We start from the raw sequence: 110,494 nt of genomic DNA, 5'->3' as shown, positions 1-110,494 counted from the left end.
CCAAATTACTGCAATGCATTTATTAAAGACAATCGTAAATTTATAGAAGTCAATGAGGAAGACTCATTGTGCCAATCCTCAGTCCTTGTTGATTGATTTGCACCACCTCCAGTGCCTCTGGAGCGGACGACCTTGGCCGGCAGGCAGCTGAGACGGGGTTGGGTGCTCACCAACACAACCAGGAAGCTGATGTGCAAACTGGAGGAGCAGCACCTCGTGCTCTGCTTGAGTAGCTTGCAACCCAGCGCTATGAACATTGAATTCTGCAATTTCAGGAAACTAACCTACTAACAACCCCCCATTCCCTGTGCCCCAACTGGATTTGCACCCATTTCTCCCCTTCCCCCTCATTCCATTCACAATTCACACTTTTGTAAGTCATAGGAGCAGAATTAGGCCATTTGGCACATCGAGTCTTGTGTCATTGGCTGATCTATCTTTCCCTCTCAACCCATTTCTCCTGCCTTCTCCCCGTAACCTCTTCCATCCATATCTCATACTTCATGTGTCTCACTGTAGAACAATAAAACACTTGCCCCTCATATCGCCTTTAAAGTTTACCCCTCTTACCTTAAAGCTGTCCCCTTAAGTCTTTGATATTTCTATCCTGAGAGAAAAAGGTTGTGATCCTCTATCGTATCCATGCCATTCATAATTTTATATACTTCAATCAGGTTTCCCCTGAATCTCCCACTCTCAAGAGAAAACAATCCAAGTTTGTCCGACCTCGCATTGTAACTAATGCCCTCCAATCCTGTTAATTTGGGAGATGGTGTGTTCATGCCTCATACACTGGGCTTGTGTGCAGCTCGGTGCATCTGCACTCTGAGCATTACAGGCCAGGATCTCCAATGGTGAGTGGGAGACTGTTCTTTCCCCTGTCCTCAAGGTTTTGAAACGTTTGAATATGTTCCTCTGTCCATCACTTACGCAGGTGATCGCTTATCGTGACAGGGCTCAGAAGAGCATCTGCTTTGAGTGGCACTCATCAGGTATGCAAATGACATGGGCATCCCAATGGAGCAAAAGTATTCACAAGTTCTTTTTGAACAGTGCCTGAACAAGCAAATATATGGTAACCACCATTGTCATCTTACTTGCCAGTTTAATTACTGATGTGACTAGTTTGCAAGTCAATTTAGGATTAGGACCCATGCAAGTTTTAATGCTTAGAAAACCAGTTTCAGAATACAAGTATGTTTTGAATAACCACATAGCTGTTATCAAAGACAGATAAGGAGAAAAACTTGGCTGCTGTATTCTTTGCATTACAACTTAAACCACTGTTTGTCGTGTTTGTACTGCCCATTTAGATAGACAACAACAACGGTCTGATCATAAAAGCGAAGGCAAAGTTAAAAGCTCAACCATAATAAATAAGGAAGTCAGAAATACTCAACTATGTAAATTAATTCATTTGACTTTATTCTGAATATTAAATATCCATAGTGCATTTAAATTACAAACAATTTATTGAATTACACTATGCATGGAAATCAAAGTAAAAATATTACATATCAAAATGTACATATTTCATGAACAGTGACCTGATTTTCTTCTTTATTAACTGTGATATGTAATCAGTAATTTCATATATCTTTTTTATTAAATTACAAAAGAAAACCTTGTGCCTATGACTTTGTTACATCATCTCCCATTTACAGACAAAATTAAACATTTATATACATCCAGTACCATCAAACATTAAGTTACACTTCAACTGTGCAAGATAAAGCAATGCATTGCACAAAATGATCTGATATTTCCATCAACAATTTAGTTCTATTCAAAATAAAGTAGAACAGGCTACAGGGAACAAAAATATTATACACAACTTTAGGTTTCAGGAGGGATTACAGGTGGGGAGGAGGAAGTCTTCAATATTTACAAGTCATCTTCAAGAATGAACCCTAAGAAAAAATATTTTGCAAGGAACATGCAGTTTTTGATCATTGAGGCACATTCCAATGGTTTACATTTACAGGACTGGCCAAACCGTTTCATCGATTGAAAAGTCTAGATATGTGCAGTGCTATGGCAACACCTGCACACCAAGGCTGATTATTTGCACTTTGCTTTATAATATGATAGCGATTATACAGGCTATGTTCAGCATTGAACTCTGAAAACATTCGGTGCGGCTGGAGTTAGGAACGAAGTATACAATTATAAACAAAATCGCCCAACAGCTGTACTGTTCTGGACAAGCCTGACAAGGTAACAGGGACATGGATGCAACGCTAAATTTCACGGTGTGCTGGGTGGGATATAGAGACTGCGGATGGAGGGGAAAGCTGCTCACGCACATCCACCTGCCGGAGTTTGGCCGACCGGTTTGCTCGGTATCGCCTTTGAGCAGAGAAGGCGACATTCAAAGTGTTGCACCGTTCTTTCTTGAAAATTGCGTTTTGCCATTTCCATAAACATCTGCCAAGTAATCGGCCAACAGGCCAATTGACTAGCACTGGGAAAATACGGCAACCAAGAGGGAAAATTAGGTGTAGGAAGGAACTGCAGATGCTGGTTTTCACCAAAGATAGACACAAAAAGCTGGAGTAACTCAACTCAGAACTGCTGAGTTACTTCAGCTTTGTGTGTCTAAGAGAGAACATGTTTGCATTAGAATACAGAATGAAGAGCATAATCCACCTTAACGCCATCTTCCAACAGCAACAGGAAACATGAAACTCCCCCGCCCCATGCCAGTTATTTGAATATAATTAGATTTTGCATTGCTTATTCAAGACATTGTCACCTTTCCATACACTTTTTCAACCCTTGACTGTACAGCCTGGCTTTGCAAATAAAAATAATAATCGCAAAATATATTTTGTGCACTTCTCTGAAGGAACACACGTTTTTGTATTTGCCGGTTGATAACAAGTTTGCAACAGCTTTGAGCTGATATTATTAATGGCAGCTCACAACTACCAACAACCATCAAAGGAATTGTGTGCAAGGTTAAAATATTGCACAGCTAGCAATACCAGCAAAGACAGCAAGTTCTTGGTTAGAATTTGGCTCGTAACCTCAAGTGTAGGAGTATTCCTTCATAACAGAGGAGGTACAAGTAGTGTAATGGGAGTTGGTGAGAGGCAGCTCCCACTCAGTATTCATACAATGCTTTCTACCATTTCTGATTGATTTGTTAGGACACACCTGCAGTCCCAATACAAAGTGTTTGAGCTTATCCAATCAGTCATTCAACAAACCACTGGCATTTTAACAAGATCACCACAAGGCTAGATCCTGTTCTGGATCCACATGCAAATACAGAATCAACAGACGGTATTTTGTTCATCTGCGATCTTTTAAAGATATCAAGCACAACGTTCGAGTAATCTTTCATAGATTGCAAATGTTATTTCCTTGAATTAATGCATGAGAACGGGATGATTTGCAGCAGGGAAGTATATTTTGGACAGATAACTGCTGTTCTATTATGACAGGTGGTTTGTGCATTATGGAGGCACTAATTTATTCCAGTTACAATTAGTACCTAACCTAACTACTAGGGGAATTTTTAACCTGGTGCAAATTTTCAGATGGAGGAGCAATCCAAATAAGTGCAAAGGGGCTGGTGGCATCACTAGTCAGGGGAGCAGTGAATGTATTCCCCTGGATGAAGCATTACCACAGCAACTGTGTCAGCCCGCTGCTCTAGGGCAATGCTCCTTTGCCCAGTTTTCAAAGTATATTTTAAAGGTTCATTTAGCCATGAATAAAACATTCCATAAGTAAAACGTAATGTTTCCCAAACCAGTTACTGTTTATGTACTTTAAAACACTGAACTAAACAGCCGAGGACTCATTTCTGATATTATCCTACACAATAATTTGTCACTACAAGCAGCCTTGGACCTAGACTATCTATCAAGGGCTCACAATTGCTACAGAGTAACTCCCAGCGCAACATGGGCACCGAGTTACAAGATCAGCTGTGACGGATCCGACCACAAAGTTCCAGCAGATCTTGCCAGCCCCCGGGTATTGATGAGCACATCTCCACATTTAGTAATAAAAACAAGCAGCTGAAGAAAAACTGGAATGAAACATGCTTTATAACTTAAGATCTCAATATATCTGAATGGTAGCTGGGATTCATTCCTTTGAATGGTCACCCAACACTACACTTGGGAAGTCAAATCTTTTCCTCCGTTCTGCAATGTTTGCCCCTAGAAGGTCACTGTTCGAAACAATAAACTGCATGCTGGATTGGTGAGACATTCCTGATTCTGCACAACAACCTTAAGTCACTTGACACTTATACATCACTGTTCAGACTCAATAGCTTTCAATTTTTGAACTCCAACATCAAAAAGTTAGTGTGCTGTGGATACGTCCTGGAGTCAGACCAGTACCTTCTGCTGAGAGCCACAGGCAAGTCGAGAAGTGACCACTTCAGGACTCTGGGCAACAACGTGGGTCCAAGTAATCATTTGTTTTATAATGTGCCTGAAAACACAACTCACACTGGCCTCACCATTTTAAAACAAGCGTGTGGAATATATGTCCCACAATAGTCAGTGAAGTTATATCCTTTGAACTTTTACATTTTTGTTTTAATTTTTTTAAAGGATTTACAAAACAATTGGTAAATACCTGTCACAGGTGTGGGGTACAAGTACTGTTGAAAGTATGAATAGTTCAGTTGCAACACTGGCTTTATCCAGTGGTTGGCAGGCTAGTTTAAACACTTTGCAAACTATTATTGCTGTACATATACCCTGTGGCCTCTTAAAGAGAGGCTGTTCGGAACACAATTGAATTATTAAAACAATGTTTGGTCATCGCATTTATATTCCTACTGGAAACCAAGACTGCCATATTGAATAGGAAATTTGCCTTTGTGGTGACATGCAGCTCAACTACAAAACCGGAGGAGGATAAAATCATCAGATGCATTTTATAGAATGCACATTCGGAAATTTCAAACCTCATTGCACCTTGGATGTATAGCATGAAATCGATCATCCCTTTCTCTGGAACAAAAAGCAAGCGTTTACTGGTTGAATACCAACACTTTATACAGAAAGCTGCAGGTACAACCTCTTTTCCATTCTTCATTACAGTACTTTTAACAGGGACAAAAAAAATTAGGTGGACAGTTAATAATCCTATGTCTGCCAAAGTGAAGCCATCCATGAAGTTACAAGGAATTCAACAGGGAATTTCCAACAGTTGTATCCGTGGCCTGTTCAAGGTCTTAACACAGACTTCCGCTGATCTGACACTCAACACTGTCCAACCAGAACAAACTTTTAATACAACATGGATAAAAATACAAACATTTCATCCCTTTTTGTGCACGGACTCATTTCAATTTTGTGGAAAATGTTTGGTTAATTTATCTATCTTACTGTAAATCTGAACTGGCTTGTCCTGTCAGACGGTCAGATAAAGTGGAGGAAAAAAATCAAAGCACCTTCCTTCGCAGTTGTCATTCAGTCCTTTTCGCCATCTTCGCTGCTTCCTAGAAACAAAGAGCAAGAAAACAACAATTAAAATTACAACAGCACAAAGCTTCACTGATAGGCAAGTGGGCATTAATTATTATCACTACTTTGAAAGCTTGCTATCAAACATTGCATACAGTCTGCAAGCTTTGGGAAGATCAAGCAATTCTTTTCTTTCAAGCAGCTGCTGCCTCACAGCACCAGAGACCCGGATACAAATCTGACTTTGGATGCTGTCTGTGTGGAGTTTGCAAGTTCCCCCTGTGATCGGATGGGTTTCCTCCGGGTTCTCTGGTTGCCTTCCAACATCCCAAGGACGTGCGGGTTTGTAGGTTAATTGGCCCTCGTAAATTGTAAATTGGCCCTAGTGTGTAGGGAGTGGGTGAGAAAGTGTGATAACATAGTGTGAATAGGTGACCGATGGTCGATGTGGCCTCAGTGGGCCGAAGGGCCTGATTCCATGCTGTATCTCCAAAACTAAAACAAGTGACCCTCTTTCAATAGTACTTCATCGACATAAAGAGCTTTGTTGTATACCCCAATAATGTTATTCTTTTCCCTCGTGTTAATCACCATCCCAGGAGAATATATGTGCCTTTTAAACCATTACTTCATGGACTAAACCACTGCTTCAGATTATTTCATCTTCCCAATCGCTAATCTCCACATTTCTTGCATTACCGATCTAGATGTTCTAAATATGCCTCTCAGCAAAGTTTCCTGAGCTTTATGACTCGGCAGATTACATCAGGGAAGGGAAAACTGCGGTAAAGCACTTAAGTCCTTCAACATTGGTGAAAAACATGCATTGAAATGAGCAAAGATGTAAGGTAGCTAATGTAACATGGCATCAAGCTTGCTGTCTCCAAGGGAATTAATGAAAGTTGCAGTGTCGAGTCTTATAAAGTTTAGGGTTTCACACACCACCCCATCAGGTCTTAGCAGTCAGTGAAAAGATCAACACAAATCAGATTTACTGGCAAGTAAATGGGGAAAATAGTCCTAAATGTTGTAATAACTAAACTGTGCAAATTTAGTTTATTTATTATTGTCACGTATACTAACGTACACCTTTTTGTCGTCTGCTATCCACTCAAAAAACCTATACATGGCGTGCGCAGTGGCCAAGCCTTCGAGTGGCTGTCTTACAGCACCAGTGACCCAGGTTCGATCCTGACTACGGATGCTGTCTGTACGGCGTTGTACGTTCTCCCTGTGACCTGTGTGGGTTTTCTCTGGGTGCTCCGGTTTCCTCCCACACTCTAAAGACATACAGGTTTGTAGGTTAATTGGCTTCAGTAAATTGTAAATTGTCCCGAGTGTGTAGGATAGTGCTAGTGTGCGGGGATCGCTGGTTGGCACGGACTCGGTGGGCCTGTTTCCACACTGTATCTTTAAATTAAACTACAATCATGACGTCCACAGTCCACATGATAAAATGTATACCAATTACTGTAACAAAGTCCTATACCGTCCAAATTCTGAATAAACCTGGAATTGAGCGCAAGAAATATCCTCTAGTTTTGATGTTACTGGCAGAATTGGATGTTATGAAAATCCACAAAAGTTGACATATGCTCTCTCCTTTTTTTGTTGAAAAAATGTGTAAATAGCCCTAGTTTAGGTTGACAAGGAGATTCCGAGGTGGGTGTGTGGTGTTCTGCTCCTTGTGCACAGCTGCTACGCTCACACTCATGCATGTGTTCCGTTCGCAGTGGTTCCAATGTCACATTGTCTTGATAAGCAGAACTAGGTGTTAGCTGTACGGCTACAAATTTAGCCCTCTGAATGTCCTATGTACACACCTGTGTTCGCCTCAATAGAAAGTCACCTTTGTGAGAATCGCAAAGCACAGGAGGCCCTTCTTGTCTGTGAGACCTGCCCCAGCTCTTTTCAATATGCTGCTTCAAATGTTTAATCAATTGCATTGGGAACGTTATCACTAAATCTGCTGCCATTGCTCTTTCAATTAAAAGCTTACCGCAGAAAGAGTCGCCTTCCCCGATTATTTTTTTTGCCAGTTATCCTAAAGAAATGCCCCTTGCATACCGATCTGTGCTCACTGAAATCTTTTTCTCCTAATTAACAAGGATGATGGTTTACAAACAGAGAATTGGCCTCCACTGCCTTCTGAGGCAGAGAATTACACAGATTTACAACTCTGAGTGAAAAGGTTTTTCCTCATCTCCATTCTAAATGGCCTATCCCTTATTCTTAAACTTTGGCCCCTGGTTCTGGACTCCCCCAACATTAGGAACATGTTTCCTGCCTCTAGCATTTTCAATCCCTTAATAATCTTACATGTTTCAATAAGATCCCCTCTCATCCTTCTAAATTCCAGTGCATACAAGCCTAGTCGCTCCAGTCTTTCAATATATGACAGTCCCACCATTCCGGGAATTAACCTAGTGAACCTATGCTGCACTCCCTCAATAGCAAGAATGTCCTTCCTCAAATTTGGAGACCAAAACTGCACACAGTACTCCAGGTGCTGTCTCACTAGGCCCCTGTACAACTGCAGAAGGACCTCTTTGCTCCTATACTCAACTCCTCTTGTCATAAAGGCCAACATTCCATTAGCTTTCTTCACTGCCTGCTGTACCTGCATGTTAACGTTAAGTGACTGATGAACAAGGACACCCAGATCTCTTTGTACTTCCCCATTTCCTAACTTGACACCATTCAGATAATAATCTGCCTTCCTGATCTTACCACCAAAGTGGATAACCTCACATTTATCCACATTAAACTGCATCTCCCATGTATCTGCCCACTCGTTCCGAGTCAGCATGGATTTACGAAGGGGAAATCATGCTTGACAAATCTACTGGAATTTTTTGAGGATGTAACTAGGAAAATTGACAAGGGAGAGTCAGTGGATGTGGTGTACCTCGACTTTCAGAAAGCCTTCGACAAGGTCCCACATAGGAGATTAGTGGGCAAAATTAGGGCACATGGTATTGGGGGTAGGGTACTGACATGGATAGAAAATTGGTTAACAGACAGAAAGCAAAGAGTGGGGATAAATGGGTCCCTTTCGGAATGGCAGGCAGTGACCAGTGGGGTACCGCAAGGTTCGGTGCTGGGACCCCAGCTATTTACGATATACATTAATGACTTAGACGAAGGGATTAAAAGTACCATTAGCAAATTTGCAGATGATACTAAGTTGGGGGGTAGTGTGAATTGTGAGGAAGATGCAATAAGGCTGCAGGGTGACCTGGACAGGTTGTGTGAGTGGGCGGATACATGGCAGATGCAGTTTAATGTAGATAAGTGTGAGGTTATTCACTTTGGAAGTAAGAATAGAAAGGCAGATTATTATCTGAATGGTGTCAAGTTAGGAGGAGGGGGAGTTCAACGAGATCTGGGTGTCCTAGTGCATCAGTCAATGAAAGGAAGCATGCAGGTTCAGCAGGCAGTGAAGAAAGCCAATGGAATGTTGGCCTTCGTAACAAGAGGAGTTGAGTATAGGAGCAAAGAGGTCCTTCTACAGTTGTACCGGGCCCTGGTGAGACCGCACCTGGAGTACTGTGTGCAGTTTTGGTCTCCAAATTTGAGGAAGGATATTCTTGCTATGGAGGGCGTGCAGCGTAGGTTCACTAGATTAATTCCCGGAATGGCGGGACTGTCGTATGTTGAAAGGCTGGAGCGATTGGGCTTGTATACACTGGAATTTAGAAGGATGAGGGGGGATCTTATTGAAACATATAAGATAATTAGGGGATTGGACACATTAGAGGCAGATAACATGTTCCCAATGTTGGGGGAGTCCAGAACAAGGGGCCACAGTTTGAGAATAAGGGGTAGGCCATTTAGAACGGAGATGAGGAAGAACTTTTTCAGTCAGAGGGTGGTGAAGGTGTGGAATTCTCTGCCTCAGAAGGCAGTGGAGGCCAGTTCGTTGGATGCTTTCAAGAGAGAGCTGGATAGAGCTCTTAAGGATAGCGGAGTGAGGGGGTATGGGGAGAAGGCAGGAACGGGGTACTGATTGATAGTGATCAGCCATGATCGCATTGAATGGCGGTGCTGGCTCGAAGGGCTGAATGGCCTACTCCTGCACCTATTGTCTATTGTCTATTGTCTATTGTCACTCACACAACCTGTCCAAGTCACCCTACATCCTCATAGCATCCTCATAGCATCCTCCTCACAGCTCACACTGCCACCCAGATTTGTGTCATCTACAAATTTGCAAATGTTACTTTTAATCTCTTCATCTAGGTCCTTAATGTATATTGTAAATAGCTGTGGTCCCAACACTGAGTCTTGCAGTATCCCACTAGTCACTGCCTGCCATTCTGAAAGGGACCCGTTAATCCTTACTCTTTGTTTCCTGTCTGCCGACCAATTTTCTATCCATTTCAGTACCCTACCCCCAATACCATGTGCTCTAATTTTGCTCACTAATCTCCCATGTAGGACCTTATCAAAGACTTTCTGAAAGTCCAGGTACACTACATCCACTGGCTCTCCCTTGTCCATTTTCCTAGTTACATTCCAAAAGATTAGTTAAGCATGATTTCCCCTTCATAAATCCATGCTGACTTGGAATGATCCTGTTACTGCTATCCAAATGTTCCACACTTTCTTCTTTTATAATTGACTCCAGCATCTTCCCCGCCACTGATGTCAGGCTAACTGGTCTATAATTTCCTGTTTTCGCTCTCCCTCCTTTCTTAAAAAGTGGGATAACATTAGCTACCCTCCAATCCACAGGAACTGATCCTGAATCTATAGTACATTGGAAAATGATCACCAATGCGTCCACGATTTCTCGAGCCACTTCCATAAGTACCCTGGGATGCAGACCATTAGGCCCTGGGGATTTATCAGCCTTCAGTCCCATCAGTCTACCCAACACCATTTCCTGCCTAATGTGAATTTCCTTCAGTTCCTCCGTCACCCTCGGACCTCTGTCCACTAGTACATCTGGGAGATTGTTTGTGTCTTCCTTAGTGAAGACAGATCCAAAGTACCTGTTCAACTCGTCTGCCATTTCCTTGTTCCCCATAATAAATTCACTTGCTTCTGTCTTCAAGGGACCTTCAAGCACAGGAACAGACCCTTCGGTCCATGATCCCTGCGTCAACATGATCCCAGTTTATACTGCACCTGCCGGCTCATGGGTAACCACCTTACCCTGCCCACTCACATATCTGTCTAAATGCCTCTTAAACACTGCTTCCAATGAAAACAGTGCTTCCACCACTTCCCCTGGCAGTGCATTCCAAGCACCCACCACTCTGCAAAATAAAACTCGCCTTTTAAATCTCCTTTAAACTTTTCTCCTCTCACTTTAAAGCTTTGCCATCCATTATAGGACATTTCTGCCCTGGGAAAAATACTCTGACTCGCTATCCTATCTATGCCTCGCTTAATTTTAAATCAGATTTCCCTCAGCCGCAGATGCTCCTGAGAAAACAAGCCAACCTCTCCTAATGGGTGATACATTGTAGTCCAGGCAACATCCTGGTAACCTCTTCTGCACCCTCTTCAAAGGCTTTACAACCTTCCTGTAATGTGGTAATCAGAACAGCACATATGTGACTTAACCAAAGTTTCATACAGCTGAAATTGGGATGTCAACCGAAGGCAGGTATGCTGTACACCTTCTTTAAATCCACCCTATCTGGTGTAGCTGGTATATTAGTTTTGTTTTGAACATGCATATGGATATCCAGAGAATGGAAGGATATGGATTATGTGCAGGCAGCTAAGAGTGGGTGTTGACAGCGTTCGGTACAGACATTGCGGGCCGAAGGGCCTGTTCATCTGCTGCACTATTCTATGGGCAAGTGAGCAAATGAGTAGATGGGCCGGAGAAAGCTAAATACACAATGATAGCAATAGTGTTCAATTCAATATAACAACTCATTAAGTTCCACATGTAGCCAGAGCATTTAACCTGCACTTGTAGATGCACTGTCATTAAAATAACAACTATTACAATAAAAAGGCCATGAGAGTACATTTATCTCAAGTTCTGCACCTACTCCATTTCGGATTCTTACAAATTACTCAGAATCTTCCGGCTCTGAAGACCTAGAAACTTCAGAATGATGGATGCAAGATTTACTTAGTAAATGAACATCTTTCAATGGAAGACACAAGGTACTGCAGAAGCTAGTTTACAGAAAGGGGCACAAAGTGCTGGAGTAACTCAGCGGGTCAGGCAGGAGAACATGAATAGTTCATAAGTTCATGTTTATAAGTCAGAGGAGCAGAATTAGGCCATTCACCCATAAAGACTACTCCAGCATTCGATCATGGCTGATCTATCTTTCCCTCTCAACCCCACTCTCCTGCCTTCTCCCCATCATCCCTGACACCCTTAGTAATCAAGTATCTGTTTGGGGCCGGGACATCTTTTCAGGCTGAAGGGTCTCGACCCGAAATGTCACCTATCCATGTTCTCCGGAGATGTGGCCCCACCTGCTGAGATACTTTTGTGTATTAATGAGTATCTGCAGTTCTTTGTTTCTAAAGGTCCGCTAAACTAAATGCAAATTGAAGTATTTGTGTTCCCCTGAACTTGGTTATATAACAAATCTAACATTTTACCAAGAGCAGGTAGCATTCTTTGTTTCCCGTATCCTCCTTGGCATTGTTTTCTTTACATTGTTTTATATAATACAAGATAAATTAGAGCCATGACCATCTCATTGGTGATTAATGAGAGCCCAATGCAATGTATATGAAGCATATCCAGGGGAGCACCCCACTCAAAAGATTCAGATGACGATGAGAGGGAAGCTGCCCACCACTTTCCTTTATGTCAGTGAAGACAAGCACAGGTGCAATACCCAGGCACCTGCTAATTGAATGTCAATTTAACAACTTGACTCCAAATTCACAATGACGCATTAAGCTGAAGGCAGCTGTTACACTTAGTCTAGCAACAGATGTGCTTCCTGTGTGTCTCCTGATCCATAATAACTGTTTGCTGATGCCATTTAAACCTGACTCATTCACTTCATATGATACTTCTGGAAATATTTTTTTGGGGCAGAACTGCCTTGATTTAATACATTAGGCACGGGCTTTCACAATAAACAGGTCGGGTCACGTATCTATAAAAGACCACATAGAAAAAGAAACTTAAAGCGACTGTTAAATTGACAACACAATTTCACTTGTCAGATTTTAAAGGTGGTGAAGAATTAATAAGCTGTATATGAAAAACTGAATCGATGCAATTCAAACTTCTCCGTCGTTACAACACCATATTCTGCCTAGTTCGATTGTACACGTCCTACCTGGATAGCAAAACAACGTTTTCATTATATCTGGGTATAAAGGAAAGACAATAATAAACAAATACCACCTCTTGTCCCACCTCTTCCCCTCTCCTCATCGTACTGGCCACCGCCCCTCTACTCTGTCTAAATGAAGGGTCCCGACCCGAAACAATGCCTATCCATGTCCTCCAGAGATACTGCTGACCTGCTGAGTTACTCCGGCATTGTGTTTTCTCAAGATTCCAGCATTTGCAGTGACTCATTACTCCAATACTAAATGGGGTTAATTAGCAGGTAAATTTGCCTCTGGCCTGCATCATCTCGAATAAAGCTGCATCCTAACATTGTGAGGTGATTGTGATTAAAACAGGAGGCTTTTCTTTAACTACCATACCTCTCCCACCTTTCAAATACCCTATTTTGTTAGTGTTGGTGGCACAGTGGTGCATCAGTAAAGTTGCTGCCTTACAACGCCAGAGACCCAGGTTCAATCCTGATCACTGGTGCTGTCTGTAGGGAGTTTGTACGTTCTCCCTGTGACCGCACGGGTTTTCTCAGGGTGGTCCGGTTTCCTTCCACACTCCAAAGACGTACAGATTTGTAGGTTAATTGGGTTTGGTAAAGTTGTAAATTGTCGCGAGTGTGCTGGATAATGTTTGTGTACGGGATGATCACTGGTCGGGGTGGACTTGGTGGGCCAAAGAGCCTGTTCCTGCACTGTATCTCTAAAGTCTAGAGACCTGTGAAGTTGTTAGTGCCTAGCCCATCTGAATCTCAATGGTGCTTTTATAGTCACATGTGCGAAGTGCAACATAAATGAAATTATTTTCCAACAAACAGTCCAGTACCTCCCGCAGCCGACCTCAAGGGCATGTGTTAATAAAATTGGTGACCAGTCCACCTAAATGATGCGGACATTGATGGAAGCTAAGCTTCTTTCTGAAAACTAACAAGAGTTAATGAAAATAACTTCCGGATGAGGGTGGTGGGTGGTGTCAGTGTGTGAATAATATTTAAAAACACTAACTCCCAAAGGAAGTTAGTCAAAATTCCAATCTAGAGATATCTATATTTTACTATTCAGAGCTGGATAAGTTGTTCCCTGATCACATACACAATGCTTGCTCCAGAGTAACTATTTGGTGCCATTAAGATCCTTTCCCATCATGCCCAGATACATGACTTCAAGCCTTCTCCGAACCAATCATTTCCCCGAGGGCATAAAAGGGCAGGTAATACTTAATCTGGAAAGGGCAGTTTTAAGAACGCCATAACCTTTTCTTATTCACAGTTATGCTAACTGAAACAGAACCTTGTTTTCACCCAAATTTTGACTTCCAAAAAAAGTGGTCTAAATGAATAACAGTGAGGGCGACATACCTCCTTGTTCCATGTCGGAATCCGTAAGGTGAGTCAAAGAGAAGTTTGCAATGTTGGATGGAGAGATAGAAAACCTAGAATACGACGACGATGTATCTGTCCAATTTTGCTCCAAAGTCCGAGAGGACGGTGGAGGTGAAAAATATCTGGAAGCAGGGGAAGAAGACTGTTTTAGGGAGGCAAGTCGGTTTGCTGTTTGAGAGATAAATGAGGACTCTGAAGAGGATATGGAGAAATCATCATCCCATTCAAAACCACCACCTGAAAAAAGGAAAGCATTATGTTACTGTTATGTCACAACCAGGATATTTTCAAAAGTATGCCAGTACTTGTTATCAGTTGAAAAATACAATTATAGGAAACAATAAATAGGTATATTCTCTGCAAATGGAATTCTATGGGAGCAGGGAGATCAATGGATTATCACACTTTCCCTTAAACCTAATGATCTGAATTTCCTTTAATCTAAATGATCATATTGAAGTCTCCTCGGGACTCTGCTTTTCACATTAAGAAATCACTTGATGAGTTGTAAAGAACTTTCATCACCAAGTGTGAAAAGCATTATAAACATTAAAGTCTTTAAGTATCATTCGTAGATTGAAATACCAAAAAAAATTGTTTGAAGGGTCCCGACCCGAAACATTCCCCATCCAGTTTCTCCAGAGTTCTGTCTGACCCACTGAGTTACTCCAACATTATGTCTTTTTTTGCAGACCAGCTTCTGCAGTTCTTTGTATCGACTTTTTAAAAAACTTCCATTGGGCCCATTTCTCATCAACAAGACAAATCAATTGCAGAAAACTCAACGCATTTTGGCTGTAATGCTTAAAGCTGCCGTAGCCAATAACATTCAGAGGGATAATAAAATTAACAGAATCAAAATGAAAATTGATGGATTAATGCAAGAAATTGTGTAAGCACTAGTTTTTAGAAGTGGGGTACGTACTTTATAGGAAATTAATGTCTGAATGCAAGACAGTCCGTCAGTATTGTGCAGTAGAATAAAATGAGTTTATGTCCACTTGATTTCAAAAAGCGACAACAAAATGAGATTACTAATAATTGAAAAGATATGATCGGTGATAGCTGGGAAGGGTAGTTTATCAATAAAAGCCCAGTGAGGGAAAGGGAATGATTTTAGATAAGCAATTTTGAGATGGGAAGATCGTGACAGAGACCTATGTCTGGCAAGTGGGACCCAAAATGTTCTCTGTTCATTTCCCTCCACAGTTGCTGCCTGACCTGCTGAGTTGTTCCAACAGTTTCTTTTTTTGCTCAAGCATCATTTTGTTGACGTTGGTGATGACACACTTGGATTATTAGGTTTTGGTCACCTTGCTACTGGAAAGCAATGCCTCTGGAAAGCCACCAGCATTCATAAAGACCCCTCACACCCCTGCAACAGTCTGTTCAAACTTCTACCATCTGGCAGACGCTACAAGGCCTTCTACGCCCGCACCTCCAGACTCAGGAATAGCTTCATTCCCAGGGCCATAGCACTCTGAACCGGTCCTGCTGAGTCGGATGGTCACGTCGCACAGTGGCCCGGCACAGACCTATTTGCACTTTATTCTGTTTAAAACTGTTTCTAATTTTGTTTCTCTGAGTTGTCTAAATTTATGTTGATTAGCTAATTAATTTATTGCATCGTATGGAAGTCACATTCCCAATCTCATTGTACCTCTGTACAATGACAATAAAGATATATTGTATTGTATTGCATTGAAACATGCCATTCAGCTGGAAAGAGTGTAGAAAGGATTTCTGAGGATGTTGCCAGGACTCAAGGGAATGAGTTATAAGGAGAGGATGGGTAGGCTAGGACTTTATTAATTGGAGCCATTGGAGACCGACAGATGATCGTATAGAGATGTACACATTCATGTGGTGTGTATAGGTGGATAGAGTCTTTTTTCCAGGGTTGGGGAATCAATAACTGGAGGGCATAGTTTTAAGGTGAGAGAAAGGTTTAATAGTAACCTAGGAGTAACTTTCTCACACGGGTACATGGAATGAGCTGCCAGAAATAGTGTTTGAGGAAAGTACAAATAACAACATTTGAAAGACACTTGGACAAGTACATGGAAAGGAAAGGTTTATAAGGATATTGGTCAAATGCAGGCAAATAGGATTAGCTTAGATGGGCATCTTGGACGGCATGGAAAGGTTGGGCCGGAGGGCCTGTTTCCATGCTGTATGACTGAGGCTCCTCTGCAAATTGGCTGCCATTTTTACGAAAACAGTAGAAATTTATTTTCTAAAACAATATTTTAAAACAAAACTTTCACCTATATTGAAGACATATAAAATTGTTATGAAACTAAAATAATTCTCAAATTGTAGTTTTTACTGATTCAGGTTGCAAGATTGAACATACCAAAGTTTACCTTTTACGTGAAATAAACAATCAAATGGTTGATTGTGGATGAGTGAAATATGAATAAAACAACATTGATTTAGAAAGGTCCGCAGTGGTAACTTTATTATATGAGAGTAAAGACCAAGGTATGCAAATCTATCAGGCAAACCAGCCTGATCAGCAGGCACAGCGCTAGAGTTACTGCCTTACAGTGCCAGAGACCCAGGTTCTGCCTACGGCTGCTGTCTGCACGGAGTTTGATCGTTCTCCTTGTGACCACATAGGTTTTCTCCGGTTTTCTCCCACATTCCAAAGATGTACTGGTTTTGTAGGTTAGCTGACTTCAGTAAGGTGTAAAATTGTTCCTAGTGTGTAGGGTAGTGTTAGCATACGGGGTGATCACTGGTCAGCCCGGACTCGGTGGGACGAAGGACGTGTTTCTGCGCTTTATCTCCAAAGTCTAAAGATTGACTATCTATAGATAGAGTATCCTTGAATCTTGATAAAATGAGCTGTCCTATAAAGATTAAATGAGGCGATAAAGATTGCTATTGAGGCAGTGCAGCGTAGGTTCACGAGGTTAATCCCCGGATGGTGGGACTTTCATATGAGGAAAGATTGGAAAGACTGGGCTTGTATTCACTGAAATTTAGAAGGATGAGAGGGAATCTTATAGAAACGTATAAAATTATAAAAGGACTGGACAAGCTAGATGCAGGAAAAATGTTCCCAATATTAGGGGAGTCCAGAACCAGGAGCCACAGTCTAAGAATAAAGGGGAGGCCATTTAAAACTAAGATGAGAAAAAACAATTTCATCCAGTGTTGTGAATTTGTCGAATTCTCTACCACAAAAGGCAGTAGAGGCCAATTCACTGGATGAATTTTAAAAAGAGTTGGATAGAGCTCTAAGGGCTAGTGGAATCAAGGGATATAGGGAGAAGGCAGGCACGGGTTTCTGATTGTGGATGATCAGCCATGATCCCAATGAATGGCGATGCTGGCTCGAAGGGCCAAATGGCCTCCTCCTGCACCTATTTTCTATGTTTCTATGTAATAAACACAATCTATAAATTAACTAATTGCAATTCTCAGAAAATGCAACATCTGTGAAGATGAACTTTGTTTTTATTAAATGATTTAAGCAAAGCCAATGTTCTTGATCTGAGACAATCTTATTGTAACACAGTTGTGCAGGACCATTGCAGCTTATTGCTCATCTTTTGGCCCATCTAACTTTCCTGTAAAAGTTTACCTCGGTTCTAATTTTTTCTGAACTTTATTATAAATCTATGCCCAGTGATTATTTTAGCAAAAGGAAATAAACCCTTTTCCATCTCTCACTTAGACTTGTCCTAACTTCATTTCAGCGAATTGTGAGCTTTTAATGATGCCATGGAATGGAGCACCTACCTTCTTCATCAGTGGAACTCTCAGAGTTCGAGATCCTGTAATGGGGTCCAGTTAGTGTGACAGGGCTGCCACTGTCAGATACCAAACTGTTTTCTGCTGCTGAATGCTCTCCCAATTCTTTGGTAGGGGTCTCCTGAAAGCCGGGATAAACAATTGCAGTTATTGAAAGAACGGTAAAGTTTATAAGAATGGCAATAACCATCCTACTACTGTATTCAATGCCTTGACTTTGTCCTGGACCACCCATATTAAAGCAATGGCCAAGAAAGCACACCAACACCTCTACTTCCTTAGAAGGCTTAGGAAGTTCAGCATGTCCCCTACAACTCTCACTAACTTCTACAGATGCGCCGTAGAAAGCATTTTATCAGGATACATTACGGCATGGAATGGGAACAGCGTCATACAAGACCGCAAGAAATTGCAGAGAATTGTGGAAGCAGCCCGGACCATCACACAAACCAATCTCCCATCAGGCAAAAGGTACAGAAGTGTGAAAGTGCACACCTCCCTGTACACACATGACTGTGGGGCCAGGTTCAGCTCAAACTCCATCATCAAGTTTGCTGATGACACTGTGGTGGTGGGCCGGATCTCCAACAACGATGAGAAGGCCTACCGGGAGGAGGTGGCTGATCTGGCACTCTGGTGTCAGGACAATAGCCTCCTCTTGAATGTCACTAAAACAAAGGAGCTGATTGTGGACTTCAGAAGGGCTAAACATCCAAGGACGTACACGCCACTGGAGATAAATGGGTCTATTGTGGATAGGGTGAGCAGTTTCAAATACTTGGGAGTCCGCATCGCAGAGGATCTGACGTGGGCAACGCACATTGCCGCACTGGTGGGTAAGGCTAAGCAGCGCCTTTACCACCTTAGACAACTGAGGAAATTCAGAGTGTCTCAGAGGATCCTTCATTGCTTCTACTCTGGGGCTGTAGAGAGCATCCTGTCCGGCAACATTACAGTCTGGTTTGGGAACAGCTCTGCCCAGGACAGGATAGCCCTGCAGAGAGTAGTGCGTTCGGCAGAATGCACCATGGGAACTACACTCGTCCCCCTGCAGGACCTATACATCAGGAGGTGCAGATCCAGAGCAAGTAAGATCATGAGGGACCCCTGCCACCCCAGCAACGGACTGTTCCAGATGCTACGATCAGGCAAACGCCTCCGCTGTCACGCTGTGAAAACGGAGAGGATGAGACGGAGCTTCTTCCCACAGGCCATCAGGACTGTCAACTTTTATAACCCCAGAGTCTAAATTTTTGTCGACAATAATAGTAACTTATTAACTTTATTTATATGCTGTAACTGTAATTCTTTTTGTGCACAACCCGCAGGCATTGCCACTTTCATTTCACTGCACATCGTGTATGTGTATGTGACAAATAAATTTGACTTGACTTGAAGAAAAAAAAAAAAAAAAAAAAAACTTGACTTGAGGCACAGTTTCTTCCCAGCCGTTATCAGGCAACTGAACCATCCTACCAACAACGAGAGAGCAGTCCTGAGCTACTATCTACCCCATTAGAGACCCTCAGGCTATCTTTGATCAGAATTTACAGGACTTTATCTTGCACTAAACATTATTCACATTATTTCCTTTATCATGAATCTGCACACAGTGGATGGTTCGACTTTAATCAAGTATTGTCTTTCCACTGACCGGTTAGCGTGCAAAAGCTTTTCATTGTACCTCTGTACACTTGACATAAACTAAACTCAAATTGACCAGTGTGCCATGTCTTCTAATCACATTGTCTACCAGCATAGCCATCTCCAAGGATCAACAGACTTGACTTCTATAGTTCCACTGTTGCAGAGATTGTCAGTATGATCCTTGAAGATCTGAGACTATCATTCACAGTGTATGCCCTCTCCTCATTCCTTCTCCCCAAGTGCATCACTTCACATTTGCCTGGATTGAACTCCATCTGCCATTTTTCAGCCCGTTTCACCAATACATTGATATCACCCTGTAGCCCAAGGCTGCCTTCCACCACATCAACAACCCCACAAATCCTCGGGTCATCCATGAATGTACTGATCCTGCCTCCCATATCCACACCCGGCATTCATGAATATTACAAACTACAAGGGTTCCCGCACAGAACCCTTGTGGACACGACGGCCCAATTGTATAAACAACCCTCTACTATCAACCTTTGTCATCTTTTGCCAAACCACTTTTGCCAGTATTTGCCACCTTGCTCCGGATCCCATGGACCTTAACCTTTTGAATCAATCTCCCAAGTTGGACCTGATTAAAGGCTTTAATAAAGTTCAGATATATCACATCTACTGCCCTCCCTCATCAATACACGTTGTTACCTCTTCAAATAATTCAATTTGGTCAGAGAGGATCTGTCGGCCATGTTGGCTTTCTCTGACTTGTTCCTGCATTTCCAAGTGATCATTAATCCTTTCAGAATTTCTCCCAGTATCTTCCCGACCACTGATGTCTATAGTTCACGAATGCTTCACAGGGCTATGGTAATCAGGCTTTTCCCTGCTACCTTCCTTGCATATTTGCAGTCTTCCAGTCACCTGTTACCCAGTGAAGATTTTAAGATCTCAGCCAGAGCTCCAGCAATCTTTCTTGCTTCCCAAATCAGCCTAGGATAAATCATCCAGTCCTGAGGATTTATCTACCTTTAAACCTAAACCTGCCGAGGCACCGAGTACCTCTTTGTTCAGGAGGGCACTTGACTTTAAATTCTGCTGCCTCTGCCAGTTTTATGCCGGGAATGCTTAAGCCAATTAGTCACCTGGATCAAAATTTAAAGAAAATAAATCCTAAATCTAGAGTGCAAGAATAACTGCTCAATCACTTGCCTGCCACTGATTATTATTCACAAGGAAATTGTGAAGCAAGTTAATCATTCTGCAATAGCAATGGACAAGGAAGGATAGAACCAAACATTATCAAAAAGTGGTGCTGCCTTAAGACTGAAATAAAAATATCCTGGAAACACTCAGCCAGTCAGACAGCATCTCATGAAGAGTTAATCTATCTGGTCAAAGACCCTGCACAGAACTCTGTATAAAATCACGATGGGAATAGATATGGTGAATACACAGAGCATTTTACCCAGGGTAGGGGAAAATCAAGAACCAGAGGACATAGGTTTAAGGTGAGAGGAGAAAAATTTAATAGGAACCTGAGGGGTAATGTTTTTACTCAGGGGGCAGTGGATATATGGAACGAACTGCCAGAGGAGGTAGTTGAGGCAGGTATGAAAACACAAGACACTTGGACAGTTACATAGATAGGAAAGCTTTTGAGGGATATGGGCCAAACAGGGCCAATGGCCTTTGCTTGGATGGAGAATCTTGGTCAGCATGTTCGAGGTGGGCCGAATGGCCTGTTTCCGTGCAGTATGACTCTTATGACTATTAGCCTTAATAATGCTGCCTGACCTTTCTTCATCTGCCTTACGTTGGCTCTGATTTTTGTTCCACGGATGCTGCCTGGACTGTTGAATTTTTTTTCAGGCATTTTTTCTTTTTAATTAAGTTACTAATTGCTAATTAGTTTACTAATTGCTTACCTGATCAAACAAGAAGACTGTGACATCGTCGAAAAACGATACTGTCTTCTTCAATCGCTTCGTTCCCGGGTCTGTTTCCAGGGATTCAGAGGGCCTGCGGCTAAAGTCTTTCAACAAACTCTTCAGAGCTTTCCCGTCATCATTCTCAGTCACGACCACTGGCACTGGGTGCACTGCATCATCTTCACTCTCCGAACTGGGACTATTGAGAGAATAGCCTTTGTACTCGTCCTCTGAATCATCACTGTTTTCATCTTCTTCATCAGCCTCCATCCCATCTTGTTCTTCGGAGAGGTTAAAGAGTTCAGATGCATCTAATCTTCCAAGGTACCGGCCTTCAATGTCTGGCTCCTTCAATCTAACTCCTTCATTACCTCTTGACAACGGTTTCTTAATGTCCTTCTCAACAATTATTTCAAAGTCTTCCTTCATATCTTCAGAAAACTGATTGCTACTATCGGCAGTGCTGCACAAAATCTCCGATACTGATTCATCAATGTCAACTGCCCTCAACACATCCAAACTCTCAGATTGTGCATCCGTGTTTATCTTCATGAAGTTGCCTGGGCTTCCACTTTGAAAGTTATTTGGAAATTCACCTTGGCCTGAGCTGTACAATGGCGACAACTTACTCTTGTCGCCCGAGATTTCCCCTGATAAGATATTTGGTTGTGCGTCAAGGAAATCAGAAGTTGTCGTGACATTGTCACCGTGACGAATAACAATTTCAAAATCAACCCCGTTCTTAAGATCATTTTCTTCATTTGCACTCTGGGCAATATCGCAATCTGCTCTTTTCTCCGGTTCAGAATCATTATCCGAGAAATAAGCAGAGTCTCGGTGGGAATTTTGGTTTCCATTACTCAACATATTTGAGGCTTCCTTGGAAGCATCTACATCAACGATTTCTACATCTGGAAGAGTTTCCTCCTTGGAAATAATAATTAGTGGATTTGAAGGGAAAGTATTAGGTAACTCGTCACTGGAAGCATTTAGGTCAGTAGAGGTGGGAGGTGCATTTGCGCTGTACAACTGTGAAGACCATTCAGGCGACTCTATATTTTCAGTTTCATAACCACTGTCAGGCTGTTTCTGAGGTGGCTTTAACTTCTGAGAAACTGTGTTTTGCGTTTCTAAAGTCTCTATCACCCCATGCATCTCTAGCGAGTCCAATGAATCTGGTGTGCCTGTAGATTGTTCTGAACCGGGATGCAAGACCGATACATCTTCTTCTTCTTCTACAGGACTAACTTGACTTGATAAGTCCGAGCAAGGCACAGAGATCATTGATTTTGTATTTATAAAGCTATAGGAGAAGAGTTCACCCTCATCAGTCATCTCCAAAGAGTCTACTGAAGTGTCCCCAGAATGATTGGGGGCTAACAATTCAACACTTTTGGACCCACAAGGAGTTTCAGACAAGGGAACAGTGTCCCGTGTTTTAGAAATCTCTGAACAAATATATTTGTTTGAAGCCAATGATTCAACAGTTTCAGAATCGCTTGAGGTTTCAGAAGGGGAAGTGGTTGCTAATGTTTTTAAGGTGAGCTCGGACAAGGGTCCAGCTAATATACTGGTGTCCTGCACACAGTGGCGCAAGACATCTCTATCTGTGTTGACTGCGTTGTGCGTTGGGGCTATAGATTCAACATCTGAAGCTTCAATTTGCTTTGCCAATTCTGTTACTCTGACTTCAGTTGCATTTCCTTCCACTGTTTCACTTTCAGCGAGGTGGTGCATTTTGGCATTATTGCACATGCTCGCAGCGGCACTTTCACTGCACTGAACAGTCCCTTGGCAGCGTGCATGAGGCAAAGTGGAAGCGCATTTGAAAATGCATCCTTCAGTAGTGTCACATCCTAACCCTGAGCTATCATACATTAAAACACCTTCATCTAACTCCTGTTTAACTTGCCGTTCTTCACAAGTGACTTTATCATCATCCAAAAAAATGCACGGCGCCCATTTGCTGTCTGCTGGAATCTGATCTGATCCACTCTGTGGATACACTTGGTCAGTAAGATTGCAGGCAATTCCATGCAGTTGAGCACTGGTTAATTGCTTACTCTGATCAGTTAACCCTGGGTCTTTTCTACTGTTAGCACTGATGGGTGAAGTAATGCAAGCAACGTTCACATCCAATAAAGCAAAATTATTCAGTGAACCTCCTTCATCATTTCCTGCATCATTGCCAGCATCACCTTTGGGTGAAGAGTCCTGTAAAAGTTTATTTTCTTTAAGAAAAAAGTTAGAAGGTAATTTCTCGGATTGGAACAATACCGAGCTGCCGTCATTATTGATGCTTTTGTTGTAAATTAAGTCTGTTTTTTCGTCCAAAATGGGGCTGAAAACGTTCAAATCAAGCGGCAGAGATTGATGGATTAGCGACTCCATGGGAGTTTCTTTGTTTAAAATTAGACCAGATGCATTTATCCTTTTAGTGTCATTACGCTCAGGCAGATCTAGCATGATGATTTCATCAGTGTTCAAAATTCCTTTGTTAAAAGGGATTTCCTCCAGCTTGTGATCATAAAAGATATCATGGTGGCGAGGGCTTTCAGCGTAACTAGAAGTGCAGGAACTAAACAATGCCTCGCTTACTTCGGGCTTGTGCAAGTCTTGATTGGAGTGTGGGAAGAAATCAACATCTGTACTCAAATCATCTCCAGAGTCTCCGAGAATAACAAAGGACTGGGAATCCTTGTTCTGGAAAGCTCCCTCGTTGGGAGAGCTTGAATTTTCATCAACACCCAAGTTAGTTTCACCTTGTTCCTCCAACTGTATATAGTACTCATTTCCAATAGAAGGATAATGGGTATCGAATACAGGCACAATCCCTGATATAAGTGGGCTTCCACTATCTTCTTTTCCAGCAAGTTTATCATCTGAATGTGTGTGGACGACCGGGAAACCACTTTTCTCGAAAGCGACTGTGGGGTAGAAAATGCTCTGATAGTTGACCTTTGCTCCATCGTTTCCCTGAACATGTTCTTCAAAATGGTCAAGTTTAGCAGTCTCCCAGACATACTCAAAATTTAGTCCTTTACTAGTTTCGGTAACGGTGAGGATATCGTCCATTTCCTGGTTCAATCGCTCAGCAACAAAATGCTCCAGGATTGGAAACGATGAGTTATTTGCCGTAGCTTGCCTATTGCTATTGCTGGACTTTAGTGCGTTCCATCTTATTTCAAAGTCATCTTCACATTCCTTCTGGCTCTGCATGCGGAGGTAAGTTAACAGTCTGTGAATCTCCTCCGCTGTTGGCCTCTTCTCTGGGGCTAGCCAACAAAACTGCAGAACTTCATACCTGCAAGATAGAGTTTCATTATTGGAGTAGTGAACATTCACACTGCATAGACACAAAGTGCTGGAGCAACTCAGCGGGACAGGCAGCATCTCTGGAGAGAAGGAATGGGTGACGTTTCGGATCGAGACCCTTCTTCAGATTCCATTCACACGGCATAACCTGCCTTAAAGCTTTAGTTAGGAAATCTACCACTTTTTAATGCCATCTGGCACTCTGGCTGATGTTTTTGTTTTACCCTCATCTTCAACAAAATGCTCTGCTGCAGAAAAGCAATAGAAACACTCCAGTTTATATTTATTGTATTTGCCTCATTCATCTTGTTTGTGAAGGTGCCTCACCCATCATGCCACCATTTCTAAACATAGACTGAGATGGGAATAAAATACGACATAGGAGCAGAGGTAGGCCATTCGGCCCATTGAGTCTGCTCCGCCATTCAATCATGGCTGATCTATTTTTTCTGCTCAAACCCATTCTCCTGCCTTCACCCCATAACTTTTGATGCCCTTACTAATTAAGAAGTTATAATCTCTGCTTTAAAAATACCCAATGACTTGGCCTCCACAGCCGTCTGTGGCAATTAATTCCACAGATCCACCACCTGCTGGCTAAAGAAATTCCTCATCATTTCCATTCTAAATTGAAAAGGAGGGAGAAAAAAAAAAGCACGAAGGCCAGGTTCAAATCTAATATCTACCTTCACCTAATCTAATACACACTCTGGAGAAAGAAGTCTGGTTACCTTTTATCCTCTGCACTTGGCTAGTGAAGATGAATATAGTCACCTTACTATCAGCATAGCTGTAAATTGTCTAATTATCTTGCCAGCTTGTGACAGAGACTCAGTAAAAGGTTTAGAAGAGAAACACTAGACTGACATAGGCTGAGGGACCCAAAACTTTTTATATGAGACAAAATGTTCAGAGCTTGCGGTTTTTTTAATAATCAAAGGATTAGATTTTCGCCTGCAAGTAGGCTACTTGAGTTACGCGGGTTAAGGTGTACCTGAGGATCTTTGAGATAACTTTCTTGAGCTTAGAATTAAATTAGATGTTAAGAGCTAATTTTACCAATAAGGCTTTGATTGACAGAACTGACTGTGGACATGGACTACACAAAGCATTGAATCTGGTTGCAAATATTCAAAACGGCACAGGGCAAATTCATGTGATTAATATCACTATGAATAGGAAGTAGAAAAATGATGGTGGAAAACAGGAATGAGCAATGAAGCACATTTTTTGTCATTGACGATTTCTTTGGAAACAAGAGATGAATTCCCTTCTCCTTTTATGCCTCTGAAGAGATAGCATGGGAAGGTGGAGGAGGATCATTGAACGCCTGGCACACATTACAGCAGCACGCAACAGCCTTGATGAACTGGCTAACCTTTATCTGACATCCATTCCCACAGAACAATACAGCACAGGTTTACCACGGTTTGCCCATGTGGCTCTTTGCCCGAGCTGTCCAACTAGTCCCAGATCCCCATTTTCTACCTGTACACCTGCAATCTAAAGCCTGTAAGGAATCTAAGGCAATGGAATCAATGAGGTGTCATAAAGGGCACTTTTCCTCTCCTCATACCCATTGATCAATCAAATACCACTGATCTCCCTTAAAGGGACATTAAGGAAAAGCATGGTGAAACAAGGAACTACAGGTGCTGATTTACAAAAAAACGAGGTTCCTCAGCATCTCTGGAGGACATAGGTGATATTTCAGTTCGGGACCCTTCTTCAGACTGATCAATCTGGTCTTTTTTAGTAAGGGCATTAAAGTTAAATGACTCCTTTTAGCCTCAGTCAGAGGTTTGTCCAGTTTAGGGATATTCTTGTACAGCCACATTTCAATCTGTATAGGACAGATTTCTAACTACCAGATTATATATTGTAGACAAAAGGAACTGCAGATGCTGGTTTACAAAATATATACTTTCATGCTTATCTTTGTGGGGCTGTTTTTAAACACAGACACTTTTCCCCCAATTATCTTACTGCAGACACAATAATGCAATTGTGCTTGCAATCTGATAATAATGACGCAGATTCATTCCAAAGAACAGATTTACTTAATATTTTTGACTCTGCAGGTTTATAAATAAACGGATGCAGACATTTTAATGTCAGATAAGCATATCATGCATCTTTGTTTCTTAGCAACAGTGCCTTGTCTACATAAGCCTTATGACTAACACAGGTACAACAGTGGGAATTACATTTCAAAATGTATAAAGCTATAAAACCAAGCAATTACCATCTGTCAGAGTGAGTCAACTCCAGCTGAGGTTTGGGGAGTTTAATTTGCTGTTCCTTTATAACAAAGATTAGCACCTCTTTGTCAGAAAGCTGCATGTAGGGCAGGCAGGCGTTCTCAAATAACTCCCATAATACAACACCCAGAGACCTGTTAAAAAAGATAAAGAAGGGATGATTGATCAAGAGTCAAAATTAACTTTTCTTCACCACTCAAAATATTCCTCAGCGTACAAATACATAATTATGTCTGCTGGATACAGGTATGCAACACTTCATGGAATAGGTATTGCAGGTATTATCATAACGTTTAAGAAGGGGAGGGGAGGGAGGGGGAGGAAAGGGAGGGGGAGGGAGGAGGGGAGGGCGGGGAAGGGGGAGGAGGGAGTGGGGGAGGAGGGAGTGGGGGAGGAGGGAGTGAGGGAGGAGAAGGTGCTGCACCAATGCAGGGGAAGCAACTCTAGGGGGGGAGGAGGGGGCGAGAGGGAGAGAGGGGGAGGAGAGGGTGAGGGGGGAGGAGGGAGAGGGGAGGAGGAGGCGGAGAGGGGGGGGAGGAGAGGGAGGGGGGGATGGAGGGAGGGAGTGGAGGAGGGAGGAGGGGGCAAGGGAGGGGGGGAAGAGGGGAGGGAGGGATGAGGGGAGTGGGGAGGGGGAGAGGGGAGGGGGGAGAAGAGGGTGCTGCACCAATGCAGGAGTGGTTTGGGCCCAACAAGTCGGTGTAGTAACCATATAAATGTGTTTCTTTCAGTTACTTATCCAGCTCCTTCTATATTATCTACCATCAATACCACCCCAGGCAATGGATTCTAAACCACTTGCTGCGCAAATTTTCCTCATTTCAATTCGTTCTTTTGCTCATCACCTTCATTTCTTGATCCACTCAGCCAATGGGAATTCTCCCTCATGGCTTTAAATACAGCTGACAGATTGCCTTGCAATCTCCTCTGTTCCAAGAACAATCCTAGCTTCCTCAGTTTAACAACATAACCAATGCGCCTCAGGCCATAATCATTTAGTACATCGCTTCTGTAACCTGTAGAGGTGCCCAATTTTGTCCATGTTTTATCATGCCTTCTAATAATTCTGGAACAACTTTCAGTTCATATTTCATGTTGCCCTTCAGAGGGCAAGGCGCTGGGTAATTAAATCAAGTGGAGACTAGCTAGACACAGGCATGTGGGTTTGTAGATTAATTGCCCCTAGTACATAGGGAGGAGATGCAAAAGTGGGATAATATAGAACTAGTGGGAACACATGATGATTGGTTGGCATGGACACGGTGGACTAAAGCGCCTGTTTCCACGCTGTATTGAACTGCATGAACTATGAATTGTCTTCATTTGCACTATGGACATCAGGCTAGCTTGTACTAGTATTGGGGTTATTAATTTATTGATTTTTTGTTTATTCTGTATTATCTATGTGTATTGTGTTTACAGACTTGTTGTGCTGCTGGAAGTAAGAATTTCATTGTTCTGTTAGTACTGTGGACCTATTCTCTCCCCCAGATTGTGCCATTCGCCTTCACATTGAGGGCAACTTACAGTGGCCAATTTACACTGGCTATTGGCCAACTCTTAAGGTAAGAGTATGTGGTTAGCACCACTGGGAATGCGATGTGAATGTGTGATTGGTTTTAGAGGTGGATAGCACTGGAGAAGATGCTTGGACGGCCAAGCTTTCAAGATCCTGTGATTTCCCCCAGAAGGTAGAAGAGAGAAAAGAGAATGGCCAGGATGGCAGGCATCCTAAATGACACATCCAGCTTTCCTGACGCAACGGATATGAAGATGGACTGGATGGAATGAAGTGACGAGCCTGTACAGACAGGGCTGTGTTCACCACTCTCCACAGGTTTAGGTCAAGGGAGGCTCAGTTACAAATAAAATTCGGAGTTACGAGAAGGATTGGGATCAGTGCTTGTATCTTGGGGTTCGAGGAGATTACAAAGAGATGGAGAGCCAAGTCTACGGAGCATTTTTTTAAATGAAGATGAAAATGGTAAAACAAAGTTATTGCTTAACCAGGAATCAGCAATGGTGAGCAAGCACAGGGGGTGATGGGTGAATGAGATTTGTAGTACACTCAGGCATCCACAGGTGATTTTAGATAACCTCCGCGGTCAAAATGAAGAGAGCTGGGCGGAAGGAAGCACGTGTACGAAATCACGAGAGGAATAGACTTTTCCCCAGAGTAGGGGAATGGAGAACCAGAGGACAGTGGCTTATGGTGAGGGGGGAAAGATTTAATAAGAACCAGAGGGTTTACCTTTTTTGAAAACAAAGTGTGGTGGGTGTACGGAACGAGCATATGGAATATGGAGTGCATGGAATGAGGCAGATACTATCGCAATGTTTAAGAAACATTTGGACAGGTACATGGATAGGATGGGTTTAGAGGGATATGGGCCAAATGCAGGTAGGTGGGACTAGTGTAGATGTTGGACAGTGTGGGCAAGTTGGGCTGAAGAGCCTGTTTTCCACACTATGGCTCTCTGACACTCATACTATGGATGCCACCTTATCTGCTGTGCATATATAGCAAGTTGTTAATATTTCATGTTTAAATTTCCTCAGATTCTTTACTTTTGTTTTTTTCTAAGACGGTTAAATGCTAGGACTATTAGAATGAGTGAAAATGCGATCTTTCAATGAGTGGGCGGCACAATCTATTTCTAGCTGGGTGGAAATCTTACGAGTCAAACATCGGGAAAATTGAAAGATTATTTCATAAGTAAAATGCATCATTGCAAGCTTACCAAATATTGCCCTGTTTTGTCTGTTCCGCGACGACTATGCTTCCATAAACATCACCCACGAGCTCAGGTGAGATCCACCGCAAAGGAATATATTGCCCATCATTGCTTACAATATAATCCTCCTAGTTTTAGGGAGTCAAAAAAACACTTCAGTTTAACAAACACTGATACTTGCAATTTTTGCAAAATAAGCACAAATTTAATGTGCATGACACTTACAGATGGAATTAGTGCAAAACTTCAAACATCACATCAGAAATATTTTTTTATTAATCCTCTTCCAATCTTCCAATATTTCAATTCCAATGAAATGCAAGCCTGCCTTTGCAGTTACTTAAGGTTATAAGGACCGTTTGCTCTATTTGTTCATTCTCCTGGAGAATGCTCATGAACCAGGTGGCATTTTCCTGGGTTCTTTTGCAGGGAAGCACACAAATAACCAGATTTATTAGAAATTAATATTACAACTTGTCATTTCCAGTTACCTTCCCATGGTCACATGACAACTTTCTTATAAAGCAGGCCGCATTCCATAAGAGTGGAATTTGGAAATAGTGAGGTAACAAATACTGGACATTGTAATGAAACTACAGATAAAACAACTACTTTCATTTCTGTCGTGCCTATCACAATCTCAGGATGTCCCCAAAGAACCTGCAGTAAAAAAACGAACATCACATTTCATGCTGTAAGTTGCCTTGTGTAAAAACTTGTGTAACAATGTTGAGAACCAGGACATTTTGTATACAGAAAAGAGGAACCATGGCACAAATCATCTGAATGATAATTTTCATACATTATTATGAATAGCAAACTGACCCCAAATATAGAAGCATACAGTAAGGCAGTTCTTTCTCTAAATAATACGTCATTGTGCACTATAGGAAAACTGAGGCTGTAGGTTCATAGAACCATCGTCATTATATTTTTTGTTTTCACCCACATCCTCTCAATATTATGGACAAAGCACACATAATCTAGAAGTGTAACTGAATGTTGTAATTCCCTTTGCACCAAAGAATGACAAATTGTAAAAAAATTAATATATTGCATCTTGATAGGTTTTTTAGTTTCGTTATGCCTAATGTTCCCATATTCCCAACCATCCCATTCTCACAATACATTGTTTGCTGATCACATTAAGATGCAGCCAAGAATAGGTACAAGTTATATCAAGTGATTAAAAGGTGAAGTCTGACACCCCAGAGATAAATTGTATTACAGTATTAAATTGAGTAACAGTAAGGGCCTTGAAACAGTTCAACGTTGAAAATAATTTTGGGATTTTTATGATACTAGGATAATAGGACTGAATATAATCATTTTTTACTGAATTTTTATTTAGAAATGCAGAATATAAAAAGCTTTATCATTTAGAGACACAGCATGAAACAAGCCCTTTGGCCCACTGAGTCCACGCTGACCACCGGTCACACTAGTTTTAGGTTATCCTACTTTCTCATACACTCCCTAAACATTAAGGGTGATGTTGGAGGCCAATTAACCTACAAACCTGCGCGTCTTTGGCAGGAAACTGGAACACTCGGAGGAAATATACGTAGTCACAGGGCGAACGTACAGACTCCACACAGGCAGCAACCGAGGACAGGATCGAACCTGCGTCTCTGGCGCTGTGAGGCAGCAGCTCCACCAGCTGCACCACTGTACCGCCCTTAGCAATGCTGTTGTCACTAAATTGCAATTTTCCCATGACAATCTCCAAAATACCTCAGCTAATAAGTCATCAGAATGTATTTAAGATGTACTTTAATTAACTGACTCAACATTTCTTGTGCTCTGGAGACACAAGAGACAGCTGAAGTTGGAATCATGATGGGAAAAAAACAAACTGCTGGAGGAACTCAGAGGGTCAGGCAGTTTCTGTGGAGGGAAATTAAATCTGAAGGGTCTCAATCCAAAACATCATCTATCCATTTCCCTCATAGGTGCTGACTGATCCAAAGAGTTCCACCAGCAGTTTGTTTTTACCTCTTTGTGCTCCAATCTTTACATACTTAGCCATGCACAATTGAGTTCTGTCACTCCCCATTAGTGATCTATACATAATGACTCATGCTTTAACAATGAAATAATTTTTTGCCTGAAACCACAGTATGTCTAACCATTACCAATAAACACACATTCAGTTGCGTACTTGTACGAGAACACAAACTCTAGAGGAGCAAACTGCTTACCCTGTACCGGCTGAATCCAATGCCATAATCGCCGATTTTTACTGTCAAATCTGTTGTGAGGAAACTGTTCCGTAGTGCTAAATCACTGGCGAAATGGAGATGGCATCAAAGCAGGAGCAAAGCACAAAGTGGATGAAGGGAATGGAAAAGAAAAATAACATCAGTACTCAAGCAAATTCGACTTGTCAGTGTAACAATGAAATCGAATTCAAAGGAAAAAGACATTTAGCTAGTTAAAAATATCAACATTTTTCATTCATTTTCTTTCTATTGTTCATAACACATCACAAAGCACCATCAGTCGGAAAAAGGGTCCCAACCCAAAATGTTGTCTGTCCATTCCCTCCACAGATGCTACCTAACCTGCTGAGTTCTTCCAGCACTTTGTTCTATTTCTTTGGCTCTTATAAGAAATATGCTCTGATTCACTGAGCCACCATGGCAAATATAAGTATCAGTTTTTAAAAACTATTGACATATATATAAGGTAGACTGAAGTACAGATCAGTTTACATTGCCCCCTTGTGGCAGAAACATGTGATTGATCATTCAGGAGAAATTCATTTGCACATGAATAGATGAATGCATTTTAAAATTACATGCACACTCCAACTGACTGGCAGGCATAATTCCATCAACCGGCTTAGAAGAGAGACAGGCTTTCCCGGTTCAACCCCAACAAGTTTTAAAGATCACATAAGGAGACTGTACAGTGATACAGATAGATAGTGAGGGTGGCAAATAGCACATAATGTGGGAAAGTGAATTAATGTTCATTTTGGTAGGAAAAGTGAAAAGACGTAGTATTTAAATGGTAAGAAATTGCAAAGCTCATGAGATACGGAGTGGTTTGGGCATCCTAATTAATACACAATTCGCAAAAGGATAGTATGCAGATACAACAGGTAATTAAGGAAACAACTGATTGTTTATTGCAAAAGGACTTTAATACTAAAGCAGGAATGTTAAACAGGGAACCATAGAGATCACATCTGGAGTAATATGTAGTTTAGTTTATTGTCACATGTACCGAGGTTCAATGAAAACCTTTTTTGTTACGTGATCTCATTATTTAAAAAAAGATGCAACTGCATTACAATCAGTTCAGAGCAGATCCATTAGATTACGCATGGCCATCTTATGCTTTGAAGGAAGGGGAATTTAGAATAGGCTTACATCCACTGGAAGTTGGAAGAGCGAGAGGACACAGGAATTAAACATAAGACCCTGAGATGGCTTGAGAGGACTGAGATGGAGAAACTAAAATGAGGAACCTTTGTGCAAAAACAACCATTTAACCTTTAAAACAGGAGGTGAAATTTCTCTCTCTCTCTCTCTCGTTGAGAGTTGTCAGTTTGGAACTCTTTCTCTCTCTCTCTCTCTCAAAGGGTTGCCGAAGCAGAGACCTTGAATATTTTAAAGGCAGAGGTAGATGGATTCTTAATAAGCAACGGTTATTGAAGTATTTGGGAGTTGGAGGCTATGATGTCTGTCATGATCTTTTTAGTCAAGTCAAGTCAAGTCAATTTTATTTGTATAGCACATTTAAAAACAACCTACGTTGACCAAAGTGCTGTACATCTGATTAGGTACTAAGGAAAAAATGAAACATACAGTAGCACGCAAACATAACAGCACATACAAAACAGTTCACAGCGCCTCCTCAATGAGCCTCAAACACTAGGGAGTAGAAATAGGTTTTGAGCCTGGACTTAAAGGAGTCGATGGAGGGGCAGTTCTGATGGGGAGAGGGATGCTGTTCCACAGTCTAGGAGCTGCAACCGCAAAAGCGCGGTCACCCCTGAGCTTAAGCCTAGACCGCGGGATAGTGAGTAGCCCCAAGTCGGCCGACCTGAGGGACCTGGAGTTAGAGAGGTGGGTTAGAAGATTTTTGATGTGGGGGGGGGAAATGTCCATTTAGGGCTTTATATGTGAATAGGAGGAGCTTGAAGTTGATTCTGTACCGTACAGGGAGCCAGTGGAGAGAGGCCAGAATCGGCGTGATGTGGTCCCTTTTACGGGTACCCGTCAGGAGTCTCGCTGCGGCGTTTTGGACCAGTTGCAGGCGGGACAGGGAAGATTGGCTGATCCCAGTGTATAGGGAGTTGCAGTAGTCTAGGCGGGAGGAAATGAAAGCGTGAATGATTTTTTCAGTGTCGTCGAATTGGAGGAAAGGTTTGATTTTAGCTATGGTACGAAGTTGGAAGAAGCTGGCTTTTACCACAGCGTTGACTTGCTTGTCAAATTTTAATGCAGAGTCAAATATCACGCCGAGGTTTTTGACATGCGGTTTGACTAGGCAGGATAGGCTTCCAAGACTGCCTGTTATCGATTTGATGGAGTCGGGGGGGCCGAATAGGATGACCTCAGACTTGCTCTCGTTTAATTGGAGGAAGTTCTGTGCCATCCAACATTTTATGTCCTCAAGGCAGTGTAAGAGGCTGTTTAAATTTGACTGGTTGTTGGGTTTCAGGGGGAGGTAAAGCTGAGTGTCATCGGCATAGCAGTGGAAAGAAATGCCGTGCCTTTTAGATAAAGCTCAAGGGGGCAGGTGGACTACACTTGCTCATTTATATGTTTGCATAGCTAAATGGGACAGCTCACAGGCCCAGGCCGAATGGGTGAAAGGCTCACATCGAGGCAATGTTCTGTTGAATACTCCACCCCTCTCAAGAAACAATAAAAATAGGTGGACTGATTTCTTGCCTAATTGTTCGTTGTGTAAAAATGATCTTTGCCTATTCACTGTATGTCAAAGTGACATGCATGCAGAGGTATGCTGGCTTTCAGGTAAATGTCATTTAAATATAATCTTTTCTCCCCAGTCTCCCATCTTTGCAATGCAATAAAACAGATTGAACATTCTAATGAGAATTTAGCCACAATTTGTTGTTGTGTGCAATTTTAATCCTCCGAGCCCCGTTATGTTTTAAGATCAAAAGAAATAGGAGCAGAATAAGGCAATTCGGCCCATCGAGTCTGCTCCATCATGGCTGATCTATTTTTCCCTCTCAATCCCATTCTCCTGCCTTCTCCCCATAACTTTTCACAACCGTACTAATCAAAAACCAATCAACCTCCGCTTTAAAATAACCCTACGACTTGGCCTCCACAGCCATCTGTGGCAATGAATTCCTCAGGTTCACCACCCTCTGGCTAATGAAATTCCTCCTCTAATACATAAAAGGTTAACAAAGGTTAAACAAATGCTACCAATTCTTACTTTGCCCAATTCCAACTGCCTGATGTTTAGGTCTATTATTTTTACACATCAGCCAGCATAAATTGATCAAATTGCACGGCTGGATTCTTTCCAGCCATCAAGAGTACCTGATCACATTTGGCACGTCATAAGGTACCATCCCTGCTTTTTAAGGTTCAGAAATTTGGTAAAGTTTAGGTATATTAACCGATCGTGACTTATTGCTCCCTCACCATTATCCACATCCATCATCTTCAAAGCCTCTCAAGGATTAGCAGTACAGAACTAATTTGTATCTAACTGACTGAGAAATATTGTGTTGTTTCCGTGTATATCCATTAGGAATGCAATTCAAGCTCAATTTATTTGACTCAATTTATTTAAGCTCAACTAACATGACAGGCAGTAAAGCCAAGATCAATCCCAGCGGTGCAGCTGAGAACTAGTTGACTACAGATAAAAGGGAAGAGAGTTCAACTTACATTAATCTTCACACACTGTAACTGTTTGCTCGACAGGTTGACACTTAGATCTAAATACAGCTTTTAAACGCACAAATATTGTGCAAACAAATGTCGATTGTGCATATCCGTAGCCTTCTTAAGCTGAATGTATTATATCAAATTACTTCCACCTAGAATTGTATTACTTAGCAATTTACACACAAATTAAAACTGGCCTTTAAATCTTAAATTAGAGATGAAACAGCCTAACCACGTGTGGATAGATTAATAAATAGGAATTATTCTTTTCAAGAGGAATTAAAAAAATTAAATATCAGACTCAGGAACATCTTCTTCCTCTCTGTTATCAGGCTTCTGAAAGGTCCTTCCATAAACTAGGGTGCTGTTCGATTCACCTCTACCTGATTGTGGATATTGAACTTTCTGTTTGGATAGCATACAAAACAAAGCTTTTCACTATACCTCGGTACACATAACAATTATAAACCCAAATCTAATCGAAGGTCAATGAGCGAGTGTAGGAGTGGGTAGAAGGGAACCTTGCAGAAAGTCACCAATCCACACAATTTCAACAGCATCTACTCAGTGCACAGGGAAGCTGCTGCTTTTAATTCACCACCAGCAACAAAATCACTGATGCTGGAGCTTTTCCACACACTCAGACAGCAGCAGGATATTGTTACCAGAAGTGAACATTCACTGAGGCGTTCCAGTAATGTCCAACATCCAGGAGCACCAGTGACTTTCCACTGCGGGTCGCAGGAGCAGATGGCTAAGCAATCAAAACGGTTCGAGTGGTGGACATGGTGTGAGTGGGAAGGGAGGGGATGTCATTGGCTGTCCATTCAGTGGGAAGGGCATTGAAACATTACAGCATGACACAATGCAACTGGGCATACACGCATAGTTGAGCTGTTTATAGAATCAAAAATCCTAAATCATCTATTTGATGGTTGGTGCAAGTGTTATTTTTCCCCATGTAAACTTACTTGCTGAAATGGATCATTCACCAAAGGCAAAGCCACAAAGTCTTTAAGATCCCTTAAAGACTATTTATCAATTGCCTTTAAAAATGTTTAACTAATTTTGCAAAAAATACTTGCAACTGGCTGAAGAAAGCCAAAACACAGCCATCGCTGGTGGCACAGCAGATAGGGTTGCCTACCGGCGCCAGAGAACCAGGTTTGATCCTGACCTCGGCTACTGTCTGTATGGAGTTTGAATGTTCTCCCTGTTGGTTTCCTCCCACATCCCAAAGACGTGCATGTTTGTAGGTTAAATGGCCTCTGCAAATTGCCCCTGATGTATAGGGAGTGGATGCGAATGTGAGATAACATAGAACGAGTGTGAAAGGGTGATCGATAGTCGGCGTGGATTTGGTGGGCCAAAGGACTCGTTTCCATGCTGTATCTCTAAACTAAACTAAACACAGACTGTACAAATACATGAAACAGGATTAGCTGGTAGCAGTTCTGTTTGGCTTTGAGTGATCAATGCAAATCTTAGAACTTTTCTTTGGGACACTAATAAATCAAGTGTAAACTGACCCGTTGCATCAAACTGTGTGCTCATCAAATTTTGGCAGTAGAAGCAAGAGAGGCAGAACATTTCTCGGACTTCAGTAATTTAATAGGCTGTGTCTTATTCCAATCATATTGAATACACGAGGTTAGCTGAAGAGCAGATATTTTAGGTCCAGGTTGTAGTCTTGGCAGAGGAGGATTTACTGACATTTTCTTTTTAAAAGGCTGGTCCATACTTTTAGCCCTTGTTTAGCACCAACGACAGTGCAATGCCGGGGGCAACATAAGAATTAGTGTAAAGTAGGATATTTAAATATCACTGTTCAAGACATACACTTCGATAGTGCACTGTTTAATTGACCAAATAGCTTTACATGAAAGAAACAGGATCCCAAATTAGAAAATAGTTTTAAAGTACTCAAGAGCTCTTATTTCCCACATCGAGCTGCAGAAAATGCAGTGCAACTGTTTGACTGATTGATTGTATGGAGTTTGAACATTCTCCCTATGGCGTGTTGGTATCCTCCCACATCCCAAAGACGTGCAGGGTTTGTAGGTTAATTGGCCTCTGTCAATTGCACCTAGTGTGTAGGGAGTGGATGCAAAAATGGGATAACGTAGAATGAATGTGAAGGGGTGATAGATGGTCGGCATGGTTTTGGTGCAGCATGGTAACAGGTCCTTCAGCCTGCTGAGTCCATGACGATCATCAACCACCATTCGCACTAGTTGTAATCCCACTTTGAGGCCGTTTTGACTGCACACATGCACAGCAACACAGTTTCAAACAAACCATTTCCATTGAAATTACAGAAATGTATGGCATGCCATTTGGCCCACCATGTCTTTACCAGCCCCAAAGAGCTCTTTGTTCTATTTTCACACAGATTGTCTTCCAAAATAAAAATAATTTGGAAACACGTAATGGAGGTTTACATATATTTAAAAAAGTGTACCTGTGCACAAAACCGTGCTTGTGCAGGTGAGCAAGTCCAGCTGCGATCTCACAGGCCATCCTTTGCAGCTGCAGTATTTCTGAACCAAGTGGACTTTGCTCATGCTGTTGACTGTGCAAGTAGCCCTTTATGTCACCCTGTAAATGCAAAGAGGAAAGTTTATTGTAAGTACAGCTGGTCCTGCCTATTGTTAAGAAAATTCTTTGCAGTGCATTTTGACTGTAGGTTAAAATCCAAGGGACAAGCAGCACATCATTTATTTTCTGAAATTATCCTGCAAATTTATCTTCTCAAGTGCATTTTGCATTGGAGAAGAGTGATATTATGTTAGGCAACCCAAAAAAAGATAAAGGGAAAAATATCTTGCTCGAATGCAAGTATGGAAAGGCCTCCATCGGGGAAAGGAACAATTTGTTCCGTTTTTCTCAGTTTAAACTGAGTTAAACAAAATTACCAACTCCCCATTCCATAAATGCTGAATCATGTTTCAGTTAACTTCAGAAAAAAAGCATGGGAAGAAAAACACAGCTCATTTAAGTCTTGCAGCCAGTTAACACTTCCATTGTCTGTTTCTTTTAGATTGGTTTTCCAGATGACACTACAAGTCTACAGTTTTAATTAAACATATACTTCCACCTACACCCATCTATTTTTTTTCTTCTTTGCCTCCACTCAACTCTACCTTGCCACTTGGTCACAATTAAAGTATACTATTTTATTACGCACTCATTTTCAGGATCTGTGTGTTAACTTATTGTCCTTTCTAACAGTTCTGCAGAAGGTGGGGTCAACTCATCAACTACTGCAATCCATCTGGTAATAATACGCCCAGTGTTGTTGGGCAGGATGCTCCAGGATTTAGATCCAGCAAAAGTAAACCACTGATAGTCAATTGCCTAGTTAGGATGCGTATAACTTGGAAAGGAACCTGCAAGTACCTCCTCCCCTTGTTCGGCTTGATTGTAGAGATCACAGATTTAGTCATGGCCAGTAACGGCAGTGTACTTATCATATAGTATGGACCAACCTCAACAAAAAACATTGGAGATCACAGTCATTGGTCATAAGGCATGCACCACAATGGAAAAGTGGATCTAAAGGTTAATGACCTATTTCCAAAGAAAGCAACAGAATGATGTGTCAATGAGCAGCAGCATTACATAACATACCTCAAGCTACATTTGTGTTAGATTTGTGATGCCTTATTTCTCATTTCTAAACTGAAGCCTGGCTCCATGTAGCCAACAAAATGTAGCCAGATTCAAAATCTATCATCCCGGTCAAAATGCAAATTCAGGAGTTTTTCTTTGACACAATGATCCTAACAGCATCTGAAGCCTCCCAAGTGGATCTCTGGAGAAAGGGAATAGGTGTTGTTTCAGGTCCCTTCTTCAGACTGAATGTAGTGGTAGGAAATGGGGGTGGGGGAGGGGGGGTAAATGGAGGCAAGAAAAGGCCAGAACAAATCAGGGCCCGCAAGGGTGGAGCCCACAATGGCCCATTGTTGGCTTCCCCAGCCGGTGTGATAACAAAAGAGATACAAGGACGCAAACAGTGGAATTGGCAGGATGATTAGGCTGGGGGAGTGAGGGCGAGATGGGAGGGGAGGAAAGGAAATGCAGGAGTTAATTGAAATTAGAGAAATCAATGTTCATACCACTGGGTTGTATGCTTCCCAAGAGAAATATGAGCATGGTCCCTGCCTCCCTACAATACTCCACATAAGCTGATGTTAACCATTCTATGTGGTGTTGAATTCAATGAGCTGGATAATTTCTTCCTCTGTCCCTTTGAACAAACCAATACAACACAATCCTATTTAATCTCAAACGGTTTCACTCAAAATCAGCAGATTACATTTGAGCCCAGTTATTTCTTTGTGTCTCTTGTTCTGCTTTGCTCATGGTGAGTTTTTTTAAAACTTAGTTGCAATGCTTGGAATTTGGGGCAGCACAGTGGTGGAGTTGCTGTCTTACAGCGCCAGAGACCTGGGTTTGATCCTGACTAAGGGTTCTGTCTTGCGGAGTTTGTGCGTTGTCCCTGTGACCTGCGTGTTTTTTTTCGGGGTTCTTCGGTTTTCTCAAGCATCATCCCAAAAACGTGCAGGTTGGATTTCTCCGGGTGCTCCGGTTTCCTCCCACATCCCAAAGACGTACAGGTTTGTAGGTGTATGAAAGAGCTGCATATGCTGGTTTAAACCAAAGACAGATACAAAATGCTGGAGTAACTCAGCAGGATAGGCAGCATCTTTGACACAAAATGCTGGAGTAACTTAGCGGCAGCATCTATGACACAAAATGATGCTGCCTGTCCCACTGAGTTACTCCAGCATTTTGTGTCTATCTCAGGTTTGTAGGTGAATTGACTTGTATAAATTGTCCTGTGTAGAATGGAACAAGTGTGAATAAGTGATCGCTGGTCGGCGCTGACTCGGTGGGCCAAAGGCCCTGTTTCCACGCTCTATCTCTAAACTAAACCGAACTAAAGTTCAATCAAATAGTCAATCTGCTGGAAATTTTGGTTACATTGTGAAGTGTTCCTTGCTAGACAGAATATACTGGACTTTTTCTTGCAGTAAACGTTGCACCTTATATCATATATCTGTTCACCGCGGATGGCACGATCATAATCATGCAAGCCCTTTCCACTGACTGGGTAGCACGTAACAAAAGCTTTTCACTGTACCTCAGTAGACGCGACAATAAATTAACCGAAACAACAAAAAATAACAACTGATCAAATGCCTTGATGATAAACAATCAAAATTAACGTTAAAACTGAAAAAATAAAACAGGATTAAGTAAGGGGTCAAAATTGTTTGATCCCCAACTTGATGAATAGGAATGCCTCATGCCATGAAAATTGAAGTTATATATTTATCTTTAACTAAATGCTATAAATTATAAAATGCTGCAACCAAAAATTATCCAGTTTTGGATAATACAGCAGCATTAGTATTTTAATGTGCGAGACTTTCATTAAAAATCAACTCCATCATTGTGCTTTGCCCAGAGTGGATCAGAATGATGACTGTTTCAAATCTGTAATATGTGCTGGATTAGTGTGCAAAGGCTTTAAAGACTTAAATGCTGGAATTAAATTGAAATGGTTTGTATTATGATTATATAAAAAGAGAAAGGAAGGCAGACAAAAAGAACTGGATGCTAATTGGTTTAATACCCATGACCACGGACGGATAACTGATGAGATAAAAGTAATGCCCTGGGTTGATGAAGAATATAATATTTTGATCAACAAGATGTGACCAATATGGTGCTGCTGAAGAAAGGAGGACAATAGAAGCAGTGCAGCTTCCGCCAAAAATAGCGCACTGTCATACACATTTTCACACCAACAGTCACAATGTAGTGTTTTTTATCCATGCCAAGACATGGACCCAGAAAGGAACAAGAGAGGACAGAACAGTTGAAAACAGAGTGGCACAGAGCTGCTGCCTCACCGCGCCAGAGACCCGGGGTCGATCCTAACCTTGAGTGTTGCCTGTGTGGAGATTACACGTTCTCCCTGCGACCCCGTAGGTTTCCTTCCCAATCCCAAAGAAATGTGATTAATTGGCCTTTGTAAATTGTCTCTTGTGTAAAGGGAGTGGATGAGAAAGTGGGATAACATAGAACCAAAGCGCACAGGTGATCGATGGTTGGCATGAACTCAGTGGGCTGAAGGGCCTCTTTCTATGCTGTATCTCTAAACTGAAGAGGCTGTGGTGCAATAGCAAGAAAATCATTCATTGTATTAGAATCCAGCATTCCCCATACAGGTTTATGTAAACCAGAGATCGATTCCAGTGCATGAGACATTCCCAGTCACTGATTCAGACTAGAATCGTGTGCACTCTTGGCTTATTTGCTAGCTTTAGTTAAATCTGCTTATTGTAAAGGTGTTTAATCACAGATCATTTTAAATATTAGAGACTTAGAAACCACCCAGATTTTGCTTCCACCCACATTATTTTTGATTAATGCATCTTGGGTGAGAGGAACACTTTGCGACTGGTCTTCCCCACCGATATAGATGCTCAGAAATATATGAACGCGGAAATAAAAAAAGACGAACATAACTTCACATAAGGTATTAAAGACTTGCAACTGATATTACAAAAACCTATGATCGAAATTCAGCCTGAGGTGTGAGCAAGTGTCATACAAAACCGACGAAAGAGCAGAGTGTCTGTAAAATACGTGGTACAACATTCCTAATGATCATTAGCTGATATGTAATACCCTCGCTGAAGTAGTAATCAAATTGCTTGCCATGATAGGTCAGCATTAGATGAGGGACGGCAGATGTAAATAGAAATCACAAAGCACAGGATTTTTTTTGAAAGATCAGTGGTTCAGTACACAAAATACCAAAATGATAGTACAAGTGCAATTGAACATGCACTTAATTTTACAGTATGATGTGCTGATATGAGAATAATTACTAATGAGGCATGAGACGTCAACACATTACTACAAATTGTACAATCAATAATGTATTTTTGATCTTTCCAAAGTTAAGTGGGTGCAGAAACCATCTGTGTCCGAAGAAACTGCAGATGCTGGAGTAACGCAGCGGGTCAGGCAGCATTTCTGGAGGAAAGGAAAAGGTGACATTTCGGGTCGGAATCCTTCTTCAGACCCAAAACGTGAACTATTCCTTTTTTCCAGAGATGCTGTCTGATGCGCTGAGTTACTCCAGCATTTTATGCATATTCCATCTGCTGCTAAAAACAGTTATTTTTGCCAAGGATGTGCAGCTGACCCTGACAGCGGTCTTTGTTCCACACTCTGATTAGTTATCATGTTATCAAAAGATATCTGGATCTAGCAATAAATATGGTAGCACTTACCCCAAATTCTTTGTTTAATTACAAGCCCAGGTTAATGTGATCATAAAATATTTAAGGAGATCAGTATATTTTTTCATTAAAAAAATGTTTTAAAATTATTTTAGATCAGTGAAAGTTTTAATTAATGGCAGATTTAAAGGACTTAATAATAAAAGCGACTTATCCTTGCCTGGTACATTGGAGTGATGGAGGAAACCGGAGCACCCGGAGAAAATCCACGCAGTCACAGGGAGAATGTACAAACTCCGTACAGACAGCACCCTTGGTCATGATTGAACCTGGATCTCTGGCGCTGCACGGCAGCAATTCTACTGCCGTCCAATGCACAGATTTCAATTCATGAATCACATAGTGCTTTTCTGCAGTCTGAACACATGGTTGATAGATTCATGGTTGATAGATTTCAGAAGCACAGCCCAAAAGTAGAAGCCACTTACAATGCGGCAATGTTATCTTCCTGAAGTGAAGTTACACTTGCATTTTACAAAAAGCATGATTTGAAGAGGAACATTAACACACTAGAAACTGGAACTGCAATGTTGCAGACAGATGGCTTAAAATAGATAATAGTACATAACTGAAAGTAGCAAAAATGAGGAAAAACATTATTGAATTTTTCAACATTTCCACGATATTACCATCAATATTTCAAACATCGATGGAAGCTGGAATGTTGTTATTTCTGCATCAACACAATTTTACGAGAATTAGGGAAGGAAGTGGATGGTGGAGAAACAGTAGGAAAAGTAATATAATAAAACAATGCAAATTACCACTGGTTCATCATCGTGAATAATTCAAAGAAATGTGAACAAACATTGTACAATCATTCTTCTGCAGTATTGTTCTGATGCTGGGATGTTGAATTTCCAAGAACTGTGACCATTGTGAAGCACAGGAACCATTTCAATCGTACTTCAATTTTACCAGGGTTTCTAGATTCTTAAACGCTGCCTTGAAGTCGAGGTAAATCACTCTTAGCTCAGCTCCATAATTCAGCCTTGGTGTGCATTTAATGAGGTCTGAAGCTACATGTCCCTGCCCTATACCAAACTAGCCAGCAGCAACCAGGTTATCAGCAAGCAAAGACACTCAGAGATTTGTGAATCTGTGGAATTCTCTGCCACAGAAGTCAGTGGAGGCCAATTCACAGGATGTTTTCAAGAGAGTTAGATTTAGCTCTTCAGGCTAAAGGAAACAAGGGATATGGGGAAAAAGCAGGAATGGGGTACTGATTTTAGGTGATCAGCCATGATCATATTGAATGGGGGTGCTGGCTTGAAGGGCCGAATGGCCTACTCCTGCACCTATTTTTCTATGCTTCTACTATAAAGCATTCAACCAGAATAGTTTATATCGATGACAACTGACTGTATAGTCCATGGTTCATAAAACAAATCTAGAAAAGCTTTCTTTATTTGCTTTCTATGAAAATAGTTGTGGCCAGACGCAGCACCATTGTCTTAAGTTTCTTTTCTTAAGCATAAATAGAGGCATAAAAGCTCAACACTATATTTCACTCACGACATAAAAAATCTGAAATCAAATGAGCTAATCTGGTGGCCTACTAAGGAATGCACAACTGTGGATGACAAATCGGGACAACGTTAACCTGATAACCGCAAGGGAAATTCCAACATGGGGAGAGGAAGGAATTGTTCAATGCAATGCATTCTTCATCCAACCTTGCTTATTTATTTCGTGAGCCAAGAAATATCACCACTTTAGCATTGAATTCTGAGGTGAAAATGAAAACCAGAGCTGCTAGACAATTCTAAAATCTAGTTCCATTCCAGTGAATGTGATGTCCACAGTTCACACCCTTCAAACCAATCTCGTATAATGACTACGTTCATAGCAGAAGAATTAGATTGGAATTGCAGTCAATACTGTGCGTACAAATTGGCTGCAATTAAATTTACAGGCAGCAAGATCTGACAAACAATCAAGAGACATGGGAAGGGATATCGTGTTTTGATGATGTTGTCTGAGGAATAAATATCGGTGAGGGTTGCAAGGGAAATCTTTATTGTCATTAAGTATAAGAAAATAACTGCAGATGCTGGTACAAATCAAAGGTATTTATTCACAAAATGCTGGAGTAACTCAGCAAGTCAGGCAGCACATCGGGAGAGAAGGAGTGGGTGACGTTTCGGGTCGAGACCCTTCTTCAGACTGACAAATCTTTATTGTCATTAAGGTACATAGGATTTTTAGCTTTCATCTGGGTAGGCAATTGGGGCTCACTTTAATACCCAAAAAATAAATAGCTGCTCTAACAATGTAAATGCTGGTTCTGCCACATTGTGTAACTTGTACATTTAAAGAAAAACAAACTCAGTGAAACAGCCTTTTAAAAAATGTGTGTGACATCTGTCCCAATTATTCATAATCAGAGAGCCTTTAATCAATTTTAAGACTTGTTAAAATTGAATGAAGAGAATGTTTTGAAAGCACATAATCGACTGGTACTCTATATGTGTAGGAAGAAACTGCAATTTTAACCCGATTCCCAGGATGGAAAAAATCAAATTTTCTAGTGAAATGTATTGAAACAGATCCTAAATATATTAAATGCACACAAAGAATCTTGGATGCAAGGGTGCTGATAGCATGTCCTGTTTTGCTTGTATTAGAGACGTTTATTGAAAACTGGGGAAGTCTGAAGAAGTTCTTCTTAGTCTGAAGGGTCTCAACCCTAAACCCTATTCCTTTTCTCCAGTGGTAACACTCTATAGTTTGCTCTAGATGGCAGCCTTCAGCTGTTTGTTTTTCCACTAAAATAAGAGAAGCTGTCACTCAGTAAGACAGCAACTGGTGTACTGCAGTGCACAACCAAATAGGAAGGCTTACACGGTTGAACAAAATGCACTGAGTCAGGAGGTTCCTTATACAGAAGTGCTCGTTTACAGCTCAGAATCAATTGCTTAACCATCTCCATGCCAAAAATACCACAAACTCTGCAGCGAACCACACTATTTCTCAATACATTTCTTGTCTTTCTCTTCAAAGCAGAATTTAGGTTTTTAATTTCTGATCTTTATTAAACATTGCCACATTTCACTTGCTTGCTTCAGAAAAGTTATTGCTCTTGCCATCTCAAAACTAGACACTGCCAAAAATAAAACATCAGCTATAAATCTTGTCAACACTGCCAGGCACTTATTTCATTTTTGATTATGCAACAAAAAGCAATTTAGCATCAGTGGAGTGAGCATGTGTGAGGCACCTCGCTCCCTTAAATTATGCTGAAGTATATATTTCTGTGTCACTTTAAATTATTGTAATGCTTCATACCTTCATAACATGAATATAAAATCATACATCATGGGTGTGCCATCTGTTTGATGAAGCAATTAAATTAGTACTTCTTCAAAATTACATGTACATACTCAAATTCTTGTGGAAAATTACTACTTAATCTGCATCTGCCATCCTTTTAGACGGCTGCATTAAATATTTGAATTCCTTTTGTAGACTAAATTTATGCTAACAGGATATTGGCCAGGTTTGGTTTATTAAATTCCAGTTTTCCAGGCTTAGCTGAATCCCACCTAAAACAAAACTATAAAAAGACAAAGTGCTGGAGTAACTCAGGAAGCATCTCTGGAGAACATGGATAGGTGATGTTTTGGGTAGGACCCATCTTCCTAGTGCAGATCAAGATGAGTGAGACCCGCAGCTGCGAGAGACAGAGCAAGGGCCTGCTTGTGTCAGTACATGGCGTCACCTATTCCTTTTCTCTAGAGATGCTGCCTGACCCAGTGATTTGCTCCAGCACTTTGTATCTATCTTCGGTATAAACCAATATCTGCAGTTCTGATGAGGGTCTCGACCCAGAAACGTCACCCTTTCCTTCTCTCCAGAGATGCTGCCTGTCCTGCTGAGTTACTCCAGCTTTTTGTGTCTCTTCGGTTTAAACCAGCATCTGCTGTTCCTTCCTACACACTAATTAATATAGTTTTGTTTTAGAAACAAGGAACGGCAGGTGCTAGTTTACAAAAAAAGGCACAGATTGCTGGAGTAAATCACCGGGTCAGGCAGCATCTCTAGAGAAAAGGAATAGGTGACATTTTCGGTCGGAACCCCTTTTCAGACTAAAGGATTCAGAATAAAGGGAACGTACTCTCATTTCTTACTTTTTGGTAGTCTGTAATTTATTAATTGGTTCTAATCTTAACCACCAGGTGGAACAACACTTTAACGAAAGGCAAATCAGTTTCATTTTAGGTTGAATTACAGTAAACTGCGATACGATAAAACTTTATTCAACCCCGGAGGGAAATTAGTCTGCCAACAGTCACAACACACAAGGTACACGAAAACTTGAAATTAAAACTAAATTAAAAGTGAGAAAAAAAGAAAAAGACAAGCGACTGTTGGCTGGCTGCCGTGTGCACAGCTCCTTAACCGGAACCAATGAACAAACAAACAAACACAGGCTTATCCCCTGGGCAGAGGATTCTAGAGCTAGTGCCATCCCCTCCCCCACACCGGGTCCCCTTTTGTTCTCCCATTTACAACTACATTTACCTTCTGAAAATTTCTAACCATTCTACAGAATTAGTATAGTGTATAGAATTATACAGCCTGAAGAAAGATCCCAACTCAAAACATCACATGCCCATTTCTTCCAAGATCCTGCCTGACCGGCTGAGTTCCTCTAGCACTTTGCATTCTGCCACAGAATTTGAAAGATATGGCAAACATAATGGAAGATTAGGTGGTAAAGCAATACATTAAGGACACCATAAAACACATTTAGAGCTACACATCCTTGTTCAGTAGACTTCAGGGTCAAGAATGACTTACTCCCACTGCAGTTTAGAAAAGTGGAAGACGTCAGTACATGAAGTCTTACATGAAGGTGAACTGCCAAATTAGGCTTAGGGTCTAGATAGTTGAGATGTAGTGAATGATGCTTAATGGGGTCTATCAGAATACACAGAATAGATACATTCTGACATGAGAAAAATTCAATGGCAAGGACTCACCACAAGTTAAAAGATGGTAAGAAAGATAAAGGAGACTATTGACCATAGATGAGTAGCAGATCAGAACAATGGACAGAATATAAGAGCAGCAAAGAATGACAAAGGATTACTATAAAACTCTGATAATCCAGCACCATCAGACCTTTGGTTGTCCCAGACTTGCATATTTCCCAGACTAATGGATGTTACTCCTATTACTATACTTCAAAACACTTTTATTTTACTTTTTTAACATTACACTGTAGTTTAAAACATTTTATGTCTGAAGGTTCCCACCCCAAAACATCATCAATGCAACTCCTCTGGAGATGTTGCAACCTGCTGATTTACTCCAGCGCTTTGGGATATTCCACTTTTGCAAGATTATGCAGTGGTTATTAGTACCTCAGATGATGGCGATTAAGTAGCTAAACTACAACATTTGCAAAAAAGAGTGTGAAAGAGACCTATTGCCATTTGTTTAGTCTGATTCATTCTAGCATTTAAGACAATAGATCACTGGACTATCTGGAGCAAAGGGAAAAGAATCCCAGACATCCGAGTTTGCTTGCCATCTCAGGTTCCTTTAAGAAGTCAAACTGACAGGGTACGGACGTCAAGATTCTGGGAAATACCAGGGCTTGTCTGGTTCATCATCAACTTAACCTTCATGCCTGGCACCAACCTGGTGTATTAAATCCATACAAGCCCCAAATGATTCCACTTGTAAGTTCCTTCAAACCTTTGTTTCACCCAAAAAGAATCATCAGTGCCTGTTCATTGCTGAGCAAAGAAATTCATTAACAAGCAGCAACATAGCATTCAACTGCTGAATGCAAAATGCGCATTTTCCAGTCCTTATAGTTGGCTGCTTTATACTTGCAACTTGAATAATTTTGAACACAAGAATTAAACATTTCAATCATCTTTGTAATGAAGGTTACTGACCAAATCTCCATCTGGTTCGATAGTAATATGGCTTGAAAAATATCACTACATTTTTGTGAAGAGAGAGAAGTGAAATGAAAGATGATGGTACTAAAGATACTTTTGAGCAGTACATTATGACAGGTATTATTTGACAGCCTCAAGTGTTTGATTTCAACTGGTCTACGTTACCTATCACAACCACCTGCTCGAGAAGTTAAAAAAAACAATTAACTGTCAATTTCCATTTTTACCTTCCCTTGATTTTTCAGTTCATTAATGCTTCAAAATACTAACGGTAAACTACATCTTGATTTTATCTTTTTATTTCTAAAGACATGAAACTGGGCAGTTTTCAATGCAAGATACACAGATTCCAAGTCTTTTACATCCAAAACACATATTTTTATTCCCCAGTTTTCAATGAACATCTCGAATACAAGCAAAATAGGCCATGCTGTCAGCACCCTTGCACGACATTGCACTAATCCAATGCTGATCCAATGCCAATTTCAGTCCCTAACGCAATACTAATTATTATTTTAAGTTTAGTTTAGAGATACATGGAAAGAGGCTCTTCGGCCCACCGAGGTTGACTAGGTTAATTCCCGGAATGGCTGGACTGTCATATGTTGAAAGACTGGAGCGACTAGGCTTGTATACACTGGATAGAAGGATGAGTGAGGATCTTATCGAAACGTATAAGATTATTAAGGGGTTGGACACGTTAGAGGCAGGAAACATGTTCCCAATGTTGGGGGAGTCCAGAACAAGGGGCCACAGTTTAAGAATAAGGGGTGGGCCATTTAGAACGGAGATGAGGAAAAACTTTTTCAGTCAGAGAGTTGTGAATCTGTGGAATTCTCTGTCTCAGAAGGCAGTGGAGGCTAATTCTCTGAATGCATTCAAGAGAGAGATAGATAGAGCTCTTAAGGATAGCGGAGTCAGTGGGTATGGGGAGAAGGCAGGGACAGGGTACTGATTGAGAATGATAAGCCATGATCACTTCGAATGGCGGTGCTGGCTCGAAGGGCCGAATGGCCTACTCCTGCACCTATTGTCTATTGAGTTCACGCTGACCATCGATCACCCATTCACACTAGTTCTATGTTATCCCATTTTCTCATCCACTCTCTCCACACTAGGGGCAATTTATAGAGGGCCAATTAACCTACATACCCATACATCTTTGGGACGTGAGAGCACCCGGAGGAAATCACAGGGAGAACATGCAAACTCCACACAGACAGCACCCGAGGTAAGGATCGAACCCGGGTCTCTGGTGCTGTGAGCAGCTCCTCCACCAGCTGCCCCACTGTAATGCCCACATGACCAACTAGCACAGAGCACGCAGAGCCTTAGGTATCACAAAATGTTGGAGTAACTCAGGAAAGAAGGAATGGGTGACGTTTTGGGTCGAGACCCTTCTTCAGACTTAGCCTTAGGTTAATTAGGTATATTATCATGTGCACCAAGGTACAGTGAAAAGCTTTTGTTTGCACGCTTTTCAATCAAATCAGATTATATGATACACAAGTACAATTGAGCAAAACACAAGTACAAAAGGCAAAGCAAAGAGACAAATACCGAGTGCAGAATATAGTATCTCAGCGTTGTGGAGTAATCGTTCCAGTGAGCCTTCACATATCTTAGTAACTTATTCGCTCACATGCCCATTAACTTTCCCCGAATTCCCTTGCTTCTCCCTGAAGCAAGGAACAAATTACAGTAGGCAATTAACCTACTAGTGCATCATTGGGATGCGAGGGGAAACTGGAACATCCGGGAGTAAGCCACCAAGTCACAGAGAAAACTTGCAAGCTCCACACAGCCAGCACTCAAGGTCAGGATCAAACCCGAGATGCTAGAAGTGTAGGCAGCAGCACTACCAAAAAGACAATTTTCCTATCTCCAGGGTAATGTTAGAATAACTTCAATGAAAGAAAAATGTTGATAAGAATTTTTTACCATCAAGCCAACAATAAAGATTTCTGCAGAGGTAAAAAAAAAAAAAGCTATGATGTTCAATTAAAGTAAAAGCATTCAGTAATTTCCATCAGGGAACTGGAAGATAAAGCTCATGTATGTCAGGCAACTGACTGCAAATGGAAAATACAGAAGCTAATCAAAATGCATTTGAAATTTGGCTTTAGAAATAACAAATAAAATGAATCACTATGAATCACACTCACACCCACAATGTACTTCTCATCATTCAGAGTCTGAAATCATTTTATGTTATAAATTATACCAATTTATTGACAAAAACTTTTAAAATAGTGGTGCGTGTATGCTTATAAATTCATATTAACATCAGAAGTACATTCTGAAACTACTCAAATCATTCCCCGTGGGTTGTGATCTCTTCTAATCCTTTAATGGAATAATAATTTTCCAGCATGTTCTGCTCAAAATTTCCAAATGGCAAGCATGAAATACACTAATTAAAAGCAATTAAATATACTTGATTCAAATATTCATAGTTTGATAGTTTTAAATATTTACTAAATCCAAGTTAATGGGGGAAAAAAACATAAAAAAGAAAATCCTCTACAGGGAAGAAAAACACCAATAATGCTAATTAATTATCTTTGTTTCATTCAGGAAATTTGCTTAAAGCATTTCTTCCCGATGGGAATATTTACAGTCTTAGTTCAAAAAGCAACTGGTTTAGATGTAAAATCTTAGACATCCTTATGAAGACTTTAGCAGCCACCCCTCTGTCCAACTGCCTTAATAACAGATTAAATCAATGTGTGGGAGTGGAAAGGATGCAGGTGCAGCCCTAAAATACATGCGATGGGATCAAAATCGCGTACTGCCTGTTCTGATTAGTATTATCCTACTTGCTGCACCATAGTCTATTTCTACTATAGTAACTGAAAAGTGACGTTTCACTGGCTTATGAAGGACAAAGAATAGATACCTTGTTGTCGTTAATAGCATTAATACTACTAATTCATTACTTACCAGCTGACAAAACTCAAATGCCAGCAGGTAAGGGACAGCTTCCATGCATTGTCCCAAGCAGTAGAGCACATTTGGATGTTGCAAAACTCTGAAATTACAAATAAAGACAAAACTATGAAGCAAAAGAATTTCAAGCACAACAATTCTTGCACTTTACGAACGATAAGAAATGTTGACTAGTTACTCAATAAAATTATTTCAGCATTTCATCTGATACATTTACTAATACATGTACACAACTGGAGTATCACAAGAGATTGTGCCTACTCTAAGTTCCATGTAAATACAGGTATGCAGAAATCTCCAAATACAAATGCAATACATGGGCAGGTTAATCATTTTCAATGTCATTTGAGGACATAAATTTTAACCATAAGTCATTCAGTTAAATAGAGAATAACACAAGAAAAATGGTGGCACAGCCATTAGAACCATAGACATGGGTTCAATCCTGACATCAGGTGACGTCTACGTTGAATTTACATGTTCTCCCAAACACTGTGTGATAGATTAATTGGGTGCTGTAAATTGACCCTAATGCGCAAGTGAAAGGTGCAATCTGGGAGGAGCTGGTGAAGATGCGAGGAGAAATTAATGAACGTAGTACTAGTGCAAATGGGTGTTTGGCTGATTCTGCTTCTTGTATCCTTGGACATCTGCTTAGTCAGTGCAACTTTCTAGATATCTCTAATTGAAAAGCCTTGATTTAAAAAAGGGAGAGAGAGAAGAGAAGAGAAGAGAAGAGAAAGGGAGGGGGAGAGAGAGGGGGAGGGGGAGAGAGAGGGGGAGGGGGGGGGAAGAGAGAGAGAGAGAGAGAGAGAGAGAGAGAGAGAGAGAGAGAGAGAGAGAGAGAGAGAGAGAGAGAGAGAGAGAGAGAGAGAGAGAGAGAGAGAGAGAGAGAGAGAGAGAGAGAGAGAGAGAGAGAGAGAGAGAGAGAGAGAGAGAGAGAGAGAGAGAGAGAGAGAGAGAGAGAGAGAGAGAGAGAGAGAGAGAGAGAGAGAGAGAGAGAGAGAGAGAGAGAGAGAGAGAGAGAGAGCATGTGACTTATGCATAAATCAGATTCTAAACAAAAGACTGCCGAACGCTTTTAACACAATTTATTGATGACAATTAAGTGACGATTTAATTTATATACCAATCATTGAAGAGCAAAGGGCTTAATTCCAATTTCCACTTGCGAAAGGCTAATGAGAGCTCGTATGGTTAATTTAATATCGATAGACAATAAAAAGATGGCTTTGAGCCACCTTCACCTAGTTTTGAGAGGAATTCATTTATTAAGGGACACACATGAAAATATGTTATAGGTGTCATCCAGTCAGCCCTCATGCCTGTGAGCAGAGTCTAAATAGCGCTGCGACTATTAATTTACCCCAGTGCCACTTTCTTGCATTCACCCCACAGCCCTCATATCCCTTAATATCAAAGTTATGGAAAAAAAACTTGATTTTTGCAATTTCCAAATTGTATTTGTAATTTAGAAATGTAGATCCAAACACAATTGCTCTACTTGCAATCTGTGAAAAATCCAGATGGTTGATTGTGGAAACAAAATCCATTATTAGAGTTTGTGAAGAACAAAACAACACAGATTTCAACCAAAAAAAAATTTTCTATACGGTGTATAAGTAAAAAGCATGACTAACCTGTAAGGCTCTCCATTTTTAAGGAATCGCTGTTGCTCCGTTGAGCTTGCACTGGCTTTCAGTTCTTTAATAATCACTCGGACTAAACTGGAATCTTGGTAGAACTCCCCAAGAAGAACCTTTCAAAATATGCAGAAAAATGCTTTTAAATACTTCCAGTCTCTGAAACAGGAAACTTCTGATTTCCCACAAACATTCTTGATTACATGCAATGTGGAAGAGGACAAGGACATTGCAGCAGGTGACAAAGGATGTTTGTACATTTCTCTGGCAAATCCACATCGCTCAATTTAGGTCACCAAGCATTCATCCTCCGGAAAAGAGAACAACAGGAAATAAGACAGAAATCTGCAATGCTGTGATAGGGACTTTGTTACAGTCATGCAAATTCTAAGGAAAATGAAAATAAAAACAAAATTATGTCTACTGAAAATACATGGCTTTTAAAAAAAGATTGAATTTACCTGTATTTAATTCAAGAGTGTACATTAATGCTAATAGATACAAGATTATATTATCAAAATGCCACAAACTCCAGCCAAAGGCTACGGGCTTTTTCAAGAATAATTTATACAAGAGATTCAAACTCTTTTCCCTTCTGAACAACTTCAAGCGTCAAGAGTATTTAATTGTCATATGTTCCAAAGCAGAACATTGGCATTCTCACTTGCAGCAGCACAACAGGTTTGTACCTTCCATTCTCTACTCTAATTATAATTACACCTTTCTTTCTAGCATTACCAAACACCCAACTCGAATGGAGAGCCAACTCCCAGTTTAAAACCCTCGGTTTATACTTACTGTGAGTGAAATCACTCACAATAGCAATCCTAATGCCTCAGAAGGCAGTAGAGGCCAATTCTCTGGATGCTTTCAAGAGAGAGCTAGATAGAGCTCTTAATGATAGCGGAGTCAGGGGGTATGGGGAGAGGGCAGGAACGGGGTACTGATTGTGAATGATCAGGCATGATCACATTGAATGGCGGTGCTGGCTCGAAAGGCCAAATGGCCTACTCCTGCACCTATTGTCTATTGAATGTCTGAGCCCCTGCCTTTTAGTATCCTGAGCCATTCAACCAAACCCTTAACTGAACCAGCCACTTATGCAGACGCTGCAACAGCAGATCAGAAGAAGCTGGGTATTCTGTAAGGGGCGATTTGCTTCCAAATTCCCCACAATCTGCCAAAAGCTCACACCGCCTAGAGTAAAGTAATTGCATTGAATAGCCACAATAAACATTGACCTCCTCCAGCACTAACCTAATGTGCCTTTTGCCATCGATACCCCACAAGGCAACTCCCAAATTGTTGATGAGTAGAAAATTACAATAATGATATTTTGTGGCTTGTGGAGTGGGATTTCTAAGTCAGGACAGTGTGCAGTTTGGTGTGGTACCTGATGGTCATTATTCAAATTAAATTAAATCACAGACATCACTTGAATTAAATGAGCACATACTATGTGGGGTTTGCACGTTCTCCCTGTGACCGCGTGGGTTTTCTCCCACATCCCAAAGACGTATAGATTAATTGGCTCCCTAAATTGCACCTGGTGTGCAGGGAGTGTATGCAAAAGTGGGATTAACATGGAACTCGTGTGAATGGATGATCGATGATCGGTGTCAAAGAGTCTGTTTCCATGCTGTATCATCTCTAAACTAAACCAAGAAACTTGCTACCCTTATCTTTAGAAGGTAATGGCTTGAGAGGCACTGTTGAAATGGTATGGTTGAATAATTATGGTGCATTTTGTCGATGGCACAGCATGTCAGCGTTGGAGGTCAATAGTTAAGGTGGTCATTCAACAGTTACTTTATTCTGGACAAAGTGATCTACTTCCAGGTTTAATTCAATTCAATTTCTTAAGGCAGTTGGAGATTATTCCGCCATATTTTTGACATTTGGCAGATTGCAGGGAGTTAGGAAGCAAATTGCCCTTTCCAAATGGCCCAGCATCCAATTTGCTGTTGTAGCAACTGCACAAGTGGCTGGTTCAGTTGTTTTTGTTTGAATCTCTCAGGATAGTAACAAGCTGTGGTTCTGACATATAATGATATTAGAATTGCTATGGTGAGTGGTTGCATCCTTGTACAAATTGGGTATGCAAGCAAAGAATTTCACTGTGCCTAGTCACATGTGATAATAAAGCATTCCATTCCATTCCAAAATTAAGTACAGCCCACCACAAATTTTCCGGCAACTGGTGGCCCAGCACCTCCTTTAATCCGGATAAAATAACGAGAGCGCACTTGAAATCCCAGCTAGAAGTTCCACCTAAAATGTGGCACCTAGGCCGGGTGAGGTGGCCAATGTCATCGGGACTGCTACACCGAACGGCAGGTTGAATTTGCCCCTTGATCCGGCAGATCTGTTCCTATAGCCGACTTCCGAGGCCAACTTTGCTGGCCAATATTTCGGCTCGTCGCTGCCTAATCAGACCATTCCAGTACCGTTGGACACCACTCAGAGGCCGTGACCTCTGTTGGTCCGACAAAATGGATAATCCAGAAAGGCTCTAGAACCAAGGGCGCTGGAAAATCGGTGGTGGACTGTATATGATCACTCATTATTGAGTCACTTCTCTACAATCTTGTTGTTGCATTACTATTTAAATTTGATTTACCTGTGCACTACCAACTTAATTATAGTGAACCTCAATACAAAATGTAGTTTAAAAAAAGCAGTAACCAACGCGTTATTGAATAACCAGAGCAAAACAATGTCAGCTTAGTCTGCAGTCAGAACTAGTCATTGAGGCATGAAGGCTACATTATGTTCAATCATGCAACTTATGTTAGAAAACAATAAACAATGTAGTCCTTTATTTTTTGTCAAATGCCAGCAAGAGAATAAGTTACTACTTGCACTCTATAATGCACTGCAGTTTAGATCTAGAACTTCAATTGGCAATTTGTTCAATTTTCCCTGCTAAAAATTATAAACCACTGATTTATTAACTTTTTTGATGCACAAGAGGAGAGAGTAAAGGTCCATTTAACCTTTCCAACAATTTAGAGATCTTGTAAATATAACTATATTTAAACCAGTGCCTCTTTGTGATGGTATGCATCTAAAAAAAGTTAAACGCCATCATTTTACCGGCCACGTGTCACCCATCTTTATTAATTATGTATACTGGCACTCTAAAAATAAAGCACAGGTTTAAAGGGAGTTTAAATATCTTGCATGTTTAGGAAATAATTGCTGATACTGGTTACACCGAAGATAGACACAGGTTCTATAGACAGACATGGCATCTTGCTGGAGTAACTCAGCGGGTCAGACAGCATCTCTGGAGAATAGGTGACGTTTCGGATCGAGACCCTTCTTCAGAATCTCAACTCGAAGCGTCACTTATTCCTTTTCTCCATAGATACTGCCTGACCCGCTGAGTTACTCCAGCATTTTGTGTCCATGTTCAAATATCTTGCATCTTTACTGCTGTGGTTAGCTTTCACACACAAATGTTTGGTCCACTGTATTGGCGTACGCTTCAATTTGGGAAAAACTAGTTCTTACCTTACCAAACCAGCCATTTCCAATTTCCTGAATGTAGCTAAGATGATGACGCGCAAAAGGTGCTGAAGATACTCCTATAAAACACAAAAACAAATCAAATGACTGAAGCATATATAAATATTTACACGAGCTAACTTTCTACTTTAATTTTCACCAAATGTTCACACCAGTATTTAAATTTTGCGATTGACCACTTCCACCCTAAAACTAGAGTTGAATCAATGCCATCATTACCCTTAGACTTGACAATATAAATCCAATAACATCCAATACTCTGTCCTCCTTAAAACAAATTTGTCCAGTCTTCCACTGCTCGTATTCACATTTACATAGTTCATCGATAACCCATGCTCACTCAGGGTGGCACAGCAGGCAAAGCTGCTACTTCTCAGAGCCAAAGACCCAGTGCTGCCTGTGTGGAGTTTGCATGTTCTCCCTGTGACCGGATGGATTTTCTCCGGGTGCTCCAGTTTCCTCTCACGTCCCAAAGACATACAGGTTTTTTAAGTTCATTGGATTCTAAATTGCCCTTAGTGCGTGCGGCGTGGATGAGAAAGTGGGATAATGTAGATCTAGTGTGAATGGGTGGTCGGTGTAGACTTGGTCGGCTGAGGAGCTGTTTTTTGCTGTATCTTTCAATGAAAACCATGCCCAGCAAAAATTTATTCTGTTGCCTAGGTATTAATGTCAAAATTCCCTTCATGAAGAGCAAAGGAATAACAAGATCTAAAGAGTTTGTGGGAATAAGTTCCAATTTCCTACAATTTGTCTTATATTGAATATTGATTTATAATGCTGGTCTTTTGCCATGTTCAGAAATACTATTCAAGTGTTCACCCTTGTTTGTGACAATGCTTAAAAGATCTGAACACCAGACATCAATTCTAAATCGGATTGAGGGATTAACGGGAAGAGAAAGAAGAAATAATACTTTTCCGGCAATCAATCAATTCATATCAGGTACCAACGTACATACACATCAGTTTTAAGCATAACAAAAGTTTTGGCAGCACAGAAACTTATAAATTCAGATAAATATGAAACTAACTGAACTTGAATTTGAATACACAGGTCTGGGTGATTTACAAAGATGCATCTTGGTGAAGGAGCAAATGAACACCAGACATCAGAAAATCCTAGTGAGGGAAGGCGATCAACCTGAAGTCGTTGTGCACGTGGGCACGAATGACGTCGGGCGGAAGAAGAAGGAGGTGCTACAGCGGGAGTTTAGAGAGTTAGGAAAAAGACTGAGAAGTAGGACGTCGAAGGTGGTTATCTCTGGACTGCTACCGGTACCTCGTGCTGGTGAGGCCAGGAACAGAGAGATAGAGGGTATGAGTTTATGGCTGAGGGGCTGGTGCAGAGAGCAGGGATTTAGATTTCTGGACCACTGGGATCTCTTTTGGGCTAGGGGTGACTTGTACAAAAGGGACGGGTTACATCTTAACAGCAGGGGGACAAACATTCTGGCAGGCAGGTTTGCTAGTGCGACACCTGTGGCTTTAAACTAAGTAGTGGGGGGGAGGGGTTAACAAATTGTGAATATGAAGATGAGGTAAAAGGGAATACAGGAGATATTGCAAAAGACTCTCGGAAGAATGGGAACAGAAGTTCTAGAGGGGAAAAGAAATTAAGGGCAGGGCCATTTGTGACCGATGTGAGAGGGGAGGTAAATACAGAAGTTAAAGTGTTGTACTTAAATGCGCGTAGTGTCAAAAAGAAAGTGGATGAGCTTGAGGCTCAGTTAGTCATGGGCAAGTATGATGTTGTGGGGATCACTGAGACATGGCTACAAGAGGTCCAGGGCTGGGAACTGAATATTCAGGGGTACACAACGTATAGAAAAGACAGACAGGTGGGCAGAGGGGGTGGGGTTGCTCTGATGGTAAGGAATGATATTCATTCCCTTGCAAGGGGTGACATAGAATCAGGAGATGTTGAATCAGTATGGATAGAAATTAGAAATTGTACGGGTAAAAAGACCCTAATGGGAGTTATCTATAGGCCCCCAAACAGTAGCCTCGACATAGGGTGCAAGTTGAATCAGGAGATAAAATTGGCGTGTCAAAAATGTAATGCTACGGTGGTTATGGGAGATTTCAACATGCAGGTAGACTGGGGAAATCAGGTTGGAAATGGACCCCAGGAAAGAGAGTTTGTAGAGTGCCTTCGAGATGGATTCTTAGAACAGCTTGTACTGGAGCCTACCAGGGAGAAGGCAATTCTGGATTTAGTGTTGTGTAATGATCCTGATCTGAAAAGGGGACTGGAGGTAAAAGAGCCATTAGGAGGCAGTGATCACAACATGATAAGTTTTACTCTGCAAATGGAAAGGCAGAAGGGAAAATCGGAAGTGTCAGTATTACAGTATAGCAAAGGGGATTACAGAGGCATGAGGCAGGAGCTGGCCAAATTGACTGGAAGGAGGCCCTAGCAGGGAAGACGGTAGAACAGCAATGGCAGGTATTCCTGGGAATAATGCAGAGGTTGCAGGATCAATTTATTCCAAAGAGGTGGAAAGACTCTAAGGGGAGTAAGAGACACCTGTGGCTGACAAGGGAAGTCAGGGACAGCATAAAAATTAAGGAGAGGAAGTATAACATAGCAAAGAAGAGTGGGAAGCAGAGGATTGGGACTCTTTTAAAGAGCAACAAAAGTTAACTAAAAAGGCAATACGGGGAGAAAAGATGAGGTACGAGGGTAAACTAGCCAATAATATAAAGGAGGATAGCAAAAGTTTTTTTAGGTACGTGAAGTGGAAAAAAATAGTCAAGGCAAATGTGGGTCCCTTGAAGACAGAAGCAGGGGAATTTATTATGGGGAACAAAGAAATGGCAGACGAGTTAAACCGTTACTTTGGATCTGTCTTTACTGAGGAAGATACACACAATCTCCCAAATGTTCTAGGGGCCGGAGAACCTAGGGTGATGGAGGAACTGAAGGAAATCCACATTAGGCAGGAAATGGTTTTGGGTAGACTGATGGGACTGAAGGCTGATAAATCCCCAGGGCCTGATGGTCTGCATCCCAGGGTACTTAAGGAGGTGGCTCTAGAAATAGTGGAAGCATTGGAGATCATTTTTCAATGTTCTATAGATTCAGGATCAGTTCCTGTGGATTGGAGGATAGCAAATGTTATCCCACTTTTTAAGAAAGGAGGGAGAGAGAAAACGGGTAATTATAGACCAGTTAGTCTGACATCAGTGGTGGGGAAGATGCTGGAGTCAATTATAAAAGACGAAATTGCTGAGCATTTGGATAGCAGTAACAGGATCATTCCGAGTCAGCATGGATTTACGAAGGGGAAATCATGCTTGACAAATCTACTGGAATTTTTTGAGGATGTAACTAGGAAAATTGACAGGGGAGAGTCAGTGGATGTGGTGTACCTCGACTTTCAGAAAGCCTTCGACAAGGTCCCACATAGGAGATTAGTGGGCAAAATTAGGGCACATGGTATTGGGGGTAGGGTACTGACATGGATAGAAAATTGATTGACAGACAGAAAGCAAAGAGTGGGGATAAATGGGTCCCTTTCGGAATGGGAGGCAGTGACCAGTGGGGTACCGCAAGGTTCGGTGCTGGGACCCCAGCTATTTACGATATACATTAATGACTTAGACGAAGGGATTAAAAGTACCATTAGCAAATTTGCAGATGATACTAAGCTGGGGGGTAGTGTGAATTGTGAGGAAGATGCAATAAGGCTGCAGGGTGACTTGGACAGGTTGTGTGAGTGGGCGGATACATGGCAGATGCAGTTTAATGTAGATAAGTGTGAGGTTATTCACTTTGGAAGTAAGAATAGAAAGGCAGATTATTATCTGAATGGTGTCAGGTTAGGAGGAGGGGGAGTTCAACGAGATCTGGGTGTCCTAGTGCATCAGTCAATGAAAGGAAGCATGCAGGTACAGCAGGCAGTGAAGAAAGCCAATGGAATGTTGGCCTTCATAACAAGAGGAGTTGAGTATAGGAGCAAAGAGGTCCTTCTACAGTTGTACCGGGCCCTGGTGAGACCGCACCTGGAGTACTGTGTGCAGTTTTGGTCTCCAAATTTGAGGAAGGATATTCTTGCTATGGAGGGCGTGCAGCGTAGGTTCACTAGGTTAATTCCCGGAATGGCGGGACTGTCGTATGTTGAAAGGCTGGAGCGATTGGGCTTGTATACACTGGAATTTAGAAGGATGAGGGGGATCTTATTGAAACATCTAAGATAATTAGGGGATTGGACACATTAGAGGCAGGAAACATGTTCCCAATGTTGAGGGAGTCCAGAACAAGGGGCCACAGTTTAAGAATAAGGGGTAGGCCATTTAGAACGGAGATGAGGAAGAACTTTTTCAGTCAGAGAGTGGCGAAGGTGTGGAATTCTCTGCCTCAGAAGGCAGTGGAGGCCAGTTCGTTGGATGCTTTCAAGAGAGAGCTGGATAGAGCTCTTAAGGATAGCGGAGTGAGGGGGTATGGGGAGAAGGCAGGAACGGGGTACTGATTGAGAGTGATCAGCCATGATCGCATTGAATGGCGGTGCTGGCTCGAAGGGCTGAATGGCCTACTCCTGCACCTATTGTCTATTGTCTATTGTCTAATGCTGATGCACATGCATCTGTAAACAAATTAAAAGCATGGATTATGAAATGTTTTGAACAATTTCAATACAGTACAAGAGCTTCAAAGATTTTCCATCTTTCAACACCAGTGTACATGTCCTATTATTCCAAAGGAAGCCACAAAGTCACAATAGCAAACTGGGATGTTTACATTGAAACTGTGCCAAATGACAATGTATCAACCTTTGGTACAAAAGAGGTTTTAGATCCCAGAAGGGAAGCCTGGTCTCTGAAATAAATTGAAGCACTTCACGATGACTGTAATGTAACTCGAGCCTCTATGTTTATGCATCTTGCATTCAATTTAGCACAACTGTATATAGAACATGGAAAAGTACAGCACAGGAACAGGCCTTTCAGCCCACAATCTGTGCTGAATATGGTGCCAAACTAATTTCATCTGCCTGCACCCATCCATGTGTCCATCTAAAATCCTCTTAATTGCTATGATTCTCCACAACCTTCTGTGTGGGTAAACCTGCCCCACATATTTTCTTTCAACTTTGCCTCCCTCACATTAAAGCTGTGCTCTCTAGTCTTTGAGTGACCCTGGGAAAAAAGTTCTAACTGCCTAACTATGCTTCTCATAATTTTATATTCTTCTATTAGGTCTCCCCTCAACCTCTGGCATTCCAGAGAAAATAATCCAAGTTTATCCAACCTTGTTGCTAATACCACCTAATCCAGGGAACATTCTGGTAAACCACTTCTGCTCACTCTCCTGCACCTCCACATCTTTCCTGCAATGGGGTGACCAGTCTGAAGAAGGGTATCGACTCGAAACGTCACCTACTCCTTCTATCTGATACTGAGACAGGAGATGCTGCCTGTCTCGCTGAATTACTCCAGCACTTTGTGTCTACCTTCGATTTAAACAAGCATCTGCTGATCTTTCCTACACATGGGGTGACCAAAACTGGTTGCAATACTCCAGATGTAGCCCAACATCTTAGAGTTACATCATTACTTCTAGACTCTTAACATCAATAAAAGTGAGCATATCATTCGTTTCCTTTACCACTATCTAATTGCAGGAGTAAAAAATTCTTCCTGCACTTCACAGAAGCGTTATCAAAAAGATTATAAATACATGCTACAGGAAGAGTGTAGTGAGGATTCAGCAGACTGGTTGAGAGGCAGGTCAGCTTTCTGAAGGGAGATGAAGCAGGCTTGGCCACAATTCTTTAGTGTTTTGAAGAATTGGAGCTAACCTCATTGATGCATTAAATCCTTGGAGGACAAAACAGTGTAGAGTCAGGAAGGAAGTTTCCCCCAATTATAACAACTGTTGTTTAAATGTCACAGTCTCAAAACAAGCAGTAAGCTATTTAAAACTGAACCGATGAAAATTTGTTTCAACTCAGATGGTGGTGAATCTTTTGTATTCTCTACCTCACAGGGCTCTGATTCGGCCATCATTAATTTTATTCAAGACTGAGTTTGGTAGATTTAGGAGAGAGGAGCAGGAATGTGGCAACCAAGGTAGATCAGCTTGTTGAATAGTGAAGCAGGCTTAATGGGCTGCCTTCACTAACACTTCAGTGTCCTCCAGATTTCTTCCACCTTCTAGCTGAAAATAATTCTTCCTCAAATCGCTTACCTCATACCATAAATTTATGCTTTCAGGTAGTAGGTACCATTATTAAGTTCATCACGATCTACCTCATAATTTTGTATAGTCAATCAGTTCCCTCCTCACCCTCCAGTCTTCTGCATACCAACAAAAAGAAACCAGGACTACTACGGGTGCTTGTGTGTACGGAGTTTGTACGTTCTCCCCGTGACCTGCGTGGATTTTCTCCGAGATCTTCGGTTTCCTCCCACACTCCAAAGACGTACAGGTTTGTAGATTAATTGGCTTGGTGTAAATGTAAAATTGTCCCTAGTGAGTGTTGGGTAGTGTTAATGTTGAGGGATCGCTAGTCGGTGCAGACTCGGTGGGCCAAAAAAACTTTTTTAGTGCTGTATCTCCAAACTAAACTAAACTATCCAATCTCTCTTCATAGCTGGAAGGCTGCAAATCACCTGTGCAACTTCTGGTGCAAGTACATCCTTCTTAGAACTACACACAGTGCTCTAGCTGTGGTCTAACTAATGTTTATATAATTATACCAAACACTTGCTTGCATAATCTATGCCCCAGCTAATTAAGTATCCTGTCTGTCCATACTCTCCCCAGATGCTGCCTGACCCGCTGAGTTCCACCGGCATTCTGTTTTGCTCAGTGCTATTTTAAGATGCTCTTTATAGCCTTTGCTTGACCAGGCTTTGGGGGTCATCTGTTCTAATTTATGTTTTGTGGTTTGGTGTAAACTCAGTTTCACTTGTCCTGATAGGTACGCTTTGTAAGATTTTAATGTATTGAACATCCAGGGAATGGACATCGAGAGGGTGGATTCTTATAAGTACCTGGGTGTCTACCTCAACAATAAACTGGACTGGACTGAAAACACCGATGCGCTATACAGAAAGGGCCAGAGCAGACTTTATCTGCTAAGGAGACTCAGGTCCTTTGGAGTGCAGGGGGCACTCCTAAGGACCTACAACACGGTGGTGGCATCGGCCATTTTCTATGGAGTGGTCTGCTGGAGCAGCAGCATCTCAGCGGCGGAAAGGAAGAGACTCGACAAGCTGGTCAGGAAGGCCAGCTCTGTCCTGGGTTGCCCCCTCGACTCAGTGCAGGTGGTGGGAGAGAGGAGGAAGATGGCAAAACTAACATCGCTGCTGGACAACGACTCCCACCCCATGCAGGACACTGTCACTGCACTGAGTAGCTCCTTCAGTGACAGACTCCTTCACCCCAAGTGCGTGAAGGAGAGATATAGGAGGTCCTTCCTTCCCGCTGCTGTGAGACTGCACAACCAGCACTGCTCCCAGCAGACAAGTCAACAATAATAGCTAAGAACACACAGAAAACTGATGACAATTTATGTATCTATTATTTATAATGATTGATCTCTTGCTCTCTTGCTATCTACTTTGCAGCTATAACACTGTAAATTTCCCCAGTGTGGGACGAATAAAGGAATATATTATTATTATTATTAAAATGCCAGATCAATGACATCTCAATATGTTTGTATTATTTACTAACAACTTAAATTAGTATTATTTACTAATACTAAGCAGAGCACCATTTTCCCTAAATCGCAAAACTTGAGTTAAATGGGGTTTGAGGAATTAAAGGAATTCCAAAGAACTAAAGAGATGGTATTGACAGATTAGACATGGAAACGGCCTTTCGGACTACTGAAATCATGGATCACTCGTTCACATTAGTTCTTGTGATCGCACAGAACACACAAAGGGCAATTAAGAGGCCAATTAACCTACAACCCCCCAAGTCTTTAGGATGTGGGAGAAAACCGGAGCAACCAGTGGAAACCCACGCGGTCACAGGTAGAACGTGCAAACTCCACACCAACAGCATGGATGGAACCCAGGTCTCTGGTGCTGTGCGGTAGCAGCTCCCATCAGTTGCACCACTGTGTGGTTTAAAAAAAAAATTACATTCAGGAATAGAAATCCTGCTGAAGTTTGTCCTTTCATTTTAAATATGTATATAATTAGAGCACACTGAGGATTTTTTTTTTTTTAAATCAGAGATTTTCCTGCTAGATGAATTGCCAGATACACTTAGAGTATTGAGGAACCTACAGATTACAAGGGTGTTGGACTGTTTCAAACTAACATATGCATGGAAAAGCCATAGAATCAGATTCTGTTAGATCAGTTATTTGCTAAGTAGCCTATGTTACCATTTATTTAAGTAAAAATGTTTAAAGTAGTAAAGAGCTGTTTGAAATGCTGAACACCACACACCTTGTGTTTTAGATAAGTTAAGTTGCGTTGGAGTAGAGAGCATTATATTTGGAACAGAGAGAATATAAACTTCAGCAGGTGCTGGAGGTGATGGAGTATCTTCTGCAGGTGGGATGAAATCATTTTCTTCATCAAGGTTATCATCTTCAAATTCCTGAAAAAGAAAAATAGTGGGACTCTTAATTTCATTTAAAAATGGCATGATTTCAAGATTCAAGACTCAAGAGTGTTTAATTATCTTAAGTACTGACAATGAAATTCTTACTTGCAGCAGCAGAATAACAGGCCTGTAAACACAATACAGATAGTAAAAATTCAATAAATTTATAGCCCCCAATACGTGCGAAAAATCCAAAGTCCAAGTGCAACCAAGGACGGCTCAAAAGTCATAGTTCAGCTTAGTGTTATGTAGTATTCAAGATAGGGAATATGCTATTCTTAAACCTGGTGGTCATGGTTTTCAGGCTCCTATATCTTTCTCCCCTGGTGGTTGGAGTGAAATGAAAGCATCACCATGGTGGTGTGGGCCTTTGATGATATAGGTTGCCTTTTTGAGGCAGTGCATCCTGTCGATCCCTTTGATGGAGCGGAGATTTCATGACTGTGCACTATGTAATAACCTGCTTGCACTATTTCTGAAGCAGAATTGCAGCATTACGACACTTCTGCAAAGTAACACATGCCTTACACCACAGCAAAACTATAATTGTAGGATTAATAAACAAATTTCTTCGTGTGACAGTTTCAACAGCATTTGCTCTTGTGCTTTACATCTCCTAATTCCGTACGACGGAAAATACTTTGAAAATGCCTCAATTAAACAATGCTTACGAATTTTTTTAAAGGAAGCCCAAAGAGCAAACCGAGAAGTAGTTTCACCCCAAGCAACCTGAATCCCAGTTTTGAACATAGGTAATATTAAATACACATAAAGACATATAATTAAAGTATATAATTTATTGATTCCTCACTCTCCCCACCCACTAAAAGATGTTTAAACTAGGCAGCATAAAATACAAAATTAGGATTAGAAGGTTTCAGCTACAAGAAGAGGTTGGATAAACTTGTATTGTTTTCTCTAGAACATTGGAGGTTGATGGGATACTTGATAGAAGTACATAAAATTATGAGAAGCATAGATAGGGTAGACAGTCAGAACCTTTATCCCCAGGGTGGAAATATCCAACACCAGAGGGCATAGCTATAAAGTGAGAGAGGAAAGTTTAATGTAGATGAGCGGGGCAAATTTTTTTTTTTTACATCGAGTGGTGGGGGCATTGTCAGGGATGGTGGTGGAAACAGATAGGATACTGGCTTTAAAGAGGCTTTCAGATAGGCACATGAAAGTACAAGGAATGGAGGGATGTAGATCCTGTACAGGCAGACAAGATCAGTTTATCTTGGCATTATGTCCAGCACAAACATTATGAGCTGATGGGCCCCTTCCAGTGCTGTATGGTCCTACATATGGTCCTACATCTATGTTAAGCATTTGACTTTCTCAGGAAACAATTTTGTTCTTGCGGCTGGTATTCACAGACGAGAGAAAAAAATATCTGAACCAAGCCATGTTGAGAAATCCTCATGATTCAGCATCTGCCGTGTGTGACTACATAATGAAAATCAGTTTCAATTGATATATTGCCAATGTGCTGTGATCACAACTTAAATGTTACAGTTCATAAAGTTTACTTTCAGCTGATAAAAAAAACAAAGGATCCAAGGTGCAAAACTATGTGCTTACCTTGAAATTTATTTCTGGGTCTTTACAGCAAGACGCACAGTTCACAATCAGGACGACGAGGACAACTAAACTGCACCCAGAAAGTATGAGCAGTGACGAAGAGACTTCAACAACTGTTTCCCCTGCAAAATGGGATTTTTGAAAATCAGTTTTAAAAACACATTCCAAGAAACCACATCTTGTGCGGTGCAAATTTAATTGCTTAACACTATATTGCCAAACCAATTATATTTGTTAAATATTTAAAAATGTCTCTGCACATATTCTCTACAAAAAAAAATCTGAAAGTCAAGCCCTAAAATAAAACTAAGAAATTAATGACATCTGCCTCTGTAGAACAATGGTTCCATGAGGAACATCATAAAACAGTGTTTCAGACCAGATAAAGGAAGCGCATGCCTCAGAATATGCAAACAATAATATTCTTCCCCGTTAAGTAAATAGCTTACATGTATAAAACTCCACGTTCTCCGATCATACCTTATAATTTAGTTTAGTTCAGAGATATAGAGTGGAAACAGGACCTTTGGCTCAACAAATCCATGCCAAGCAGCAATCCATCATACACTAGCTCTATCCTACACACTAGGGACAATTTGCAGAAGCCAATTAATTTACAGACCCGCACATCTTTAGAATGTGGGAAATACATGGGATCACCTGGAGAAAACCCACGCGGTCACAGGGAGAACATACAAACTCCATACAGACGGCACCCTTAGTCAGAATCAAAGCCAAGTCTCTGGCACTATAAGGCAGCAGCTCTACCGCTGCGCCAATGTGCCCCCCTTATTTTGAAGGACAATTATTAAGGGTAGATTTTCCTAAAACACTGTACTCAAATGACATTTGTTAAGAGACAAGATTAGCTGCTGCTTTCTTGATTTAGTGTCTCCCAGGAATTTCTGAAAATTAATCATTGGCCAAAATCCATCATTTCAAAAACATTTTTCCCCCTAAAAGTTCTAAGATTAGAACCAGCTTTTTACATAGAATGTTTTCTGTTATTAAGAGTCATGGAATACGATATTCTTCATTGATTATTGTAAGCAGTTCCACAATGTGCCAAGACATTGTCAGGACTGATTTGCAAAGCTATGGATCTGATGATTAATCTAAAGAAAATAGGCCTTTGCATGCTTAAAGCCCCATTGTACGATTAAAAGCTAATTACATATTATTCAAAATGCAATAGGCAAAATAAAAATGATATTAGACACTTCTGTTTCATGCCCAGACTTGTCGGTCAATAGAGGAAAATGACCCCTTCCAGCATCTGCAGTACATTGTTTCTACATTTTGACCGCTCCACTGCAAAATCTTCTCTAGGTATGTCTACTTTGAAGAGGTTCTCCACTCTCTCTGACACGGGTTCTGTGAGGCCCTCTCTCACTGCTCCCCCTCTGTGATTCTTGCTGCTCTCAAAGCCTGAGAAGCTGCCTGACCCGCTGAGTTACTCCAGGGCTTTGTGTCTTTTAAGGAAAACTACCCAGTTCCCAGTTTTAAAATAACAATTAGTGAATAATGATTGGAGCGGGTTCTTTATAACTTCAACATCTCATAGAGAACAAGCATGAATGCGAGTACTTGTAGACTGTGGTCATTGAATCACTCTCCATTTCCACAGGCTGGGGTGGAAGGGCAATGTGAAATTCAAATTCAAACTCACTAAAGGAATGGATAATTACAATTAAAAATATAATTGCCTTCCAAAATTTCCCACATCGTTTTATTATTTCTCCACATTAGACTTTTCATCTGGAACTTTAACGATACAATGCTATCAACTATATTCTGCACTCTGGTATTTTTCTCTTTGTTTTTAGCTCCAAATTCCAGCATCTGCATCTTTTGTGTCTCCAATTAGAGGCATATTATGCTTCTTTGTCTGTGCAAAAAGTGTGGTTAAAAATGAGACTGTGGGATGTACCACACCAAATAGAATACGAAACATGGAGCCAAAATAATTACAGGAATTATCAGTTATGGTACAAAGAGTTAGGTAACCTTGGAGAACACAAAGAGTTGTAATATTTTTCACCTTTTCTACCCGATCACCCCCTAAATGTCTTCAAACGCAACTTCACAATTATCTGGGAATAAGGGGCTCAGAACATAAGTATTTCAAAGGCAGCAGTAAGCCAATTAACAGGTGGTGATCCTTCCCCTGATCTTTTTTAGATTTAAATGGACTTAAAGAGGGTTGATTAAATCCATTTAAATAGACAAGGGAAACTTCTTCACTGCCAGTACCCCCTTTCATGTTCTTTAAGAATATTATGTTTTGATAAAATCTCTCATTCTACCAAACTTCAGAATACAGTTCTTGTCTACTCAATGTTTTCTCTTGGTGGAATCCTTGTGAAATGCAGATCCACAAGAATAGGGTACCCCGCTTTTCAATGCAGAGAAGAGGTTGAATGGCAATAACGTCGACAGAAATAAATGTATTTGCTTAATTGCTTTTTGTACCTAAGCATGGCATATCCAATCTGTTTGGACAGCGTGCACAACAAAGCTTTTCACTGTACCTTGGTACATGTGACAATAAACCTAAACAATGCCTGCAATGAACATGAATCCTTCTCTCCAGAGATGCTGCCTGCCCCGCTGAGTTGCTTCAGCTTTTTGTGTCTATCTACAGTTTAAACCAGCATCTGTAGTTCCTTCCAACGCATGATGCCAATTAAACTGCACATCTGCCTGCATATTGTCTGTATTCCTCAATTGCTGCCTGTTCATTGCATGTCTACATGCCTCTTAGATTTTGCTTCATATCTGCTTCCAAAACTACCTTTGGCAGCACGTGTAGAAACTTGCCATGTAAATCTCCTTTAAATTTCTCCCGCTCACCTTAAATATATGCCTGTTAGTATTTAACATTTCCACATTTGGAAAAAGACATTTCCACATTGGGAAAAAGAGTAACAATCTACCTTGTCAATGCTTCTTGTAGTTTTACCTACATTGACACGGTGGATTGTTCCTCTTTTTCCAGGGTGGCACCTCTCACTCCGCCATCGACATTTCAGAGAAAACAATCCAAATTGCCCAACCTCTTGAATATCAAAAAATATGATATTGCCATCATTTTTGTAAACATATAAAGCACCACAAATAAAATGTAAAACAGACAGACTGTGAGCAAGGTGACTGTGAGACTGCAAAGTCCAAGGACAGCAAAATAGCATTAATTCCATAAAAATCAGAGAAAAATATTAATGGCTAACAAAACAAGTTTCCTGATTCCAGATTATTTAAGCAACAAAATACATTCCACACCACATTTAGGTACAGGTAATTTACTAATCAATTTACTAATCAGCCCTAAAGTAGTTGATTAGGTAGCAAATAAAGTAAGTGCAGCCGCAGCGGAGCGACCTTGTTGGGAGCAGTCTTGGAGGTGAAGTGCCTTGGGACATAAAGTGTGAGTCTTTGGCTCAAGAGTCTTCGGCGAGGAGGATGAGGCAAGGAGGCTACGCTTGTTTGAACTTTGATTTTTGTCACTGAAGAAATGGCAGGCAAGTTGGTGCAGTGTGTTTCCTGCAGGATGTGGGAAGGCAGGGACACCGCTGGAGCTTCTGGAAACTACACCTGCAGGAATTGTGTCCAGGTGCAGCTCCTGAATGAACATGTTGGGGAACTGGAGAAGCAGCTGGATGACCTCAGAGCCATCCGGGAAAACGAGAGTTTCCTGGACAGGACCTACAGTGAGGTTGTCATGCCAAGGATACAGGAAGAGCGAAGGTGGGTGACTGTGAGAAAGGGTAGTAGAAGTACAGGAGATTCATTAGCTGTGCCTAATGAAAACGGGTACACCCTCTTGGGAGCTCTCGGGGCAGAAGATGCTTCCAGTCCGAACGGCGGACAGGTCGGTGGCTCCAATACTAACGATGAGACTCGACCAGTGAGACCGACGTCGGGCAGAGCCATAGTGGGGGGTGATTCCATTGTCCGAGGTGCGGACAGGAGATTCTGTGGCAAGACTCGAGGACGGTCTGTTGCATCCCTGGTGCCAGGGTTCAAGATGTCACAGACCGACTTCAGAACATCCTCGAGAGGGAAGGTGAACAGCCAGAAGTAGTTGTGCACGTGGGCACAAACGACGTCAGGAGGAAGGAGGTTCTGCAACCTGTTTAAAGAGTTAGGAAGAAGACTGAAAAGCAGGACTTCTAGGGTGGTTATCTCTAGATTGCTTCCTGTACCTCGTGCTGGTGAGGCCAGGAACAGGGAGATAGGGGATATGAACATATGACTGAGGGGCTGGTGCAGGGAGCGGGGGTTTAAATTTATAGACCATTGGGATCTCTTCTGGGGTAGGGGTAACCTGTACAAAAGGGACGGGTTACACCTTAACTGGAGGGGGACCAACGTTCTGGCAGGCAGGTTTGCTAGTGCTAAACTAAGTAGTGGGGGGGAAGGGGTTGACAAATTGGGAATATAAAGATGGAGTTAAAGGGGAAGTGAATACAGGAAAAGTTGCAAAAGACTCCCGAATTAATGGGAAGGAAAGTTCAAGAAGGGATAAGAGAGTAAGGTCAGGGCCATTAGTGACCGGTGTGTGAGAGGGGAGGTGAATTCCAAAGTTAAAGTGTTGTATTTGAATGCACAAAGTATAAAAAATAAAGAAGATGAGCTTGAGGCTCAGTTAGATATTGGCAAGTATGATGTTGAGAGACATGGCTGCACGAGGACCAGGGCTGGGAGCTGAATATTCAGGGGTATACGTCCTATCGAAAAGACAGACAGGTGGGCAGAGAGGATGGGGTCACTCTGTTGGTAAGGAATGATATTCAGTCCCTGGCAAGGGATGACATAGAATCAGGAGATATAGAGTCAGTATGGACAGGACTGAGGAATTGTAAGGGTTAAAAGACCCTAATGGGAGTTATCTACAGGCCCCCAAACAGTAGCCTGGACATAGGGTGCAAGTTGAATCAAGAGTTAAAATTGGCATGTCGCAAAGGTAATGCTACGGTGGTTATGGAAGATTTCAACATGCAGGTAGACTGGGAAAATCAGGTTGGTACTGGACCCCAAGAAAGGGAGTTTGTAGAGTGCCTCCTAGATGGATTCTTAGAGCAGCTTGTATTGGAGCCTACCAGAGAGAAGGCAATTCTGGATTTAGTGTTGTGTAATTAACTGAATTTTAGTAAGGGAACTCAAGGTAAAAGAGCCATTAGGAGGTAGTGATCATAATATGATAAGATTAATCTACAATTTGAGAGAGAGAAGGGAAAATCGGAAGTGTCAGCACTACAGTTGAACAAAGGGGACTATGGAGGCATAAGGGAGGACCTGGCCAGAGTTGACTGGAAAGAGACCCTAGCAGGGAAGACAGTGGAACAACAATGGCAGGTATTTCTGGGAATAATACAGAAGGTACGGGATCAGTTCATTCCAAAGAAGAAGAAAGATTCTAAGGGGAGTAAGAGGCGACCGTGGCTGACAAGGGAAGTCAAGGACGGTATAAAAGTAAAAGAGAAGTATAACATAGTAAAGATGAGTGGAAAGTCAGAGGATTGGAACTCTTTCAAAGAGCATCAGAAGATAAATAAAAAGGCAATATGGGGAGGAAAGAAGAGGTACGAAGGTAAGCTAGCCAAGAATATAAAGGATAGTAAAAGCTTCTTTAGGTACGTGAAGAGGAAATAAATAGTTAAGACACATGTGGGTCCCTTGAAGACATAAGCGGGTGAATTTATTATGGGGAACAAGGAAATGGCAGACGAGTTGAACAGGTACTTTGGATCTGTCTTCACTAAGGAAGACACAAACAATCTCCCAGATGTTCGAGTGGCCAGAGATCCTAGGGCGACGGAACTGAAGGAAATTCATATTAGGCAGGAAATGGTGTTGGGTAGACTGATGGGACTGAAGGTTGATAAATCCCCAAGGCCTGATGGTCTGCATCCCAGGGTACTTATGGAGGTGGCTCTAGAAATCGTGGACGCATTGGTGATCATTTTCCGATGTTCTATAAATTCAGGATCAGTTCCTGTGGATTGGAGGGTAGCTAATGTTATCTCACTTTTTAAGAAAGGAGGGAGAGAGAAAACAGGAAATTATAGACCAATTAACCTTACATCGATGATGGGGAAGATGCTGGAGTCAATTATAAAAGAAGAAATTGCAGAATATTTGGACAGCAGTAACAGGATCATTCCGAGTCAGCACGGATTTACGAAGGGGAAATCATGCTTGACTAATCTTCTGGAATTTTTTGAGGATGTAACTAGGAAAATGGACAAGGGAGAGCCAGTTGATGTAGTATACCTGGACTTTCAGAAAGCCTTTGATAAGGTCCCATAGGAGATTAGTGGGCAAAATTAGAGCACATGGTATTGGGGGCAGGGTACTGACATGGATAGAAAATTGGTTGGCAGGCAGGAAACAAAGAGTAGGGATAAATGGATCCCTTTCAGAATGGCAGTCATTGACTAGTGGGGTACCGCAAGGCTCGGTGCTGGGACTGCAGCTATTTACAATATACATTAATGACTTAGATGAAGGGATTAAAAGTAACATTAGCACATTTGCAGATAACACAAAGCTAGTGGCAGTGTGAAGTGTGAGGAGGATGCTATGAGGTTGCAGGGTGATTTGGACAGGTTGTGTGAGTGGGCAGATGCATGGCAGATGCAGTTTAATGTGGATAAATGTGAGGTTATCCAGTTTGGTGGTAAGAACAGGAAGGCAGATTATTATCTGAATGGTGTCAAGTTAGGAAAAAGGGACGTACAACGAGATCTGGGTGTCCTAGTTCATCAGTCACTGAAAGCAAGCATGCAGGTACAGCAGGCAGTGAAGAAAGCTAATGGAATGTTGGCCTTCATAACAAGAGGAGTTGAGTATAGGAGCAAAGAGGTCCTTCTACAGTTGTACAGGGCCCTAGTGAGACCACACCTGGAGTATTGTGTGCAGTTTTGGTCTCCAAATTTGAGGAAGGGCATTCTTACTATTGAGGAAGTGGAGTGTAGGTTCACGAGGTTAATTCCCGGAATGGCGGGATTGTCGTATGTTGAAAGACTGGTGCGACTGGGCTTGTATACTGGAATTTAGAAGGATGAGAGGGGATCTAATTGAAACATAAGAATGCCAAGGGATTGGACACGCTAGAGGCAGGAAATGTGTTCCCAATGTTGGGGGAGTCCCGAACCAGGGGCCACAGTTTAAGAATAAGGGGTAGGCCTTTTAGAATGGAGATGAGGAAATCCTTTTTTGCTCAGAGTTGTGAATCTGTGGAACTCTGCCTCAGAAGGCAGTGGAGGCCAATTCCCTGGATGCTTTCAAGAAAGAGTTAGATAGAGCTCTTAATAATAGCTGTCAATGGATATGGGGAGAAGGCAGGAACGGGGTACTGATTGTGGATGATCAGCCATGATCACGGTGAATGGCGGTACTGGCTCGAAGGGCCGATTGGCCTACTCCGACACCTATTGTCTATTTATAATAAGACACAAAATGCTGGAGTAACTCAGCAGGACAGGCAGCATCTCTGGATAGAAGGAATGGGTGACGTTTTGGGACGAGGCCTTCCTAGCCGGTCTCAGTCTGAAGAAGGATCTCTACCCGAAACGTCACCCATTCCTTCTATCCCGAGATGCTGCCTGTCCCACTGAGTTACTCCAGCATTTTGTGGCTATCTTCGGTTTAAACCAGCATCTGCAGTTCCTTCCTCCACATTTATGAAACAGGACCCTTCGGTACAACAGGTTGTGACAACTATCAAGCATTTATACTAATCCCATTTTATTTTCCCCATGTTCCAATCAATTCCCTCCCTATTCAGTAGGCAAACACTGGCCTTTAGGGAGTTGGAGGAAACCCGAGCACCTTGAGGCAAATAGTCATAGGGAGAATATACAAACTCCAGAGACTTAACTGGGTTAACTCAGCATTAAACTGGGTCACTAAATCTGCGAATGAGTAGCTATACCATTGTTTCATGTGCTGCCCAAATTAATGCGATTTCTCACTAAATAATTTCCCCTATTCAGTATTTTCATCATTAAGTAAACCAATTATCAACTCTTGTATGGAATTCAAAACAGCTTCATTCTTATTCCATCAGAATTCTCTTATTGACTAATTTTAACTTACTAAAATGCAACCTGCTTTGGGATGCTCTCCCTCTCTCTCTCTCTCTCATGAAAATTCATGCATCAACCTGGAATTACTTAATTGGGGCCAACATATGTTATTCATAAATTCCAGGAATACAAATCCTTAATATGTTATACTTCAGAATTTCCAGTATTTTATCTGCGGTGTAGGTGCCCCTCTTCCCCCCCCCCCCCCCCCCCCCCCCCCCGGCCCCCAAACCAGTGTTGCAAAATGTTGCGTTCCTAGAAAATAGTCTGTTTCCCAATTTTCCCAATAACGTTAACCTCCGTTTCCTACTGGAGATGCATTCCTATAGGATGTTTTTCTCTCACATTCAGCCCTTTTATTGTCAATGACAAAGTGACCCATTTTAACATTAGACTCAGGGTGTTGTTAACGCTCGTAGATTAAGGAAAAGTAGGAAAGTGCGGATATGAAGGAAAGGGATGGAATTCGAGAATCAGGGTTCAGGGGGGAAAGTTGGAGCAGGAGGAGTTCTTGGGTGTAATGGGTTTAGGCACAGGGAGTGAATGAAAGTGGAGTAAAAGCCAAGGAATCACTTTAAGGAGACAATGCAAGAGCTGCTCATGGCTTCTGTGACTCCCCACAGTACAGCCCTGCACTCTGAGGCATCTGTTCACATTTTAGGATTGGAGAGAGCGTGACAAAGAAGGGACCCTGCTGTGATTGCCAACCCAATGAACAGAGTGATATAATATCCAAATCTTATTGTCCCACAGTATTCAGTGACTGAAGATAAACACTGACAAATGGTGGTATTTCCTTCATATTCTGTATTTATTTTTTCCGCACACAGATTTGGTAAGGCGATATTATATTTCACATCAACATTTTGGATAATGATTTGTAAATTCCATGAGGACGAATTTCTGTTATGCAAATGGCCATATTGTCTGTACTTCGAAAGTAATTCCTTGAACAAATTTCAGTGTTAGAATATGTCTATAATGTATGCCTAAACACCAAACCTGCTGAAGTTGAAACCAGCTACGTGAAGTTCAGAGGGAATTAGGTGTACGACTGCATAAATCTCGATGCGTTAGCAGGTAGACCAACAAGTAAGAAGGCAAACAGCAAGTTGGCCTTTATTGCAACGAGGTTGAAGTTAAAGAATAGGGAGGTTTTTTTACAACTGTACAAGGTGCGATTCACTTATTATATGCGCAGTTTTAGTCTCTTTACCTAAACAAGGATACAGTAGCATTGGAGCCACTTCAAAAAGAGATTTACCAGGCCAATTCCTGAGATGACAGAGTTGGCCTAATAAGAGGCTAAATATTCTTCTAAACTCCAAATAAGGGGTGGCCTTATTCAAACACATAACATCCTAAGGGAACATTTTGGTTACATTGAACATTCATTATTCCAAACGTATCCCAGTACCATTCTCCAACTCTTTCTCCACTACATCAACAACTGCATTGCGTCTGCCTCCACCCAAGCAGAATTTATGGATTTCATCAACTTCACCACTATCCTGCTCTCAAATTCACTTGGATCGACAGTCAGAAGGGTCCTGACCCAAAACATTGTCTGTCATTTTGCCTCCACAGATGCTACCTCACCTGCCACGTTTCTTCTGTATTTTATTTTTGGCTCACAATTCCAGCATCTGCAGTCTTTCATGACTCCTAAGGGGGCTTGATAGGATGGATGTTGAAATGTTTTCACCCGAGGATCATGAGGAAGGGAATATAGCCACAAAATAAAAGGTTAGTCATGTAAAGCAGAGTTGCATAGAAATTTCTTCTCTCAGAGGGTAGTGAATCTCTGAAATTTTCTACGCCTGAGGGTGGTGGAGGCCAGATCATTCAATATACTGCTGAGCCAGGTCATCTGCGCCTGCTCCTAATGATGACACCAAAATTGGTGGTATAGTGGACATGGAGGAAGGCTATCTAAGTTTAGAAAAGGATCTGGGTCAACTAGGGAAGTGGGCCAGGAATGCCAGATGGTATTTAACTCTTGACAAGTGTGAGGTAATGCATCTGGCAAGTCAAAGCAGCTTGCACTGTAAATTGTAGGGCACTGGAGAGTGCTGTAGAGCAGAGAGACCTATGAGTAAAGGTACACACAGTTCCATGAAAGTGACAACAAAAGTAGTCAGAGCAGTTGAAGGCAGCATTTGGCACACTAGCCTTCAAAATTGGAGGGGAATCAACATTCTGGCAGGCAGGTTTGCTAGTGCCACCCAGGTGAATTTAAACTAAATAGTGGGGGGTGGGGTGAACAACGTGGAAGTGCATGCGTTTTTTCTCTGCAGGGTTAAGAGGCATGTAAAATCATGAGAGGTGTAGAGAAGGTAAATGGTCACTTGTCTTTTTCACAGAGTAGAGGAATCCAGAACTAGAAGACATTGGTTTACGGCAAGAAGAAAAGGTTTAAAAGACCTTTGGGACAATTCCTTAACAGAGAGTAGTCAAATATGGAACAAGCTGCCAGAGGAAGCAGTAGAGGCAGGTAAAAGAGAATCATTTAAAGGACATTTAGACAGGTATACAGATATAGGAAAGGCGTAGAGGGAAATGGGCCAAAGGCAAATAGTACTAGCATAATTATAGAATGTGGTTGAGGTGGACAAAAGGGCCTTTTGCTGTGCTGCATGGAGACAAGGGACTGCAGATGTTGGAATCGAGCAAAAATCATGCTGGAAAAAACCTAGCAGGTCAGGGAATATCTGCGGAGGGAAACAGACAGATGACATTTCGGGTCAGGAACCTTCTTCAGACTGAGGGTCCTGACCTGAAACATAGCCTGTTCATTTACCTCAAAGATGCTGCTTGACATGCCGAGTTCCTCCTGCAATTTGTTTTTTTGCTCCGCGCTGTACAAGTCTATGACTCAAAGACACTTGATCATAACAAAATAACCACTGTTATGTAAAACTAATATTAGTGAATTAGGGAGATTGAAACCTTTCAGAAATATTTTTAGTTTTTGTAGGTTTACATTTATTTTAAAAATAAGTTGTTAGTTTTAGTATGTTAGAACACTGCCCAAGGAATTGCATAACATTAATTTCTTTTGATTTACATGAAATGTTGCCGAATAATGCTTTTTGTGATAAAGGTTTACAAAATTGCGATTTCCTACAATTCTGTGATTTGTATGTGAATATTTACATTAACCTTAACCTTTCCTTCATTGAAAAACAGAAAACATTATTACAATGAAATATGTAGAGGTACAATTTTCTGCAAAAGTTATAATAGTTGTTTAGTGTTATAAAAATGTCACCCTGGAATGCCTAATTTGCCAACTAACAGTAGATCAGTTTAACTGATATATTTTGGTGAGCAATCCGATTTAGATTCAGAAGATTGATGTGTACAAATTAGTCTATCCAATGGATGTCTTATATAATAAAATTAAAAATATTTGTTTAACATTTTGATTATTTTGATCCCAGTTCAGGAAGATCCTACTCAAAGCTTTGGGCCAAACCAAGCAGCATTATCAGACCTTGCCTATTATAGCAGACTTAACATCACCAACTGATCATCACAACATGTCAACACAGACCTGCAGCAGGTTAGAACTGCTTCTGTCAAGACAGTGAGCGACTGTCTTGTAGAAACCACAGGGACTAATTTATACGGAGAGTCCGAACAATATCCTAGTATTTTTCTTGGATCCTTGCTATTCATCAACCAGGGCTGCTAAACAACTAGAGAGCAGTCCTGAACTACTATCTACCCCATTGGAGACACTCAGACTATCTTATATCGGAATTTGTGTGTAGGAAAGAACTGCAGATGCTGTTTTAAATCTGCATTTAATGCTGGTTCCTTCTCTCCAGAGATGCTGCCTGTCCCGCCGAGTTACTCCAGCATTTTGTGTCTACCTTAGATCGGACTTTATTGGCTTTATCTCGCACTAAACATTATTCACGTTATTCCCTTTATCATGTACTTGCACTTTTGGACGGCTCGATTGTAATCATGTATTGTCTTTCCACTGACTGGTTAGCAAGCAACAAAAGCTTTTCACTGTACCTCAGTACACGTGACAATAAACTAAACTCAACTTAAAGCAGAGACTGATAGATTCTTGATTAGTACGGGTGTCAGGGGTTATGGGGAGAAGGCAGGAGAACGGGGTTAAGGAGAGATAGATCAGCTATAATTGAATGGCGGAGTAGATCTGATGGACGGAATGGCCTAATTCTGCTCCTATCACTTATAACCTCAAACTCAAATTATGTATTCAAATGATACAGAATGGCAATTCTAATTATTCATTTCCTTTGTTAAAAGCTATGCGCCTTTTGGCTACGTACAAACAGGCAGGAAAATGCCAATCTCAACAAGCCTACCCCATCCTCTCACATTTCCATGTACTCTAATAATCTACCTGATAAATCATGATATCACCCAACATTGGGCGACATAATTCCAAAGCCACTTCAGTTTGAACGATTTACTATTTTCCTCATCATGCATTAAAAACTTTGTTAAATAAATTAAACCACCACAATGATTTTTTTTTTCAATTGTAAATTTTCTCAAGATTTCAAAGCTGCCAGCTAATATTCTGACTCTTGAAATCTTGAGAAAATTACAAGGGTAGTATATTTACAACAATTGAAGGAAAATATCATTATAGTGGTTTAATATATTTAACAAAGTTTTTAATGCATGATAAGGAAAATGGTATATCATTCAAACTGAAGTGGCTTTGGAATTATGTCGCCCAACATTGGCTGATATCATGATTTGTTGAAGTGAACCTCTGCCTAACCTGAAAGGATTGTTGGAGTCCCTGGACAGAGTCGAGGGAGGAGGTATAGGGACAGATGTTGCATCTCCTGCGGTTGCCGGGGAAGGTACCTGGGGAGGGGGTGGTTTGAGTGGGAAGGAATGAGTTAACCACGGAGTTGCAGAGGGAACGGTCTCTGTGGAGATGGGAAGATGTGACTAGTGGTGGGATCCCGTTGGAGGTGGCGAAGATGTCGGAGAAATGTGTGTTGTACACGAAGGCTGATGGGGTGATAGGTAAGGACTAGGAGGACTGTCTCTGTTGCGGCTAGGGAAGCAAGGGCAGAGCTGCGGGGTACCGAGGAGACACGTGTCTATGATGGGAGAGGGGAACCCCCTTTCCCTAAAGAATGAGAACATCTCAGATGTCCTGGTATGGAACACCTCATCTTGGGTGCAGATGCGGTGTAGACGGAGAATTGGGAGTAGGGGATAGAGTCTTTGCAGGAAGCAGGGTGGGAAGAAGTCTTGTCGAGATAGTTGTGGATTTGTAATCTCCTGTGACGGAGACTGTGAGATCAAGAAAGGGGAGGGAGGTGTCAGAGATGGCCCAAGTGAATTTGAGTGCAGGATGGAAATTGGTGGTGGTTAATGAAGTTCATGAGTCCTGGATATGGGAGAGCAGGCAGCAATCTTTGAGGTTCCATGCTACAGATATTTCAATAAAATGAAATCATGAAATACCATCTTAATGCTTGATTACTCATCATTACAAAAATCCAGATTTGAGACCATAATAAAATGTGACCCGTTATATTCAAATATTGTATAATTTGGCCTTTACAAATCTGCCTGACCATTTTGCCCTTAGGCAACAATGATGGGATTTCACAAATAACTTGTAGCTAACAACTTGTTGGCACGTTTCCGCAGCTGATAGTTCTGCTGCCTCACAGCACCAGAGACCCGGCTTCAATCCTGAATCGGTTGCCATCTGTGCGGAGTTTGCACATTATTCGTGTAACTACGTAGGTTTCCTCCAAGTGCTCTAGTTTGCTCTCACATCCCAAAGTCATGAAGGTTTGTAGGTTAATTGGCCTGGAAGTTGCCCCTAATGTGTGGGGAGTGGATGCGAAAGTGGGATAACATTGAACTAGTGCGAACAGGTGATCAATGGTCAGCGTGGACTATATGGGCCAAACAGCCTGTTTCCAGTCTGTACCTCCAAACTAAAGCTCAATGCTAAATTTTAAACTTACTACTAAGTGGCTGAAAGCAGGAGGAGTCATCCAGCCCCACCAACAAAAAAAAAGTCAAGGACTGCAATCAGAGTTTGTGTTTTCAAAACATGCAAAAATACAAACAAAGTACATGTTACTGTGAAGGAAGGTCGACACAGCCCACTAGAACTCTAATTAACTCATTCAACCCATGTTCACAACACTACTATTAAACAATTTAATAGCTGTATGCAAATTACTTTATTCAAAGGAAAAAGCTTAGACGAGAAAGATCTGAAATAGTGGATGAGTATTTGAAAAATTGAGTAGGTCAACCTGTACTGCAATGGATGAATGAGACTCGATATGTTAAACCTGAAGCAAAAGTGAATGAAGGTTAGATCACAGGAGAGATTTTTTTTAAATCTATTGGACACAACAAAGTCATGGATGGAGGATTCTTCAGTGGTTGAGTTCAGACCAGGTTGATGTGAGTCAATGTTATAGCAGTGGAAATAGGTCATCTTAGCAATGCCCTAGAAAAAAAGATGGATGCATAATTGTTCAAATATGCTAACAAATATCATTGCACTCTCGACATGCTTCAATCCTCTAACACATGGTAAAATATAAAATCATACAATCATGAAAGTGTAGAAATACACCATTCGGCCCATCAAGTCTGCTCCGCCATTCAATCAGGTCCTATTTATTTTTCTCCCTCAATCCCAATGGGCCTTCGTCCCATAATGTTTGATGCTCTTACTAATCAAGAAATCAAAAATATACTGATCTGATATCCATTTTCTAAATATATTAATGAATTTCAATTTTACAAAACAGTTCAATATCCACCGGGTGGCGCCAGCAATGGCTGCCTCGCCAACAGTCTTTCTGGCCCTTCCTTCTTTGTTTGTATGTGTTAAATGAATGTTTTTAGAGTTCTTTAGCTTGTTTTGTGGGGGGGGGGGGAGTTGGGGGAAACTTTTTCTAATCTCTTACCTCGGAGATGTGATTTTTTCCGTATTGTATCTCCGTCCGCACAGCAGCCTAACATCGTGGAGTTGGCGGCCTTTGCTGGAGACCCACTTCAAGAGCTCCACGCGGGAGCCTGCAGAACATAACCCCGTCGGGGATTGAATTTGGGGCTCCAACCACGGGAGCCTGCGGACTTAACATCGTGGAGCTTGCGGTCTCTGGTTAGAGACCAACTTCAGGAACTCCAAGTTGCAGGAACTTTGACCGCCCCGACGCAGGGGCTTCGATCGCCCCAACTGCGGATGGTTCAACTGCCCTGACCGCGGGAGAATAAAAGAGGAGGAGGATTGGACTTTATTGCCTTCCATCACAGTGAGGAACTTAGGGAATCCACTGTGGTGGACGTTTATGTTAACGTTTATGTAGTTGTGTGTCTTGTTGCTTTTTTTTAGTATGGCTGTATGGTAATTTGAATTTCACTGTACCTTAATTGGTAAACTGACCTTGAAACCTTGATTATAACTAATGACAGTTTATAAAATCTTAAAGTTCAAGACTTGGTATAAATTAAATTAATATTTTAATTGCAAATATCAATAAAGTGGAATGCACAGTTTACCAAAAATTAAACATACAACTGAACCAGTAATTGTAAATATCTGCATATTTAAATATTTCTTATAATTTGAACTTTTGTAATTTCCTCATTTCAAGTATTAATTTATGAGTAGTTTAAGATTTATACACTACACTGCACTAGTGATTCTAATTAAACCATCCATTATATTAGATAATGTCACAAGTAATGGCATTAACCACCATTCCGGGCTTCAAATTTATTTCTGGTACATAATTTTGTATTTGTAGCAAAGAAATATTGCTACTTTGGAATGGTCACCCAAACTGTAAAGTTTAAGTTTCTGAAAATGCAATTTTCTTCATAATATTTGACAATACTCTTTCAAATTAGTTGATTTATAAAATATTTCCAAAAGAAATATGGAAATGAAGAAATTGCTGCCAAAGGAGTGATCTTCCTGATTTTAAATCATTGATGTGCGAGTGATACATTGAAAATCTAATAGCATTCTCAGTAAACACGGTAATGAGGTTCAGGAACTTTTTAAAGTATTTTAAAATATGGGCATAATCAAAAATGTACACGGCAAGACAACATGAACTATCTCCCTGAGCAGTGTAAACCCTTATGTAACCAGACACACCAGATCCCATTATTTGTTTTAGTTTACTGACTTTGGGAAATTTCATTTTAATTTTAAAAACTCAGTGTTGATGGTTGGAAGTTTTCCCATGTTTGGCACCGTAGCAAATATTCACAAGTCAGATTTAGCATTGTTTGGGTTCCCTTTCTTAAATAATCTTATTTAACTTTAATAAGAAGCTTTAATTCTATTACTTCTATGGAAATTTATCAGTTTTATATTCTTGGTATTCATTTCATTCTTAGCATTTTACCTGCAGCAAGATATTGTAGGCATAGAATCATTTCAACAATTAAAAGATTAAGATGGATGTAAATACTCATGTACAAATCACAGAGCCATAGGGAATTGCTATTTTGTATACCATTATCAAAACAAAAAGTGTTATTCAGCAATATTTCCTGAAATTCAAAAGCAATGATTCTTGCAGTTCTTTGGTCAGTGTTCTAATATACTAAAATGAACAAATTATTTTTTAAATGAATGTAAATCAATAAAGGCTGAAAATATTTCTGAAATGTTTAAATTAGAAAATGACTTCAGATTAACGCGACACACACAATCCTGATCAACGTTGGCAGTACTATGCATCGGCTTAAACCATCCCATCACATGGAGGAATATGTGCTTGAATTACATTTAAATTTGATCTTTTGAAATGTATAAAACTTATTCAACTTCTGGTTATTTCTCAATAATGCTGAAATAAAGATAGAGACTATACTTTAAAACAAAAAAATAGATAACATTCTACCCTTTGTACGAATTGCACATAAAAACTTCTAGATCATAATTATTCCCACAACCTCATGCCCTTTGTAAATTTCTGTACAATTTATCGAATTTTCTGGAAACTGCCTCAATTTCTGACTGAAAATTCCTGGACAAGATCCCCACCTAAAAATTAGTCACACTGATGCTGGCATTCCTGAGAGGGGTGTTTGTTGCCAAAGCGTACCTCATGTCCTATTCAGCTTCACTTACAGCAAGTTACTTGCCCTGAATTAGGTAATAGGAGATAGTTGCAAATTCTTTTGAGATTATTATCGTGGTTACTGCTTCTGAATTGAAACAATGGTATCTTTGTGAACAACGCTTTGGGTCACAGTTATTCGTTAATTGGAGCTGTTGAGTATTGTGTCATTAAACTCACTTGTCTTTTGGGTAAAGCAGATGGCAGGAAAGTTTTTCTCTTATGGTACATGTTTATTTATATAGCTTATCCTTCACTGTTTCATCATTACTGTCATCCATTCACCTCATGCTGGAGAACTGGTCTTATTTTATTAACTTCATTTTCAGTCAGATACAAATTGAATTCTGAGATATTTTTCAAGCTTATATTAGCTGAAGAAGGGTCCCGATCCGAAACATCACCCATTCCTTCTCTCCAGAGATGCTGTCTGTCCCGCTGAGTTACTCCAGCTGTTTGTGTCTATCTTTTATTAGCAGATGTCAGAGTATTAGAGAGGTCAGGACAAAGTGGGCAGGGTCAGAAATTAAAGAAATCAGAAAGCTCAAGGTCACCATCAAGGACTGTGGAGAAAATACAGAGAAAAGGCAAAATTCAACTGTTATGATTTACAAGAGAATAGGTATGTAGGTTAATTGGCTGGGTAAATGTAAAAAAATTTTTTAAAAATTGTCCCTAGTGGGTGTAGGATAGTGTTAATGTATGGGGATCGCTGGGCGGCACGGACTTGGAGGGCCGAAAAGGCCTGTTTCCGGCTGTATATATATGATATGATATGATATGTTTATTGTTATACACAATGCCAAGTTTACAACAGTTAATGTTTAGTGACAGACAGTGAGATGTTTTGCCATGTTTAAATGTACGACCTGTGGTCAGATTCAGTTGTACCAACCAAAACAGAGTAGGAAAAGTAGAATGTACATAACTATGGATTAGGGGAGAGTGGCAAGACAAGGGAATGCTAAATCATTGCTGATTTTAACTTTAATGGGTGATTGGGCTTGTTCCAAATGCAACCTTAGAGATACAAATAAATTAAGGAGTGTTTTAATACAAGACTAGCCAGGCGTGGACCCGTTGGGCCCAAATCTCTCCTGCAGGCCCGGCAACCCTCCGTCCAAACCTATCCGGCGGGCCCGGCAATCCTCCCCCAACTGATGACACTCACCCACTCCATCACCCCCTCAACCCCCCTTAAAACTCCCCCAGGGCCGGGGGCAGGTGAGGGGGGAGAGGAAAGGGGAGAGGGAGCCACTCATCTCCCCCCCCCCCCCGGGGCGGGCAGCAGCAGGAGAGCTCTCTCCCCCCCACCCCCCATTGGCCGCCACTCCCATCACTCGGGCGGGTACCGCCCCCCTCCAAGCGGCAACCTTCCCCCAACTCCACATGTGCGGATCCGGCGGCCATCTTACGTAAGTATTAGATCAACGGGTCCCAACTGCCCAGGCGCGGACCCGTTTGTTCTGCGCACGCACGGATCCGGCGGCCATCTTACATAAGTATTAGGAAAATTAACTGTAGATGCTGGTACAAATCGAAGGTATTACAAAATGCTGGAGTAACTCAGCAGGTCAGGCAGCATCTGCGAGAGAGGGAATGGTCTCCCTCTCGAAACATCACCCATTCCCTCTCTCCTAGATGCTGCCTGACCTGCTGAGTTACTCCAGCATTTTGTGATATCTTACGTAAGTATTAGATCAACGGGCCCCAACTGCGCAGGCATGGACAAGTTGGGTTCCCATAGTGACATCGAACACGCGGACCCATTGTGACATCGAACACGGTTGACAGGCAGGGCAGGTGGAAAAGGGATTTTTAAAGTTTAAAAATGTGATTTTTAAAGTTCAAAAAGTGAACAACCTTTAAAATATAACAACCATTTGAACCACAGGACAATGGTGATTAAGGTGGTGCTAAAATTGTCGTGTTATCGTGTACCGTTTTGTCTGTATTTCGGGAACGTACTAAAATGCAATATATATATACGCATATACAATACGAGATATTTATAGAAATCGTTAGTCTTCTGGTCAGTTAGTCGGCGGATAGTGTGTTTTATAGAACTTGCCTTGGGAGAACTTAGTGGATGAGGCTTATGAAAGGAAAAAGCTTAGCTATGTACACTTGGCAGCAGAAGTTGAGCAGTGAGGATGGAGAACAAGAGTACGTCCGGTAAAGGTGGGTTGTAGAGGTTTCACAGCGAGATCATAGCCATGATCACATTGAAACACGGTTCTGGCTCGATGGACCAAATGGCCTACTCCTGCACCTACTTTCTATGTTTCCATGAGATCAAACTGGTCGCTGTGGAATATGTGGACAAAGTTTGTGTCAGGTCGTAAAGCAGATGTCAGAGGTAGCAGAGACAGCAGAGCAAGGCAGTAGGTGGATTTGGTGGAGAAGAAATAGCATCAGTTGGGGCAGAAAGAAAACGTATGACATGTAGTATGTGTATTCCTTTGTAATTGTAGTCTGTGCAAGTCTATCCCAATCTTATGCAAGGATGATATTTGTGGTGTTCCAAATTTAATAATGGACTAGGTATTGAGGGGGTTTGTTCTGGGACACCAGAACCAACTGTTGAACCTTCCTGAGGTGCCGTGGGCCTAACTCAACGAAACACCCGTGAAGGGAGGTGTCCACTTGATAACCCCAATGATATACGTGCATCTATATGATTGAATGAATGAATAAGTTTATTGGCCAAGTATGTGCATATACAAGGAATGTGCCTTGGTGCTCCGCTCACAAATGACACACAAACATAGAGTTAACAATTAAGATTAAAGCATAACCACATCAAAACAATAAGGATACAACATTACAGTCTAAACATGTGGGTGAAAATAAACCAGAGCAAAAATGAGATTACAGACTTTGGTTATTGAGTAGAACTATTACTCGTGGGAAAAAAAGCTATTTTTATGTCTGGCTGTGGCTGCTTTGACAGTCCAGAGTCGCCTTCCAGAGGGAATTGCTTCAAAGATTTCGTGGCCACGGTGAGAGGGGTCAGAGATGATCTTGCCCGCTCGTTTCCTGGCCCTTGCTGTGTACAGTTCGTCAATGGGGAGAAGGTTGCAGCCAACAACGTTCTCAGCTGGTTGAACGATTCGTTGCAGCCTCCAGATGTCGTGCTTGGTGGCTGAGCCAAACCAGACCATGATGGAGAAGGTGAGGACAGACTCAATGATAGCAGTATAGAATTGGACCATTGTTGCCTGTGGCAGATTGTGTTTCCTCAGTTGCCGCAGGAAGTACATCCTCTGTTGGGCCTTTTTGACTGTGCAGTCGATGGTGGCCCCCCCCATTTAAGATCTGATGATGGTTCCAAGGAACTTAAATGACTCCACAGATGTGACTGTGGTGTTGTTGATGGTGACGGGGGGAGGGGAGGGCGAGCTTTTCAAAAGTCTACAATTAGTTCCACTGTCTTAAGAGCATTGAGCTCCAGGTTGTTGCGATGGCACCAGGACGCCAGCTGTGTCACTTCCCGTCTGTAGACAGATGCCTCCCCCTCCTGGATCAGTCCAATCACGGTTGTATCATCCGCAAACTTGGGGAGCTTGACACAGGAATCTGTGGAGGTGCAGTCATTGGTGTAGAGAGAGTAAAGGAGAGGGGAGAGTACACAGCCTTGCGGTGCTTCTATGCTGAGAGTCTGCGGGTCTGAGATGTGCTTTCCCAGCCTCACATGCTGCTTCCTGTCTGTCAGGAAGTTGATGATCTGACAGAGGGGTTCAGGCACAGTCAACTGGGAGAATTTGGAGTGTAGTAGCTCTGGCACAATGGTGTTAAATGCAGAGCTAAAGTCCACAAACAGAATCCTGGCATAGGTCCCGTTGCGGTCTAGGTGCTGGTAGATGAAGTGCAGGCCTAGATTGACTGCATCATCCACCGATCTATTGGCCTGTATGCAAACTGCAGAGGGTCCAGAAGATGGTTTGCGATGTTTTTCAGCTGGGCCAGCATGTCTTTCAAAGGTCTTCATAGAGATACTTCATTGACATAGAAAAACGTAGAAAAACAGGTGCAGGAGCAGGTCGTTCAGCCCTTTGAGCCTGCATTACCATTCAATATGATCATGGCTGATCATCTAAAATCAGTAACCCATTCCTGCTTTTTCCCTTGATTCCTTCAGCCCGAAGAGCTAAATTTAACTCTCTCATGAAAACATCCAGTGAATTGGCCTCCACTCCCTTCCTTGGCAGAGAATTTTACATTCATAATTCTCTGGGTGAAAAAGTTTTTCCTCATCTCAGACCTAAATGGCCTACCCCTTATTCTTAAACTGTGACCTCTGACTCCCCCAACATCGGGAACATTTTTCCTGCATCTAGCCTGTCCAATCCTTTAAGAATTTTATATGTTTCTGTAAGATCCCCTCTCATCCTTCTAAATTCCAGTGAATACAAGCCCAGTCAACCCATTCTCTCATCATATGTCAATCCCGCCATCACGGGAATTAACTTGGTGACCCTACGCTGCACTCCCTCAATAGCAATAATGTCCTTCCTCAAATTAGGAGACTAAAATTGCACACAAAACTCCAGGTGCGATCTCACCAGGGCCCAGTACATTGAATTCTCATTTCAGGTAATTGGCTCCCTTTCTGTCCTGTTTTCTCTCATGTTCTGCTCAGCTCCTCTCTCACACACCCTTTTCTCCTAAGCCCCCTCAGCACTTTATCACCCAGTTTCCTCCCACCCACACCATCTACCCATCGCCCTCCTCCCCATGGATCACGCCCCAAACGTTTCCAGCTGCCCTTGTTTGCTTCTACTTTTCACCTCTGTTTTTCCAGATTACACAATATGCAACCTTGTTCAATATGCAACTTTGAGTCCTTGTTCCCTCCCAACCTATGTAGCTATCTCTATCCTTCCCCTCCCCCACCCGATTGCTATCTGTCAATGTGAAGGAACTGCAGATGCTGGTTTAAACCAAAGATAGACACAAAAAGCTGGAGTAACTCAGCAGGACTCCATAAGAAACAAAATTCGAAAAGTGTAACACTTTGTAGTTATAACAGAGACTGAGACACATAAGAGCAGGTTGAAAAAACAAAGGCAACGAAAGCTGTGCGTTCACGCGTGCACAACTGATCTGGATGAAGTCGCATTTTGCCCATTCCGGCCTATGACCTAAAATGAGTTTGACACCCCTGAGTTAGATAGTTAGATAATACTTTGGCTTTGGGCTTGGTTTTAGAAACATAGAAACATAGAAAATAGGTGCAGGAGTAGGCCATTCGGCCCTTCGAGCCTGCACCGCCATTCAATATGATCATGGCTGATCATCCAGCTCAGTAGCCTGTACCTGCCTTCTCTCCATACCCCCTGATCCCTTTAGCAAAAAGGGCCACATCTAACTTCCTCTTAAATATAGCCAATGAACTGGCCTCAACTACCTTCTGTGGCAGAGAATTCCACAGACTCACCACTCTCTGTGTGAAGAAATGTTTTCTCATCTCAGTCCTAAAAGACTTCCCCCTTATCCTTAAGCTGTGACCCCTGGTTCTGGACTCCCCCAACATCGGGAACAATCTTCCCGCATCTAGCCTCTCCAACCCCTTAAGAATTTTATATGTTTCTATAAGATCCCCCCTCAGTCTTCTAAATTCCAGCGAGTACAAGCCCAGTCTATCCAGTCTTTCCTCATATGCAAGTCCCGCCATCCCAGGGATTAATCTGGTGAACCTTCTCTGTACTCCCTCTAAGGCAAGAACGTCTTTCCTCAGGTTAGGAGACCAAAACTGCACACAATACTCCAGGTGCGGTCTCACCAAGGCCCTGTACAACTGCAGCAGAACCTCCCTGCTCCTAAACTCAAATCCTCTTTTCTTAGTTGAACGCTTATCCTGGAGTTATCGCACGTACTTTGTGATTTAATTGTAATTGTTACGTATTGAATGGCTTTTAAAAACATTGCTTCCACAAAATGACATAACTTTAAGGCACAGGAAAAGAACCAAAGGCCAAATTAGGAGATAATACTAAAAAAACACAACAGTTTGGGATTAGTTGAAACACTCTGCCAAATGAGCAGCTACAGAACATCTAGTAATAATTTTCAAAATTATATGCAAATTTGAAGCTTAAACATTTGTAATGATGAGGATAATTTTCAAACTTATATGCAAATTTGAATTTAAACATTTGTAATGATGTGAGGAGACTTTATGAAGAATGGAATTAGCTCTTTGAAAACAGACAAAATGGGAATTGTCTCCCACAATGCTGTGTCATTCTTTGAATATGACAGCTAATTGCAAGAGATTGCAGATGTAAACAATGTGAAAACTGCTTTACTTGCTTTCCTTTCTGTTTTCAACAACTCCTACTTTTGACCTATAACTCGCCCACAGAAAGAATTCATGCTATTGCTCTGTCAGCTGAACTGTGGTCAGTGCACACCTCCTCGGTCAAAGAACACAATGCGAAGCCGATTTGGAACCTCTCACAATTGCAACATAATCACCAAGAACTGACATGTCAAATTGCAACTAAATAAACAAGGTTTTTCACAGTATCTCGGTACATGCGACATTAATAAACCAAAAACGAATCGCAAGGGCTTTGTTCCTCTTGATACTACAATTCATAGTCTTATTCGATTTCTTGTCATTAATGGTCTGCTGCTCACAACAATCTTGAAAAGATTGCAACACAATAAAGTACGAGAAAGGTATTTGTAGGTTAATAAGAACTAAGTACAACTCAGTACAAACAAGTGAACCACTGTTGTCAGCTAATTGTGAGTACTCACCTTCAAGAAAGGACTTTCCATTTCAGGTGACATTCCAGAAACTTAAACACAAAAATCTAAATTGACTGGATGCAGTAATAAGCGAGTGACTGGTGTTATGGTGTTATCTTTACTAAGGTATCAAACTGATGCTCCACCTGCCTCCTCAAATGCAAACAAAACACCATGGCATTGTTTTGAATAGGGCAAATTTTAATCCTTAATCGGCACAATGAAAGTAGATTAGCTGCTCATTATTGAATTGCTGTTTGGCAAAGTAAAAAAGATTTGCCGTGTGAGTGTTGTTCTTAAAATTGTGGCCATTGGGTCATCTGTTAAAGCTTTCAAACCATGTGGTGTTAAGACAAAAGTGACAACGCAAAAGGACAATATTTAGAGGTTCAACATATCACACAGGCAATAAATATATCATCTGACACATGAAACTGCAAATGCTGGAGTCTGAAGCAAAACAACACACCTGGATGATCTCATGGGTCACATGCAACTGTGGAAGGAAATGGACAGCCCACATTCCAGGTCGAGACCCTTCCTCTAGTCTGGAAAAATGGATAAGAGATATCCAGTACAGAAAGGTGAGGAGGTGGAGCTAGGCCTGGCAAGCAACAGTTGGATCCAAATGAGGGGTGGATTGCTGGATAGAGTGGGGAAGAGGGGGTTGGCGATAGACATGCTGGAATATGACTAGCTGAGATAACAAGAGGCTGCAGATGATGGAATCTGATGAGAAAGGAAAGAGTATGGGTCCAAAGAAAGGAAACATAGAAAGTAGGTGCAGGAGTCGGCCATTTGGCCCTTCAATATGATCATGGCTGATCATCCAGAATCAGTACCCATGTTCCTGCTTTTTCCCCATATCCCTTGATTCCATCAGCCCTAAGAGTGATATCTAACTCTCTCTTGAATACATCCAGTGAATCGCCTCCACTACCTGCTGTGGCAGAGAATTCCACAGATTCACAACTCTCTGGCTGAAAAAGTTTTTCCTCATCTCAGTCCTAATTGGCCTACCCCTTATTCTTAAACTATGACCCCTGGTTCTGTACACCCCCAACATCAGGAACATTTTTCCTGTCCAATCCCTTAAAATTTTTAGATGTTTCTATAAGATCCCCTCTCATCCTTCTGAATCACTGGGGGGGGGGGGGGGGGGGGTGGGCACACACACACACGCTAAGGCAGGTGATGGGTAGATGGAGTGGGTGGGGAAGAAGCCAGGTGAGTGGCGACAGAAGAGTATGTGTGAGAGTATCTGGGTGGATACAGGGACTCAGGGTGGGGAAACTGGTTAACTGAGATTATAGAAGTCAATGCTCATGCTGTTAGAATGTAGGTAACCAGGGCAGAATTTGAGGTGGTGTTCCTCTAGTTTGCCTTTGGCCTCCCATAGCAGTGGAGGTGCCAAATACAGGCAGGTTGGTATGGGTATGAAATGGCTAGCAACTGGGAGGTCCAGGTGGACAAAGCACAATTGCTTTGCAAAGCGATGACCCAGTCTGCATTTAGGGGAGCCCACAGGTACTGATTATGGCACATAGAAACTCCCCCCTCCAAGACAGCCTTAATCCATTGCAGTTTGCATACTTTTGTTACAGGTACACATCAGATGCCATCACCCTGGCCCTACACTCATTGCACAAACATCTAGTTTTGCAGACTCCAATATATTGACTATTGCTCTGCTTTCAATGACAATTCCAACCACACTCATCTCCAAGAATGCATTCTGAGCCCCTTACTGTATTCACTATATACTCAACTGTGCAGCCAAATCCTGCTGTAACCCAATTACAAGTTTCCTGATGACACCACTGCAGTGGCTGGATCTCCAACAATCGTGATATGGAGCACAGGAGGAGATAGAAAACTTAGTTGCACAGTATCAAGACAACAACCTCTCCACGAGCAAGATGAAGGAGCTAGTTATTGACTTCAGGAAACAAGGTGGAGAACATGCCCAAATCAGCACACATGGTGCCAAAGTGGAGATGGTCAAGAACTTCAAGTTCCTATGTGTAAATATCAAAGGTGTAAACCCCAAGAAAGGGAAAAATAGATCAGCCATGAATGAATGGCAGAGTAAACTTGATGGGATGAATGGCCAAATTCTGCTCCTATTTCTTATGTTGTGGATGTAACAAGTATGTCACACACACCAACCTTCCCACGATCGAGTCCATCTACACTTCATGCTGCCACGGGAAAGCAGCCATCACAATCAATAACCTGTTCACTCCTGTTATTTCTTCTTCTCCCCTCTCCCATTAGGCAAAACATATAAAAGTTTGAAAGCATGTCCCACCAGATCCAGGAATATCCCCCCTGCTGACTACTCAACAGTCTCAGACTACTGAACAGTCCTTCTATTAGCTTGGGAGTAGTTGCGATCTTCCAACGTAACTCACTGAGCATGTTTGACAACTTCTTTATAACTTTAATGTTTATAATATTGTAATACTATATCTGCACTCTGGTATTTTTCTCTTTGCACTTCCTGTTATACTTGTGTATGGCTTGATTATACTCATGCATAATTTGATTTGACTAGCTTGCACACAAACAAAACTTTTCACTGTATCTCATTTCACATGACATTCATAAACCAATAGATGAGGTTAGATGAGATCCATGTAAACCTGCCTCACTGGGAGGCTGTTTGGTCCCTGTATGATAGTGAAGGTGGGGGTATAGAGGCAAGGGGTAAGTGTTGCACCTTCAACAGAAGCTGGGGAAAGTGCCAGGGAGAGGGAGGGAGAAGGGATCAGCAAACCAGGGTGTCCCAGACAGAGTGTCCTCTGCAGAAAACAGAATACAGCGTGGAGTGCAAGAAGTGACAGGTGGTGGGATCACGTTGTGACATGAATCATCTTCCACAAATTTTGCACATAAAAGGCAGTGTCAGATGACTGGAATGAAAACTTAAAATTTAAATCATAACATCACTTTCAAACACCATGTCTGAAATAGACTTACAGCAATATCATTAATTAATGCATTAAAAAATCCTGGTAAATGTTTTCCAACATCTACATATTGTTCTTCTATCACAGAGCAACCTTCATTGGCACGGCAAATAACCTATCACAAAATAAACAGGTATATCTCAGTGCCAGTCCCCAGCTGGTCACGTTTTAATCAGAAGGTATTTTAATAACTTGTGATCCAAAATTCAATAAGTGTGTTGACTTTTGACATATTAAATATAGATGAACATAATATCTTAGAGTATAATGATATTTCAAGTTAATTATAATTAACATAATAACAGATATCCATCTACAGTACATTCCTAACATTCATGAACTCAAATCCTGTGTGAGGATAAAACAATTGCTGGGACTTTTGAATTAAAGTTCTTTGTTACAATTGTGAAATGCTGCACAATAAATCTATTGCAAGACCCTAGCTTTTACAGGTTTATTGCTACATCAATGATGAACCAAGGAAATGGCCAAATTTCTTCAATGCTCCACAATACATTGAAAATGGCATGAGGTGTAGATGTTTCATAGGAGGTGAATCTGGCCTGCATTAATTGGCAAAAACCGAACAATTCCTTCAGGACTGTACTACAAGTTAATGATAATTAACTGTTAACAAAATATTACAATTAGCTTTTCTCCTCTGTAATAGTATCACAACCTTATATTGAGAAACTATCATTGAAAAAAAGCTGCAAGAGGCCAGATAAGAGTGGATTTAACATTGATATCTAGTTAGGTGGAAATTATTTCTCACTACTCAAATGCGCTGTTAAAAGAATTTTCCCACTCTCTGGGTATCCCAAAGGGCTTTACTGCCAATGTTCAAATCGATGTTCAGACTAAAGCCAAACAAAGAATTTTATTGTTGGCAACTATCTTGGCATAGAGCTCAGTTATGTAGGCCACTGCTGACCCGTGGTATATACAGCCAGCACATTTCAGAGAGTGGAACTTCAGGAAAACAGGATCTCTAAATCTGAACAACAATGGAGGCAGAGGGGATTAGGTTTATCAGGAGTCTAATCTTCAGAACAAGAGGTAGGTTGTAGCACAGAGTTCAAGAAAAAAAAGAATGACTACGAGGACAAGAAGTTAACAGGATCAGGAAATCTGTTGGCTTACTGATACCATCTGTATACTGTTTAACAAGGTGGATCATGTCAATAACAAGCCAGAGTACCAATGGGAGATAATTTCCAGGCTGATAGCTCTCAAAAACATATTTTTATTTCTAAATTGAGCAACAGAAAAACACGAATGTATCAATTAGGGTGAAGAGGAAGGACAGCAATGACAATTGCACAGAATGGATAGAAGCAACAATTTTTTTTTGCAAAGTGTAGACAATAGTTGCAGGAGGAGGCCATTTGGCCCTTCGAGCCAGCACTGCCATTCAATGTGATCATGGCTGATCATTCTCAATCAGTACCCCGTTCCTGCCTTCTCCCCATACCCCCTGACTCCGCTATCCTTAAGAGCTCTATCTAGCTCTCTCTTGAATGCATTCAGAGAATTGGCCTCCACTGCCTTCTGAGGCAGAGAATTCCATAGATTCACAACACTCTGACTGAAAAAGCTTTTCCTCATCTCAGTTCTAAATGGCCTATCCCTTATTCTTAAACTGTGGCCCCTTGTTCTGGACTCCCCCAACATTGCAAACATGTTTCCTGCCTCTAACGGGTCCAACCCCTTAATAATCTTATACGTTTCGATAAGATCCCCTCTCATCCTTCTAAATTCCAGTGTATACAAGCCTAGTCCAGTCTTTCAACATATGACAATCCCGCCATTCTGGGAATTAACCTAGTAAGCCTACGCTGCACGCCCTCAATAGCAAGAATATCCTTCCTCAAATTTGGAGACCAAAACTGCACACAGTACTCCAGGTGCGGTCTCACTAGGGCCCTGTACAACTGCAAAAGGAACTCTTTGCTCCTATACTCAACTCCTCTTGTTATGAAGGCCAACATTCCATTGGCTTTCTTCACTGCCTGCTGTACCTGCATGCTTCCTTTCAGTGACTGATGCACTAGGACACCCAGATCTCGTTGATGCAATAGGATGCAATATGGCAGAATGTTCTTGGATGAAGGGTGATCCAGTGTGAATGCTTTAGTTTTATAAACAGAGGTTTAGATTAAATGCTTAAAACAAAAAAAGATACAATGCTATCCAAAAAACAGTGAGAAGTGCGGGGATTACTTTTGAATCATTGGGAAAAAGGTAACTTTAACAATTGAGCAAGTGGTCTCTTATACATTGTGAGCTGGGTATCACAAAATGTGCGTATACCAACATTTATGCACATTGTTCAAAGCAAATATTTTTTCCTTGCATTCTCACATACTGCTTACGAAAAAGAATGATCGGCAAGTTGACAGCATCAAAATATCGTTAGTGGAGGTGAGAAGAGGGAGAAGGGAACTGGAAGGAAAAAAAATCTCTCACCTATTAATATTGGCAGCTAACCATTCATTTTTTTTTAAACTGCCAACACTTGAAATCTGAACTAAAACAGAAAATACTAGAAACACTGCATATGAAGCAACATCTGTGGTAGATCTAGCAACATTGATCACACGGTTTTCACAATCTCACATGAAAATTTGATGAGCAAAATATTTATAATTACTAATCCAGAAGATTATGGTACTTGGGATCCACGGAGAATTGGTAGACTGGCTTGGTCATAGAAGTCAGAAGGTAGTGATAGAGGGTTAATTATGCTGACTGCAAGTCTGTGATGAGTGCTGTTCTGCAAGGATCAGTGCTGGGACCTCAGCTGTTTGTGATACATGTAAATGATAGACAGAAATGTAGGTGAGTTAATTAGTAAGTTTTCAGACAACCCAAAAATTGGCAGAGTTATGGATAGTGAGGAAGACTGTCAAAGGATTCAGCAGGATATAGGCCACTTGGAAAGGTAGGCAGATGTATATTAATTCAAACAAGTAGGAGGTGTTGCACTTTGGGAGGTTAAATGTACAAGAAAAGTATATAACAACTGGCAGGACCCTTAGGAGCTTTGATGTTCAGAATTTATAGCTCCCCAAGAGAAATCAGGGAGGTAAAGAAGGCATACGCTTCCCTTTATCAGGGTATTGAGTATAAAAGTCATGAAGTTATGTTGCAGCTGTATGAAACTTTGCTCAGGCCAAATATGGAAGACTGTATGTGTGCAGATCTGATCACCAGATTACAGGAAGGATGTGGAGGCTCTGGAGGGAGGCAGAAGAGATTCATCAGGATATTGCCTGGATTAAAGAGCCTCATCTATAAAGAGGGGGTAGACAAACTCACATTGTTCTCTCTGGAGCTTCACAGGCTGAGGGACAACCCGACAGAAGTTTATAAAATTATGATAGGGCACAGATAGGGTGGATAATCAGTCTTTTTTTCCCAGGTTAGAAAGGTCAACTATTAGAGACCATAGATTTAAGGTCAGAAGGGTTACGTTTAAAAGAGATCTACATGGCAATTTTTTGTTTTGACACAGAATGGTGGGTGCTGCTGCCAAGGGAAATGGTAGAAAAGATATGATAGCAATGTTTGAGAAATATATAAACAAACGCATGAACAGGCAGGGAATTGAGGTTAAAGATCACTTGCAGGTGGATGAGCAATTTAAAGTGGCATCACAATCAGCACCAGCATTGTGGGGCAAAGAGATTTTTCTTGTCCTGTCTCAAGTAATTATTGTTGTTAGTGGATCTATGGGCTTTTCACCCAGACTGCACTAAAAAAAAAATCACATCAGAGCAACCTGACAGATGTGCAATTCTGACCAAAGCACCATTTCTTGAGATAGTAATTACACAAAGATATTTTGCCTCTTCCACCCTAGTCAAAGTTAGGTTGTTGTGCTGTCAATCAAAATCCACGTCCTGTATTCAGTGGTGTAGTAAAATGAATGACACCTATAATGCAACCAATTAATAGTGTATAAGCCAAAAACAGAAGCGATTTATTAACTGAGCATCTGGGGATGACTAAATTAGATCATCTTATAACTTGAAACAAAAGGTGTGATGCCCTTCCAACCATCTGCTTAGTTGCGCAAATTAGTCTGATTATTAAGTTAGAAAATTCTAATATAAAATGAAACAGAATGCAATATGATTTTTTTTTTAATCTGCAGATGTTGGAAATATGAAATAAAGTAAAATGCTGGAAATACTCAGGTCAAGCAATATGTGTAGAGAGAAAAACTGGGAATGCTTCAGGTTAAAGCCTCTTCGTCAGAAATGGAAAAGAAAGAAAATGGGGAGGAATGGAGAGATCAAAGAGATTACCTCTGATACTGAGTCCAATGTTGTCATTCTTAAAAACAGTTTAAGAAGGGTGAAGCTCAGACTTTATTCCTTGGATTGCAGGCCGAAGGTGATCTTAGGGAGGTGTATAAAATCATGGATGTTTGTTGTTAATCTATCCTGAGATATTCCTTACATTCCATCCCTTCCCCCTCCCTCTATTTACAACATAAAATTAACTTGCTTTCTCCCTTTCCCAGTTCTGTGAAAGGGTCACCACAAAACTTTAAGACAGTTTCTCCTTCTACAGATGCTGTCAGAAATGTTGAGTGTTTCCATCAATTTCTGTCCTTACACAACAGCAATTGTGCTCACACATAAATTTCAACCTCCTACACATAGGATATGACAAATCACATTCAATCTGCTAACTTATCCACAATTAAAACATATTCCAGAATCAAGCTGCTAAATTTGGATTTAATGTCTTATATTAAAAACCAAATCAATCTCACAATGCAATTGAACTATAGTACAATATGCAGCTGGAAATTGCTTTGAGCAGCATATTTTTCTTCATACATTACAATATTTTTTCATAACAATTATACTCAGCTTGAAGTTGTCAAAAAAGGTAAAAGAATTTAAGGCTACAGTTATATTAAATAATACAATTACAAGCTCTCGCTTCATATCAAAGAGATTTTACAAGAAAGCAGACATTACTTTTAATGAATGACATTTGGTTATTGGAAGTACCAATAGACACAGGAAACTACAGATGCTGATTTACAAGAAAAGACAATATACTAGAGTAAATCAGCAGGTCAGGCAGCATCGCTGGAAGACATGGGTAGGTGCCATTTTTGGATTGGGGCCATTCTTCAATCTGAAAGGTCTTCCAGAGATGCTACCTGACCCTCTGAGTTACTCCAGCACTTTGTGCCTTACAGAATCAGTCTTACAGAAAGAAAACCTAATATGAATCAGTGACTCTTTTCACATCACACAATATTCCTCTGTAACAACAATAGCTATTTTTAAAAGAGCTTTATTGCCAAGTGCAGTGCATCCCAAGAGGACCAGAAAGACACTCTACAAATACAAGTTATTTTAAAGAAAATAGTTACAGGAAAGTGCAGATGTCAGAATCTTGAGCAAAAGAAGTGCTGGGGGATCTCAGTGGGTCAGATAGCATCTGTGGAAAGATAGCACAGACAAAGTTGTATGCCCTCCATAGATTTTGCCTGACCCCTTGAGTTCCTCCAACAATTTGTGCTTTGCTCATTTTTTTAATAAACACTACGTTTCACATTTATATTACTTGTTGTAGTCTTAATTAAAATCAGAAAATGTTCAAAAGGCTATTGTCTAGAATGTTAACAATTTCATTCCCCACAAACATTACCTGAAGTGGTGATTGTTTCCAGCATTTTGTTTTCAGATTTCCAGCATCAACAACATTCTTTATTTGTCAGATGCCTTCTCATCACCCCACCCCACCCCACCAAATTGTATTCATAGGATGTACGTGTTACTTACAAAATCAGGAGGTATTACTCATCCCTAAATGCATGTTAGACCACTTCAGAGTCATTCACATTCTGTGTCTTTCACATCTAGGCCAAACCAGGTTAGGGAAATCCAATTCCTTTCATGAAGTAATGAACTAGTTGCAATTTAAGTATAACTCTATGGTTTCCTAACAATTAGTGATCAAGCTTTATTCCATGTGTATTAAAGGCACAGTGGCAGAACTAGTAGAACTGCTTCCTCACAGTGCCAGAAACCCAGGTTTAATCCTGACTATCTATGTGGAGTTTGCATGTTCACAAAGACGTGTGGTTTTACATGTTAAATGGCCTCTGTAAAATCGCCCCTAGTGAGAACGAAGTGAAGTGGGATAACACATAACTAGTGTGAACAGGTAATCGATGGCCTGTTTCCATGCTGAATCTTTAAAATCTTAAACATCTGAACCTAAATGTCAATGAGGGGTTAAACGTCAATGCGGTAAAAACAGATGTTTTTCGTATTTGCACATCCACATTTCATCAGAGGAGCGGCGGCATTTTCAGATTGCAATACACACTGACCTGCACTTGTTTGCGGAAGTGGAGCGGCTTGGACAGTGCGCAATGCCAGCAGCAGCAGCAGGAGGATGCCGGCGCTCATCGCCATGCTCGGCCGCGGCTCAACCGCTGTCAAAGACTGCCGACCGCCAGCATTTACACGGCCCCCCATCGATGCGAGCAGCTGCTCACGACTCTACATCCGGCGGCCGCCGCTTTTCTTCCTGATTTTCCGGCAACAAATGGTGACTGGCGCCGACCCGCCGCAGCTCATCCTTCCTCACAGGCCCCGATCCCAGCTCCGCGCCGATATCCCTCTCAGGCCGTGCCTCGCAAGCGCTACTCTGCCGTCCGCTGACTGCGTGGGCATTTTCCTGGTGGCAGTGGCGGCGGATTTTTTTTGTTTTCCGGGCGCTTTCGCTAGCGACGCGGCCGCCCTCTCGTCGCTCTTCCCACAGCCGCCATGATGCGTCAGGGCCAAGCGCAGCCCACCGCCACCCTGACGGACAGCTCTGTCAACCACTCGCACGTCCCTGTCACCGTCGGGTACCGACCAATCAGCGTCCAAGGTTGCGTCAAGGGGCGGGACATTTCCACCTGCAGGCGGATGACGACAGGACGCCACGTCATTCCCCTAGCAACCAATAGAACCGGTCGAGACAGCCCAAACGCGTTGCTAAGGGCCAAGAGATGGGGGTCCCAATAATTTAAATGCTCATCTTAGTTTTTTTTAGGTTTATTATTGTCCCCTGTGCCGAGGTACAGTGAAAAGCTTTGTTTCGCATGCTATCCAGTCAGGTCAGACATGAGCGGTTCAAAAAGTTGGAGTAACTCAGCGGGTCAGGCAGCATCTGGAGAAAAGGAATCTGAATCTGAATTACCTTTATTGTCATTCAAAATGAATTGAATGAAAATCATTTGCCACGCAGCCACAACAGTACAGAGTAAAAGACAAGACACACAATTTTAACACAAACATCCATCACAGTGACTCTTCCAGACACCCCTTCACTGTGATGGAAGGCAAAAAAATGTCTTCTCTCTTCCCCCATGCTTCTCCCATGGACAGATAGTTCGACTTCTGCTGAGGCGACTGAGACTCCCGACTCGTGCAGCCCCCGCAAGGAGATGGAAGGTCCCGCGGCTAAGCCGTACTGGGCGATGAAAAGTCCCGCGGCGAAGTCGCGCCGGGCGATGGAAAGTCCCGCGGCTGAGTCGCACCAGGCAATGAAAAGTCCCGCAGCTGAGCCGCGCCGGGCGATGGAAGGCCCCGCGGCCGAGCCACGCCGGGCGATGAAAAGTCCCGCAGCCGAGCCGCGCCGGGTGCTGGAAGGCCCCGCGGCCGAGCCGCACCGGGCGATGGGAGGCCCCGCAGCCGAGCCGCGCCGGGCGATGAAAAGTCCCGCGGCCATGTCGCACCGGGCGATGGAAAGTCCCGCGGCTGAGTCGCACCAGGCGATGAAAAGTCCCGCGGCCGAGCCGCACCGGGCGATGGAAGGCCCCGCGGCCGAGCCACGCCGGGCGATGAAAAGTCCCGCAGCCGAGCCGCGCCGGGTGCTGGAAGGCCCCGCGGCCGAGCCGCACCGGGCGATGGGAGGCCCCGCAGCCGAGCCGCGCCGGGCGATGAAAAGTCCCGCGGCCGAGCTGCATCGGGCACTGGAAGGCACGGCGGCCGAGCCGCGCCGGGCGATGGACGGCCCCGTGGCCGAGCCGCGCCTCGAGGAAGAGATTTTTTTTTAAAGAAAGGTTTCCCCCACCCCCCCACGACCACCCCACACCCCACACCCCCCACATATACACAGCTAAAATAGACTATTACACACATCTAACACCAACACATAGACAAAAAAAGAAAAAAGACAACAGACTGCAGCATGGCGGCACAGCCATCTTGGGTAATTGTTGTTTTTTGAATATTTTTCATTCATTTGTTCTGTGTACCATCTATATCTCTCGTTTCCCTTCCCCCTAACTCTCATTCTGAAGAAGGGTCTTGACTCAAAACATCACCTATTCCATTTCTCCAGGGATGCTGCCTGACCCGCTGAGTTACTCCTATTCCCTAGACAAGAGAGAGTCAGGGATAGAAACAAGGAAGTGCAGATGCTGGTTTACACATAAGGACATAAAGTGCTGGAGTAACACAGCAGGTCCTCTAAATGGTTCCTATCCCTGTAAGAAGGTGAAATAAAAATGATTTGGAAGTTTGGAAGTCTCAGGCTGTGAGTATATGCAGGAGGTGAAAGGAGTAGGGTGACTGAGAGGGGAGGTGGATGGGTGATGGTGGGAGAAACGGTTTTGGGGGGAGGTGGATTCTGAGTTGATGGTATGTTTCACCACAGATGCTGCATGACCTATAGCATTTCTGTTTTTATGTCAGAGTTCTAGGTCATACAAATTTTGCTTTGTGTTACCAACGTGGAGGCCAAGTCAGTGGATATTTTTAAGGGAGAGATAGATAGATTCTTGATTAGTACAGGTGTCAGAGGTTTTGGGGAGAAGGCAAGAGAATGGGGTTTGGAGGGAGAGATAGATTGATTGAATGGCAGAGTACACTTGATGGGCCGAATGGCCTAAATCTACTCCTATCACTTATGACCTATCCCCCTCATTATTTTTAATCAAACATTCTCTTGAATCCTCTATGAATACCATGTCAGAGATGTACTTTATACTGAGACAAGAAAAAAACTGTAGTTCAAACGCTACAGTCTGAAGCATGGATACACATCCCATTGATAATTGCTCTAAATTCCTGAGATTAAAATTTATAGGATATATACAACAAGCTGTGAATTTAGAACCTTTCCCCTGGAGAACCTCTAAATAAATTTCTAATATTAAGTATGATGCAGATAATTGCACAATCTATGTGAAAGGTTTGAATCCAGGATTAAAATGTTCCAAAAACCCACTTGGAATATTTTATTGTTCATTCATCAAATCCTGTGCATGTAATAAATATAACTATATTGTAAAATTTCCAATATTATTTCATTTTCTTTTTTTAAGAAGAATCAGATGTCTTTCGATAAGCCTACACAGACTACTGCTCAGTCCCATTTGTCTGTGGGATGTGCTGGTGAGTGATGGAAATCTGGGAGAAGGTGAAAAATTGATTAAATTAATATAGATTAAGGGGCATTTAAGAGGATAAGCACAAGGATATGCAGTGAATGGAGGGATTTGGATCACATGCAGGCAGAGGAGATTAGTTAAACCTGACATGTTGGGCATGGACATTGTAGGGCCTGTCCCTGTGCTGTGCTGTTCTATGGATTTGAATGGACATGTTCAATCTCCATTTCACTGAAATGGGACTTCATGGAACTGAAAGTTGATGCTGCTCTTAACTAAAGTTTTATTAAGAAGACATTTTCAGTTTTGTGGAACACTGATAAAATACTCAAGAATATTTCCAAACAGAAGCAACAACAAAAAAAACTGAAATGTTCAAGTCCTACACTTCCAGTGATGCCCAGAGTTCTAGAATATAATAAATGGTACAGTACTGGTTTAGTTAATGGTGTTACCTTGAGCTGGTTTCATTCTAATGTGGATTCATAATGTGTCCTTGCCCTGAACGTAATTAAGATTAATCTGCGGAAACATAGCTTTGATCTGAAGCCCTTAGTAGCTGTATACAAGAAACTTCAGATACTGGAATGTTGAGCAAAACACAAAATGCCCGAGTAACTCAGCGGGTCAGGCAGCATCTGTGGAGGAAATGGACGGGTGATGGTCAGCGATGGAGGTTGTAAGATGACATCAGAACATGGCAACTCTGCGTGCTGTTCCAGAAGAGGATCGATTGTACTCGTGTATTATATGATTTGACTGGATAGCATACAGAACAAGCAATTCGCTGTATTTCTGTACACATGACCATAAATTAACTAACTACATATTTCCATTTATATTATGTAAACATGATGACAATTTCCCTCTACACATTCCTTGAGAGAATAATCCAAGGGTTTCAGTTTAATACATACATTTGTTCTCAGCCTTTTGGTAAACAATGGCAGGTAGGCTTTAAACTGTGGGTTTTTCCTATAGATTTTATAAAGGGTGCACCAAGTTTCAGCATATCTCTCAACTTGATGTCCTGGACCACTGTAAAGGGACACAATGGGCCGAGGCAGACAATGGGTTAAAGTGGACAGTGGACTAAGGCAGAGATGCCCAAGACTTCGGGTGATTCTCAAGCCTAGCTGAGGGGCCTCTGAGAAACCTGGTTGAAACATGATTAGAAAAGTCTCAATCAACAGTTGCAAATAAAGTTACCTTAAGTGAACCTATGCCTCAATTCTGCCAAGAAACCACTCCACATGCTCCAGTGGAGGGGAAATGTAGATAGGGGTAATATAAAAAGCATGTTTGCTTTGCTTCTATGAGCATCTGCCCTAGGACAGGAAGCAGCTGTCCCAGGACATCGGTCTCCCAAGTTGGCCAATTTGTAATAAAGAGGCACAAAGTGCTGGAGTAACTCGGTGGCTCAGGTAGCATCTCTGGAGAACATGGAGAGGCAATGTTTCGGGTCAGGGTTACTCAAGGTCACTCATGTCAGGACCTTTCTTCAAACAGACTTACCAATTGCCCGACCCACGGAGTTCACCTTCAGTACTTTGTGTCATTTTTGGTAAACCCACATCTGTAGGTCCTTGTGTCTAAATTGTAATAAAGAGTTTGTTTTGAAAGTAAACCCTGGACCTCCTGTGAATTTTTCCCACCTACAACCACACAGTCCACTACATTCTATCATAGACAGTGCATTCTACTGTTGAATTTTCAAATACAGCTGGAGCATCTTTCACAAAGTTGGCAATCTTTGAGCCACAATTCCGGCCCAACTTGCCCATGCCAACTAAGATGCCCCATCTACACTAGTCCCACCACCTGTGCCTGGCCCATATCCCTATAAACCTTTAATATCCATGGACCTGTCCATGTGTCTTTTAAATATTGGAATGTTGTGGTCTCTGGGAAAAACCCACAGGTCCTGATTTATTTGAGACTCATTCCTCAAGTTATATAACACAATTCACAGAGTCCTGTGTTACATGACTGTTCAAGATGCACCTAAGAGTTATGAGGACATATGCTACTGAAGAGGGATTCCAATCCAAAATGCCATCAGTCCATGCCCGCCGTAGATACTGCCTAATCTGTTGAGTTCCACCAGCACTTTGTGCTTTGCTCAAGATTTCAGCATCTGCAGTTTCTTGCGTCTCCAGGACTTGTGTTCAAGTCTCTGCAGCAGGACTTAAACCTCTAACTTCTAAAGGATATCTCAAGGACACTAATGTAAAGTGCTCCATTAAAATCTTAGTTTAATTTAGTTTAATTCAGCATGGAAACAGGCCCTTCAGCCCACTGAGAGGTTTTAACCATGAACAAGTGAAAGGAAGGGGAAAAACTCTTGTTAAAGTGCCACAGGAGATGAAAGAATAAATAGTTACATGTGGACCCAGACCAGCTGTGAAAGAGAGTGAGTCATTTTGTTGGAGAGAGATTCCCATAGCACACAATGTTAAGTATGAATCTCAGTATGTGGCAAGCACAGTGGCTCAGGGAACGCTAAAGATCTTGAAGGTATTGATTGATTGAAAAAAACAGCATGGAAGCAGGCCCTTCGGCCCACCAAATCCACACGGACCGTCAATCCGTTCACCCCAGTTTAGTTTAGTTTAGAGATACAATGCGAAAACAGGCCCTTCAGCCTACCAGCAATCCCCACACATTGACACTATCCTACACACATTTGGGACAATTTACAATTATACTAAGCCAATTAACCTACAAACCTGTACGTCTTTGGTATGAGGGAGGAAACCAGAGATCCCAGAGAAAACCCACGCAGGTCACGGGAACAATGTACAAATTGAGTTACTCCAGCATTTTGTGGCACGTGTGGTCAGGATCGAATCCGGGTCTCGAATGCTGTAAGGCAGCAACTCTATCACTGTGCCACCGTTCTATGTTATCCCACTTTCGCACCCACTCCCTGCACAGCATGGGCAATTTATAGAGAACAATAAATCTACATACCCACACGTCTTTGGGATGTGGGAGGAATCCATAGCACCCGGTCCCAGAGGAAACCCACGGAAGCACAGGGGAACATGCAAACTCCACACCCGAGATCAAAAGCTTTTAAAAACACAAATATAATAGATAAATATATTTGTGCTTAAGGAGATAGAGTTTAAAAATATATATACTATGGCGAGTCTGAAGGCTTGTACTTTGTTAAAGAAGTTTATTGCGGTAGCAATATTCAGTTACAAAGATAACAACCGAGATCACAGACGACCATTAAACTCAAACTATTCACATCGAAGTCCTCTTCCCACTGACTGGTTTTGGGCGCCAAAACCACCACGTGACCTTGCTGGCCAATCCGAGGGTTCGACTCTCAGGACCAATTCCTATGGTCGCTACATGACACCCCCCCCCCCCCCCCCCCCCCCCCCAGAACCCGAGGTACGGAATCTAGCAGGGAGCCGGATTTCGCGACCAGAATGAGTAAGGAGAGGGGCTGCAGGAACCACAGGAGCAGGAGGTCCCGGGTCGGAGGGAATTGCAGGAGGACGGCCCCGTCGAGGGGGTTGACCGGCCAGGACAGGACGGTCCTGATCCAAGTGGGCAGGTTTGAGCCTGGACACAGAGACGAGCTCTCTCCTGCCCCCAACATCTAAGGTGAAAGTGACCGTTCCTTTACGCAACACGCGGAACGGCCCTTCATAGACCCTCTGCAACGGGGAACGATGGGCATTGCTACGCAGAAACACAAATTCACAGTCCTTTAAGGCTGGCGGTTCATGCACCATGGAACACCCGTGACGTGAAGTAGGAACCGGAGCTAGGGAACCCACTCGCGCCCGGAGTGATGCTAAAACCGACGGAACCGAGGGCTGCTGTCCAGAGGACTCCGGAAGGAAATCCCCGGGCACTCTGAGTGGCGAGCCATATACCAGTTCCGCAGACGAAGTTCCGAGATCCTGCTTAGGAGCAGTACGGGTGCCCAAAAGGACCCAGGGCAGCTGATCCACCCAATCAGGGCCGTCCAGCCGCGCACTGAAGGCAGACTTAAGTTGTCGGTGAAACCTCTCCACGAGCCCATTAGCCTGTGGGTGATACGCCGTGGTCTGCTGCAACCTGGAACCGTACAGCTCCGCTAGCGTAGCCCAAAGGGCAGAGGTGAACTGGGACCCCCGGTCGGTGGTGATGACGGACGGAACACCGAAACAGGCCACCCAATGCAGGGCCAGGGCCCGGGCACAAGAGGCAGCAGAGATGTCGGACAACGGGAAGGCCTCCGACCAATGGGTAAATCTGTCAACCACCATGAGTAGGTGAGTGTAGCCCCTAGAGAAAGGTAAAGGCCCAACTAAATCCACATGAATGTGGAAAAAACGGACCTCAGGAACCACAAACTCCTGCACAGGAGGTTGGACGTGCCGGTGAACTTTAGAGGTCTGGCAGGGAACACAGGATCGGGCCCAAGCGGCTACTTGCTTCCGCAGGCCATGCCAAACAAATCTAGCGGCTACTAAGGCGGAGGTGGAGCGAATGGATGGGTGCGCCAGCCCATGAATGGCATCAAACACCCGACGCTGAAGGGCAGCCGGCACCACCGGCCTGGGGCTGGGGAGGGAAATATCACACCAGACTTTTGTACCCACAGGCCCACAAGCCACTTCGGCCAACTTCAACCCCGAAGTGGTGGATTGATATGCTGAGGCAGTGTCTGCCAGGCGCTGTGCCTCCGCAAGCTCCTGGAAATCTACCTCGCATTCCACCGCTGAAATTGGGGAAACGGCTGGCCTGGACAGGGCATCAGCAATGGCATTAAGCTTACGTGGCGAACATCCGTGGTAAACTCTGAGATGGAAGTCAGGTGCCGCTGCTGGCGGGCCGACCATGGCGGTCAGACACTTTTGAAAAAGCAAAAGTCAGCGGTTTATGATCAGTAAAGGCCACGAACGGGCGGCCTTCTAGAAAATACCTAAAGTGGTGGACAGCTAAATAGAGAGCCAGAAGCTCCCGGTCAAAGGCGCTATATTTCAGTTCAGCCTAATTAAGCTGTCGGCTGAAAAATGCCAAGGGCTGCCAACTGCCATCAACATGCTGTTCCAAGATCCCTCCCACCGCCACGTATGACGCATCGACTGTCAGGGCCGTGGGGGCGGAGGTGCTCGGGTGGACGAGCATGGTGGCGTCTGCCAGAGCCATTTTAGCTGCCTCAAAGGCCGTCTCGGCCGCAGCGGACCACTCTAACTCGACAGGTTTGCTCGCGAGACACTGGAAGAGCGGACGCATGATCCGTGCTGCTGCCGGCACGAACCTGTGGTAGAAATTCACCATCCCTACAAACTCCTGCAAACCCTTTACCGTGGTGGGCCGCGGAAAGGCACGAACTGCCTCCATTTTTTCCGGCAAAGGAGTGGCACCGGCTGAGGTGATCCGGTGACCTAGGAAATCAACAGAGGAAAGACCAAATTGACACTTTGAGGGGTGAATGATTAGCCCGTGGTCTGGAAGCCGCTGGAACACGGTCCGTAAATGAACCAGATGTTCTTGCTCCGAGCGACTGGCGACCAGGATATCATCCAAATAAATAAAAACAAAAGACAATTCCCGACCGACATGGTCCATAAGCCTCTGGAACGCCTGCGCCGCGTTTTTCAAACTGAAAGGCATACGCAACCATTCAAACAACCCGAACGGAGTGATCGTGGCAGTCTTTGGTACGTCTTCCGGATGCACAGGAATCTGGTGGTACCCCCGCACCAAATCAATTTTGGAAAACACCGTAGTACCTTCCAGACTAGACGAGAAGTCCTGGATGTGCGGTATGGGGTAGCGGTCTGCAGTGGTGACGGCGTTAAGACGTCGGTAATCTCCACATGGTCTCTACCCCCAGATGCTTTGGAGACCATATGCAACGGAGAGGCCCACGGGCTGTCGGAACGACGGACAATGCCCATTTGTTCCATCTTCTGGAATTCTTCACGCGCAACCATTAGTTTGTCCGGCGGCAATCTCCGGGCCCGAGCGAAAACGGGGGGCCCCTCGGTGGAAATATAATGGACAACGCCGTGCTTTGCAGATGGAGCGTCAAAACGCTGAATGAGCAGCTCTGGAAACTGAGCCAGGACCTCAGCATACGGGTCGGAGGCCGCGACAACGGCCTGGACAGTCGGGCTGGGCGGGGTGGCAGGCGGTGGAGCAGCTGGCTCATCGCTGCTAGCGGAGGATCGAAGGCCTTTACCTCGGACATCGGCCACTAGCGAAAAGGCCCAGAGAAAATCTGCGCCCAGGATCGCCTGACCGACTTCCGCGATGATAAACGACCATTCGTACGTGCAGGTGCCGAAAGACAGAGACATTGCCCGCGTACCATACGTGCGGATGGTGCTACCGTTGACCGCGATGAAGGTAGGCCCTCTCTTACCCGATCGAGCTTTGAGATCGGTCGGCGGTACGATGCTTACTATGGCTCCCGTATCGACTAAGAACTCTGTGTCTGTGAATCGATCCACGATGTAGAGGCGTCGGTTCTGGCCAATCGCAACTGCCTCTATGTACGATCGGCCGAAGCATTTCCCGAGAAAGTGCATGGTGAGCGGCAGTTGCGGGCTTCTCCACCCCATCTCAGATGATAATAACACCAGACGCGCTTGTGCGGATCCTTTTGGCGGGGTTTCAGAGAAATGGTAGGAGTCGCGGCGCCATCTTGGTGTCGTGGCGGGCTGCCCGATGGTGCCGAGACTCTGTTGATCGAACTGTACTTTTGCGATTTCGACGCCATGAGCGCATCGGCTTTCTCCGCGTATGCCACGGGATCCTCGAAAGAACAATCCGTGAGCATAAGCCTAACGTTTTCTGGAAGTTGCTCCCGGAATGCCTGCTCAACCCTGCCAGCGCCAACATTTCGGCCATGAGGACGGACAGCAGCCGATCTCCGAGATCTGGTAGATGCATAAGCCTCTCGGCTCGATCATGCCTACTAAATCCGAAGGTTCAAAGCATGATTACCTTCAGCGCTTCGTACTTGCCTTCTGCAGGAGGGGA

The 110,494-nt window shown here is 42.1% G+C and overlaps 1 protein-coding gene across 1 annotated transcript; it reads right to left on the bottom strand.

Moving 5' to 3' along the window:
• Positions 1-1,427: 1,427 nt before the first annotated feature.
• lmtk2 (lemur tyrosine kinase 2) lies at positions 1,428-100,901 on the bottom strand. Its single transcript, XM_078418077.1, has 14 exons — positions 100,439-100,901; positions 67,123-67,244; positions 65,379-65,532; positions 56,950-57,023; positions 53,431-53,549; positions 51,785-51,872; positions 38,063-38,199; positions 31,918-32,002; positions 29,723-29,844; positions 26,966-27,115; positions 21,403-24,709; positions 17,852-17,984; positions 14,078-14,338; positions 1,428-5,473 (listed from the first exon to the last, which is right to left on the bottom strand). The coding sequence occupies exons 1-14, from the start codon at positions 100,584-100,586 to the stop codon at positions 5,445-5,447; spliced, it is 4,929 nt and encodes a 1,642-aa protein (XP_078274203.1). The 5' UTR covers positions 100,587-100,901; the 3' UTR covers positions 1,428-5,444.
• Positions 100,902-110,494: the final 9,593 nt, after the last annotated feature.

This window comes from Rhinoraja longicauda, chromosome 21, assembly GCF_053455715.1.
Source record: "Rhinoraja longicauda isolate Sanriku21f chromosome 21, sRhiLon1.1, whole genome shotgun sequence".
NCBI classification, from domain to species: Eukaryota; Metazoa; Chordata; class Chondrichthyes; order Rajiformes; family Arhynchobatidae; genus Rhinoraja; species Rhinoraja longicauda.
Note: the sequence above shows the minus strand (reverse complement) of the source record. Positions and strands in the feature narration are given on the sequence as shown.

Excerpts from the sequence above, each read along its gene's own strand:
- lmtk2 (XM_078418077.1), bottom strand. The coding sequence starts at position 100,586 with ATGGGGGGCCGTGTAAATGCTGGCGGTCGGCAGTCTTTGACAGCGGTT. Across the intron at positions 38,200-51,784 it reads CATTTGAGTTTTGTCAGCTG|GGTGACATAAAGGGCTACTT; the intron begins GTAAGTAATGAA and ends TTGCATTTACAG. Across the intron at positions 29,845-31,917 it reads TTGGATTCAGCCGGTACAGG|GAGGATTATATTGTAAGCAA; the intron begins GTAAGCAGTTTG and ends CCCTAAAACTAG.